General features: G+C 42.5%; 3 protein-coding genes and 1 long non-coding RNA gene across 11 annotated transcripts in view; 2 read left to right on the top strand and 2 right to left on the bottom strand.

Annotated features, from left to right (window-relative positions):
* LOC117405990 (protein EURL homolog) overlaps positions 1–23 on the top strand; it is an 18,935-nt gene extending 18,912 nt beyond the window's left edge. For both annotated transcript variants that reach the window (XM_059030610.1, XM_059030611.1), the window contains one exon: positions 1–23. This exon is cut by the window's left edge and continues 3,954 nt beyond it. The gene's annotated coding sequence lies outside the window, so the exon portion shown is untranslated.
* Positions 24–2,528: 2,505 nt separating this feature from the next.
* LOC117405991 (protein BTG3) lies at positions 2,529–18,536 on the top strand. Of its 2 annotated transcripts, none has more exons than XM_059030608.1 (5): positions 2,529–2,805; positions 14,741–14,934; positions 15,639–15,818; positions 16,215–16,428; positions 17,854–18,536. In XM_059030608.1, the coding sequence occupies exons 1-5, from the start codon at positions 2,794–2,796 to the stop codon at positions 18,058–18,060; spliced, it is 807 nt and encodes a 268-aa protein (XP_058886591.1). In that variant the 5' UTR covers positions 2,529–2,793; the 3' UTR covers positions 18,061–18,536. The 2 variants fall into 2 exon arrangements, with proteins under 2 accessions (XP_058886591.1, XP_058886592.1); XM_059030609.1 differs by having other exon boundaries at positions 2,547–2,805; positions 15,681–15,818.
* Positions 18,537–19,989: 1,453 nt separating this feature from the next.
* LOC117405419 (coxsackievirus and adenovirus receptor homolog) lies at positions 19,990–54,322 on the bottom strand. 2 transcript variants are annotated; one of them, XM_034008468.3, is made up of 8 exons: positions 54,087–54,322; positions 36,804–36,973; positions 35,575–35,779; positions 33,772–33,927; positions 33,018–33,140; positions 32,112–32,250; positions 31,038–31,233; positions 19,990–23,317 (listed from the first exon to the last, which is right to left on the bottom strand). In XM_034008468.3, the coding sequence occupies exons 1-8, from the start codon at positions 54,136–54,138 to the stop codon at positions 23,276–23,278; spliced, it is 1,083 nt and encodes a 360-aa protein (XP_033864359.3). In that variant the 5' UTR covers positions 54,139–54,322; the 3' UTR covers positions 19,990–23,275. The 2 variants fall into 2 exon arrangements, with proteins under 2 accessions (XP_033864359.3, XP_033864358.3); XM_034008467.3 differs by lacking the exon at positions 19,990–23,317 and having other exon boundaries at positions 28,471–31,233.
* A 19,634-nt stretch (positions 54,323–73,956) lies between these two features.
* On the bottom strand, positions 73,957–142,978 carry LOC117405669 (uncharacterized). Of its 5 annotated transcripts, XR_009329567.1 has the most exons (4): positions 142,311–142,978; positions 133,587–133,632; positions 106,490–106,559; positions 73,957–76,598 (listed from the first exon to the last, which is right to left on the bottom strand). It is a non-coding gene; the product is annotated as an uncharacterized LOC117405669 (long non-coding RNA). The 5 variants fall into 5 exon arrangements; XR_009329564.1 differs by lacking the exons at positions 133,587–133,632; positions 142,311–142,978 and adding an exon at positions 121,444–121,965; XR_009329566.1 differs by lacking the exons at positions 133,587–133,632; positions 142,311–142,978 and adding an exon at positions 121,188–121,436.
* Positions 142,979–144,179: the final 1,201 nt, after the last annotated feature.

Here is a 144,179-nt window from a genome sequence, read left to right as displayed (position 1 = left end):
TAAAAATAAATATTTTTACTCAATCGTCTCTTTTTTAGATTATATTATATACCGTGTGTCCTTTTTGCAACAGTAAAGAAAGTGAATGTAATTTCAGGAGGCGGGTGGAAGGACTTCTAGTGTCATTGGGGAAGCAATGAAACGAGTAAAGACGAGAAAAGGCACGCAGAGACAGGGATGCAGACAAGAGAAAAGGCACGCAGAGACAGGGATGCAGACAAGAGAAAAGGCACGCAGACAGGGATGCAGACAAGAGAAAAGGCACGCAGAGACAGGGATGCAGACAAGAGAAAAGGCACGCAGAGACAGGGATGCAGACAAGAGAAAAGGCACGCAGACAGGGATGCAGACAAGAGAAAAGGCACGCAGAGACAGGGATGCAGACAGAAGAGAAAAGGCACGCAGAGACAGGGATGCAGACAAGAGAAAAGGCACACAGAGACAGGGATGCAGACAGAAGAGAAAAGGCACGCAGAGACAGGGATGCAGACAAGAGAAAAGGCACACAGAGACAGGGATGCAGACAGAAGAGAAAAGGCACGCAGAGACAGGGATGCAGACAAGAGAAAAGGCACGCAGAGACAGGGATGCAGACAAGAGAAAAGGCACACAGAGACAGGGATGCAGACAAGAGAAAAGGCACGCAGAGACAGGGATGCAGACAAGAGAAAAGGCACGCAGACAGGGATGCAGACAAGAGAAAAGGCACGCAGAGACAGGGATGCAGACAAGAGAAAAGGCACGCAGAGACAGGGATGCAGACAAGAGAAAAGGCACGCAGACAGGGATGCAGACAAGAGAAAAGGCACGCAGAGACAGGGATGCAGACAGAAGAGAAAAGGCACGCAGAGACAGGGATGCAGACAAGAGAAAAGGCACACAGAGACAGGGATGCAGACAGAAGAGAAAAGGCACGCAGAGACAGGGATGCAGACAAGAGAAAAGGCACACAGAGACAGGGATGCAGACAGAAGAGAAAAGGCACGCAGAGACAGGGATGCAGACAAGAGAAAAGGCACGCAGAGACAGGGATGCAGACAAGAGAAAAGGCACGCAGTTTTGTGCTGTACTGGACAGTGCTAATACAGAAACATGTGCAAATATAACTTAATAAATATAAAAGAAAGAACAAAACGCATACCAATAGCAAATCAAAACTGTTTCTCTACAATGAGGAATGGAAACAAACAAACAAACCTTTACACAGTAAATGTTAGCTTGCTTAGTTTTGAACAGTACATTTCACTGCTTCCTTTAGAGATTTACTGCCAACAGCCAGCTAAGTCTGTAACTAAATAACCAAATCCTAAAGCTATATCCAAATTGGTTTACTCACGCCCTCTCACAATTCCGAGAATACTTTGCCCGCTACTCGTAGATCTCACAAAGGCAGGTTTACAATCGTACGCTCGCAAAACCAGATCAGTCGTGGGATTAAACACGAGTGCCGGCGACGTGACACATACACTCAAGACAGCCGCCGCTCTCGTTCTGTGAGCATAGCAACCCAGCTGTAACTCTTTCGGCCACTTCGAAATGTACTGTAACAATGATGTCAAGCTAAGTGTGCCATTTAAGGTTTTTAGGTTGGTATTTTGAATGTTAAAGATTAAGAGCCCTCTGCTGGTTGAAAATGGTAAAGCATCTTCCATGCTTGGCGAGACACCCTGTATTCAGAAGGAAAATGTTCAAATAATTCTGACCAGTAATTCTGAATGCACACGTGTGTGTGTGTGTGTGTGTGTGTATATATATATATATATATATATATATATATATATATATATATATATATATATAATATTCAAGCCTTTTCACAGAAATATTCCCTGGCATGGAAGCCTCCATGTGTGGATTTGGACAGCAATGCCCCTTTTCCTCGCTGTGAGGCGCTGGCCGCGGTGCTCATCTCTGTGCTTCCCTTTGGCTCACTCCCTTACGACTTCCTAAAGGCATTTGTGTTGAAGATTTTTCCACTTTGAAGTTGTAAAGCTTACTGGTGCGCCCTCTTGTGGTTATTGATTGCAAATCCAAAATAATTGAGCTGCGCACTGCGCAAGTCCAATCTATCCAACAGAACCACGCAGAATTGTGCTGTAGTGTAAACGGTCCAGGACTGGAATAAGGCTGCCGTTGCATTGAGGCCGTTCCAGTTATACTGTGCGCTTCATTTATAGATCTGTCTACCAGTAAAGCAAACCAGTGCAGATGAACCGCTCAACTGATGAATCTACTGAAGATAAACGAGACCATTTAGGGGAATGAAGAAGAAGAAGAATATTATTATTATTATTATTATTATTATTATTATTAGTAGTAGTAGTAGTAGTATTTATTTATTTATTTATTTATTTATTTATTTCATTGTTATTATTAGCAGATGACATCCTAATAATAGTGTATACCAGTACTGGGAAATCTAAAGTACTAATGCAGTACAGTCGCGCTGTAATGTCAGCTGTTTGTAGCCCGCACATTATTACATTTTAAATCTCAATGTTAAACGGCTGACCCAATAGGGAATGGGAGATGTGAGTGTGGGCTGCTGCTGCTGCTGCTGCTGTCCACACAGCATTCCTCGCAGGTGTCTCAATAGTTAAAGCAGTACCTGCACCCTCAGTTCATTACCGCGCCGCGGAAACACGTTTTTCAGAACACCTGTCGGGGTTTCCCTCAATCAAGCGCGTCGAGCCCCACCTGACAGTGACGTCATCCCAGAACCCCGCCCCGCGCTCGCTGACGCGCTGGATACAAACAGCGTAATGTATTGGGTCCGGAGAGCGGAGCGTTCACATGGTCCACACAGTGAGTAAAACACCTGGCAAAACAGAAATTCATAGGCGTATTTCTAGGTGTTTTAAAATCGACTGATTTTTAAAAAATGAAGCCGTGGGGATTTTTTTTTTGGGGGGGGGGGGGGGGGGAATGTTATTTATTTATTTTTTTTGTTTTGTTTTGGTACAAAAGTGATTTCCTTTTGAACAAGGAGCGCATCGGAGATGCTATACTAATGCCGCCCTGTTAGTGTAGCAGTAGGATAATATGTTCAAATAACGTACGAAATAAGGTACGATGTTATTATAGTTTATAATTTATGATGCTTTAGCGCTTTGACGTCAGTACCCGCAGTAAAGTCATAATGATAAATCAACTGGACTGTGCTCGGTTGTAAAGCCGTGTGTAGTCTGGTACACTCTGGCAACGCTGTTCCGATTCTACAGCTGACCCGGCTGTGCAATAACAGAGAATACAGTACAAACTCCTGTACATCATCAGAGAGCAAACAGCCGTGTCCAAGGACTGCAGCCTCGTCCTCTTGAGATGCACGCAGCTCCCAGGTGGCTTACTGTCGGATTTATGTGCACTAGCTTCTGTTTGATTTTGTATAATACCAGCACAAAAAGAAACAAATCTTTTCTTTACTAACAATCACAAACTACGTTTGGCATTTTTCTTTTGGCTAACATCAGATTCATACAATTTCACGCTGACTTTTGAGTTGTTAAAAATGCAGTTATGCCCAAAAATGCTCTGGCCGCTGTAACGTAGAGTTCCATCGTGAGGGATCGTTTCTACCGGTCGCAGTTCACTGATCTCTGCCAAGTATGATGTGAGGATGGCGAGATCGGAGATGGTTTCCTTACAGTGTTCGTATTTTGTTGCTGTGCTACAGAGTTCTGCCTTTCAGAGGACTTTTTTTTTTTTTTTTTTTTTTTAAATAAGACTTCTGTTTGAAAATTGGCTACTTGAACTTTCAAAGCACTTTGAAACTGTCTGGTATATTTTTTTGACGTTCATTACAGACGTCATAGCTGACTCACCCCTCTTCCTCTCCCCTCTTCCTCTCCCCCTGCCTCCCAATCCAGCTGCTTTACCTGGTGAGTCACACTGCTGTGCCTGGCTGCAGGATGAGGAGAATGGGCTACTGTCTCAGAAAACCCATTGTCTGTGTGATATTGTGTAATGTGATATTGTGTAATGTGACATTTTGCAGTGTGATGCTTTGTAAGTCGCCCTGGATAAGGGCATCTTGACGCCTCTAAAATATTAATTCCAGCTGCTTCGAAGGAATTGGAATTGGGAATGGATTTTAAAAAGGAACTGGAATTGAAAAACAGGAATTAACCCAACCCTGCTCTTTACAGTTAGATGAGAATACACTGGATCACACAGTCTAGGTGTTACATACAGAGATCATGCACAGGATCACACAGTCTACGTGTGATATACAGAGATCATACACTGGATCACACAGTCTAGGTGTTACAGAGATCATACACTGGATCACACAGTCTAGGTGTTACAGAGATCATACACTGGATCACACAGTCTAGGTGTTACATACATTACATAGATCATGCACTGGATCACACAGTCTAGGTGTTACAGAGATCATACACTGGATCACACAGTCTAGGTGTTACATACAGAGATCATGCACTGGATCACACAGTCTAGGTGTTACAGAGATCATGCACAGGATCACACAGTCTAGGTGTTGCATACAGAGATCTTACACTGGATCATACAGTCTAGGTGTTACATACAGAGAGCATACACTGGATCACACAGTCTAGGTGTTACATACAGTACATAGATCATGCACTGGATCACACAGTCTAGGTGTTGCATACAGAGATCATGCACTGGAGCACACAGTCTACGTGTGATATACAGAGATCATACACTGGATCACACAGTCTAGGTGTGATATACAGAGATCATACACTGGATCACACAGTCTAGGTGTTACATACAGTACATAGATCATGCACTGGATCACACAGTCTCGGTGTTACATACAGAGATCATACACTGGAGCACACAGTCTAGGTGTTACATACAGAGATCATACACTGGAGCACACAGTCTAGGTGTTACATACAGAGAGATCATGCACTGGATCACACTGACTAGGTGTGATATACAGATCATGAAGTAGATCATTGTACTGTAACACTAAGCAGCGTTGAATATTCACAGTAGTGTTTCCTCTTGTTAACTTTCCCTGCAGAAGCACACCAGGGATAGTCTGGGAAGGCTCACTTTCCTTTTTCACCTGCTCTGCTCGGATGCTGTGTACTTTTTACAATACAATGATCTTCTTAACAAGCGGTCCCTCCCTCCCCCAGTCTGCTCCTCATTCCCTGCCTTGGAAAGCGTCACTTGTGTGCACAGGACAGCCTGCTATGACACATGAATATTTGAAGCTGTGTGTGTGTTAATATTTCATATGGCTGTAGTAGCAGTGACATTTAATTAAAGGCATCATCTGTGCCATAGGGAGGGAAAGGGGGGCGTGACCAAGTCCTGTTTAACATCAAATCCAATTCCTTCCAAGTACCTGGAATTGGAATTGGTATTTTAGAGACATTAGCAATGGCTGTGCTTGCTCAGCTGCTTTCATTTGAAGCCAGTTCAACTGACTCGCAGTGGCTTCAGTTGAAGTAGTCTGCTGCCCTGTGAGAAGCTCGTTTTAACAGAGTGCTGCTGATGGCAATTCTGATCAGTGATGTGCTGGAATTGATTTAAAGGGAATTGGAATTGAAGAACAGGAATGCACTGTGAACACGTAGACTGGAGACAGACTAGCAGAGTGTTAGACTATGAACACGAGATATACTGGAGAGAGACTAGCAGAGTGTTAGACTGTGAACACGAGATATACTGGAGACAGACTAGCAGAGTGTTAGACTGTGAACACGTTCTGTATACTGGAGACAGACTAGCAGAGTGTTAGACTGTGAACACGAGATATACTGGAGACAGACTAGCAGAGTGTTAGACTGTGAACACGAGATATACTGGAGACAGACTAGCAGAGTGTTAGACTATGAACACGAGATATACTGGAGAGAGACTAGCAGAGTGTTAGACTGTGAACACGAGATATACTGGAGACAGACTAGCAGAGTGTTAGACTGTGAACACGTTCTGTATACTGGAGACAGACTAGCAGAGTGTTAGACTGTGAACACGAGATATACTGGAGACAGACTAGCAGAGTGTTAGACTGTGAACACGAGATATACTGGAGACAGACTAGCAGAGTGTTAGACTGTGAACACGTAGACTGGAGACAGACTAGCAGAGTGTTAGACTGTGAACACGAGATATACTGGAGACAGACTAGCAGAGTGTTAGACTGTGAACACGTTCTGTATACTGGAGACAGACTAGCAGAGTGTTAGACTGTGAACACGAGATATACTGGAGACAGACTAGCAGAGTGTTAGACTGTGAACACGAGATATACTGGAGACAGACTAGCAGAGTGTTAGACTGTGAACACGTTCTGTATACTGGAGACAGACTAGCAGAGTGTTAGACAGTGCTCTTCTGCGTGATGCGTAGGCTGTGTGTTTCTGAGGTCTCGTTGCTGTGTTATATTCCTGCAGTGCTCTTCTGCGTGATGTGTAGGCTGTGTGTTTCTGAGGTCTCGTTGCTGTGTTTTATTCCTGCAGTGCTCTGCTGCGTGATGTGTAGGCTGTGTGTTTCTGAGGTCTCGTTGCTGTGTTTTATTCCTGCAGTGCTCTGCTGCGTGATGCGTAGGCTGTGTGTTTCTGAGGTCTCGTTGCTGTGTTTTATTCCTGCAGTGCTGTGCTGTGTGATGTGTAGGCTGTGTGTTTCTGAGGTGTCGTTGCTGTGTTTTATTCCTGCAGTGCTGTGCTGTGTGATGTGTAGGCTGTGTGTTTCTGAGGTCTCGTTGCTGTGTTTTATTCCTGCAGTGCTCTGCTGTGTGATGTGTAGGCTGTGTGTTTCTGAGGTCTCGTTGCTGTGTTTTATTCCTGCAGTGCTCTTCTGCGTGATGCGTAGGTTGTGTGTTTCTGAGGTCTCGTTGCTGTGTTTTATTCCTGCAGTGCTCTGATGCGTAGGCTGTGTGTTTCTGAGGTCTCGTTGCTGTGTTTTATTCCTGCAGTGCTCTTCTGCGTGATGTGTAGGCTGTGTGTTTCTGAGGTCTCGTTGCTGTGTTTTATTCCTGCAGTGCTGTGCTGTGTGATGCGTAGGCTGTGTGTTTCTGAGGTCTCGTTGCTGTGTTTTATTCCTGCAGTGCTCTGCTGCGTGATGTGTAGGCTGTGTGTTTCTGAGGTCTCGTTGCTGTGTTTTATTCCTGCAGTGCTCTTCTGCGTGATGCGTAGGCTGTGTGTTTCTGAGGTCTCGTTGCTGTGTTTTATTCCTGCAGTGCTCTGCTGCGTGATGTGTAGGCTGTGTGTTTCTGAGGTCTTGTTGCTGTGTTATATTCCTGCAGTGCTCTGCTGCGTGATGCGTAGGCTGTGTGTTTCTGAGGTCTCGTTGCTGTGTTTTATTCCTGCAGTGCTCTGCTGCGTGATGCGTAGGCTGTGTGTTTCTGAGGTCTCGTTGCTGTGTTTTATTCCTGCAGTGCTCTGATGTGTAGGCTGTGTGTTTCTGAGGTCTCGTTGCTGTGTTTTATTCCTGCAGTGCTCTTCTGCGTGATGCGTAGGTTGTGTGTTTCTGAGGTCTCGTTGCTGTGTTTTATTCCTGCAGTGCTCTGATGTGTAGGCTGTGTGTTTCTGAGGTCTCGTTGCTGTGTTTTATTCCTGCAGTGCTCTTCTGCGTGATGCGTAGGTTGTGTGTTTCTGAGGTCTCGTTGCTGTGTTATATTCCTGCAGTGCTCTGATGTGTAGGCTGTGTGTTTCTGAGGTCTCGTTGCTGTGTTTTATTCCTGCAGTGCTCTTCTGCGTGATGTGTAGGCTGTGTGTTTCTGAGGTCTCGTTGCTGTGTTATATTCCTGCAGTGCTCTTCTGCGTGATGTGTAGGCTGTGTGTTTCTGAGGTCTCGTTGCTGTGTTTTATTCCTGCAGTGCTCTGCTGCGTGATGTGTATGCTGTGTGTTTCTGAGGTCTCGTTGCTGTGTTTTATTCCTGCAGTGCTCTGCTGCGTGATGCGTAGGCTGTGTGTTTCTGAGGTCTCGTTGCTGTGTTTTATTCCTGCAGTGCTCTGATGCGTAGGCTGTGTGTTTCTGAGGTCTCGTTGCTGTGTTATATTCCTGCAGTGCTCTTCTGCGTGATGCGTAGGCTGTGTGTTTCTGAGGTCTCGTTGCTGTGTTTTATTCCTGCAGTGCTCTGCTGCGTGATGTGTAGGCTGTGTGTTTCTGAGGTCTCGTTGCTGTGTTTTATTCCTGCAGTGCTCTTCTGCGTGATGCGTAGGTTGTGTGTTTCTGAGGTCTCGTTGCTGTGTTTTATTCCTGCAGTGCTCTGATGCGTAGGCTGTGTGTTTCTGAGGTCTCGTTGCTGTGTTTTATTCCTGCAGTGCTCTGATGCGTAGGCTGTGTGTTTCTGAGGTCTCGTTGCTGTGTTATATTCCTGCAGTGCTCTTCTGCGTGATGCGTAGGCTGTGTGTTTCTGAGGTCTCGTTGCTGTGTTTTATTCCTGCAGTGCTCTTCTGCGTGATGCGTAGGTTGTGTGTTTCTGAGGTCTCGTTGCTGTGTTTTATTCCTGCAGTGCTCTGCTGCGTGATGCGTAGGCTGTGTGTTTCTGAGGTCTCGTTGCTGTGTTTTATTCCTGCAGTGCTCTGATGCGTAGGCTGTGTGTTTCTGAGGTCTCGTTGCTGTGTTTTATTCCTGCAGTGCTCTGATGTGTAGGCTGTGTGTTTCTGAGGTCTCGTTGCTGTGTTATATTCCTGCAGTGCTCTTCTGCGTGATGCGTAGGCTGTGTGTTTCTGAGGTCTCGTTGCTGTGTTTTATTCCTGCAGTGCTCTGCTGCGTGATGTGTAGGCTGTGTGTTTCTGAGGTCTCGTTGCTGTGTTTTATTCCTGCAGTGCTCTGCTGCGTGATGTGTAGGCTGTGTGTTTCTGAGGTCTCGTTGCTGTGTTTTATTCCTGCAGTGCTCTTCTGCGTGATGCGTAGGTTGTGTGTTTCTGAGGTCTCGTTGCTGTGTTTTATTCCTGCAGTGCTCTGATGCGTAGGCTGTGTGTTTCTGAGGTCTCGTTGCTGTGTTTTATTCCTGCAGTGCTCTGATGCGTAGGCTGTGTGTTTCTGAGGTCTCGTTGCTGTGTTATATTCCTGCAGTGCTCTTCTGCGTGATGCGTAGGCTGTGTGTTTCTGAGGTCTCGTTGCTGTGTTTTATTCCTGCAGTGCTCTTCTGCGTGATGCGTAGGTTGTGTGTTTCTGAGGTCTCGTTGCTGTGTTTTATTCCTGCAGTGCTCTGCTGCGTGATGCGTAGGCTGTGTGTTTCTGAGGTCTCGTTGCTGTGTTTTATTCCTGCAGTGCTCTGATGCGTAGGCTGTGTGTTTCTGAGGTCTCGTTGCTGTGTTTTATTCCTGCAGTGCTCTGCTGCGTGATGTGTAGGCTGTGTGTTTCTGAGGTCTCGTTGCTGTGTTTTATTCCTGCAGTGCTCTTCTGCGTGATGCGTAGGTTGTGTGTTTCTGAGGTCTCGTTGCTGTGTTTTATTCCTGCAGTGCTCTGATGCGTAGGCTGTGTGTTTCTGAGGTCTCGTTGCTGTGTTTTATTCCTGCAGTGCTCTGCTGCGTGATGTGTAGGCTGTGTGTTTCTGAGGTCTCGTTGCTGTGTTTTATTCCTGCAGTGCTCTTCTGCGTGATGCATAGGTTGTGTGTTTCTGAGGTCTCGTTGCTGTGTTTTATTCCTGCAGTGCTCTGCTGCGTGATGTGTAGGCTGTGTGTTTCTGAGGTCTCGTTGCTGTGTTTTATTCCTGCAGTGCTCTTCTGCGTGATGCGTAGGTTGTGTGTTTCTGAGGTCTCGTTGCTGTGTTTTATTCCTGCAGTGCTCTGATGCGTAGGCTGTGTGTTTCTGAGGTCTCGTTGCTGTGTTTTATTCCTGCAGTGCTCTGATGCGTAGGCTGTGTGTTTCTGAGGTCTCGTTGCTGTGTTATATTCCTGCAGTGCTCTTCTGCGTGATGCGTAGGCTGTGTGTTTCTGAGGTCTCGTTGCTGTGTTTTATTCCTGCAGTGCTCTTCTGCGTGATGCGTAGGTTGTGTGTTTCTGAGGTCTCGTTGCTGTGTTTTATTCCTGCAGTGCTCTGATGCGTAGGCTGTGTGTTTCTGAGGTCTCGTTGCTGTGTTTTATTCCTGCAGTGCTCTTCTGCGTGATGCGTAGGCTGTGTGTTTCTGAGGTCTCGTTGCTGTGTTTTATTCCTGCAGTGCTCTGATGTGTAGGCTGTGTGTTTCTGAGGTCTCGTTGCTGTGTTTTATTCCTGCAGTGCTCTTCTGCGTGATGCGTAGGCTGTGTGTTTCTGAGGTCTCGTTGCTGTGTTTTATTCCTGCAGTGCTCTGCTGCGTGATGTGTAGGCTGTGTGTTTCTGAGGTCTCGTTGCTGTGTTTTATTCCTGCAGTGCTCTTCTGCGTGATGCGTAGGTTGTGTGTTTCTGAGGTCTCGTTGCTGTGTTTTATTCCTGCAGTGCTCTGATGCGTAGGCTGTGTGTTTCTGAGGTCTCGTTGCTGTGTTTTATTCCTGCAGTGCTCTGATGCGTAGGCTGTGTGTTTCTGAGGTCTCGTTGCTGTGTTATATTCCTGCAGTGCTCTTCTGCGTGATGCGTAGGCTGTGTGTTTCTGAGGTCTCGTTGCTGTGTTTTATTCCTGCAGTGCTCTTCTGCGTGATGTGTAGGCTGTGTGTTTCTGAGGTCTCGTTGCTGTGTTATATTCCTGCAGTGCTCTTCTGCGTGATGTGTAGGCTGTGTGTTTCTGAGGTCTCGTTGCTGTGTTTTATTCCTGCAGTGCTCTGCTGCGTGATGTGTAGGCTGTGTGTTTCTGAGGTCTCGTTGCTGTGTTTTATTCCTGCAGTGCTCTGCTGCGTGATGCGTAGGCTGTGTGTTTCTGAGGTCTCGTTGCTGTGTTTTATTCCTGCAGTGCTCTGATGCGTAGGCTGTGTGTTTCTGAGGTCTCGTTGCTGTGTTTTATTCCTGCAGTGCTCTGCTGCGTGATGTGTAGGCTGTGTGTTTCTGAGGTCTCGTTGCTGTGTTTTATTCCTGCAGTGCTCTTCTGCGTGATGCGTAGGTTGTGTGTTTCTGAGGTCTCGTTGCTGTGTTTTATTCCTGCAGTGCTCTGATGCGTAGGCTGTGTGTTTCTGAGGTCTCGTTGCTGTGTTTTATTCCTGCAGTGCTCTGATGCGTAGGCTGTGTGTTTCTGAGGTCTCGTTGCTGTGTTATATTCCTGCAGTGCTCTTCTGCGTGATGCGTAGGCTGTGTGTTTCTGAGGTCTCGTTGCTGTGTTTTATTCCTGCAGTGCTCTTCTGCGTGATGCGTAGGTTGTGTGTTTCTGAGGTCTCGTTGCTGTGTTTTATTCCTGCAGTGCTCTGATGTGTAGGCTGTGTGTTTCTGAGGTCTCGTTGCTGTGTTTTATTCCTGCAGTGCTCTTCTGCGTGATGCGTAGGCTGTGTGTTTCTGAGGTCTCGTTGCTGTGTTTTATTCCTGCAGTGCTCTGATGTGTAGGCTGTGTGTTTCTGAGGTCTCGTTGCTGTGTTTTATTCCTGCAGTGCTCTTCTGCGTGATGCGTAGGCTGTGTGTTTCTGAGGTCTCGTTGCTGTGTTTTATTCCTGCAGTGCTCTGCTGCGTGATGTGTAGGCTGTGTGTTTCTGAGGTCTCGTTGCTGTGTTTTATTCCTGCAGTGCTCTTCTGCGTGATGCGTAGGTTGTGTGTTTCTGAGGTCTCGTTGCTGTGTTTTATTCCTGCAGTGCTCTGATGCGTAGGCTGTGTGTTTCTGAGGTCTCGTTGCTGTGTTTTATTCCTGCAGTGCTCTTCTGCGTGATGCGTAGGCTGTGTGTTTCTGAGGTCTCGTTGCTGTGTTATATTCCTGCAGTGCTCTTCTGCGTGATGCGTAGGTTGTGTGTTTCTGAGGTCTCGTTGCTGTGTTTTATTCCTGCAGTGCTCTGATGCGTAGGCTGTGTGTTTCTGAGGTCTCGTTGCTGTGTTTTATTCCTGCAGTGCTCTGATGCGTAGGCTGTGTGTTTCTGAGGTCTCGTTGCTGTGTTTTATTCCTGCAGTGCTCTGATGTGTAGGCTGTGTGTTTCTGAGGTCTCGTTGCTGTGTTATATTCCTGCAGTGCTCTGCTGCGTGATGTGTAGGCTGTGTGTTTCTGAGGTCTCGTTGCTGTGTTTTATTCCTGCAGTGCTCTTCTGCGTGATGTGTAGGCTGTGTGTTTCTGAGGTCTCGTTGCTGTGTTATATTCCTGCAGTGCTCTGCTGCGTGATGTGTAGGCTGTGTGTTTCTGAGGTCTCGTTGCTGTGTTATATTCCTGCAGTGCTCTTCTGCGTGATGTGTAGGCTGTGTGTTTCTGAGGTCTCGTTGCTGTGTTTTATTCCTGCAGTGCTCTGCTGCGTGATGTGTAGGCTGTGTGTTTCTGAGGTCTCGTTGCTGTGTTTTATTCCTGCAGTGCTCTGCTGCGTGATGCGTAGGCTGTGTGTTTCTGAGGTCTCGTTGCTGTGTTTTATTCCTGCAGTGCTCTGATGCGTAGGCTGTGTGTTTCTGAGGTCTCGTTGCTGTGTTATATTCCTGCAGTGCTCTTCTGCGTGATGCGTAGGCTGTGTGTTTCTGAGGTCTCGTTGCTGTGTTTTATTCCTGCAGTGCTCTGCTGCGTGATGTGTAGGCTGTGTGTTTCCGAGGTCTCGTTGCTGTGTTTTATTCCTGCAGTGCTCTGCTGCGTGATGCGTAGGCTGTGTGTTTCTGAGGTCTCGTTGCTGTGTTTTATTCCTGCAGTGCTCTGATGCGTGATGTGTAGGCTGTGTGTTTCTGAGGTCTCGTTGCTGTGTTATATTCCTGCAGTGCTCTTCTGCGTGATGTGTAGGCTGTGTGTTTCTGAGGTCTCGTTGCTGTGTTTTATTCCTGCAGTGCTCTTCTGCGTGATGCGTAGGCTGTGTGTTTCTGAGGTCTCGTTGCTGTGTTTTATTCCTGCAGTGCTCTGCTGCGTGATGCGTAGGCTGTGTGTTTCTGAGGTCTCGTTGCTGTGTTTTATTCCTGCAGTGCTCTGATGCGTAGGCTGTGTGTTTCTGAGGTCTCGTTGCTGTGTTATATTCCTGCAGTGCTCTTCTGCGTGATGCGTAAGCTGTGTGTTTCTGAGGTCTCGTTGCTGTGTTTTATTCCTGCAGTGCTCTGCTGTGTGATGTGTAGGCTGTGTGTTTCTGAGGTCTCGTTGCTGTGTTTTATTCCTGCAGTGCTCTTCTGCGTGATGCGTAGGTTGTGTGTTTCTGAGGTCTCGTTACTGTGTTTTATTCCTGCAGTGCTCTGATGCGTAGGCTGTGTGTTTCTGAGGTCTCGTTGCTGTGTTTTATTCCTGCAGTGCTCTGATGTGTAGGCTGTGTGTTTCTGAGGTCTCGTTGCTGTGTTATATTCCTGCAGTGCTCTTCTGCGTGATGTGTAGGCTGTGTGTTTCTGAGGTCTCGTTGCTGTGTTTTATTCCTGCAGTGCTGTGCTGTGTGATGCGTAGGCTGTGTGTTTCTGAGGTCTCGTTGCTGTGTTTTATTCCTGCAGTGCTCTGCTGCGTGATGCGTAGGCTGTGTGTTTCTGAGGTCTCGTTGCTGTGTTTTATTCCTGCAGTGCTCTGATGCGTGATGTGTAGGCTGTGTGTTTCTGAGGTCTCGTTGCTGTGTTATATTCCTGCAGTGCTCTTCTGCGTGATGTGTATGCTGTGTGTTTCTGAGGTCTCGTTGCTGTGTTTTATTCCTGCAGTGCTCTTCTGCATGATGCGTAGGCTGTGTGTTTCTGAGGTCTCGTTGCTGTGTTTTATTCCTGCAGTGCTCTGCTGCGTGATGTGTAGGCTGTGTGTTTCTGAGGTCTCGTTGCTGTGTTTTATTCCTGCAGTGCTCTGCTGCGTGATGCGTAGGCTGTGTGTTTCTGAGGTCTCGTTGCTGTGTTTTATTCCTGCAGTGCTCTGATGCGTAGGCTGTGTGTTTCTGAGGTCTCGTTGCTGTGTTATATTCCTGCAGTGCTCTTCTGCGTGATGCGTAGGCTGTGTGTTTCTGAGGTCTCGTTGCTGTGTTTTATTCCTGCAGTGCTCTGCTGCGTGATGTGTAGGCTGTGTGTTTCTGAGGTCTCGTTGCTGTGTTTTATTCCTGCAGTGCTCTGATGCGTAGGCTGTGTGTTTCTGAGGTCTCGTTGCTGTGTTATATTCCTGCAGTGCTCTTCTGCGTGATGCGTAGGCTGTGTGTTTCTGAGGTCTCGTTGCTGTGTTTTATTCCTGCAGTGCTCTTCTGCGTGATGCGTAGGCTGTGTGTTTCTGAGGTCTCGTTGCTGTGTTTTATTCCTGCAGTGCTCTTCTGCGTGATGTGTAGGCTGTGTGTTTCTGAGGTCTCGTTGCTGTGTTATATTCCTGCAGTGCTCTTCTGCGTGATGCGTAGGCTGTGTGTTTCTGAGGTCTCGTTGCTGTGTTTTATTCCTGCAGTGCTCTTCTGCGTGATGCGTAGGCTGTGTGTTTCTGAGGTCTCATTGCTGTGTTTTATTCCTGCAGTGCTCTGCTGCGTGATGTGTAGGCTGTGTGTTTCTGAGGTCTCGTTGCTGTGTTTTATTCCTGCAGTGCTCTGCTGCGTGATGTGTAGGCTGTGTGTTTCTGAGGTCTCGTTGCTGTGTTTTATTCCTGCAGTGCTCTTCTGCGTGATGCGTAGGCTGTGTGTTTCTGAGGTCTCGTTGCTGTGTTTTATTCCTGCAGTGCTCTTCTGCGTGATGTGTAGGCTGTGTGTTTCTGAGGTCTCGTTGCTGTGTTTTATTCCTGCAGTGCTCTGCTGCGTGATGTGTAGGCTGTGTGTTTCTGAGGTCTCGTTGCTGTGTTTTATTCCTGCAGTGTTCCGACGCCTCATTGAAGATGAGAAAAGAAATCGCGGCGGTTGTGTTTTTCCTCATGAGGCTCGTCAGGAAGAATGACAAGCTGAAGAAGGAGGAAGTGGAGAAGCTTGCAGAGAAGCTGACCGCCATCCTGCACGACAAGTTCAGGGGTCACTGGTACCCTGACAACCCAGACAAGGGCCAGGCCTACAGGTAAACAAACAAACAAACAAACAACATATTGATGCTGTTTCTAACCCAGCGGTCCTTTAAGGTGTTTGAGCATGAGCACAGGCATCTCATAAGGGCAGGAAATGTTTCTTTCTTGAAGCTGAACTAACTACTTATTCCAAAATGTGACACACAGACCTTGCACTGTGGAATGGCTGGTAGCGGAGCTTGAGAACACACAGTGATGTATTGGAATGAATCGCTTGCTCTGCTGCTGCAATGCTGCAGTGTTACAGGGTATATCAGTCAGGGGTGCCGGGACAGCACTGCTCTCACAGACTTGTTCTACACAAACCTCAGAAGCTGTTAGAAATGAAATGAGTTAGCATTTTGAATACTGTAAATACTGATTATAATATGTGTTTGGTGGCTCCCTCTGGTCACGTTGAGAGCATACTTTCTCTTGCACTCTTTGAATGAAAAGGAAATGAGAATCCCTGACACACTTATTATATTGCACAGCCTTTCTGCAGCAGGAGGACAGCGTTTCTGTTTTATTTGTGTGTCAGGCAGGCAGTGCTGAAGAAAGCAGAGCTGGAGTTTATGTTTGTATATAAAAGCGGTCCTTGCTGTTACTATAACCACTGTGGGAGCAGGAAATGCTAGCGGATCAAGCAGTTTGTGAACCCCACTGTACTGGAACTAGCTCTGCAACTGAATAATCCGTCCCACGTGTCTCTCATCAGCAGGGATGCATTAGTGGATGAAGCCTCTGTTATTCTCTGCAGGTGTATCCGAGTGAGCAGGTTCCAGAGAGGAGACCCAGAGCTGCAGAGGGCCTGTGAGGAGAGCGGGGTGCAGTACCCTGACCTGGGCCTCCCCAAGGAGCTCACTGTGTGGGTGGACCCTGGAGAGGTGTGCTGCAGGTAGCTTTCAGACTGACGGACCGAGAGCCAGCGGCACGTGTCTGTTTCCGCTGTCTTTCTTTCAAGAAGCAGGACACTTGCGATCAGCCAAGCAATACAAGTAGAATTAAAAGCTTTGCAGTTTGCATTGGCTGACAGTATTTCTTGACTCTGGTTTAAATGTATTATTATTAATTATTATTAATTATGAATTATATTTAATGTAGAAACATTTTAAACTAAAACCAAGCAATATTTTTTTTGTTGCCCAAAATTCTAATCAGTTACTTCTAAAACGCTATCCTTTTGAACTTTGTTTTGTAGCACCGGTAATGATCGTGCAATTGCTATCTTGAGCAGTGCAGCCTGAAACGACTCCTGCAGTATTTCATTATAAATGCATCCTGTGTTGCCCAGGTATGGGGAGAAGAATCACACCTTCACCATAGTGAGCTTCTCCCGCGGCGAGGATGACGACAGAGAGGACATCACTAAGAGAGTGACGAGTGCTGTTGATAAAGTCACTTCAGATTACCACTCTGGATCCTCCTCGGAGGAAGAGAGCAGCCCCAAAGAACCCCACAAGCCTGCTGCTCCACCACCATACCTCTCCCTCCAAACCATGTGCCAGGTACCCCTCAACTCAGTGTGCACAACATAAACCATGTGCCAGGTACCCCTCAACTCAGTGTGCACAACATAAACTATGTGCCAGGTACCCCTCAACTCAGTGTGCGCAACATAAACCATGTGCCAGGTACCCCTCAACTCAGTGTGCACAACATAAACCATGTGCCAGGTACCCCTCAACTCAGTGTGCACAACATAAACCATGTGCCAGGTACCCCTCAACTCAGTGTGCACAACATAAACCATGTGCCAGGTACCCCTCAACTCAGTGTGCACAACATAAACCATGTGCCAGGTACCCCTCAACTCAGTGTGCGCAACATAAACCATGTGCCAGGCACCCCTCAACTCAGTGTGCGCAACATAAACCATGTGCCAGGTACCCCTCAACTCAGTGTGCACAACATAAACCATGTGCCAGGTACCCCTCAACTCAGTGTGCACAACATAAACCATGTGCCAGGCACCCCTCAACTCAGTGTGCACAACATAAACCATGTGCCAGGTACCCCTCAGCTCAGTGTGCACAACATAAACCATGTGCCAGGTACCCCTCAACTCAGTGTGCACAACATAAACCATGTGCCAGGTACCCCTCAACTCAGTGTGCACAACATAAACCATGTGCCAGGTACCCCTCAACTCAGTGTGCACAACATAAACCATGTGCCAGGTACCCCTCAACTCAGTGTGCACAACATAAACCATGTGCCAGGTACCCCTCAACTCAGTGTGCGCAACATAAACCATGTGCCAGGTACCCCTCAACTCAGTGTGCGCAACATAAACCATGTGCCAGGCACCCCTCAACTCAGTGTGCGCAACATAAACCATGTGCCAGGTACCCCTCAACTCAGTGTGCACAACATAAACCATGTGCCAGGTACCCCTCAACTCAGTGTGCACAACATAAACCATGTGCCAGGCACCCCTCAACTCAGTGTGCACAACATAAACCATGTGCCAGGTACCCCTCAGCTCAGTGTGCACAACATAAACCATGTGCCAGGTACCCCTCAACTCAGTGTGCACAACATAAACCATGTGCCAGGTACACCTCAACTCAGTGTGCACAACATAAACCATGTGCCAGGTACCCCTCAACTCAGTGTGCGCAACATAAACCATGTGCCAGGTACCCCTCAACTCAGTGTGCGCAACATAAACCATGTGCCAGGCACCCCTCAACTCAGTGTGCACAACATAAACCATGTGCCAGGTACCCCTCAGCTCAGTGTGCACAACATAAACCATGTGCCAGGTACCCCTCAACTCAGTGTGCGCAACATAAACCATGTGCCAGGTACCCCTCAACTCAGTGTGCACAACATAAACCATGTGCCAGGTACCCCTCAGCTCAGTGTGCACAACGTAGCTGCCTGTGGGGTGCACTAGCCCTGTTAATGATATCTGCTCTGTCTTGCAGGTGCCTGACTTGATTTACCAGCCAGTCCCACCAGTGTGGCAGCAGTACCACAGGAAGAAGCCCAGCTTGTACAAGGGGAGGGGTCTGCCTCACTTTCAGTATGGATACCAGCAGCAGGGGAGGCTGTGCAAAGCGTTCCAGCAGACACACTGGGTTCTGCCCCGCCCCCTGGGGGGAGGGGCCACTGCTAGGGGCGTGGTGAGCTGAAGTGCTTCTGCAGAGTAATGAAGAAAGGGTTCTGTGAACAGTCAGGAGAAGACCACGACCTTAGACCAAACTCTTGTGAAATTATTTTTGTAGTAAGTTGTTTAGGATGATTTTTGGTAATTAAAAAAAAAAAAAAAAACTGTTCTTGCACTTTAGATACATTGTAATAGTAATATTAACACACACATATATATATATATATATGAAACATGTTTTGTTTTTGTAAGAGATGCTAGTAAAGTGCCTGAGTATTTTTAATATTGGAAATTCTGTACTGTATTTATATAATTGTAGAAATCAGTATTACTCACAGAAGTTTGACATAACTGTCTATCACGTGTTTACATGACCCTGAGAAGTATGGAAAGAATCATTATTTACACTATATTCTGATGTTTTATTTCTTGTGTGGACAGTTTTAAACGATGGCAGCTTATATTTGTATAGAAAATAAATGAATTTGCTTAGATGCAAATGTGAATTCAACACTTTCTGCTGTTTGTTTTTTCAGAGAATTCAGATCCATACCGCACACATTCTGATGGGCAAAATATTCACCACCAACGTTAACACCATTTTTTTTTTCTAAAATGGAAAACACTGGTGCTGAAAAGCTTGTCCCAGATAACTTGGGGGGGGGGGGGGGGGGGGTTATGAGAAGAGGCTCTCGCCGGCTCTTCTTAGTTCTAGAACATTGATATTGAATGCAGCCCAGTGTATTTCAACAGTGCGTTCCAAGTGGAGCGAAAAATAGATTTTATACATATATATATATATATATATATATATATACACACACACACTTCATAGGACTGCATAGGAGTGACATGTGATTATCAAATCCATACGCATTGCAATACACTTCATACTGTAGGAGTGCCACCTGACTATGAAATTGTTTATGAAGTTTTGGTGTCATTGCATAATGACGAAGAAATAGATTCAGGAGGAACACCACTACAGGGATACTAGCAAACACACTGGAATTCTATAGTGGCCATTATTTTAAAATGTATCTGAAGTATGAAATACAAAAGAAATAAAAGATCTTCAACAAGAAAAGGAGCCGCTAAGAGAGAGTGCAGACTGCTGGAGACAGACCAGGGCAAGAATGGGAGAGAGGGAGGGAGGAAGGGAGAGTGCATCCTGCTGGAGACAGACCAGGGCAAGAATAGGAGAGAGGGAGGGAGGGAGAGTGCATCCTGCTGGAGACAGACCAGGGCAAGAATAGGAGAGAGGGAGGGAGGGAGGGAGGGAGAGTGCATCCTGCTGGAGACAGACCAGGGCAAGAATAGGAGAGAGGGAGGGAGGGAGAGTGCATCCTGCTGGAGACAGACCAGGGCAAGAATAGGAGAGAGGGAGGGAGGGAGGGAGGGAGAGTGCATCCTGCTGGAGACAGACCAGGGCAAGAATAGGAGAGAGGGAGGGAGGGAGAGTGCATCCTGCTGGAGACAGACCAGGGCAAGAATAGGAGAGAGGGAGGGAGGGAGAGTGCATCCTGCTGGAGACAGACCAGGGCAAGAATAGGAGAGAGGGAGGGAGAGTGCATCCTGCTGGAGACAGACCAGGGCAAGAATAGGAGAGAGGGAGGGAGGGAGAGTGCATCCTGCTGGAGACAGACCAGGGCAAGAATGGGAGAGAGGGAGAGAGAGAGAGAGAGAGAGCTAGAGTGAGAGAGAGAGAATCCTGCTGGAGACAGACCAGGGCAAGAATAGGAGAGAGGGAGGGAGGGAGGAAGAGAGAGAGCTAGAGTGAGAGAGAGAGAATCCTGCTGGAGACAGACCAGGGCCCTGCCACACGCAGACCTGCAGTATGATACAGTGAACTCAACACAGACGCCAGCTTAGCTTTCAGATATAGGGAACATTAGCACAGATAGCAGAGGGAGCGCAGCAGCAGCACTGAGGCTAATGAAAGAGGATACGGATATTCTTCCATAATTCACTTTATTAACAGCAATGATAAAAAAAAAAAACACCAGATACCAATACTAGTACCTGTACCAGAAACGAACGCCTTCTAGACAACGAGAAACAGAAAACACACATTTCCATAAAAACATGTTTCTTCATTTGTTTAGATTCAGATCACACAATCATCCTTTGCTTTTCAGATGTTTTAAATGCATTATTACATTCCCTGCATTAACATTTTTATTGAAATTCATTAATAGTTCCAGACTAGTTCAGTGGAACTGTTTAGAAGCGCATGAAAGCAGTTTCTTTGCTTGGTATTGAACCCTGAGGAGAACACAAGGAACACAGTAAAGCTTCAAGACGAACAGCTTGGCAAACTCCAATAAATCACCAGTGTACAAAATAAACCTACAAATACGTAGCCAGAACCTCTTCAGGGCTAGTATGCATGATACCTATACATGCATCTCAAATGTTTCCTTTAAAACGAGCAGCACAACACAAGAGCCGTCTGGCAACTGCGTTCTGGACAAGCTGAAGCCTTTGAGATTTAGTGGCAGCTAAACCAACAAAGAAGGAATTACAATAATCACGACAGAAGAGGTTCATAAAAACAATATTAGACAAGAAAGAAACCTGCAAACAATTCTCACTAGACTCACACACTTGCGTCACACGGCCTTCGTCTTGAATTCACTCTTGTCTGATGCAGCACGTGTAAGTACTTGTTAATGTGTTTATTTATTTATTTATTCAATGTTTGCTTCTTGTCGTCGTTGTAAATGAGAATTTGTTCTCAATCTTCTTATCTGGTAAAATGAAGGTTAAATGAAATGAACAGCGTTAGAGTTAAACAATCCACCACACCCAGCGAACGCAGTCCTGCGGTGCCTGCGTCACACAATTACAAGATAGTGAGGTTGTGCATTTGATGAGGCCAAGGCCAGTCCAGTAGACGCTGGATTCAGAAGCACAATGTTATCAGTTTACAGCCAGGCTGAGCTGGAGCCTGGAGCCTCCTCGTGACTGGCATTGCTGTGCCAGCCCACCGGGACCCAAGCATCTCTCCATCGAATAATCTGTAAATCTGATACTGTATGAAAGACCATCATAGCAGATTCATTGCGTAATTTACATTGGCTCTGGATGTGCTGAAAAGACTGCTCAGTAAAATGTGTATCAACAATAACTTCCCCTGGAATAGCATACCATGTTTTTAATAGTGAAGCAGACTCCCTGGTTTGCCCAGCGTTCTCTCTAGCTTCTAATAAAAGGGTGATCCTGCGCTGATAACAGAGGAGCTTTCCTGTCCTGTCTGTGCCCGGCTGCTCTTTGTTCTGGAAGCTGGGAAGGCTTGTTATTTTACCCTGCGGTGGAGATTATTCCTGGATTTTCAGGAATGCCAGGACCTCAACTCCCTCCGGAAGAGAGCGCAATACTGAGTCACATGGAAATGAATCTGGTCTACACCAAGCAAAAACCCAAACCAACCAGAAAGAAATAGTAAATCAGTACCAGAAAAGAAAGCTGTATAAAAACACAAGTGCTCGTGCTGTTTTAAAGCCCTGTGATATAGTGTAGTATGCACTGCAGCACACTGGATAGAGCTGCACAGGATGAGGATTCGGAGGAGCTCTGCACAGGGGAGGGCATTGGTGTGGATCAGGCTAACTTCCCATTCCAGTGGAATCAAGTGAACAAACAGCTGCTTGGGTTTGTGTGGATCGCTGTGCTCCACAGAGTAAGAAAATCAGCAGTCATCACAAATCCAAGCAGCTGTTTCTTCACTTGTTTCATTGTGAATAGTAAATTAACCGATCCACCCCCACAGCCCTCGACTGACCGTCAGCCCGATTTCAGTGGAGAGCTCAACCACCATAACTGAACAATGAGTTCATGCAGCACAGCACTGTAGTGTATTTTTATATGGGCAAGAACATTTATCATGCTTGTGTATTTTTTATATGGGTAATAACATTGTTAATCATGCTGGTGTATTTTTTCTATGGGTAATAACATTGTTAATCATGCTTGTGTATTTTTTCTATGGGTAATAACATTGTTAATCATGCTGTTGTATTTTTTCTATTGGTAATAACATTGTTACTCATGCTGGTGTATTTTTTCTATTGGTAATAACATTGTTACTCATGCTGGTGTATTTTTTCTATAGGTAATAACATTGTTAATCATGCTGGTGTATTTTTTCTATGGGTAATAACATTGTTAATCATGCTTGTGTATTTTTTCTATTGGTAATAACATTGTTACTCATGCTGGTGTATTTTTTCTATAGGTAATAACATTGTTAATCATGCTGGTGTATTTTTTCTATAGGTAATAACATTGTTAATCATGCTTGTGTATTTTTTCTATTGGTAATAACATTGTTAATCATGCTGGTGTATTTTTTTTTATTGGTAATAACATTGTTAATCATGCTGGTGTATTTTTTCTATTGGTAATAACATTGTTAATCATGCTGGTGTATTTTTTTTTATTGGTAATAACATTGTTAATCATGCTTGTGTATTTTTTCTATTGGTAATAACATTGTTAATCATGCTGGTGTATTTTTTTTTATTGGTAATAACATTGTTAATCATGCTGGTGTATTTTTTCTATTGGTAATAACATTGTTAATCATGCTGGTGTATTTTTTCTATTGGTAATAACATTGTTAATCATGCTGGTGTATTTTTTCTATTGGTAATAACATTGTTAATCATGCTGGTGTATTTTTTCTATTGGTAATAACATTGTTAATCATGCTGGTGTATTTTTTCTATGGGTAATAACATTGTTAATCATGCTTGGGTTTTGCCGGTATTGAGAGAGTAAATACACTTCGAGGCACTTTGTTTTCTGCTCGTCTGTCCAACAAATATAAAAAAAACCCCAAAAAAACAAACCACCCCAATCCCTATTATAACCCTCTGAATTGACAGTTTTTTCTAATGCTCTAAACTCTCTCTAGTTTTAACCAGTGTGGCACTTGCTATGAACTGAGAATGTACTTCATTAGAATTCTACAGGAGACAATGCTAAACTTCATAATGAAAAGCATATGAAGCCCCCCTCGCCCCTACACACACTGTAAACCTCTACACTGATTAAAAACATATAGAATATTAACCCATTTTAAAAGCATACATTCTTAAAGCAAACCAATTCTTCAGAAACCTTATTCTCATTCACATCAGTTCATATCACAGTACAAACAGCAGCAGTTAATGTGCAGAGCCTTCATTGAGGTTATTCTTCATGACCCAAGAAGGACCTTCTCAGTGCTCTCCTCGTCAGACAACTGACAAGCTGCCATTACCCGGAGCGGAGGCATACTGGAAAAAAAGCAAAGAAACAAGACTTGGTGGGTTGTCTTTGATTTTCAAACTCGGATGCACAGCTAGGAGCTTGCCATTGTCCTAATCCCTTCAGGATTATTCCAGGGAGTTCTCATCCTTATCTCTTAATTAAGAATGGGTGAATATATAATGGAACAGACCCTGAAGTGGTGCAGATTATTCTGGGGTACCTGGCTGAAGTAGTGTGGAAACTGGAATGGAAAGAAGACTCCTGTTGCAGAGCAGTTTGATCCATTCCTGGTTTGACTAGGAGTTTAAACACACCTGAGTTTGTTCCCTATGCACTGTGACTAATCCAGCTCCTACTAAAACCTTTCCTATGACCAGCAGAGGGCGACAAAACCATTACCTTTTGCTGTATTGGTGTGGCACAATGAAACTGTAAAGCGTTTTTTTTTAAAACGAGTATCCAGGGTGCCTGGTTGAAAAACAGACAGCACGAATATGTGGTTGGGCTTTGCAGTACCATCTTGTTTTGTCACGGCAGGGCTGGTTTACACAGAAACTTCCCGTTCCAGGGATCCGGTTTGTCTTGTTATCCGGCGAGGTGCGGTTCAGCATGACGCCGCATCAATTGTTTACACTCAGTGCCAGTGTGCAACCAAACCAGAAGAGCCGGACGGGTGGGGTGGAGGCACGAGTAAGGGTAGTCTCATTTCAAGTTGCTATGGTTACTTGCCATACCGTGTCTGAAACGCCAGTTTCTGTTTAACCGAGCACACGTTTCCTTTACAGCGGTGTCTCTCTGGTCCGTTTCGTTTGGGCGTTAGGCAGTGTGAATTATTTACCTGTTGTTACGGGAACTAGACGCTCGTCATTAGGTGTATATTTAAACACTGCGTTCAGAAACTGAAGCGGACAGAGAGGCGCGCCGTCTTGTTTCAAATTGTACTGTCGTATTCACTAATTTATGCTTGTGGTATTCAAATCATACAATACGTCATCTACCTGCTTTGTGGAATTTGAATAAGATGGTCTAAGAGCAATGGAAAAACCCAACACAGGACTGAATTACATGCGGTAATGAGAAAGAACCATACCATAGGGAATAGAGAGTAGACGTGCAGGTGGGATTACATTGTTACAGCATGAAGAGAAACGCCCATTTAAACGCATTGTTCCTCCGTAGCAATCAAGCCACCTTGGGAAGGCAGGTCAGTGCTCTCAACACAAGAGCGAGCTCCCGCTGTCTGCAGCGGCATTGCAGAGCGAGAGGGGTATCGCTGCAGAACGAAGGCTCCCACAGCGTAGCACACACAGGGTAGTGCTGCGTGCGCAGCTCGTAATAGACGTCATCATTATATGCTCCAGCGCGATCACATGTTAAGGGTGATTCATTTTATTTCATATCAATACCCTAACCCTAAACCTAAGGTTCATGGGGTATTGGCCGTGGATCACCAGTTAATTCTCACAGGGTAATCACTGTGTTCAGTGTTCTCCCCCTCCCACTCCCTGTTTATCGTCACGTGGTAGGAGTGTTGAAAGTGAATGAAACACAACGTAAATTAGAAGCTGCGCACGCAGCACTGCCCTGTGTGAGCTACCCTGCAAGAGCTACGCTGTGGGAGCCTTCGTTCTGCAGCCATATGGTGCAGAGCGGGCAGGGGGCCTCTGTCTGATTGAACTCACTGGACGTGTTGGTGGTACTATAGTACTGTGCACCACTTCACTTGCACTTAAATGCATTTTACTGTTACAATCTAGGAAGATCCTGCAAAATACAGAATATAGAAATTCATAAGATGTAATTTAAAGATTAAAATACATGTAATAATGGTCTAGGTTACGATTAGGAGCATGAAGTTGAGATTGCAGTAAATTATTGTTTGGATTTCAGAATCATATACAGCAGGGTTAGGCAAAAAAAAAAAAAAAAGTGCCTGAGCGAAGCAGCTACCTCTGCTTGAAAAGAAACAGGAAAACGAACACGGAAGAGACCTCCGACTGCCAAAAACTGAAGGGAAAATTACCAGAAGAAAAAAACAAACCACCTCCAACCACCACACCGCATTGTTGAAGAGGAATGCATCGTGTGGGAAGGAAAGAGTCACATTTTGGTTTTGTTTTTATAAGCAAAGCTACTTGGATGCAGAAATAATGTGGAAGTTATACAAACAGGAACAATGAAATACATGCAACACATGGCTTGAAAATACTCCCGCTGGTCTAAGATTATGTTAAAGAAAACCAAAACAAACTGCTTATTAAACTAATCAAAACATTTATAAGGCATGTACTAGAAAATGAACACCACAGAAAATCTGGGCTCCTTTCCATTACTGGAGCTACCCGACTACTATGAATGAATACCAGGCGACAGACAGCAGTGCCAGTAAACTGGAGAGAATGCTGAAAAGGCCTTCCAGAAAAGGCAAGGGTGCTACCCTTTTATTTCCTGTTTTGTAGTGCAAACTCTAAACACCCACAAGATTTGGATATGAAGTCAGAGTGGGGAGTCTGCTGTTCAGTATGTAGCCTGGAGTAAGAAACACAAAGACTGAGGCGCAGGTCTAGATCCCTCGTTAGCACTCGCTGTCAGAGCAGAGCATCAGGACACTTGCATGTCAAACGCAATTCTGTCTACATTTCAACACGTCTCACAAAGACAACTGCTCACAGCGTGCATTGTACAGATGCTCCACACAGTTTGTTCTCCAGGGGGTGACAATCGCGCAAAAAAGACAAGAAACGATCCCCAACAGCACTGGGGTTACTGCTCCCCATGGGGGGGAGGGGGGGCAGTCTGGAATACAAGAGCACATCATGTGCACCATTTCACACTGAAAGGAACGGAGAGGATAATTGATGCCTTGGCCATAGCCTGAGAGGCTGGAGCTCTCTACACACTGACGAGAGAGAGAGAGAGAGAGAGAGAGAGAGAGAGAGAGAGAGAGAGAGAGAGAGACTGAGACAGAGAGAGTGGGAGACAGACAGACACAGACAGACAGACAGAGTGGGAGGCAGACAGACAGACAGAGAGAGAGAATGACAGACAGAGATTGTTCTTGGAAATCCTGTTTCATCAGATGCATTGCAACACCGACTCGGAGGTTCACAGAAACGCAATCAATTCAACTTCCTCTCCCCCCCCACCCCCCCCGGAGTGCGAGTTACAAATTTAAGGAAATTTATCAGACGGTTATTGCTGGCAACGTGGACTGGGGTCCCTTTTCAATTGCTTTGCGAGTTTAACAAGAGATTCTCTAGTCATACATTTTGCTTTAGCGTGAATGTGCATGTGTTGAAATTTCATAAGTGCACCCATTGACGATTATATTACTTTAAAATATACTGCGAGACTGAAAAGCAACAATAGAGCATTTAACACGGAGCACTGCAACGACTGTTCACGCCTGTCTTACAGAGATCACGTGCTCAACTGCTTACACCAAGAGGAGGGACTTTGCAAGCCAGTTTTTAAAATAAATATACAGCATATGCCGAAATCACCAGTTTATGTGAAACGATTCCTAAATTAGATTCTCCGACAACTATACTATATGATTATATGACTTGATAGTATATCATTTACACTGGTACAATGAATTAGGGAAAAAAAAAACACCACACAACACACTGGATTGTTGTAATTATGCAGCTAAAAAGACCAGGGTAGATCAGCCAGCCGACTGCTGTATCAGCTCCAGTTCTTTCAAACCTGGAATCCCTGGTTAAACTGGCACAGGCACGGCCAGAGTCCAGGGAGCACAATCACTCCCAGCTGGAGGAGCCTGGATCAGGAGTGTGGGGCCACTTCTGATAGCGGAATACTAGATAAGGTTTCCAGGGAAACCCCAGCATGAAGCCAATCAAATCAGCAGCAACAACCTGATATACATAGCTCAGAATAATGAAGTGCTTAAACAGACAGCCAGAGAGGGCGGGTGGGAGTGAAGCAGACTCCGTCCCTTGTGGGAGGACAAGAACTGCCACGGTTTGAATTGGAGAGGCAGGGGAGTTCATTGGATCAGTATGCAAGGTTTGTTTACAGTGCTTTATCAGGTTTTATTTTTTAAACTGCTTCATTAATTAGGTAATCAAAATAAAAAATAAAAACTACCTCGTCCGGATCACAAAAATGTTTCAACACGTGAAACGTATCGAAATGGACACCAGATATGCAAACCTCTCGCGTGGCAGTTACTGCACAGAGTCAGAAGAGTCCCACAGATTATTAGAAGGTATAGAGTGGATTAAGTCAAGGCTGTTTGTGGGTGTGATTGTGACATACTGAGCTTGTTTGTACAGAGGTTAAAGAAGCAGAGGATAGAAGTAATAAAAAAAAAAATTTAAGGATGCAGGGGGGGGGGGGGGGAGAGAAAGAGAGCAACAGCGAGAGAGAGAGAGGGTTATTTAAAAAAATAAATAAATATATATAACCTATAAAAAAACAGAATACCTCATTTTTTTCTGGAAAGATTTATTATAAAATCAAAAACAAATTGCTCACAAAAAAAAAAGAGCTCAGTCTAGCACTACAGCGCTATATAAACTAGTAAAGAACTATACAAAGTGAATCTAAAATGTTACAATATTCATTTCTTTTTTTACATTTGTACTAATAATCATACCACACACAAAAAAAAAAAAAACGTTGTCCCCAGTTACAAAAAAGGGATCATGACAAAATATCCAGTGTGCTAATCCTAGAAAACAGCGTTTGCACAGGATACTCGTGTTGCGCCAGGGCTGGGAAGGGCCGCACTGTGTGATCTCTAGGCTTGTGTAGTGTTTCATCAAGGACTCAAGCATGCCTTGAGCATGAAATGCAGTGCTCTTGTAACAGTGCTCTGCAGCCCAAAAAAAAAAAGCAAATTCTTGAAAACGGTGTGTATTTAAAAGCCTCTGTGCAAAAGTAAGAACACTGTGCAGCACAGCACACTTTTGATTAAATGAAAATAAAAAGGGTTATTGCTATCACTGGTCATAAATTCATTTGTACGTGGAGCAACTTACAAACACACATCTTCTGAAAAACCATTTACAAAATGCATCTCACAATACAATTTTCCATTTACAAAAGGCATTTTCTCTTTACTAAATATTCCAAAAAAAAAAAAAAAAACACACACCACACAAGAGATTGTTAAACACCGCAAAAGGTCAGAGCTTGACACCTTGTTATTTTTGTTTGTTTGTTATATTGTTTGTTATAATTTTTGCATAAAGAAATCACATGAGATCAAACAAAGACAGCGATCTGGATTTAAACAGATTGAAATGCCATTTGGATAGGGGTGTGTGTGTGTGTGTATATATATACACACACACACACAGACGCTAGGGCAGCGTGGTCTAACATGGTCTCAAGCTCTTAAAACAGTTCAAGTCAAGCCAGTATAAATAAAAGCAGAAATCCCAGCAGCAGCAGTAAGAGCAAACAGAACAGCAGCACACATCTGCGTTGGTCAGTGTTCTAGACAGTGTTGCATGTTCAAGCCTCTCACATCAGTAAGGCTGTACTTTTCCCCCCACAGTTTCCGTATAGTGTACCCATTGCCGTGCCATATGTAGTTCCTTGTGCAAATTCCCCATTTGTGAAAGCAGTCTAAATATACAGCAAACGTCTGCCTTACTGACACACTACCTGTTGCACTGCATTTAGGAACCTGGCAGCCGGTTTAGTTAGTTTGCTTCCTTTCAGCAAATGATTTAACACAGACTGCGCAGAGCTGCACCACTACTTTAAAAATATCTTCAACGAAAAAGACGTCAGCTGCATCAAAGATGGCAAATATTTCTGCTAAAGATCGCTCTGTCCAGTACATTTTTCACTTATTTATACACAAACAAAAATAAATTCTACAAATTTAGCATGTACTGTATTTCAGGTAAGCACTTAACGTATAGGAACATTTGTTTTATAATAGCGCTAGAGAAAATGACAAAATTGATTTTTGCTTTAATAAATATTGTGTTTAAAAAAAAAATAATCGTGAAATATCTTGAAATACCTATTTTTAGACTCTTAGTAAACCAAGAAACGAACTAAAGGCACCAAGAATGTACTGTCAATTCATCTACCTAATGTTAGGACCTCCCTCAAACACTTTTTCCCCCTCAAAAGGCACAAAGTTATGTGTGTTTTTTTTTTAAAATCCTCGTTAGCGGTTTTTTTCCACCCCAACTCATGCTACAGAAGAACACTCGGAAACAGAGAGAGTAAGTCTGACATGCATCGATTGATAAAGATAGATAGAACACCTAGTGGAAAAACAACAAACGTAAAAAAAGCAGGATCCCGAGTGACAGTGGAAGCATTATATCCAAGCACTGCTTTTACTAGACCAGCATTAAACTCGGAAAGCAAGAAAACTCTATTCCTTTAGATTGAAATCACGTTGATGTTCGTGTTCTACAACCCCCTGCAGCGTTTACAGGAAACACACCACTTCATCTTTGCTGCGTCACGTCATCCCTGCAATTGTTTTTCCACCACAGTCCCGATACTTTTGATAATTTGCATTCACACATCGTAGGTAAATTAACTGGGGAATTACTTGGGAGCGTTTCTTCTGAACATCGCAGTGCATCCAGTTCATGCTCCCTCCTGCAACAATGCTGGAGCTCCAATTGAAAGGAGCTGCGTATCGTGGGGAACAGAAAGCCAGCACTGTTAGGAGGGAGCCGGATCTGGATTTACAACCCAGAGGTCAGCAACATGTTTAAAACATAACACTGCGGTACGGACAACACGGCACACAGAACAGGCAACGTAACGAGTCCCTTGTAAAGTTCGCAGGGTGTTCTGTAACACTATCATTTTCAGGGGAGGTTTGTTGCTGTTAGAGCCTCACGGAATGCATGTTAAAGCTCATACTGAAGTAAACCAGGTTACACTCAATCCAAGTAATTGTCAGTGCCGACTGGACTACTGTACAGTCTAACTATTGGTCAATTGCTACCGTTTCACAGCTACACAGCTAATATTCAGAGGTACCGTTTCACTCAGTACATTGTGTGCCTTTCTAAAAAACGAGTTTATTAACCGTATTTAAAAAAGGTTGAGGTTTTGCTCCTCTGTCAAGATGCAAAGTCTTAAGAAGAGTTAAGTAAAAAAAAAAAAAAAAAAAAGGTAGCCGAATAAAAAAAGGCAATCGATCGGAAAATTAGATCAGAGAAGATCAGCTGTTTTAATATTTCATGAAAATTCATGTGGTTTATGTTTTTTAAAAAAGGCCTGTGCTCTAATGGCAACGATGCCCCTCGATAGAGCATGGCGGTAAAGATAAGCCGATCACACTGCAGGCATCATCACGCAGGACACAAGCTTAAACAGCAGCCTGCTCCACTGCTCTTTGCCAAAAATTCATTGGTGACACTATATACAAAACGGTCTGGACTCGTTTCAAATGTGATGCTGTCGGTCAGCCTGTCAGCAGGTATTACATTATTTTATTTTATTTTTTCACAATCTACAATTTGATATGTGTTTAGGTATTTTAGTGTTTTATTATTCTTATTTTTACAAAGTGCAGCTCCATCCAAGAACTGCACAGCCTATAAACAAGTACATTTTGTTTGTTTGTTGTCATTGTTAAATACACTCCCATCGTTAGCATTGCCCAGCCCTCCCCGCCCCACGGTTGTTGGTCCAGTTAACAGGAGGGCGCTACACTATGGAGCCGCCTCTGCTCTGTGCAGGGATCATCACCGGGATGCCCCCCATTCTGCTCAGGTTGGGAGCGGCTACCTTGGAGGCAGGAGGGTGGGGCACGTGGCTGGGCGGGCGCTCGTACTCCTCGCTGGGCACTGGGTTGTATTGAGGCTTGGGGGCGTACTCGTGCATGTTGGAGGGGGACATGGAGCCCAGGGAGGACCGGTTGCTGCCCACGCCGATGAAGCTGCGGGCCGTCGACGCGCGGCTCTGCGGGGGAGGGACATCCTCTCTGTGAAGGAACAACCAAAACAAATCTGTTAGAGTCGAGGCACGAAATATTCAAGAGACAGAGTGGACATAAACTATTAAGCATTCAAGGAGTTCTCCATTCTGAACCACTAGACCTTTTATGAAGCATTAAATGAGTTCACCATTCTGAACCACTAGACCTTTTACTTGTAGAAGTCGAATGAGAAGTTGAAAACAGGAGGAGAGGAGAGGAGGGGCTTGAAAGCTCTTCCTCTTTACTCTGAAGTGAAGGGCCCAGCAGAGAACAGCAGAGATAGGGAGCTCTACAAAGACCTCCTCCAATTAGCAACGCACTCCAGAGCGGACGCAAACACAGCAGCAGGTTTTCATGCAGGATGGCACCTCCCCCTCTCCCCAAAAAATAACTTCAATTTTAAAAGAAAAAGGAAATGCTAGGATCCTCTTTTTGGAAGCAGGGCAGGTTACCCCCGACTCCCAACCCTGCTGCTTTACACTAACAAGGTATATCCAGCCATCCATTCATCCATCTAGCCATCCATCCATCCATCCAGCCAAGCCAGCAAGCCATCCAGCCAGCAAGCCATCTATACAAAATGGCTTGTGTGATGACACTCTCTCTCATTCTACCCAGGGGGAAGCGGAGGGGTGTTTCCCTGATTTCATGAGATCTCTCTCTCTCTCATTCTACCCAGGGGGAAGCGGAGGGGTGTTTCCCTGATTTCATGAGATCTCTCTCTCTCTCATTCTACCCAGGGGGAAGCGGAGGGGTGTTTCCCTGATTTCATGAGATCTCTCTCGCTCTCATTCTACCCAGGGGGAAGCGGAGGGGTGTTTCCCTGATTTCATGAGATCTCTCTCTCTCTCATTCTACCCAGGGGGAAGCGGAGGGGTGTTTACCTGATTTCATGAGCGGTCTCTTTCTCGTACTTCTTCTTGTTTCGGTTCTTGTAGCAGCAGTAGAGGATGATGGCGAGCAGCAGCAGTACCAGGAGGCTTCCGATAACAGCTCCAGCGATCGTTCCTGCAGTATTGGAAGCTGAAGCACACGACGAATAAACACATTCAACTGCAAGCAAAACACGTGCCCTAGGATTGCATTTTAACAACAAGGCAGGATTTTAAAAAGGCAAAAAAGTTCTCAGCACAAGACAGTGTCCCTTCAATACACATTTAATACATCTTCTTATATCGCTCCTTCTTCGCACTGAACTGGGAGCCCCTTGCCCAAGGTGAGAGAAGGCAAGTCAAGCTTAGCATCAAGCACGGGCTGCAAAACTAATTTGTAGGTGTCCATGCAAGTCTTTAGCTGATTTTCATTATAAGGGATAACATGAACACAGTTCAGAAGGTAACAAAAAGGACATGTCCGGGTTAGAACTATGCATACAGCTACAGACAAAACCGTAGGCAGACACTGTGCAACCCTGGACAGCTTCTCTGCCACATGCTACTGTTCCACACAGCCTTGCTCGTAGGAGCTTACCCTTTGCTCTGTACACAAGTTCTCTCATTTGCTGGGCATGTTTTCAGTGATGACACTTGTTTACAGGCTGCGCTGTCCTCAAGCACACCAGGGATTTGTGGAACATGACATACAACCAATCACATGAGCTGTTGCAAATGCATGACTATTATTTATTATTGCAAGTCTAAATCTTGACAATGCACATGTTTGAAAATCTCTGACTCTTCGGACATGACCAAATGCAGACTAACGACCACTTACTAACCTTTGGAGAGCAACCAACAATTCATAAAAGGTGCACGAGATGTATACATCTCAGGAGTTTTTGATTTACGTACGTGGAACCACGGACAGGGACAGGGTGCACTGCTCCTTGCCCACTCTGTTCTCAGACACACAGCGGTACGTTCCAGAGTTGTCAGACGTCGCGTTTTTTATCACGATGCTTCCTTGGACCCGATCTGTAAGCAGAAATTATAATTCCACTATAAAACAATACCTTGACTGGCTTCAGCAATAATAATAATAATAATAATAATAATAATAATAATAATAATAATAATAAAATCAACATGCATGCAAAACATACCAAAAAAAAAAAATGTTAGCAGCCCAGTCACCTGATAACTACTGTAAAACCATCAAACTCTAAAGCAGAACCAAAATCGAGTAAGTTATCTTTGATAGAGTCCATATAACCCAATACAGAATAAAAGTGAACTGTAAAAAAATGTAATGTATATGTGTACTGTACACTTGGTTAGCAAAAACTGTAGCATGCCAGACCTTTTGCCTGGATACTTCCTTGAAGAAGTTTTTGTGTGGCATTGGATTTCTCTTTACAAAGACATACTTGACTCAACTGCTGCAGTTTCTTAATGCTATTCAGCAGAAATGAAGGTGTTTCTGGACCACATCTTACAAACCAGAACGCTAGAAAAGCTTCTTTACACAGGAAGTGGTTAGAAATCAAAACGCATCGGAGAATCGGGAGCCTTGTTCTGCACCACTCTGAAATCACTGCCTGGTACAGAACTGCAGAATGTGTTCCTGGAAACGTTCCTCTCTCTGATTCAACGTTCAAGAACTTACCCAGGAGCGCTGTTGCAGGGAGAATGCGTGTGCCGGAGATTCTCTCCCAGGTGTACTGTATTGGGTTTGTGCCTTCAGCAGATTTGCACTTCATTAAGATGTCCTTCCCCTGTTCCGATGATCCTTCAACGTAGCACTTCGGCACGGACGGCTTTACTGAAAAAAAAAAGAAGAAAGGAGGACTTTACTACAGTGACCCGATGGAAAACATTCAAGGTTTAAAACTCTGCACCTAGTCCACTGTCAAAGCAAGGGTCCCCTATGGTTTATTCTTTATTAATTTCACATAATTTTTACAATGAAAACCACATCTTGTATCTTAATTTCTGTTTGATCAAATGAGGTAATTTAATAGTTTAACTGTTTGTGTGAAGAGCTTTGGGGTCCCTGTGATGAAAGGCACTATAGAAATGAGAATGCTGCTTAACACTTACAAAAGATGACATTACTGTAAACACATGCAGCTGGATACAATCCATCTGGCACGTTGCAGGGTTGTCACACTGCATAACTTGGTCTACTTGGCAAGCACAAAACCTTTTGATGAATCTGTGGCTTGCCATTAGTCTGGTAAATGACTCTGTTTAACTTGGGGATAGCCAAATTGTTGCAATCCATCAGTTAAATAAATAAATAAAATAAATAAATAAATAAATAATACAAAATATATACAGGATGCTAGACTTCCCCACACAGTGCAATGTCCAATTGATACATTACTACCATGAAGAAGATTTACAAATGCAGGCAGCCAGATAACACTGAACTGAATCAGGCAGCCTGATAATACTGCTCATCACATGGTCCACGTTTTAATCTCATGTGCAAACACCACAAATGTAGTGCTTAGATAGCTGTATGAAAAGGACATTTTGCAAACAAGCTTATTTGAGTTTCCAAGAGCCAAAACAAAAGCAAGGGGAGCGAACCATGACTGCAGCTGCTGACACAGATTACTCCAAAAACATTTCTAAAGCAACTCTACAAGAAGAATGTCCTTCCTGCATTTTGAAGCTCAGTGCATTCCCTTGATGTCCATAAACAAATACTGTAGTATTAACATGGAGACGCACACAAAGTTAGAGTTTCATATGCAAAATACTGCAGCAAAAGAAAACATTTTAATAGTGGAACTTGACTAAACAGTGTAGCATTTTATTTGGCCAATTGCACGGGAGGCACTTTAGTTCCCACAGTAGAAAAAGCAGTCCGAACCGACTCTGTTCATACCATGAATATATCATAAAGATCACACTGCGTACCAGCCATCAAGCTTCAGAGCAGCACTTCTCAAACTTCTACCTGGATTACACTGCGTACCAGCAATCAGGCTTCAGATCGCAGGTTCAAATCCAGGCTATGTCATTGCCGACTGTGACCGGGGGTTCCTAGGGGGCTGCGCACAATTGGCCAAAGGCCACCCGGGTAGGGAGGGATTAGGTCAGCTGGGTTCACCGCACCACCAGCGACCCCTGGTGGCTTCACAGTGCGAAAAATGACGGATTGGCAGGAACACGTTTCGGAGGACGCGTGTTTCAGCATCCATTTCCCCGAGTTGGCGGGGGGTTGCAGCGGTGAACCAGGATAAAAATAATAATTGGTCATTCCAAATTGGTGAGAAAACCGGGGTAAAAACCATTGACGACGACTAAATTTAAAAAACAAATACATAAAATTAAAAATAAATAAATAAAATGACACGTAGCGAGTCTGTCTGCGTGTGACGGGACTGCTTCCCGACCCCGACGCGGATCCTTTCAGTGCGTCCATGTGTTCGATAAATCCCCCCCTGCAATTCCTTACCCATCACTGTGAGAAGAGTTTTCCTGCTGTTGACTCCGGGAGCCTTCTTCACCTTGCACAGGTAAGTCCCGGTGTCTGAGACCAGCAGCTTGGTGATGTTTATCGAAGCGTCGCCCGCTTTGGGATCTGGAGAGTTGAAGTGGACACGCCCTTTCATGGTAGCGTAGTAATCCTCATAAACCCTGTCTCCAGAGTAGGTAATAATCTGTTGAGAGATTGGACAGTAGTTATAACACCACTTCATCTGAAGAGAATGCAACACCAAATGGTTAGAAACATATTTAACCTTAATTTAAAAAGCCTTACAAATGTTCCATACTATTTTAGAAAGCCCACTACTGCAAACCTCCATCTCAAGTTTGCAGTAAATAAACACATACATGACCTTAAGAGGCTGGTTCTAAAAGGCACCACATTAAATGCATGGTGCAGAAGTACATTCTAAAGACACTACATTCTACAACAGCACTGTTGTACTTTGGTTTACATGCATCAATTCATACCCAAGCACGTACGGCATACAACATAACAGGATACAGGACTCAAGCAACGTGAGCCTCTATTAAAAACCCTTTTAACGTTTGCCATACCGTCACAAACCACCTTTGACAAGGTCAATAAAAATATATGGATCAGAAACACTTTAGAAGCGGCATTGATTTACACTTTACATTCAGCAGCTGATTTTACAAAAAGGTCAGAACTGGTAGGCTGTATAAAAAAAAAAAAAAAAACGCATTTTAAAAGGTAGACACCGTGACCTACTGATACAGCACACAGCGTGTACGACAGGGAAAGTGCTGTAACTTCCCATGCTACAGCTGTGCACACAGTGACTGAGGGGTTATACTGTACAACACAGACACCTACACAACTCACGCTAAAAGAATATTTTTTATCAAGTTATTGCAATGGGATAGAAATGCCAGTATGAAATATGCACTGTAAACACACGCAGTCTGTCTATCCCCCTGATGCTGACACTCACAATCCTGTGCTACAGAAGTGACCGGAGCAGTGCTAAGCAGGGTTACAATCCTGTGCTACAGGAGTGACTGGAGCAGTGCTAAGCAGGGTTACAATCCTGTGCTACAGGAGTGACCGGAGCAGTGCTAAGCAGGGTTACAATCCTGTGCTACAGGAGTGACCGGAGCAGTGCTAAGCAGGGTTACAATCCTGTGCTACAGGAGTGACTGGAGCAGTGCTAAGAAGGGTTACAATCCACTCACCATTTGGTCCCGATTCTGATTGTCCGAGGCCAGTAAAGTCCATTCAATGTCAAGAGGCCCCGTGTCTTCTGGAGCAAGAGTGAAGCGACAGTCGAAGTTTATAGTCTCACCACCAGCTTTCTCAATGCTGCTTGGTCCAGTGGAGGTAATAGTTAATCCAAGAACAGAACCTACACAAAAAAAAAAGAACCAATAAATGGGAAATAGAACACAGCGGATTAATGTTTTTTTAGGTTGTACAGTAGAATGTGCAGACCACCACTCTGAAGGAATACTGCTTTTCATACACCCCCACCTGTACTGCATGTCGGCGCAAGAAGAAACAGAAACACACAGAACCATTCTTTAAAAGCATTTTTAAAAGAGGTCAAGTGAAAAGTACACAGTGATCATTTAAAAAGAGGACACACGCTGCGAGCAACAAGACATGGTGTTTAAACATCAAAACAAGAACAAACACAGCCACTCCTGAAAGGGCTCCTCTATTTGCAAGACACTGGTTTTAAAAAGGTAGAAAGATTCAAGCCATGATCCAGCTCAATATAACTGTATTGGATAAGGGTTGACACTGTAGCAGTTTGAGCCCAGTCTCAGGAGAATTACTCTAGAAAACACAGCAACAGAAGGATAAGCACGGTGTTCTGTGCAAAACACTGCAGAGCGCAACGTAATTACAGTATGAAGCCAAAAACACAACCATTTTACAACCAAAACAGCGCTAGACACACTGCAATGGGGTCAACTGCAACAGAGAGCGAAAGAACACCTTTGTACTTGAACAATGCAATTCAACAAGCAGCTACTGTATGCTATAAAGAGAACTGACCGAACGAGTGGTTCAGCACACAGCAAGTGGTATATCAACACATTCCAGGAGCACAGTGCAAACCACAACCTTACAAGAAATGTGCCCCCTCTGGCTTAATCCTCTAGCAGACAATGCTGCTGTGGCAGGTGTTTGTTAGTGGTACTACAGTACAAGGTAAGGATTGTATTATCTGGTCTAATTTCAGTGGTAAGCCAGAAGTGTGGGATTTTAATTTATATATTTTTTGCACTTAAAAAGAGAGATATAACGGAGTGGCGTGCAGGAAATTCATTCAAATGAATCTCCTGCACTCCACAGACACGTTCTTTCACAGTAAACTGCTCATGGCATTTTGCAACTAACCCTTATATCGAAAGTCCATCCCTCCATATCCTTTAATAAAGTGAACTGAATGATCCGAAAACGGACTCGGCAGTAATCATGAGCCTGTACAGATTATGCAAAGCAGGTTTGTGCTTGAAATGCACAGTGTAATTCATGCAAGCTGATGTTCTTATATTTCCCCTGGTACAGGAACAGGTTGCAAAGGGCTAAATAAAGCACACATGCATAAGCAACATAAGATTATTACTGTGCAGTTCACAGAAAGGATTTCTCTTTCAGGGAGAGGGCATGAGCAGCAGCTATTGTCCACTGAGAGCGGTGAGTTTAGTGAACATGATAAACGCATGCTTGGTGATTCAGACACAGTCAGATACTGACCAGGCAGAGTCACAAGTGCTTTTAAATGCCTGCTCAAGAACACACTCAAGTGCACCCAATCAAAAAATAACTTTCTGCACGTTTTTAAAAAACCATGTCGTTTCAGCCCAAGCGAGTACAGTGCAGACACGCTATTTCAGGAAGTCTGATAAGTTACTTACAGTACACAATACCATTAACCCTCAAATTACAGCGTGCGCAACGCCACTGACATTACAGCGTGCGCAACGCCAACGCCACTGACATTACAGCGTGCGCAACGCCAACGCCACTGACATTACAGCGTGCGCAACGCCACTGACATTACAGCGTGCGCAACGCCAACGCCACTGACATTACAGCGTGCGCAACACCAACGCCACTGACATTACAGCGTGCGCAACGCCACTGACATTACAGCGTGCGCAACGCCAACGCCACTGACATTACAGCGTGTGCAACGCCACTGACATTACAGCGTGCGCAACGCCAACGCCACTGACATTACAGCGTGCGCAACGCCAACGCCACTGACATTACAGCGTGCGCAACGCCAACGCCACTGACATTACAGCGTGCGCAACGCCACTGACATTACAGCGTGCGCAACGCCACTGACATTACAGCGTGCGCAACGCCAACGCCACTGACATTACAGCATGCGCAACACCAACGCCATTGACATGCCTACAGTACTGGGCCCTTTAATGCACAGAATGTACTGCTGTAAGTTTTTTTTTTTTTTTTTCTTCACAAATACTGTATTTTATTATAGCACTTATCTGTGATACTTTGAACTTTAAAAGGTCCACACACTGTACTGCAGCACAGAATGTACTGGGTGACAAATATACAGCAAGCCTACATACAGCTAGTAATTAACCAATTTAAATTATATATATATATATATATATATATATATATATATATATAAACCACTCAACGCATTTATATCCAAAACTCATCCCGGCTTTTAAATCCAAGCCTATTAAAAAAAAATGACTTGAAAGTTATCATAAAAATAATTGGCAAAGTGAATTACATGCGTTACAATTATGATTAAAAGGCCATACAAATGAATCTCTTGTTGGCAACATTCTTTTGAGACAGAAGCTACTGAACTGCACTGTTAGCCTCAGAAAGGCACAGCGATACGAGAGAATAATTAGGGCTTAAATCTGTAGCTGACTGACGGTCTGAAACACTAGTTATTCTAGGGACTGTCTGATGCTCCGCTCCAATTACAGGCTCCACACTTGAAGTTCAACAACTCAAAGTCCCGCCCTCCCTCACTGCCAGCCGAAGGGAGCCGTGGAGGTTAGGGGCCCAATGAGTCATGTCAGAACGACACCTTCAAATAAAATCAATCAATCACCAAAACAACTGCATGTACCACATGCGCAAACCATTAATCTGCTACTCAACTCACAAATAAACATGTCTGTGCTGTAGCTCTTCGATCGTCCGAACACCATCCTAGTTGATTTTTATCTATAAATTTGGCATTTTTCCATCGCCAATATAAAACCCAAGTCTGCCATTTGCACAGAAGTAGTCTGTTAAAACATGGAATAATGTTTGCTGCAAACACACCAGTCAGTCATGCTAAAGGATGGAAATAAGACTCCCACTGAATAGCAGTGTGATCCATTCCTGGTTTTACTAGCAGTTTAATAAGGCATGCTGAGAGTGCTACCTATACACCGTGGCTAATCAAGCTTGTAGTAAAACGTGGAATGGGTGAAACTGGTATGCAACAGGAGTCTTATTTACACCCGTGTTTTGGTGCGATTAACCACGGTCATAGGTCACCATTTTAAAGCGTACATTTCCTGCTATGCTAGTTAATTAGTAACTGGAGCATGTCTGTTGGGAACAATATTTGTTATGTCCTTACCAAGTGTACTTTAAACACGGTAGGAGGGTGTGCTCATGGTTCATTACTGTGAGCACTGCAAGCACACAAGGAAAACAATAATAAAACAGAAGTGGAGGACTCTACAATAATGCAGTAAAAAAACCTGACACCATTAGTACTTTACATGTCAAAAAAAACAAACAAACAAAACGAAGAAACCTGCAAAGAGATTTGTTTGGAATGTTACAGGTCACTAAAAGCAGAAGCAGACAAGCATGTGTTAACTTCCAGTTCAAAGGCATTATTCCCCTCCAGCATCCTTGTAATCCAGGGTGAGCTTCTTCTGCCTGATTCTCCCTAAAGAACGCAATTAGAAACCCTTTTGTGGGACGCAGAGGAGAGAATCCGTATCCTGGCAACAGACCCTATTGAGCGCGTTGTTCCAACACTTAGTGAGAAGGGGAGAGAGGAGGACAGTCTGCTGGAAAAACATGATTTACACAAAGCAAAGTGACACGTTTCCACAAAATAAATAAAACGATTTACAGCAAGTCTTCAGGAGTAGGCTTGCCATAAGCGGAGGTCAAGCAATGAAAATAAAAACCAGAACAAAGAAAGAAAGCACAGTGCGTGCCTTTGCTGTCCGAGCAAACACACACACACACACAAAAATCATCACTTAAATGGTGTAAACAAAGCGTGTCGGTTTTAAGTGAGATTTATAGTAGCTTGTTCCATAAAGAACAGATATGAAACGCATGTTTGTGTCTGACTTAAAAGGGGATATAGTGAAGAGTACAATACAAGAACACCACCTAATCTAAGTTTGTTTGATTAAATGGCTGTATTTAAAAAATTTCACAAGTTAAATATTTCCGACAAACTGTGGTCTGTTGTAAGCATGGTTCAGGGCTAACCGATTCATCTTATCTATGGGAAACAGCATCCAGGGCCACAGAGCACCAGTCCCCACAGTAGAACTGGACGAGAGCGCTGTCTCTGCAGGGTCTACACTCCAGCCCCCCAGAAAGAAGGTCAGCTACTGTACAGTAGCTAGAGAAGGGATGGAAAAAGAAGACAGGAGCTTGATTAGCCACAATGTACAGGTGTGTCCTACTAACCCTTTGTGATCCTATGTCAGACCTGGTCCAACATCAAAAAGACGTAAAAAACAGGTCTAGTTGTTTTTTCTCCAGAAAAAGCCAAAAAAAACCATTCAATGGCTGAGTGAGAGCTGAGAGAAGCTTGGGCCGTGGGAAAAAAAAGGGGTGTATCTCATGAATACAGATCGCCCTGGCACCAGAGATAACACAGACATAAACAAACAAGATAGCTGCTTCTGCATCCAGTGCTCAAAGAACATCACGGACATTTGCAGAGCTTTTTGAGATGTTACAGTAATAACATAATGACTTGGATCACATTATTGATGAGTTTGTTGATGTAAAGAGTGATCAGGAGATGATTTATCGGTATGCACGACTATGAAGAGGTATGTGAAAAATACAGCGAACAAGGGGTGGAGTGGGGCTGGAGATGCAGTACTGAGTGTCCTGTTGATTTGCAGTGCCTTTTAAACCTGTTTTACTGTGAAGAAAAACCCAACACACTAACAGCACATCTAAAATAAACTGCGCGTGTGAAAATAAATTGGACCTGACCTGAGATGCGCTGAATAAATGGACCGCAAAGGTTTAAAAGAATCAACTGGGAATGGATCAAACTGCAAGGCAATGTATCCCATCCCTGTATAGTATACTGTAATTAGGGGTTCCGATTTTGGGGATTTTTAAAAAAAATTTATTTCATGCATTTCTAATTTTTTTTTTTTTTTTTTTTTTTTTTTTTTTAAACTTAAAAGGACCCCCTGCAATTCAGACAGTGTTCCCATTGATTCATTAAGTGTATCGTCTGAAACCCAGGACTGGGTGCAGGGTTAGTCAGAGTTTCAAGCCCTGTAGATTATTAACTACAAATCGAAACACTGGCTAAAACCTTTGGCCCAAGCTGTAACATAACTTTAAAAAAAAATTCTCTTTGAAACACAAAGCAGAGTTCTATACTAAAGGCAAAACGAAAGCGTCATCCCACAGTGACTACTGAGATAACCTCTCCACAGGAGAAGGGCGCTGGTTTTGATCGGGCCGATTTCCATTCCAAGCGAAAGAAGTGAAGATCACGGGTCGGATGTGCCAGTGGAGAACCACCCGTGCCCGTACCGTACCGAACCGAACCCTCACGGGTCGGATGCGCCAGTGGAGAACCACCCGTGCCCGTACCGTACCGAACCGAACCCTCACGGGTCGGATGTGACAGAGGAAAAGGAGTATCGACTGTGGAGAACAGCAATCCAGACAAACCCAAGCAGCTGTTTCTTCACCTGATTCACCTGGAATGGGAAATTAGCCCGATCGACACCAATGACCCTCACCTGTGGAGAGCTTATCCGAATAATTGAAGAATCAGTTTGTGCAGCTCTAATAAGTAACTTACAGCATCAGACTTGAATTTCTTGTGAGGTAGGGAGTCCTGTACTGAAGGTATTCAGCTACTGCAAGTACAGTACAGGGTCTACCGATGCTTCCACATTTAAAACGTGCAGCTTGATTTTATCCTTTGAGATCACCGGCTGTCTCATTTAATGGGAACCTTACAAAAAGCAGTGCATCCAGCGTCCTGCTGCAGATATACAGTAAAGTCATAGGGTTGAAAATAGATCTATAAAACACAACTGCTGTAGGGCTCGCCCTGGGAAAATGAGACAAAGCACATAGAACAAGTGTAGGCTGAAGATAAAGAACAAAACACAATGGAGCCCTGGAGTAACCAGAATGACATCACCACAAAAACAAGCTCTCCCACCCTACAAAAACCCTTGGAGTGTCTGTGCACACAATCTCCAGGAGAGCTGCGCATCACAATCAATTACTCTCAGAACTATCATGTCCAGGGGGGGGGGGGGGGAGTGTACAGTACAGTAGAGTTATTCAAATAAGGAAGAGAGACAGAAAGCACTTGAAAGGAAATGAGGCATCCGTGAACAATCCTGACTGTTCCAGCGCTCAGCACATCATTGGTAAACAAACCCGTCTAGGAGTAAATGGGTAATTGTATGTAAAAATAATGTGTAAAAAATAATGTCATTGTATGTAAAAATAATGTGATATCTTGTAACAATTGTAAGTCGCCCTGGATAAGGACATCTGCTAGTTAATAAATAAATAAATAAATAAATAAATAAATAATAATAATAATGACTCCACACACCCGAACTCTTAATCTGTGGGCTTGTGTACGCGATACACTTAGAGGAAGCACTGGGGTTCCGAAAAATAGTGTACACTGTTTAAATAACGTACCTGTCATTTCTCTCTTCACTGTGAACATCCTGACAACTTTATACACTTAACTTTAAAGTTTGTTTCAAAGCTCTTTTGAAAATGGCCACTCTTAGTGCACTGGGGTTTGAGATCAGTCCTCTAAATAAAAAGGTTTCTGTAAACACCAGGGTGATGGGTGAGGAATAGCAGTCAGTCAGTCGGTCAGAGGAAGTGCCAAACTGTGGCATTTTCTGAAGCTGCTGTGTATTAACCTTTTGGGGAGAAAGCTAAAGGACAGATAGAAAAAGAAACATTTCCTGTATCACCTGCTACCGTATGCAGAAGAGTGCATCTCCACTGTGTTTATCAGGTCACTGCAGAAGACTGCGTCTCCGCTGTGTTTATCAGGTCACTGCAGAAGACTGCGTCTCCGCTGTGTTTATCAGGTCACTGCAGAAGACTGCGTCTCCGCTGTGTTTATCAGGTCACTGCAGAAGACTGCGTCTCCGCTGTGTTTATCAGATCATTTTCTAAATATATTATTGAATGAAAGAGATAACAGATGCTCCAAAATGAAAAGAATATTTGATATTGTGTTGGTTCCCATTCTGAAAGGATGCTCTGTCATGAAAACCCCTCTTGGTCTTGTTGAGACTCTGCTGCGCTCTGGCAGGGACAGGGTTAACTGCGTTCAGCAGCTAGATGAAATCCCCTCAGACGCAGCCCTGCAGCTCACCCCACCTCGACAGCAAAAGGGAGTGAATCTCCTGGCAAGAAGAGGCAAACCACATTCAACTCAACTCACACTTCCTGACAACCCAGCAGAGAATTACTTTAATATGGAGAGCAGGGCTGCAGGGCAGAGCTGTATAGAATAGAGATACTGCAGTCCTTTGAGTGGTAACTAATACATAATATATATATATACCCACCCAAACGTGACCTGTCTGCAAAGTTACACTAAGGGATAGAAACTTCAAGAACATAAGAAAGTTTACAAACAAGAGGAGGCCCCATTCAGCCCATCTTTCTTGTTTGGTTGTTAGTAGCTTATTGATCCCAGAATCTCATCAAGCAGCTTCTTGAAGGATCCCAGGGTGTCAGCTTCAACATTACTGGGGAGTTGGTTCCATACCCTCAATTCTCTGTGTAAAAAAGTGCCTCCTATTTTCTGTTCTGAATGCCCCTTTACCTAATCTCCATTTGTGACCCCTGGTTCTTGTTTCTTTTTTCAGGTCAAAAAAGTCCCCTGGGTCGACATTGTCTATACCTTTTAGGATTTTGAATGTTTGAATCAGATTGCCGCGTAGTCTTCTTTGTTCAAGACTGAATAGATTCAATTATTTTAGCCTGTCTGCATACGACATGCCTTTTAAACCCGGGATAATTCTGGTTGCTCTTCTTTGCACTCTTTCTAGAGCAGCAATATCCTTTTTGTAACGAGGTGACCAGAACTGAACACAATATTCTAGGTGAGGTCTCACTAATGCATTGTAAAGTTTTAACATTACTTCCCTTGATTTAAATTCAACACTTCTCACAATATATCCAAGCATCTTGTTGGCATTTTTTATAGCTTCCCCACAATTGTCTAGATGATTACATAAAACTCCTAGGTCTTTTTCATAGATCCCTTCACGGCCCAATTTCAGTATCTCCCATCTGATATTTATAATGCACATTTTTATTGCCTGCATGCAGTACTTTACACTTTTCTCTATTAAATGTCTGTGCTGCTTGAACCCCTTTTAACTTCTCAGACTTTTTTTTACCCACAAGGAAATTAACTAGTCAAGTTTACGGATGCCTTCCACGGTGTAATCATAAACTAATCTAACATGAAGTCTAATCTAACTTTCCTGATAGAATTAGCTTAACATCAAGAGATTTCTATATACGGTTTACACATCAGTACTGTACATTCCTCCAGAGAACCATAGGCCCGTACTGTAGCTGCTGCAGAGCAATGGCCGATTTACTGTGTGGCAATACCAGTTTCTACAGCAATCCTGCTTTCAAGGACAGATACCAGGAGAGAACACAGTGTATTTAGTGTTGTAAAACAGGTCATGTGCCACTGAAGAAAGGCTGATTCAGCTTTATTTGTTATAGAAAAGCTACACTGTTATTTGAAAATATCTTCCAATACGTCAGCAAGGGTACAGCTTGCAGGACATCCAAGTGGCTCTCGAGAAAGACGACGCTGCAGGCAAGCAGAGCAGGTCAACTGAAACAGGAGATGGGAATTCCTGGAATTCCTGAAACAATACCAGGCAGCCAGAGCGAGGGTCGTGACCCCACCCCCCCAGCACAGACGCGGCAAGCAACTGAGACCCCCCCCGTCACAAACACACAGGCCAGACAAACGCTTTTATAATGAGACAATGGCTTCGAGCAGCGCTGTAGCATTCCCGTTCAAGCGTTATCTCCACGTGACCCGCAATGACAATCTCTCTCTAAAAATCGCTACTACAACCCAATTGAGATTAAACAATAAATAAAAAAGGAACTTGAGTGATTGTGTTGATACTAATACAAGAGGTTTTAAAAATCGGGTTTCTGTTTAATTTTACTACAGCATGTTCAGCTCTACAGAAACAAATCGGCTTAGAGCAAATGAAAATTGATTGGATTGAAATACATTCAAACCCATTTTATTATATAAAAAAAAGCCCCCCTGCCCCCCATTTTTTGTCTAGTAGCGTTTGCAAACAAAATTAAATGCTGCTATCTAGTACAGTGCAGAATTATTGAGTAGCAACACAGATAGAGAAAGAAAGGGGATTAGAGCCGTGTCCCTGGTGAGAGAGCTGGGGCAGGAAACAAGCATGTGATTGTGAGTGTGTGCAAGGTGGAGCAGTCAGGGTCACAGGGCTCAGGTACAGAATGAAGAGGCACTGCAATGTGATTGTGAGTGTGTGCAAGGTGGAGCAGTCAGGGTTGCAGGGCTCAGGTACAGAATGAAGAAGCACTGCAATGTGATTGTGAGTGTGTGCAAGATGGAGCAGTCAGGGTCACAGGACTCAGGTACAGAATGAAGAAGCAATGCAATGTGATTACAGTTCAATTACCATATGCATTTGTCATTTGATCATGCTTCTTGTATTGCCAACCACTTTTGGTGACCCCATTTATTTGAAATAAAATAGGTTATATAGCAAGTTTGTGTGTACCTGCGATTAATGCTTGGTTATTTAGAATAGATCGAATACACATTTAAATAATACAAACAAAAAAATACTGATTTGTGTGGATCGTGCAACACCATAAAGAACCCAAACAGGTATTTCAGGCTCCAGAGGTACCAAATCAGCACCCAAGTCAAGCACATCTATACTGTACCATCTGACTGCGGCATTAATGCAATGTGCCTCAAGCTATTTTGTACTGCAATTAAAAATCCTCCTCCATAGGGTACCATCCAAGATACAATAGTTATATATGCGTAACAGTCTAGGAAACGGCAGTCTCTCAGCACAGGCGTCAAAATACGGGTAGAAAAAGACAGCGCCTATAACTGATCAAGAGCCAACTTTCAGTTTCTGTGAAACTTAACTAGAGTTAACAATGAAAGCTATCCAGCGAGCATGCAAATGATTTACTGGTGGCTGTACAAACACACTACTGGAGGTTAAAGTATTAACCACAGTTAATGGCGTACATCTGTCATCTGTCATTATTGCTGTGGTACTGTAGCTTGAATTGAATGGGACAGAAATCCAATAGGATTTGTTAACCCTTTAAAAAAGTACAAGGGACATGTGTCCCACAAATATAAAATTACCGACAATTCCTGGTGTACCTTAAGAGGTTAACTGGACTTACAGGTTACAATACAGCTTATATCAATCTGTGAGGCCACTACAGTGACTGCATTCTCACAATGCGATGTCCAAGCTCACCTGTTCAATTCCACAGCTCGCTACCTGAACATTTCATTCACTGTCATGTTAATCACTGTTACAGCACTGTAGGCAATTCATTTAATTGCTATTAAATCAAATCTGATCTACTTAGACACTAAACATGAATTTTAATCAAGTGCTCTCCTGTTAATGCTGTAAAAACAGTTTGCTTTAATTAATTTTTTTTTTTCTTCCTCATGAATTTACAATTCATGAAGTAAAACAAATGCTTTGTAAGAATTGTAACAATTTTTCTAAACTCACCAATTCTAGATCATCCTTTATCTAAATACTGGGTTACTATTGGCAGTATGATGTAGGTCAAGCTAGGCAACAATCATTTAAACTGAAACATGTGTAATTAATTTCCTCTCCTCCCCCCCACCCTCAGAACAGATACCTGTCTAAACAGATAAGCCACACAACACCATCACTCATGCCACTGCAATTAGAGGCCATGACGACACTGGGGGGGGGGGATTCTACATTCACAACCCTAACCCTCAGCCCAGATATCCGTCTAAACACACCTGCAGAGAGACTCACACCTGTCACAATGTACCTGCAGAGGGACACACACCTGTCACAATGTACCTGCAGAGGGACACACACCTGTCACAATGTACCTGCAGAGGGACACACACCTGTCACAATGTACCTGCAGAGGGACACACACCTGTCACAATGTACCTGCAGAGGGACGCACACACCTGTCACAATGTACCTGCAGAGAGACGCACACACCTGTCACAATGTACCTGCAGAGGGACACACACCTGTCACAATGTACCTGCAGAGGGACACACACCTGTCACAATGTACCTGCAGAGAGACGCACACACCTGTCACAATGTACCTGCAGAGAGACGCACACACCTGTCACAATGTACCTGCAGAGAGACGCACACCTGTCACATTAACCTCTCCTGTACAAGCTACATTCCTCCAGACACTGGCAGAGAAGCAGAGAAGAGGAGAAACCGGTTTGCTTCCTATGGTACAGCATGGAGCCTGTTAAGAGACTGCCTGCTCCGTAAACAAATACCTAGACTGAGCTGAGCGAACAACATTGGAGAACAGGTAGAAATATGAGACGGGAGAAGCTTTTCAGGATTGTGCAACAGTGAGCAATCGGGTGCATTAGCAGTGTGTGCCTGGAACCTGCCTCTTGTGGTGTAGTGCACTGTAGGGGATATTCATGGTTTTTAATTGCAGCAAAACAGGATGACGCCCACAACATCTTAAAGGCAAACTGGGTTTCTTTTGTGTTAAACTCACGTTGCAATATAAAAATTGACCAGTTTAAAACAAAGTCACAACACTGTAAATGTCTAAAGAAAATGACATGTAATTTTTAGGAGTAAGTTCAAAATTAGGAAGAAACTAAAAGAAAACACAATTCAAGGAGAAACATTGTCTCCTGTAGAAGTCTTTGACGTCCATGAAGACTTTGAGAAAGACGTTCGTCATTGAATTCATTCAAGTTTCTTTTGGTGTTTCTAAACTTCACACTAGTGAATGTTTAACAGTTACGGAGGATAACATCGAATTCATGGTTCTGAAGAACACAATTAACTAAATAATGTTCCGCACCTGGAAAGGGTCCTCCCTGCTCTACATGTACCTACTCTGAATACAGAGCGGCTCTGCTCGCTCGGCGCGGTTCTGCATGACGCTTCTGTGTAAATCTAACTGCGGGAGGGTGCAGAGGGAGCTGCACTACTTCAAAATCCACTGGCCTGGAGAGAGAAACCATGCAAGAACTACAACAAAGCACGCACTTCAGCTTGAAAGCAGGTCTTCACTCTGGCCAAAGCAAACGACAAAAGGCACTCGCCGAAATTAGGGGTGGGAAATGTCAAACCCTACAGACACACTACTAGTGTACCCGAGTTGTGCACCAGGGTTGGGGTTGTCTGCTGCTAGTCCAGCGACACAGGCAGAGTAAAGCATGTGGGGTGTTGATTGGCAGCTCTGCTGGCAGGAAGCCCCACCCCCCGCCCGCCCGCCCGCCCGCCCGCCCGCCCGCTACAATCACTGCAGCAGCGACTGACACGCGGAACTCTCGGGACTCACAATTTGCTTGGAATCAATTCAGGTTTCTTATAGAACTAAGTTTTATCGCGGAACCTCTGAATCTGAAGTTACAGAATGGATACTTCTCCGAAGAGAATCACATGTCTGCATGTTTAGTAGCTTCATAGCTGGGAAGAACAAAGGTCATTCAAACATAAATTCATGTCAATGGGGTTTTATGAGTTTATGGTGCAAATGGAGCTTTCTATTTTCACTGTTTTGAATAGAAACAAACAAAAAGCAGCTGGGAATATTAGAATGACTTCCTGTTTTGCTTCAGACTTCGTTAAAACTCCCCACTCTGTCAATCCTTAATTATATACTAGATTCTTGTTAGTCACGGACTGTGCGCCACCACATGCATTGCAAAGCCCTGTTTATAAAACGCAAGCACAACTTTACTGTAGAGACTCAGTGAAAATGTAGTGCCAATGAAAGAGATTACCTTCCCTGGCCAGCTGGATCAAACTACATTAAAAGCAGTTTCATCAAGTGACGTCATTACTGTACCAATCCCACATGTTATTATTTCATGTGTGCGTGAGAGAGAGAGAGAGAGAGAGAGAGACAGTCATCCTTAGTTGTTCTTTATAGAAGACATGAATATTTCTGTCTGTACAGTTTTGCATGTAGTACTCTTTCAATTTAGCTACAATAATAAAAGTGAGGAATTGCATTTGATGTGTTAACATGCATACAGGAAGTCTTGTGAATGAATTGCTGTAACTACTGTAGTAACATATTGGATGCAATGTTATTTATTGAAAATCAAGAACAGATATTAATGAAGTAATCTACAGTACATTACACTGATACATTACCACTTCGCACACAGTATAGAACTCTAGACATTGAATAGCGACTGACACCTCAATGGGTGACAAATAACTGATATAATAACACCAATCGCTGGAATTTTTGGATGCAGATCGACACACAGTATCAAATGCAAACAACAATGTTCCTCTCTGTTAGAAATAAAGAAACGAGCCATGGAAACATGCGAGGGAGAAGTCAGCTGTCCTGCTGAAGTGTTTATAATTCGTCCCTTCTTGCTCCAAGGCAATACTCTTAAAACATCTTCAGACCAATCAGTAAGCTACTGGTAGCTTTTAAATGTTCGTAGACTGGTTAACCATTTACAACGTTTGTTTAGCAACCCCCCCCCAGCAAACAGAGAGACCTGTAACCCAGAGACCCCTCTCAGGAGGGCAGTCAGCGTCCACGCAGCTCAGCTAACTCTTGTTTCAGTTGGCGGCTCTTCATTGGCTGACTCTGATGAAGAGCACAGCAGGTAGTGATCCAGTTACCGGATAAGCCTGACACTGTCCACATGTATCCACAGACCTGATATGGTTGCTAGGATACTTGTTTGAAAAGAGGGGGTTCTGGGAGCAGACCAACTGGGCTGGAGAAAGAACAAGGAAAAAAAAAAAAAAAAAAAACACGAAGTGGAGGAGCAAAGTGAATGAAACCTTTGTGATGTTGGCTGAAAGTATAGAGCTAAAAGGGGGAGGGGTGCCCAAGTGTAATACACATGTACATCATTATTTAATCTACTTCAATTAAAAAAGGACTGAAGTCCCATTTCTAACAATGTAACAAAACCCCAGGGCCAGCTTCACTAAGCTAGGCTAGCACTTACTGTAGCAGGCTGCCAGACAGCAGATTGTTTACCCATTTTAAATTTTATATATATATATGTTTAAGATAGAACAAAGTCCATGTGATTAAAAGGATAAACGTGTTCTGTTCTTTATTTATTTTAAATGGAAGGGAATTGGATTTAGCAGACTGATACGGTTCTGCTTTGTGAAACTAGACCCTGGTGTTCAGAGGTGAATTGTTCAAACAGAGGGTTTCTGTCTCTATGCACACACACAATCCCCCTATCTGCTGCATCCTTGCAGAGCTCAAAGTGCCTTACTGTGCACAGCCCCACAGTGCATTACAGTGTCTACCAAACCCTCGCTTGTCCTTTCATTCTCCGAGCCGCCCGGCTCTGTATGCTAATCAGGGATCTTCTGCTTTGCATACATGCTTCTCTATTAAGAGTCTCACCAGCATCATTTCTAGCAAGGAAACTGAATGCAGTAAAACAAATCGCTGGTTATTTGCACTCAACCGCAATCCCTGACACAAACACCTATCACCATGATGATGTCAGCCCGGTCTACTGAGTGAACACAATGTTCTAGAATTGCCATTGTTTAGAAAACAGTTCTAAGAGAATGCCCACATCATACCATCCCCCATTACATCTCCTACAGAACCATTCGCATCGCTTATATTACTGTATCAAATCAGGAGTTTGAAATCAAATAAACCCAACGCACTGTCCATTCCTATCCATGGGGCAACACACGCCAAACCCTTTCTCTCATGAGGTCGTCCTGTGCGAAATAAGAGCATCTAGTTCCTGCTTAGATTAAGCTAGTGGCTGGAAAGGTTTCAGTGTGCACTCAATGCTACAAGTCAATATATGCATGCCTCAGTAACTCTTCAACACCTACTAAACAAAACCAAGTTATTCTGCTGTGCCTTGATTACACAAACTCCATGCCTTACAAATCAGTTCACCCGACCAACCAGCTCTGAGTGTGTTTTAAAAACTGAACCATTTCTTCAATGCAAAACACACCCATTTCCAGCTGGGTGTACAGTCATAATAAGGCCAATGGAAATGCACAGGGTGCGGCTCGGCTGACACATGTATTTGTGTACAAGACTGCTTGCCTACAGCATTTAAACTGTACACGTATTACTTTGTAATCCAGGGATGGCAATAAGACTCCCATTGCATAGCAGTTTGATCCATTGCTGGTTTTGCTATGAGTTTGATAAGACACCCCTGAGCTTGTTACCTATACACGCTGTGGCTAATCAAGCTCCTAGTAAAACCTGGAATGGGTGAAACTGCTAAGGAGTCTTACTGCCATCTCTGTAAACAATTAGGCTATCACCTATATTTCACCAGAATACGTATCTTTGACAACAGCTACATGTTCAGACACTCTAAACGATTAGCAGTCATGTGACATCATGGATCTCAAGAACATGCATCTCCCTGCAGTGCATTCTTCATACACATGATATCTGCTTTACAGTAGAATGGAGCTTACAACCTAATCTGCACTGAAGACACATACCTCAGTGTACAACACATCCCTGTAATCAAAAGACAAAGAAATGAACTGGATGCCAGAACAGAAAGAGAGCTCCAGCATTAACCCTCAGTTACACAGTGCGCTCAGAGTAATGTCTCAAACTCTTAATCCTTTCTGTGAATTACTACAGCGCTTTACAGGAACGTCCAAGGTAGGAAGTAAGGTATGTGCTTCATGTGTCAGCCAGTTTTTGTCTCTCTCTCTCTCTCTCTATATATATATATATAAAATAAATAAACTAACTTTAATGCTTATGAAACATGATTAAAAACAAAGGAATGTTTTACAAAGCTGTTTCCTTACTTGTTAACCAAACAGGGTTGTGCCACAATGGAAAAATAATGTTAACTCGTCTGTACACAGTAGACAGCAACATAATGAATCGTCAAACCTCACACAATGGCTCTTACACAGCACCGCACCCACGTTTCACAAGCAGATTCATGAATGCTCAAGGCAATACACACATAGATAAATAAACACATAACACAGGGTAGCAGTGTGGAGTAGTGGTTAGGGCTCTGGACTCTTGACCGGAGGGTCGTGGGTTCAATCCCAGGTGGGGGGACGCTGCTGCTGTACCCTTGAGCAAGGTACTTTACCTAGACTGCTCCAGTAAAAACCCAACTGTATAAATGGGTAATTGTATGTAAAAATTATGTGGTAACTTGTAACAATTGTAAGTCGCCCTGGATAAGGGCGTCAGCTAAGAAATAAATAATAATAATAATAATAACTAAACTATCAAACAGCAGTGAAGCTCGGAATGAACTTAGACCTCTGTTAATTTACTGTACAAAGCAAAGCAAACCAGAGAACTGTCGAGCAGAGCCCGTCATCGCATTACAAGACGTGGGTCACGATACTTGTTGCTACAGGACAGCGAGGTGCACACAAACACAAAACATACATCCTGTGAAACAACAACATGTGCAGCAAGAGAGAGGCATGCTACTGGATCCGTGTTACATAGAATTCATTTACAAACACACACTTACTGTAAACCATAAGAATATTACAAATCAAATAATAATACAATAATTAATAAATAAATAAATAAATAAATAAATAAATAAAACACTTAGGTATCAGATGTGTATATTATATAGATTAAACTAAATAAACATACATACATACATACATACATGTACACACACGCGCGCGCGCTCAGCACAAAGCATTTTCGTGGTTCTCATTTTTTTGTTACACCAGCGAAGTTTGATGTGTTTTTATTATTCATTTAAAACTACAGACGCTTAAATTTTATTTCAGTCTTGTTCCTTATTCTTAACTACTCAGTAAAAGCGTGAGAATAAACACGCCTCGGTTTTCGTTTCACCGTCTCCTACACATCCCGGTCAATGAAAAACAAACTTTCTCTGTTTCTAACGCCATGGTACGAGCATTTACTGAACTAAATATTACAAAACCAAATAAAACAACTCACCTGCAAGCAAAACGCCGAGGCACAGCGCGCACCGGAGCATCACAAAGCCCATTTTTGTCTCTTAAATAATTCCACAGCTCAAGGGTAAACACCAGCCGGGCTTCTCCTCTCCGACGCTCCGCGATTCTTATTGCAGCGCTCCAGGAATCCGCGGATCAGCATCCCAGCCTCGGCAGGTGGATCGAGGGCGTGAGGGATTCACGCGTCACTTCCGGACAGAGGGACGAACCCCTTCGCAATGAAAACGGTGCTGAGGCGCCCTCTTCCGGTTAATCAAAACTTTCAAATCTATTTTCATACCCAGGTGTGAAATTCCCAGGCGGGTGTAAACGTTACATCAGTATAGACAATATATCCCATCCCCATACTTTCCAGACCCTGGGTACTCACCTACAACAGGACCAGGCTGGCCATGCTACAATCACAGCGTTGGATTAGAGAATATATCCCATTCCCATACTTTCCAGACCCTGTGTACTCACCTACAACAGGACCAGGCTGGCCATGCTGCAATCACAGCCTTGGATTAGAGAAGATATCCCATTCCCATACTTTCCAGACCCTGTGTACTCACCTACAACAGGACCAGGCTGGCCATGCTGCAATCACAGCCTTGGATTAGAGAAGATATCCCATCCCCATACTTTCCAGACCCTGGGTACTCACCTACAACAGGACCAGGCTGGCCATGCTGCAATCACAGCCTTGGATTAGAGAAGATATCCCATCCCCATACTTTCCAGACCCTGGGTACTCACCTACAACAGGACCAGGCTGGCCATGCTGCAATCACAGCCTTGGATTAGAGAAGATATCCCATCCCCATGCTTTCCAGACCCTGGGTACTCACCTACAACAGGACCAGGCTGGCCATGCTGCAATCACAGCCTTGGATTAGAGAAGATATCCCATCCCCATGCTTTCCAGACCCTGGGTACTCACCTGCAACAGGACCAGGCTGGCCATGCTGCAATCACAGCCTTGGATTAGAGAAGATATCCCATCCCCATGCTTTCCAGACCCTGGGTACTCACCTGCAACAGGACCAGGCTGGCCATGCTGCAATCACAGCCTTGGATTAGAGAAGATATCCCATCCCCATGCTTTCCAGACCCTGGGTACTCACCTGCAACAGGACCAGGCTGGCCATGCTGCAATCACAGCCTTGGATTAGAGAAGATATCCCATCCCCATACTTTCCAGACCCTGGGTACTCACCTGCAACAGGACCAGGCTGGCCATGCTGCAATCACAGCCTTGGATTAGAGAAGATATCCCATCCCCATGCTTTCCAGACCCTGGGTACTCACCTACAACAGGACCAGGCTGGCCATGCTGCAATCACAGCATTGGATTAGAGAAGATATCCCATCCCCATGCTTTCCAGACCCTGGGTACTCACCCTACGACAGGACCAGGCTGGCCATGCTGCAATCACAGCCTTGGATTAGAGAAGATATCCCATCCCCATACTTTCCAGACCCTGGGTACTCACCTGCAACAGGACCAGGCTGGCCATGCTGCAATCACAGCCTTGGATTAGAACAGATATCCCATCCCCATGCTTTCCAGACCCTGGGTACTCACCTACAACAGGACCAGGCTGGCCATGCTGCAATCACAGCCTTGAATTAGAGAAGATATCCCATCCCCATGCTTTCCAGACCCTGGGTACTCACCTACAACAGGACCAGGCTGGCCATGCTGCAATCACAGTCTTGGATTAGAGAAGATATCCCATCCCCATACTTTCCAGACCCTGGGTACTCACCTACAACAGGACTAGGCTGGCCATGCTGCAATCACAGCCTTGGATTAGAGAAGATATCCCATCCCCATACTTTCCAGACCCTGGGTACTCACCTACAACAGGACCAGGCTGGCCATGCTGCAATCACAGCCTTGGATTAGAGAAGATATCCCATCCCCATGCTTTCCAGACCCTGGGTACTCATCTACAACAGGACCATGCTGGCCATGCTGCAATCACAGCCTTGGATTAGAGAAGATATCCCATCCCCATACTTTCCAGACCCTGGGTACTCACCTGCAACAGGACCAGGCTGGCCATGCTGCAATCACAGCCTTGGATTAGAGAAGATATCCCATCCCCATGCTTTCCAGACCCTGGGTACTCACCTGCAACAGGACCAGGCTGGCCATGCTGCAATCACAGCTTGGATTAGAGAAGATATCCCATCCCCATGCTTTCCAGACCCTGGGTACTCACCTGCAACAGGACCAGGCTGGCCATGCTGCAATCACAGCCTTGGATTAGAGAAGATATCCCATCCCCATACTTTCCAGACCCTGGGTACTCACCTGCAACAGGACCAGGCTGGCCATGCTGCAATCACAGCCTTGGATTAGAGAAGATATCCCATCCCCATGCTTTCCAGACCCTGGGTACTCACCTACAACAGGACCAGGCTGGCCATGCTGCAATCACAGCCTTGGATTAGAGAAGATATCCCATCCCCATGCTTTCCAGACCCTGGGTACTCACCCTACGACAGGACCAGGCTGGCCATGCTGCAATCACAGCCTTGGATTAGAGAAGATATCCCATCCCCATACTTTCCAGACCCTGGGTACTCACCTACAACAGGACCAGGCTGGCCATGCTGCAATCACAGCTGTATTTTTTGTACTTATTACTTATCCTACAGTCGTGTATTCTGTCTGCTTCTCTGTTGTGTTTATGTGTGGATTAATGACCACGATCTATTCCAGAACTAGAGGAGTGCATTTCAGGCAGAACAGTGTAGAAGTAGTATCAGGGTTTTATTATTATTATTATTATTTTTATGTCTGGCATTGTGGTTAATACACAAGAAGCAAAGTGGCAAAAGACACATGTTCAGAAAGAAATATCATTACTCTGGTTTAGTTATTCCTTTATTTTAGAGAAGACTATGTCATTTAAATAAACTCTTTTAAAGATCATTTTGGGTTTTGTTTATTAGTTAGGGTTGCCAGCTGGCCCCATAATTCTGGGACACTGTAAGACTGGTCCGGCTTTTTAACATACGCTTCTTGAGCAGTCCACTAGAGGGTGACAAAGGATTTCTGTGATGTTTTTTTGATGCTGCTAGGTCAAATAAGGTAAACTTCTCGTAAACGTTCATTATTTATTGTAGCAAGTTCCCGGATGATTCTGAGGTCAGATCACAGTTAAAGCCTTGTAGAATAGCGCTGTTTCTGCACAGAAGGAACAAAATTAAAAAAAATAGAAACAATATGAAAATTCAACAATAATCTGTTAACCTTTCGATATTGGCTGGTAAACACAAACTGTTTTATTGTAGCTCTTGTTCAGTCCTGCTTCTTCAGGCCCGAAGACGTCACATAGAAAGCAGTTTAAAGTTACATTGTCATGCTGGGTCTCTATCCTCTTACGTCGTCTCAGTCAATCTGAGTGGGAACACTAACGTTTTATTAAATGATATAAAGTGTTTCATTTATTTTTTGATGGACTCTTTATGAAGTCGAATTCAGGAGCAACTCTCCCGCTCTAGCTGCCAGATTGTCTTTCACCATAGACATATGAAACACAGGCTAGATCAGCAGTGACTGTATAACTGTAGCACCATCTAGTGAGCAGGTCTTGTGCACAGGTACTGCGTATTGACAGCAGTACAAAAGGATTCCACTAGATGGCGCTGGCTCAACCTAAGCAGACCCCTTGTTGATCCAGCCTGTGTTACACATGACTGTGGTGAAGGAGAATCGGCTACTGCAGCTAAAGACCTGCCCCTGAACTCAGGTCAAAGCACTTTAACACACAGCATATCCACACATTGAATTCAATGACTAAACTAACTAACTAACTAAACTAAACTATCTAAACTAAACTAAACTAAACTAAACTAAACTAAACTATCTAAACTAAACTAAACTAAACCTTTTGCCCAAAGGATCAGGATTCAGGGTGAAAATGAATTTTGAAACAGAGCAAGCCTAGTCCTAACCAACTGATTATGAACTAAAAGCCTCTCAGTGCTTTAATAGCCTGCAAAGGGAGCCACTGCCACTGTCTGCTTCCATGCTGAATACAAGCTGCTGTAACAGAAGTGATGGATTGTAATGTGAGTGTTTTAAACTGGGATGGTGATGACAGGTAGGATTTTAATCATACACAAATCACAACAGCACAATCACTCTCTGTTAGTACTGTTTACATTGTGTAATGAACATTGTAATTAATGACAGTGTGGCTCTATCATAACAGATCTCTCTTTCCATTGTAATTAATGACAGTGTGACTCTATTATAACAGATCTCTCTTTCCATTGCAATTAATGACAGTGTGGCTCTATTATAACAGATCTCTCTTTCCATTGTAATTAATGACAGTGTGGCTCTATCATAACAGATCTCTCTTTCCATTGTAATTAATGACAGTGTGGCTCTATCATAACAGATCTCTCTTTCCATTGTAATTAATGACAGTGTGGCTCTATCATAACAGATCTCTCTTTCCATTGTAATTAATGACAGTGTGGCTCTATCATAACAGATCTCTCTTTCCATTGTAATTAATGACAGTGTGGCTCTATCATAACAGATCTCTCTTTCCATTGTAATTAATGACAGTGTGGCTCTATCATAACAGATCTCTCTTTCCATTGTAATTAATGACAGTGTGGCTCTATCATAACAGATCTCTCTTTCCATTGTAATTAATGACAGTGTGGCTCTATTATAACAGATCTCTCCTTCCATTGTAATTAATGACAGTGTGGCTCTATTATAACAGATCTCTCTTTCCATCGGATCCCTTCTCGCTCCACTCTGCATATCGGTGTAACAGCACTGTTTGAAAGCTGCACCCTCAGCCTGCTTGCCTTGCTATTCATCACTGTGCTGGATCCCTTCTCGCTCCACTGCAGCTGCTCCTCCCTGGGGATGGGAGTGTCTTCTCTGCTTTGCCTGCCTGCTGAGGACAGCGCTGGACCAGCTCAATTAAACAGACAAACCGCTGTAGGAGCAGCGAGATTCTCGTAAATCCAGAGACCACAAACCAAGACAGAGCCATACAAATCACTCTGGGTTCATAGGAAAAACAAATCAGGAATTCCCTTGTAAAAGTGTCCCACAGTAAAAGCACAGCAAAGTGGAATACAACTCAGTGAAAGCATGATAAAGCATAGGGAAGCATTGCAAAGCACAGAGAGATATGGTACACATATTAATAAACATGGCAAACCAGGCTAAACCATACCCCGCTCAGCTGGGGAGCGGTACAATGCATCTCTCTGTATTTCTATACCCTGCTTGGCTGGGGAGCGGTACAATGCCTCTCTCTGTATTTCTATACCCCGCTCAGCTGGGGAGCGGTACAATGCCTCTCTCTGTATTTCTATACCCCGCTCAGCTGGGGAGCGGTACAATGCCTCTCTCTGTATTTCTATACCCTGATCAGCTGGGGAGCGGTACAATGCCTCTCTCTGTATTTCTATACCCTGATCAGCTGGGGAGCGGTACAATGCCTCTCTCTGTATTTCTATACCCTGCTCAGCTGGGGAGCGGTACAATGCCTCTCTCTGTATTTCTATACCCCGCTGGGCTGGGGAGCGGCACAATGCCTCTCTCTGTATTTCTATACCCTGCTCAGCTGGGGAGCGGTACAATGCCTCTCTCTGTATTTCTATACCCTGCTCAGCTGGGGAGCGGTACAATGCCTCTCTCTGTATTTCTATACCCTGATCAGCTGGGGAGCGGTACAATGCCTCTCTCTGTATTTCTATACCCTGATCAGCTGGGGAGCGGTACAATGCCTCTCTCTGTATTTCTATACCCTGCTCAGCTGGGGAGCGGTACAATGCCTCTCTCTGTATTTCTATACCCCGCTGGGCTGGGGAGCGGCACAATGCCTCTCTCTGTATTTCTATACCCTGCTCAGCTGGGGAGCGGTACAATGCCTCTCTCTGTATTTCTATACCCCGCTCGGCTGGGGAGCGGTACAATGCCTCTCTCTGTATTTCTATACCCTGCTCAGCTGGGGAGCGGTACAATGCCTCTCTCTGTATTTCTATACCCCGCTCAGCTGGGGAGCGGTACAATGCATCTCTCTGTATTTCTATACCCTGCTCGGCTGGGGAGCGGTACAATGCCTCTCTCTGTATTTCTATACCCTGCTCGGCTGGGGAGCGGTACAATGCCTCTCTCTGTATTTCTATACCCTGCTCAGCTGGGGAGCGGTACAATGCCTCTCTCTGTATTTCTATACCCTGCTCGGCTGGGGAGCGGTACAATGCCTCTCTCTGTATTTCTATACCCCGCTGGGCTGGGGAGCGGCACAATGCCTCTCTCTGTATTTCTATACCCTGCTCAGCTGGGGAGTGGTACAATGCCTCTCTCTGTATTTCTATACCCTGCTCGGTTGGGGAGCGGCACAATGCCTCTCTCTGTATTTCTATACCCTGCTCGGTTGGGGAGCGGCACAATGCCTCTCTCTGTATTTCTATACCCTGATCAGCTGGGGAGCGGTACAATGCCTCTCTCTGTATTTCTATACCCTGATCAGCTGGGGAGCGGTACAATGCCTCTCTCTGTATTTCTATACCCCGCTCAGCTGGGGAGCGGTACAATGCCTCTCTCTGTATTTCTATACCCTGCTCGACTGGGGAGCGGTACAATGCCTCTCTCTGTATTTCTATACCCTGCTCGGCTGGGGAGCGGTACAATGCCTCTCTCTGTATTTCTATACCCTGCTCGGCTGGGGAGCGGTACAATGCCTCTCTCTGTATTTCTATACCCTGCTCAGCTGGGGAGCGGTACAATGCCTCTCTCTGTATTTCTATACCCTGCTCAGCTGGGGAGCGGTACAATGCCTCTCTCTGTATTTCTATACCCTGCTCGGCTGGGGAGCGGTACAATGCCTCTCTCTGTATTTCTATACCCCGCTCGGCTGGGGAGCGGTACAATGCCTCTCTCTGTATTTCTATACCCTGCTCGGCTGGGGAGCGGTACAATGCCTCTCTCTGTATTTCTATACCCCGCTCAGCTGGGGAGCGGTACAATGCCTCTCTGTTTCCAGGTGAGTTCAGGGGCAGGGCAGCTCACCTGCAGTTCAGCTCAGGTAACATGAGCCACGACTGTGGCTTTGCTTTCTAAAGCGAGGGCTGAGCGGCAGATTATCACAGATTCAACTCCAGAACCCTACAGACAAGGAGAGCTTCTTTTATCAAACATTTTCTCTTTTAATGCAGGGCTCTGTGACGAGGGCTCCAACCAGACTTCCCCTGTCAAGCATTTTTAAACAGCCCCCAGCAGCACAGGGACGGGACCCCGATTCTCTTCCAGTTTGTATTCTTGTATTTGAGCGACATTGAGTGTAATGCTTTGCACCTCTCTCTGTGCTTTACCGTGCTCTCACTGTGCTTTATTACACTCTGCTGTGCTGCTCTGTGGAACCTTGTATAAGGGCACTACTGCTGATACTGCCCATACGACTTTATTTGGTATCTAATGATCCAAACACTGCAAGCAGTAATTAATTGGTACTTTTTGGTAAGTGTATATACTTAGTAAGTGTGTATAGATAGATAGATAGATAGATAGACAGACAGACAGACAGACAGACAGACAGACAGACAGACAGACAGACAGACAGACAGACAGACAGACAGATAGATAGATAGATAGATAGATAGATAGAGTTTACTTTTGTATTTCAATGAAGATCTGCCTCTATAATAGACCGCATGGCAGCTCCTGCCTGGGAAACCTTTAAAAGACAATAAAGCATTGAGCAGCTAACCATGAACCTGACCCTACCCTCTGCAGTATGAGCTATTGTTGAGAGCTGTGTGATTGCAGATATTCTTCTGGGGCCCTGTACAGCGTGGCTGATGTAAACTTTGATTAAAGCTGGTGATAAATACCACATGAAGTGGAAATGTGGCCGGAGCCAAGATCCTTCCAAATGAGCTTTTTATTTGAAGGCAGCTAAGACATGAACCTCATTTTAAAACACGCCATTGAAGTGATGACTGATCCTCAGCAGACTGCGCACATTGATTAATGTTCTGAATTCTAATAAACCACAAGACGCCAGTTTAGTGTGACCCAAACACTGCAGTGAGACTGAGCCTGAGCGCCACGCACACTGCTGCTAGCGTTACCCCTGGATATACAGCCTGAGTGCCACCCACACTGCTGCTAGTGTTACCCCTGGATATACAGCCTGAGAGCCACACACACTGCTGCTAGTGTTACCCCTGGATATACAGCCTGAGTGCCACCCACACTGCTGCTAGTGTTACCCCTGGATATACAGCCTGAGAGCCACACACACTGCTGCTAGCGTTACCCCTGGATATACAGCCTGAGAGCCACCCACACTGCTGCTAGTGTTACCCCTGGATATACAGCCTGAGAGCCACCCACACTGCTGCTAGTGTTACCCCTGGATATACAGCCTGAGAGCCACCCACACTGCTGCTAGCGTTACCCCTGGATATACAGCCTGAGTGCCACCCACACTGCTGCTAGCGTTACCCCTGGATATACAGCCTGAGAGCCACACACACTGCTGCTAGTGTTACCCCTGGATATACAGCCTGAGAGCCACACACACTGCTGCTAGTGTTACCCCTGGATATACAGCCTGAGAGCCACACACACTGCTGCTAGTGTTACCCCTGGATATACAGCCTGAGTGCCACCCACACTGCTGCTAGTGTTACCCCTGGATATACAGCCTGAGTGCCACCCACACTGCTGCTAGCGTTACCCCTGGATATACAGCCTGAGAGCCACACACACTGCTGCTAGTGTTACCCCTGGATATACAGCCTGAGTGCCACCCACACTGCTGGTCGCGTTACCCTTGGATATACTGTATGCAGCAACAGGACATTGCATTGGTTCACTGCCAGGCCAGGCAAAACCTTCCGTGGGATGAGCTGACACGTTAAGTACACTGTGAACCAACACTGAGAAAACATACCAATCAGAATGATAAGAGGCTGAGATTACTCTTGCTAAAGTTTCAGCTGGCATAATATTGATGACCAGGGAGCGGCACAATTTGATTGGAATCCCTGAGCATTCTGAGGCATTGTATTGCTTGTGGACCTGGCTGGTTACAGGATAGAAATGTTTCATTATTTTCAACCTTTCACAGTTCAGTTTCATCACAGCTCTGCTCACTCCCTCTTCAATTGCCATGGCAACCCCAGAAAAGACAAGACAGAGCTGGAATCTGAGTCACTTCCTGGAGCAGCTTAACCCTTACCAAGCTGATCTCCATTAAACAGAGTCACCCTTTACCAAGCTGATCTCCATTAAACAGTCACCCTTTACCAAGCTGATCCACATTAAACAGAGTCACCCTTTACCAAGCTGATCCACATTAAACAGAGTCACCCTTTACCAAGCTGATCCACATTAAACAGAGTCACCCTTTACCAAGCTGATCTCCATTAAACAGAGTCACCCTTTACCAAGCTGATCTCCATTAAACAGAGTCACCCTTTACCAAGCTGATCTCCATTAAACAGTCACCCTTTACCAAGCTGATCTCCATTAAACAGAGTCACCCTTTACCAAGCTGATCCACATTAAACAGAGTCACCCTTTACCAAGCTGATCTCCATTAAACAGTCACCCTTTACCAAGCTGATCTCCATTAAACAGAGTCACCCTTTACCAAGCTGATCCACATTAAACAGAGTCACCCTTTACCAAGCTGATCTCCATTAAACAGAGTCACCCTTTACCAAGCTGATCTCCATTAAACAGAGTCACCCTTTACCAAGCTGATCTCCATTAAACAGAGTCACCCTTTACCAAGCTGATCCACATTAAACAGAGTTACCCTTTACCAAACACCTCCTTTTTTTTCGCTTTTATTTTTTTCTTTGAAAATTAAGTATGACACCGCTTAACCCGAAACTGAAAAATGAATAATAAAGCACTGGTCGATAAACCGTTCCTGTTTTCAATCACAGGGAATTCAAAATGTTATCACAGGTGACACTAATCAATAATGTTCCTTTAGGTAAGGCAGTGCAAGACGGGTCTTACTCTGGATCTGTAAAACCACACCTTTCATTTTGTATTGCTTCACATTTCCATGATTAAAACCCATTCAGCTAGATTGTTGCTTCTGGCATGACACAACAAAGATTGAAACTGTTAGAAAATTGCAGCATTAATAATATATCATTTTATTATTGTTGTATTATGTTTTTCACAGAGAGAATGTTATTAAAGTACTTTGGCTGGAGGCAAACAGGTTATTGAAGTAGATTTGCCACCTCTGATATGAGCCGGGTGTACAGTAATAATCGCGTACACTGCCCTCTGGTGGTGGTATACCAGATCATCTTCAGCACCCCAGTGTATTTTTCTCACCTCTCTTCTATGTGAAACTCCCCATCGCTTCAATACAAACTAAGCAGCATCCTGAAATCCTGAAAGGTCTGTATTTTCACGCTCTCGGCTCAACAAGGGGATTTTTCAGTTTGTAAAGGTTAAGAAAAGAGAGATTCAGAAACAACCATGCAAGATCATCAAGCTGGTCCTTGACTTCTATGTGAGAGGCTGGCAATGAGGAGTGGAAGAAGATCAATACATCGTCTCAATGGCCTTGGGATAGAAGCCCTTTATTGGTGGAGGACACTTCAAATCAATAGCTCTTTCACCGCTGCTTTCTCTGGAGGTTTGCTGCAGTCAGGAAACTCATGCGATAGATTATTTATTTAGACTTGACAACATTACACATATTTTCACGCTACATTCTTTCGAGGTACCCATGCCCATAAAGGAGCTTGGAGATAATTGGAGAGGCTGACCGTAGGGACGGCGTGGGCAGGGGGGCAGGATAGCTGCCCTCCCTGTTAGACCAAACCAAAACAAAATGAGGTGGAGGCTGGGGAGGAGGAGGCGAGCTCTGGTGCACAGCGGAGATGTAATGGATTGGAGTAAATCCATTCTCTTTAGCTGCTGTAGCTTTAGCATCATTACTGGTCTTTTATAACCTCCCTTGTTTAGTTGTCTTGACTTGAATTCATTCATGACATGCAAATAATTCAAATGACATGCTACAGAGTAGACACACTGCTCCATCCTGGTACCGGTGCTGCAGGTCACATGGTCACATTGGAGTGTATTTGCATGGCACAACATAGCAAGTGATTAGGAACCAGGAAGTAGCTGCGGCTTTTCATCTATAGTGCAATACAAGCAAAGACCCAATAGGCCCCCTATAGAAGGAACGCAGGCAGAGTGACAGCGGTGCTTGTGCAATGAGAAGAGAATGAGACCCTTGGTTAACATGCAGAGTGACAGCGGTGCTTGTGCAATGAGAAGGGAATGACACCCTTGGATAGCATGCAGAGTGACAGCGGCGCTCGTGCAATGAGAAGAGAATGACACCCTTGGTTAACGTGCAGAGTGACAGCGGTGCTCGTGCAATGAGAAGGGAATGACACCCTTGGATAGCATGCAGAGTGACAGCGGTGCTCGTGCAATGAGAAGAGAATGACACCCTTGGATAGCATGCAGAGTGACAGCGGCGCTCGTGCAATGAGAAGAGAATGACACCCTTGGATAGCATGCAGAGTGACAGCGGTGCTCGTGCAATGAGAAGAGAATGACACCCTTGGATAGCATGCAGAGTGACAGCGGCGCTCGTGCAATGAGAAGAGAATGACACCCTTGGATAGCATGCAGAGTGACAGCGGCGCTCGTGCAATGAGAAGAGAATGACACCCTTGGATAGCATGCAGAGTGACAGCGGCGCTCGTGCAAAGAAGGGAATGACACCCTTGGATAGCATGCCTAGGAGTTTCATTTAAGGGTATACAATAAATGGACACAATGAGCTCATTTGAAAGGGAGTAACGTTTGCAGTTCAGATTTTATTAGCAGCAATCAGCTCAATGTTGCTGGCTGCCAGCCATTGAAATGTTTGTGTTTTTTAAATTATTTTTTTATGTTAAACCCTACAGGCAAGAATATGTCAACCTTATGAAAGCCGTCAGCAGATTTGATAATGTAGAAAAACGTGTGTGTTTTTTACCTTCAGTAATCAAAGCTCTCTTTGTGTGGAACCTGTTTGGATTTGGCGATCCTCTCTGGGTGTGAGTGAGGCACTTCACTTCACTTCTCTTTGTGCCTCGAGGGGCTCTTTATTCTAGCATTTACTCAACAGGAGACTTCTTACTAGATTTTTGATGTGGTTTTTAATACATTATTATTTTGAATCAGATCCTAATTTTTTATAGCTGTGTTTATAATTCCTGTTGGTTTTATTATTCATGTTGTCACATATCTCCTTCAGTCACTGTGTATAATTGTACATGTTTCCTATCTATGTATCTATTTTATAATGCATAAAGTTATGGCAGGGCAACTTCTCAAACTCCATCGATATCACACCAATTCTTTTAAAATGTATAACGCAGTGTATCTCCAGGATCCTGTTCAAATAGAAGTTGTGTGGCTGGCGTATTCCACTCCTGTCTCCTGGTTTCATGTTTCCTGTTGCTCTGCTGCCTGCTGTAATATCTAGGGCTGAGCAGTGCTGGCAGGCTCAGTAATAAGAAGGGGCCGGTGAGGGGAGGCTGTCAGACGCTTGTTTCTCTGAGCCTCTCTAGCAATCCCTGGTGGCTTTCATGAATTGAATGCGTTAACCTGGAAGCAGCTGTTTAATGAACCGATGAAACAGTAGATTAGAGGGCTCGGCTCGCGCACATTAACTCCTTTAAGGTTGTGTTACCGTGCTGGAGATTTCCATGGAGAAATGTTTCTAAAGTACTTTTTCAAGTTTTCATGAGTTTTTAAAAAGACAGCTGCAATGTTGCGAAGCTACATATCTGTTAAAAGCACCATGTCTTTAATTGCTGTGCCTTTAACTGTAACATACTGTGGTCATGTAAGTGCAGCCCCCTCCCTGTGCAGTGCTTGATTAGGAAAGCAGGTCACTTAAGCTCCAGAACAGTCTAGCCTCTGTAACTCATAAATAACACATAATACTACGTGTATGATATCAGCGTTTAACTTGTGGTGATGCCGAGTCACTGAAGACAAGCCTTTCCTTTCCTTGGTGGTGCTGTCTTACCCTGGGAAGAGATGCCTCTTTTACATGTCATTGAATTGATGGGCAGGATACCACGATGGCACTTCAGTCTATGAAAGGAACTGATGCACAATACAAAGATAATGACATTTTGTAGCCCTTGCAATATGTGCAAAATAAACAGCATGGTTAGTTCAAATTAGGTGCAGCTGCTCTAGTATATCCCTAAGCCTTTTCTGATACAATCGTGTGCTTACAAATATCATACAAAAAGACTTCCAGGTTCAGTACATTGTAACCATGCATAATAACATTGTAACAATGTGTAGGTACACATGTATTTGCTCTGTAACTGCTATGGAAATACACAGTCATTAGAGACACTCAATGTAAAGTGTTACCAAATGCACTATAGAAATATAGAAAGCATTGCAACAGTGCGAGTTTATTGAGGTTCAATTGGGATGTCCTTCCTGTTTCCAGGAACGTCCTAAGAAGAGGATGAGACACTGTAATGAATTGGCACCTTAACTCATTGAATTGAATGAAAAGGCAAGGGCTGGACGTGAACCGCCAACCATACGGGTCAAACGCCTCCCCATTCAGCCGGGGAGCAAGCTCTAAGTACGGGGCTCATGCTGGTGTCAGTGCTGCTAACTGATCAGCAGCTCGGAGGAGACAATTCCCATTCAATCCATGTTAACTCAAGTCTTCAACCACATGAAATCCTAAACGTTTCTTAACCTGATACAGCTGTTCTCATTTACCTCAAATGATCCCACAGCACAGATGGAAAGCGTTCTGTGGATAACCCCACAGGACCCATCTTGGGGCCCGAATCTTGCAACGGCAGCTCCAAATCCCAGGGAGCCCGGGGAGCAAAAGCACACGCAGAGGACGCCAAGACAGCGACCTGTGACTTTCCTCATCTCATTTCAATTGACTGGAACGTTAAAAACTGTTTGTGGTTAGCCCTGCCCCCTCTACCTCCAAGCACCAATTAACAAGCCCCTACCGCAACCAATCAGCTGTCAGCCCCTACTGCAACCAATCAGCTGTCATCAGTGTTACCAAACAAATATCATCCAACGCACAACAGAAAAGCAGAAACGACAGATAAGCCATGACGTCCGTTCAGGTATTTAAAATGATTATCCAATCTCGGATTTGACAACCAGCACCTTGTATCCTAATGTTGTGCTAACCAACTCTCCTCCTCTGCGGTTTACTGCACTATAAACCCCACTACACTCTACATCAAGCGTCTCTAATTACTGTGCATTGACAGAGTAGTTACTTAGTAAACTCATGTGTCTTTTTTCACGATACAGCCCTTATCCAAATCCTAACCCTTAATCCCTAATCCCAACGCTAGCTACTCACAAGCACTATGAATGGGTTGTTGATTGTTTTCTTTTTTATATTAGTTTGTATAAATAATGTAAGTGTGAAATGCGTTTTCACTGAGACTCAATAATGCATTCTACTGAAGCTTAAAGTGCCTGCAGATTGTAACACCAATAATAAAAAGATAGTACACTTTTCACATATCTTTTGCTAAAAGTTTATTCAGGCTAATACAAAGCTCGAGTGTATTGTGAATGGGGGGGGGGGAGCATTATATCTTCTTGTTGCTTTGTGTTTTTGTGCCTTTGTCTGTTCACAAGCTATTTTTTTTTCTAGGAATCAATCTGGCTTTTAAGACAATGTAGTCCAAGCTCCCCCTTGTTGTGCCTCTGACTAAAGGAAGAAAGCACATGAAAAGGCTCTCTTTGTATTATTCTTTTTTTAACATATTTTCTCATCAACCACAGTCTCCGCGCTACCAGTCAGAATGTTGTTTTTCCTCCCAGTAGATCTGTCTCATTTACAGAGAAATCAAACAATCGCTTCAGTCGTCACTCAGTTATCAGAATCGGTGCACAAGTCAAGGACTTGTCAGGGGGTTTATATGAAACATCTCACCCAGGGGAGCCTTGGACATTCATAATGATCAGTTATCAGAATCAGTGCACAAGACAAGGACTTGTCAGGGGGTTTATATGAAACATCTCACCCAGCGGAGCCTTGGGCATTCATAATGATCAGTTATCAGAATCAGTGCACAAGACAAGGACTTGTCAGGGGGTTTATATGAAACATCTCACCCAGGGGAGCCTTGGACATTCATAATGATCTTTTTGTTTTTCTCAAGAAAGAAGAAATGCATTCAAGTATTATTATTATTATTATTATTATTATTATTATTATTATTATTATTATTATTATTACAGTGTGATTCTAGTAACTTGTGGGATTCACATTCAAGACAGAGACTAGGCTGACAGTGCCACCGAGTTCCCATCAAGCATACTGTGTATATATATATATATATATATATATATATATATATATATATATATATATATATATATATACATGTACATATATTAAAGAATGTCTCCTCAAAGTCATGACCGTTCTCAGTAATGGTGAACTAACCGTCCCTGCATACCTCGCTGAATTGTTCATATTTGAGGAGACTGATCGCACACTCGAATCGAATACTCTTCTGTATTCTTTAAGACACGACCACTGGTGCTGTGCAGCAACATCTTCTTACATTTTATTTGCTTAAAAGCATTTTGATTCAAACAGAACAAAGAAAAAACACAATGTGTTTGAACACATAGCATGTCTTCATCGGGTGTAGCTTTAGAGTATAAGTATTGGCTGTGAACTAATAAAGGCAGTTAAAGAAAGAAATCAGTGACATACATCTTCTCAGAATACACACTCTGAACTGCAAGGGAAGCACAGAGCTGCAATCACACCTGCCACACTCTGAACTGCAAGGGAAGCACAGAGCTGCAGTCACACCTGCCACACTCTGAACTGCAAGGGAAGCACAGAGCTGCAATCACACCTGCCACGCTCTGAACTGGTCCAGGCCCTGGTACTCTCCCGCCTAGACTACTGCAACTCCCTCCTGGCTGGCCTCCCTGCGTCCGCCACCCGTCCGCTCCAGCTCATCCAGAACTCTGCTGCCCGCCTGGTGTTCTCTCTGCCTTGCTTCGCCCACACTACTCCACTACTCCGCTCGCTCCACTGGCTCCCAATCACCGCTCGCATCCAGTTCAAGACTCTTGTACTAGCCTACAGATGCCTTGACCAGACTGCACCCAGCTACCTCCAGACCCTCATCTCTCCCTACACCCCCACTCAACCTCTCCGCTCCGCCTGCACTAGAAGACTGGCTCTACCTCCGCTACGCTCCCCTGCCTCCCGAGCCCGCTCCTTCTCCACCCTTACTCCGCAGTGGTGGAATGACCTTCCTACAGATGTCAGGCCTGCCCAGTCCCTGACCACATTCCGGCGTCTCCTTAAGACTCACCTCTTCAAACAGCACCTGTAGAACTCCTCTGTTTGTATCCTGGGACACTATCACCCTTCATTTAAATGTGCTTTATTTTGCTCTTATCGGCCCCCTATTTTACTGCATTTAATCCTGTACTTCAGAATATTGTAATCTGCCAAGTGTTTAACCTGTAGTATTTTGTACTTAATCATATCCTGATGTAACTATCACTATTTAATCATATCCTGATGTAACTATCACTATTATCTGCTGTATTATTGAATTGTGGTTTGTCACACTTGAACAAAAATTATTGTATTTCTTGCTCTTATTGTATTACTTGTATTGTAACACTTGAAATGTATTTGTATTTGCTTGCGATTGTAAGTCGCCCTGGATAAGGGCGTCTGCTAAGAAATAAATAATAATAATAAAGGGAAGCACAGAGGGACAGAGTCTCAGGGGATTCTCAAGGTTGACTGCTAAACTGTATATTTATGTCTCTTTGTCTTTTATTTCTTAATTTGACCTAGAGATTTACCCACTGAGACCGAGGCCTCGTTTACAAGGGGGTCCTGGAAAATAATAAAACAACACAATAAAAACGTAATCAGTAGAATAGAGAGATCAAAGGATAGAATAAATCAGACAGGTATCTATGTGTTAATGTGGACTGAAGAAGGATAAGCATTGGCAGGAGATTCTAAGAAATTCCGAAATACTGTCTTTAAAACCATCTTGCATACAATCACCTTCTCTCTTTTGTGAGCAAGACATGTCTTGTGTTTGAGAAATCAGAACAGTTGAAAAGGCTGCAGAAGATAATTGTTAGGAAGATCCTTTCCTGGATGCTATGTATTGCAGGGTTAGATGTGATCAGATTTAGGGTGAGATTCTCAAAGCTCTTCCGTACACTCCAATTCGTCATGGCTCAGTATATGCTCTGTATCCCCTCGCTCGATTTCACCTGGGCATGCTCCGTGTGGCTTGGGGTTGGAACATATTTCAACGGCACATCCATTTAGTTTAATGAAGGCTGCAGAAAGCAATGGCAAGCTCTCATATTCAGTTGTACGTACTGTATTTGAAAGAGGCGGTCAGGACCCTGCCCTGCTGACAGTTAGCGCACCAAAGGGACGTTATTACCTTGCCAACAGAAGGTACTGTTTGTGTTTCTTATATGAAGAACTTCCTTACTTTAGGGAGGGTTCTGCACTTGTCCAATCTTATTGTGAATATACAATGCAGTAAAGAGGCCTGTTATTCTGGGGCCACTTTTACAAAGCACGGCTGACACTGAGCTAGCATGTTTGTACTGTTTAAAATATATATATATATATATATATATATATATATATATATATATATATTAAGATGGAACGATAAAGTTTAGTAGAAATCCACTCTGCAAGTTTATATGACTAAAGGAGAAATGTATTACTTTCTTTATTTTTTAAATGGAAGTGAATTGGGTTTAGCAGGGTGCTATCTAATACTGCTTTGTGAAACTAGCCCCAGGTCTCTCAAACACGGCTCAATGTTTTTTTTGTTTTTTTTCAATAACTCAACCCTTTGTTTTTAGTACCTTGAACTCAGACTCCTTTATTTTCTCTGGGCTCACAGTGACAGTATTTCAGGGCTTATCTGTTATCCTTGGTTTCCAGTTCAGGTCCCCCGTCTCTAAACTGTGCCAGACAGATCGATTCTCCAGTCCTGAAAATAAAACTCTCTGTTCAGCTCGACTACACCACTGCTGTCTATAGAATATTGTACCGGAGCAGCGTTCCTGAACGCTCAGCTCTGCTTCTATAGAATATTGTACTGGAGCAGTGTTCCTGAACGTTCAGCTCTGCCGTCTATAGAATATTGTGCCGGAGCAGTGTTCCTGAACGTTCAGCTCTGCTTCTATAGAATATTGTACCGGAGCAGCGTTCCTGAACGCTCAGCTCTGCTTCTATAGAATATTGTACCAGAGCAGCGTTCCTGAGCTCTGCTTCTATAGAATATTGCAGCGTTCCTGAACGCTCAGCTCTGCTTCTATAGAATATTGCAGCGTTCCTGAACGTTCAGCTCTGCTTCTATAGAATATTGTGCCGGAGCAGTGTTCCTGAACGTTCAGCTCTGCTTCTATAGAATATTGTACCGGAGCAGCGTTCCTGAACGTTCAGCTCTGCTTCTATAGAATATTGTACCGGAGCAGCGTTCCTGAACGTTCAGCTCTGCTTCTATAGAATATTGTCTCGGAGCAGCGTTCCTGAACGTTCAGCTCTGCTTCTATAGAATATTGTCTCGGAGCAGCATTCCTGAACGTTCAGCTCTGCTTCTATAGAATATTGTACCGGAGCAGCGTTACTGAACGTTCAGCTCTGCTTCTATAGAATATTGTCTCGGAGCAGCGTTCCTGAACGTTCAGCTCTGCTTCTATAGAATATTGTCTCGGAGCAGCGTTCCTGAACGTTCAGCTCTGCTTCTATAGAATATTGTACCGGAGCAGCGTTACTGAACGTTCAGCTCTGCTTCTATAGAATATTGAACCGGAGCAGCGTTCCTGAACGTTCCTGCTCGACTACAATGCTGATTACGTCACATGCTCCTAATCTTTCTACTATTGTGGGAAATGATTCTGAGAGGGAAGGTAAGGGCACAGCAATCCTTTTTTGCATTGATGTCATACTCTGAGAATTTAGTTCCTCCCCTTAAAGGACGGGATCCCTTTGTCATTGTCAACAATTACTTATAGAAACAAAGGCGGCTAAGTGAAAGTGAAAAGAAAGGCTGTGCTGACAGAACAAAGAAAGAAAAAAGAAAAAGGATCCAACGCTTGTAAATGTGGAACACACCACTCCCTGTAGTGATAGGGGAGGCTTGTAAATGTGGAACACACCACTCCCTGTAGTGATAGGGGAGGCTTGTAAATGTGGAACACACCACTCCCTGTTGTGACAGGGGAGGCTTGTAAATGCGGAACACACCACTCCCTGTAGTGATAGGGGAGGCTTGTAAATGTGGAACACACCACTCCCCGAAGTGACAGGGGAAGCTTATAAATGTGGAACACACCACTCCTCGAAGTGACAGGGTAGGCTTGTGATCCAAGCGCATTTCAAATAGATATTAAAAACTATAAATGTCAACTTATACATTTTCCGGAGTGCCTGCCATTACTGTACGTTGTAACTTTAGCGGGACACAGCAGGGAAGTGTGTTCAGTCTTCAGAAATGGGCATACAGTTGTTTTAGAGTTTTTAATATTCCCCATGTGGGAAACCAGCATGTGGTGCACATGTTCAATATTAATCAATGTCATATATTTTACCTCATATGAACTCATGCTAAAGCCCACCCACCCCCTTACAGCATATGGGTCTATATACAGGCTTCAATAAGCAGGGGAATATTAAAAACACACACACACACACACCAGAGTCAAATGAAACTGCTTTTCACGGCTCGGTAAACAGGGTAGGAGCTGTAGAGTTTATTATTATTAGAATATCATGAACAGGTTATGAGCTGTACAGTTTATTATTATTAGAATATCATGAACAGGTTATGAGCTGTACAGTCTGTGTTATTGTTATTGGAATATCATAATCCCAGACTGCACTGCAATGTGCTTTGTTTACTCTGACACACGGGGGGGGGGGGGGTTAGGGTTAGGGTTTGGGGATCGTCCCCTTGTCCTGTCCATACAGACCCCAGACTGCACTGCAATGTGTTATATACTGAAATGAAGGGAGCTTTGTTTACTCTGACACATGAGGGGAGTGGCATTGATGTTTCATTTCAAATGGTCTGCAATCCTAAATCATCTTCTCCTCCACATCTGTGTTTTGATTTCCAAGTCTACAAAAAGCAGCTTGTTTCTGGTAATGTTTTTTTGTTAGCGTTCAGGAGGAAGCCAGCGGGAGCGTATTAGTATTCTGGTACAATCTGCAGCAATCAGACTGTGTCTGGTGGTCTCCCAATAACGCTGTGCGTGTGACAGGGAGATGGATTATATCTGCAGCAGCTGAATTCCTCTCCCACTGGAAGAGAGGCTCGCTCTCCCCTGACAACAGAAAACAGGGGAACAAACAACACTGTACATGCGTCTCCAACTAGAGAAACTGACAGCTTTTCTTTCTTACCTTGGACATGCTCTCTTCATCTGGTCTTCATTTGATCCTCCTGTGCATTTTAAGAATAGTCCACAGTAAGCAATTATCTGTGGGTTTGCTGTATACATTTTATGTAAGCGTTGCAGATTATATACACAGTGTGTGTGTGTGTGTGTGTGTATATATATACGTGTAATCATGCAGCAATGGAAAATAGGTTTCGACTTCTTTAACACCAACACTGCTTTCTTCCCTATCAGTTCTAGTCACGTGACACACATTTCACACGTGTACAAACATGAAACTGGAATAACAATACACATACAGGGCAGCAGTATACATGGACAGCAATGAAACCCATCCAGACAGCTGAAACAGTCCCAGCAAGGCTGAAAGCCAATCACAGAGATTGGAATGCTGCAGAGCAGAGAACGCTGCACTGGGCTCCATGTGTGTCTCCTCCACTCAGGAGAGGGTCGCTGTGGGAGTTCTGTCTTTTGTGTGCTGTATGCTTGCAGTTTTCCCATGCTTTTCCCCATTCTTATACTCTGCAGTTACCATAGACTACCCTGGTTTGCCATGTCTCTTAATGTGCTTTACCATACCTCGCTATTCTTTACTATACTTACCCTACGCGTTACCATGCTTGCACAATGCTTTATTACACTTTGCTGTGTTTTTACTGTGGTAAACATTTATAAAAAAAATACAAACAGGGCTGGGTCCTCTCTGCAGGTGGGAATGGCTGGAGTAGATTCCATGGACGCCAGTTTGAAAGCCGCGGCACAGCCTTGTGTTTTATGGTTCTTAATGTTTTCTTTTAGCCAATGTCACTTCCTGTGGGTGGGTCCCTGCATGTCAGCTGGCTGTTTCAGTGTCTTGCGAGGTAGGAAAGCTGTAAAACTGGACAATACATTTACTAAACACTGTATTACTAAACACTGTATTACTAAACACTGTATTACCAAACACTGTATTACTCACAAATGAAGCAAAGCCAAGTCATTAGATTTACATCTCACAAGAGGAAAAAACCCGGCCCCATATCTCTTAACTGGTACGTATCCGTTTTACAAATCATGAAGTGTGTTGCATTGCATTGGAGTTAATATAGTTCAGTCTATTTAAAAAAAGATTTCCTTTTGTTTTTAAAAAGAAAAAGAAAAGGGTTTGGTTTAGGGTTAGGGTTTGGATTTGCAAAAAAGAAATGTAGGGGCTTTGGAAGTGGAGGGCCAGAGAATAATACACAAGAAAGAAAACGATGCAGTTTAAGAAACACAGACAGGAGCTGTTCTACTGTACATTGTAAAAGACAGACAGGAGCTATTCTACTGTACATTGTAAAAGACAGACAGGAGCTGTTCTACTGTACATTGTAAAAGACAGACAGGAGCTGTTGTTCTACTAAAAGCCCAGCCATAAGGGCTAGATTCTCAAAGCAATTTCATCCAAATCTTCATTAGCACGCTTTTTTTTATTTTTCAGAAAGCAAAAACACACCCAACAAAGTGACCAAATCAGAAACAAACAAGTCGGGGCTCAAGAAAGAAAGAGAAAGAAACGTGTCTCCTGCATCGCAGCGTGTCTTTATTGTAAGGAAGAAGGCAAAAGAATATTTAACAACGGTACATGGGGGCTAAAAATAATAAAGCTGTACAAAAGATACAGCACAGAGTACAGCACATGCATAGAGATTATAGTGAGAAGCTTTCCATCCAGGGCTAACATTACTGCTGGCTTGTATACAGACACAGACCTTGTTAAAGTAAGATGCATTGAGCACACGTACTAGGCAGCTGATTTGAAAACATCTGGATGCAGTATGCAGGGTGATTGCAAAGTGCTGGATCATAATGTAAAATCCTGAACAATACGTTATGAAGTTAAGTGTGTGTCCATAACTTGTATGTATGGGTAGAAACTATACTGCCTCATGAGGGAGGCGTTCCAAATGAAGTCTTATACAAATAATGCTAACTTTGAATATCACTCTTTACCTTTTTCACTTTGAAAATGTACGGTCCCAGAAAACTCTGCTGCACCTGCAAGACATGAAATGAAAAAGAGTTCATTGAATCTCTCTGTGAACCCATTAAAAGTAAAAAAAAGACTGGCTTTAAACAATACAGTTTAAAATATCTCAGATGAAACTCTGCATATACAAAATGCAGTGTTTTAATGTCTCTACAAACATGTTTGCATGACCCATTTGTATCGGGGTGTATGGTTAGGATATTGTAGGAGGCTGTGTGGTCCAGCGGTTAAAGAAAAGGGCTTGTAATCAGGAGGTCCCCGGTTCAAATCCCAGCACAGCCACTTTGTGGTCCAGTGGGTACAGAAAAGGGCTTGTAACCTGGAGGTCCCTGGTTCAAATCCTGTCTCAGCCACTGACTCGTTGTGTGACCCTGAACAAGTCACTTAACCTCCTTGTGCTCTGTCTTTCGGGTGAGATGTTGTTGTAAGTGACTCTGCAGCTGATGCATAGTTCACACACCTCAGTCTCTAAATAAATAATAATAACATTGAAGAGAGGAGTGTGAGAATGATTGCATGACAGATACATACAGCCAGCTTATTATTCCCTAAAACATCATATAGACGGTAATTGATCTCAATCCTGCTATGTTACACAATCCTATGGCAGCGTTTCATTTGCATTGCAATCTGTCCTTTCTGCAACACAGCGCAAACACATGCAGACCCGGTCAGCAAGCTGACAAAATGCTTCACAGTGCAAAACCATCTGAGAAACACAAAGACAAAGGGCACTGCAGTGGCTGCAGGCTCAGTTCATTAAGTGGGTGTTTGGGAGATAGAGCTTTTTTTTTCAACTATGCTTATAGAGGAGTGCAAGAAGTTTTAAACCTCAGTGCTATTCACAATCATTCTCAGTGCTTCTCATTGCAATCACTCAAGCACTGTCATTGAATTCAATGTGTTGAATATATACTGTGTGTTAAAGTGCTTTGACCTGAGTTCAGCAGCAGTGGATCAACAAGGGGTCCGTTTAGGTTGAGCCAGCGCCATCCAGTGGAATCCTTTTGTACTGCTTTCAATACGCAGTACCTGTGCACAAGACCTGCTCACTAGATGGTGCTACAGTTATACAGTCACTGCTGATCTAGCCTGTGTTTCATATGTCTATGGTGAAAGACAATCTGGCAGCTAGAGCGGGAGAGTTGCTCCTGAATTCGACTTCATAAAGAGTCCATCAGAAAAACAAATGAAACACTTTAGATTCTTTCATCTGAGTTCAGGGGTTGCTTTTCAGTTCCGGTTGCTTTCCATAGACATATTTAAAGCTGGATCAGATCGAGTGATCTGCCACTTTCACTCATGTTTCCTTTTGTTAAATAGTAATACACTAACTGTACACTAGATGGTGCTGGTGCTAACTAATCATATAAAGACATTTTGGTTGACCCAGCCTGTGCTATACATGTCTGCGGCAAGCAACCAGAACTGAAGAGCAGCTTCTGAACTCACAGTCAAAGCACTCCACAGACGTACACCATATTAGAGTAATTACAGTAAGAGCTGCTCAGAATGATGGCAAATATCACCAGCTACCCCCCCTTTAACGATTCCAGAAAACAGCCAGATGATCTTATATGAATGAATGCTGGACAGGTCAAGCGAACAGCAAAGCCTGGACGCACACAGCATGATATTTAGATTCTCCACATCTCAGCGCAGGGGCTCCTTGCTGCACCCCAATACCTTACTGTATCTGCCTAACGCAGTACAAAGTACTTCTCATATTACATGAAGCCACCCCGCCCCCTGTTCATACCTGCTCTACAGATACTGCACAGCAGCATGTAATTCTACATGTGCAATTAGAAACACCACAGCACAACGCACAGTACATTGCACTGGAGTTTTCAACTTGGACAGTTTATGAACACAAACTCATCTCTTTAACTTTGGTAAAACTGCACAGTAACTTATGCAGTGTCCCTGTGGTTTTTTCCATGCATTTACCATCCATCTATTACAGTCTTACACACTTTACCATGCTCACACTACACTTTCCTATAGTTCGCTAGGCTGTTGCAAAGGCATCACCTTTATATACTTTATAACCCTTTATATACTGTAGGAATGATCTAGTTTTCTGCCTTAATACATACGTGACATCACACACAGCTTTGAACTTGGAAAAGTATGGATGAACAATAAGGGCTAATGGCAATCAGATCCCTGGCCTTTCATAATAAGCAACAGACCGCCTCACCCCTCCCCAGCAACGCACCAGCAATAATAAACTTGCAGCTACCGCTGGAGTGGCAGTGAAACTGAGGCCAGCTGTAGGTCGGATTCAAGCTGCAGTCACTGGAAAATGAACCTGCAAGACAGAACCCAATTATCTGCTGAAGCAAAAGCCAGTCGCTGTTCAATAACTTGACAGAGCTGGCAGCCTGATATAGCGTTGCCATAGCAACACTTAAAAACCCACAGTGCAGAGCAGGAGGGAGAGAGGAAAAAAAAAACAAGAGGAAAGCTGTAACCCTGGAAGTCCTGCTCCTGTCTGCATTGTAATACTTCTGAGAGGAAAGCTGTAACCCTGGAAGTCCTGCTCCTGTCTGCATTGTAATACTTCTGAGAGGAAAGCTGTAACCCTGGAAGTCCTGCTCCTGTCTGCATTGTAATACTTCTGAGAGGAAAGCTGTAACCCTGGAAGTCCTGCTCCTGTCTGCATTGTAATACTTCTGAGAGGAAAGCTGTAACCCTGGAAGTCCTGCTCCTGTCTGCATTGTAATACTTCTGAGAGGAAAGCTGTAACCCTGGAAGTACATCTAATGTGTACCAATGTGTGTGTGTGTATATACAGTATATATACATTCATGTGCAAATTTATTAGAGCAACCCACGGCTTCTGTAGCTTTGATTTGTTGTGTACATGAAATCAAACCACTGGAGCTGAAACTCTAATTTAATTGATCATTTTAATAGGAGAAAAGGAACACAGAGCCACAAATGGTCAGATGCATTAGACATTTTTAGAAGTTGTTTAAGATGCCCAATTAAAGCACATTATTATTATTATTATTTTTAAATATATGCATTTAAAAAATATATAAAAAGTATGAAACAATGGCAATACTTGGTGTCACTTCCATAGATTATACCTTTCAGTTTGTGGATTTATTTATCGTCATATGTGTTTCTAAAAGGAAAAGCTTTCAGCTTTTTTAATGAAATGTTTTTTTTACGTTTAGACTTTTCCATGCGTCTTTTTAGGGGCAAACGTTTAATTACTTCTTATCTCGGATTAATAAGATTTTGTTCAGCAGTCGAGTGAGAGGGATTTGTTAAATAAAATGGATTTCCATTAAAATCAGGTCCCTTGACTCTTCTTGCAAATGTCAAGGTGTCAGCCTTGGTCATTACTGCCAGGTGATTTACAAAGCCACCAAAGTGCTAATGGTCAGGTGACTGTCTGGAGCCTTACCACAGTGTCTGGAAAAGCCAGACTGAAGCTTTTCTTTCACTCGCTCTGTTCTCTAATCAGACATCGCCGCTGCTCTCTTATCAGCCCTGATAAGGAAATGAAACCCCTCCGCCTTCAAGGGTTCTGGAGAACTGACTGGGACCACAGCCTCGGCCGCGGCTCTTTAATGCAGAATCTTCTTTAACGCAGATGCAGACATTCCCTTCAGTCCCAAATTCATTGATTGGTTTTAGAAAACTTCATTAGAAAACCCTTTTTTAGCTTTATTTATTTATTTATTTATTTATGTGTTTTAAACAATACAGTGCCGCACTAGTTAAAATGAGAATGCACTGTAGATTTTAAAGTGAGAATGCACTGTAGATTTTAAAGTGAGAATGCACTGTAGATTTTAAAGTGAGAATGCACTGTAGATTTTAAAGTGAGAATGCACTGTAGATTTTAAAGTGAGAATGCACTGTAGATTTTAAAGTGAGAATGCACTGTAGATTTTAAAGTGAGAATGCAATGTAGATTTTAATGTGAGAATGCACTGTAGATTTTAAAGTGAGAATGCACTGTAGATTTTAAAGTGAGAATGCACTGTAGATTTTAAAATGAGAATGCACTGGAGATTTTAAAATGAGAATGCACTGTACATTTTAAAATGAGAATGCACTGTAGATTTTGGCAATTTTGCAATTTGCATTTTTTTTAATTTAATGTCATTTTAATTAAAGCGATACCTGAGAAATAACACTCGTCTACTCAAGGGTGATTTTGAGGTGTGGAAGCATATTTCGCGTAGTTCTGTATCTGGAAGTGAGCAGGCACACTGATACATTATTTCTTGATGTTTCAGAAACAGGCTTTTTTCAATTCATTTTTTACATGAAATGTGCCAGATTATATATGTATGTATTTATGTGTGTATGTATGTATGTGTATATATGTATGTGTGTGTATATATGTATGTATGTATTTATGTGTGTATGTATGTGTATATATGTATATATATGTATGTGTGTGTATATATGTATGTATGTATTTATGTGTGTGTGTATGTATGTGTATATATGTATGTGTGTTATGTGTGTATGTTCTTTTTGATTATTTTAAGTATATAATTCATTTCATTTTATGTTATGTTTTGTTTTGCTTTCTTTGTAACTGTACGGATTCTCTCAAGATCTTTTGTATAAACTGTTTTGATGAAAAATAAAAACAATTGATCACAAAAAAAGAAGGAATAATAATTAAATTGGCGTTAGAAAATCTGAATCAATAATAACATACCTTGTGACAACAGGGTGGATTTACCGCTGTAAATGTATCCTTTTAGGATTATAGTGGTGAAAACTAAGCACTAAGCACTAGGGCACTAGGGCAGCAGTGTGGAGTAGTGGTTAGGGCTCTGGACTCTTGACCGGAGGGTTGTGGGTTCAATCCCCAGTGGGGGACACTGCTGTTGTACCCTTGAGCAAGGTACTTTACCTAGATTGTTCCAGTAAAAACCCAACTGTATAAATGGGGAATTGTATGTAAAATAATGTGATATCTGTATAATGTGAAATAATGTATAATGTGATATCTTGTAACAATTGTAAGTCGCCCTGGATAAGGGCGTCTGCTAAGAAATAAATAATAATAATAATAATACAATCAAACAAGTTGTGTGTGCTGCAAATAGCAGATTACTTCTACTATATAGAAATATCCTGCCATGAAAAATATATGCTTCCTATACTGTGTACTGTATGTGTGTGTGTGTGTGTGTGTGTGCGTGCGTGTGTGTGTGTGTGTGTGTGTGTTCAAAAGGGAAAAAATAACGAGGCTGGAGAAAGGGAGATAAATAAGCAGGCAGACTGATTAAAGAAACCACGAGAGCAATTTAGAAAAAGCCAGTGCTGCTTCACAGAACAATAAAAAACAAAACTGCTGCGCTGCAAACTGAAATAGTGAAGAAACACAGACGCCCCACAGGCTACATCATTTCACATTGTGAAAAACTTGTAATGTTTGAAAAATAAGACAGTTAATGTATGCATGCATGTAAAGTATCTTCTTTTCAAATGAACTGAAATCACCTGGTCCACAATAATATGCTCACAGGAAATAAGCAAAAACATGTCCCATTGAAATCCATATTCATGAAGACTGCTTGGAAATCATACCATACACCCCTGCTAATCTCCCCTGCTTTGTATACACAGAGCGTTGCAGCTCTACTGTTGTTGCTAGAGGCTTTGCGGTCGAACCGTGATCTGATTAGCTGGAATCATGCATTGTTCTGTGTTCAAAATAAATAAATAAAAAGAGCAACAATATAAGTGTAATTAAAATAAAGAAATTGATACAATTAAAAAAACACCGAGATTGCATTCCTACGTAGGTATTACTGGAAGCCGAAGCATTCTAGCACAAATCTGGGTTTAGTTAGTAAACAAAATTGCTCTGGGGAGCAGTGAAGGGAGCGTGTCAGTATTGTGCAACAGAGTGGATTTTAACCGCTGTAGATTCAAATGTTTTAAGACGTGTTAGCTCTTTTCGGAGGGTTAATTCACCATGATGTCTTTAAGGGGCTGAGCCTCCTTTGTCCTGCCTACGTTAAATTCTCTTAATATTGTATGGAATGAATTGTAAAGGTGTGAAATCTTTTGGATTTTATTTGACAGAATTAATATGCAATTCCATGTGACCCAATGTTTCAATCCTTTTATTTCAGGAGCACTTCAGGATAACCGGCTGGTCATAAAATCCTCTCTTTCCAATCAATTTCATATCTATTATTTTTCTGAGCGCTGCACTATTAGCTAATTAACCCCTTTCTGCTGCACAGCTTAAAGACTACAGTGCATTCAGCTCCCTGATACAATGCAATAGTAGCAGAGGCTAAAACAATATAGTTACCTGGAATACTCTGTACTTATGAATCTAATTAATAATCTGAGATTTCTTAATCAATAAATATTTATTTTATGTAGCACCTTTCATAGTGGACCACCATTACTAAGCGCTTTACAAGATAGTGAGGAACAATGCACAGTACATTAAATACAGTGAAATACAGGGCATAGTACATTAAATAATCATTAAAAAAAAAATGCAAATACATTAAATACAGGCATCATACATTAAATACAAGGCTAGGATGTGAATTCTAAACATTGTGGATGCGTGTGTCATACAGAATCATTTGAATAAGATGGAGCGAAAAACCTGAAATAGCAGTTTAGACAACAGCTAATAACAGATATCAGGCTTAAAGAGCACTGAAAGCAAGAGAGAGCAAGTGGGTCTTGAGAGTTGATTTGAAGCGAGCGACTGTGGGAGCTGCACGCACTGAAGCTGGGAGAGAGTTCCAGAGAGTCGGGGCCATGAAGCTAAAAGAGCTCTCTCCGAGTGTGGGGCACTTCTGCTTGGGGATAACAAGCAGGCCTGAGTCAGAGGACCTCAGCTTGTGTGAAGGGACATAGCGGGTCAGCAGGTTGGAGAGATACTCTGGACCTGTGTGATGAAGGGCCTTGGAGGCAAGCAGGAGAATTTTGAAAGTAATCCTGAATTTAACAGGTAGCCAGTGTGCAATGCAGTCTAATAAACTGTTCAGATTACAGCATCAAGGATTCAAACTTTCAAAACCTTTTTTTTTTTCCTTTAAAGATTACTTTAAAAAGTTGAATAAGTTTCTGAGAAACTGATTAGGAGCAGCATATTGAAAATCAGTTGAGGATTTGGAGGAATTTGGTCAACCCTCAGAGCCATAGAAAAAGTGACCAGCAGGCTTGCTTTGAATCAGCATTTCTGTGGCTCTGATAAAGTGTTCAGACTCCTCAATAGATGTGTCTCTCTTTGGGATGCTGTGGCTCTTTATAATTTGAGGGAGGAGGACTGGACAGAAATGTGGTATTATGATATCAGAGAAATAGATAGCAAGAGCGTGTTTCATTTCCATTATCATGAGATGACCAAGCACAGAGTTTAATGAAAAGTACATTATTGAATGGGAGGGTACCTAGCCAACAACTTTACCGAGTGCTGTGCATCTTCCAGAAGAAAACAAAAATACCCTTTTTTAAATCTCAATTTCAAACCATGTCTTTCTTCCAGTGAAAGGGGTGCGGTTAGTGATAGTTATGGTAGTTTTTAAAAAGGCCTGTATTTAAATTGTTATTTCGAAAGCATCGTTTTTCAGTTATATGGTGAAATACGGTCAAATAAAGGGTGGCGTACAAGTGTGTGTGTGTTTTTTTCACAGTAGGGATATCAAAATGCTTAATACAATGAAACATGAATTAACCTGGCCATTAACCTCGAAGTGACTGAACATGTGGCTCCTATTCACGTGTATTGATTAAAAAAAAAATGGTTCCAGTGACTTCTTAGTGTAGGTGTCTATTACAGGTTACTGCCAGTGTCTTTATTACACGTTAGTGCAGGTGTCTATTACAGGTTAATGCAGGTGTCTTTATTACAGGTTAGTGCAGGTGTCTTTATTACAGGTTAGTGCAGGTGTCTTTATTACAGGTTAGTGCAGGTGTCTTTATTACAGGTTAGTGCAGGTGTCTATTACAGGTTAATACAGGTGTCTTTATTACACGTTAGTGCAGGTGTCTTTATTACAGGTTACTGCCAGTGTCTTTATTACAGGTTAGTGCAGGTGTCTATTACAGGTTAATACAGGTGTCTTTATTACACGTTAGTGCAGGTGTCTTTATTACAGGTTAGTGCAGGTGTCTTTATTACACGTTAGTGCAGGTGTCTATTACAGGTTAGTGCAGGTGTCTTTATTACAGGTTAGTGCAGGTGTCTTTATTACAGGTTCCGCTGCAGTGTGCAGCTCACGTTTAGTTTTCAGAAGAATGCTGCACCTTTATGATCGGCGCTCTGGTTCACGCAGCTACATCACTGTAAGTTCATTAAACATTACTGGAACGTGAAGCTCTGAAAGTTTCCCTTTCACATGCAGAAATGAAAAATAAATTGATTATGTATACAAAAGTACTTCATATGCTTATTTTCAGCTATTTTCAATAATTCATGAATGAAAGTATTACAAAAAAAAAATTCTATGAACTTAAAAGTATACTGAATAAATTACTCTGTCAAAAAGAGCAGCCTTGTGGGTTCAAATAAAATGTGTTTCACCTCAAGAGAAAAATTGGTTCTAGAATAGCAATAATAATCTTGGTTCTGTCAAGTGAAACAGTGTAACTGTGCACGGTGTGTTTAATGTGATAGAGGAGGGCTGTGACACAACACCAACTAAAGCTGAAAACAGCAATTGTTCACACAAGGTCTGAAGGGATCACGAGGGACCAGCCAAAGTAATTCTCATTAACAGTGCTTGTTTTGATAAGATTCTGATGAATATCCATGCGTCTGGCAAGGTATTGCATCATTACTGACCTCATCGTACCAGAAACACATTGTCATAAAGGCATTATGCCAGATTTAAAGACACAGATCCCTCATGACTATATTTGTGAATACGGCAGCGATATGGTATTCAATGGGTTTTGAATTCCACTTTTGTTCAGAACGTCATTAGATTCACTTTGGGAAACAACATTATTATTATTATTATTATTTATTGTAAGTCGATGAGAACGCTGCCAAGCCTCATTGATAATTTGTCAGTATGAGATGTTACTGCAATACCGATGGGGTTAATTCATTATTATATATTTTCTTTCATTTACGAGGCTCCCAACTGGAGCTGACAAACAATCAAACATGAGATCGAATGGACACAGACCAAAAAAAAAAACACAACAGAAAAACAAATAAAGTGTTTTGTTCGTCACAGTCATCAAACATGAGAGAATCAGGGCAATTGAAGTTTACAGTTCACTTTAAAGGCTGAAGAACAAATTTACCATGCAAACAAAACAACTTTGTAGACAGCTTTCAACAACACAGGAACGTCCAAAACATATTAAATGTGATGCTGGTAAAACATTTCTGTTGCCATTTTAAATGTTTTCCTTTTTTATGCACTTAACACAGACTTTATAACTGTACTGATAATGCTAAAACCTGTCATTCTTTCTTATTATTTTTTTCCCAGGGGTGCAGCTGTCCTGTCCAAACTCCACCCTTATAAATGGCTGTTGTCCCGAGCAGCTTTTGCCCTCCGCCCAGGTCCCAAGAGCCTAACCCGTGATTTTAATCGAATGAGCTCACAAGTTAGGGTCTCAGGGACTAGGAGAAGTACAGCAATGTCCACTAGAGGAGTCCCGAGAGGAACCATCAGAACCCTCCCTCTCTCCGACCGTCCTCCTGCTGCTCTGCTCTGCTGCAGGAACAAACCCAGTCCTGCTGGCTTACAGAACCAGCCACGGTCCTCTGTGTATGTGTGCTTCCTTTCTCGACACTGCGGTGTGGGCCAGGCACTGTCTGCTTCCACTCTATCACGGTCTTGCTCTCCCTGAGTGACACATTTCTTCTTCTCCACATTCCTCTAATGCGGATAGATTTCCCCTGCACACAAAGCCTTGGTCCTAGCAAGCAGCATTTGCATGCCGTATTAGGAAATAAACAAAAACGTCTGGACTAAATTGCCGACTGACAGCTTTACAGGGTTCAGGGAGGTTCACTCCGAATGATTCCAACCTGTGCACATGTATTACACACAAACTATCCTCGTCTGCAAACACAATGGTTTGCTGCCCTTACAGGTTTTATCTATATAAATCTGCCTATCTATCTATCTATCGATCAGGATATATATATATATATATATATATATATATATATATATATATATATATATATATATATATATATATATATATATATATATATATAATAGTACATTTACTCCAATGCAATTTCTAGCTTTTTTAAAATCATTTTTAGCAGCAGAAGAAGCAAAAAAAAAACCCAAAAACGTGAAGAACCCTGATTGCTGCTTCAGGCTGAACCTTTTGTTTCTTCCCCTTTTTCAGAGAAGGCAAGGTTTGTCCAAAACTGTAAACTGCCCTTTGTGTTCAAAGTGTTTCAGATCCACGGTCTTTGCCCCTTTGTCCTTACTGCTAATTCAAATCGATGTCCCAAATCTCCGGGGTCCAAATAACCCCCCTGCCCATGAGGACAAGGCACGAGCCCCCTCGCCTCTCGTCTTACCCACACGGAGAGCTGCCTGACAGGAGATCTGAAATCCGTTCTTTACTGCGCTTCAGCCTTATGAAAATAAAAATGCAGAACGTCCGTTTTCTGACTCAGGATTTCAATAATAAACTGTGGTGCTAAACATGTAACAGCTGACCAAGAGAAAACAAACAACACAAAACAAGAACGAAAGAAAGAAAGAAAGAATTAAAGGAGTGCATCTTCAAATGTGCTTCCACCTCGAAGTATCTTCCAGTCCCTTTCCTCCCCCTAACCGATAACGACATGCAAAGCAACAGAACAATGACTAAGAGTTATCATCCTGTTTTCAGGAGCTTGTGCAGCCTTGCCTTTTAAAAGCAAGTGGAGACAGTCGAGCGCTCTGCTCACACATTCATTACACAAAGGGTTATTTCATGCAAGTCGAGTTCCGTGCCTTTTTGCTAAAAAAAAAAAAAAAAAAATGTAACTAAATAGAACAAATGGAAAAAATATAGTTTTGCTTTTTGTTCTTGCCAAAAATTGTACATTGGCAAACCCTGTCTACCCCCCCCCTCCGACACCCAAGAAGGTCTCCCAGACACACTCCGATTCCTCCTCCTCCTCCTCCGGGAATCAATAGCTGAATAGCTGATGCTCTGACGAATGCAAATCAGTCACAACCATTTTAGGCTGCAGACATACCTCTGGCGTTTGAATGACTGAAGTGTCACTGTCCATATTTAAAAAAAAAAAAAACAGGGCAAGAAGCTGCGAATGCTGACTCAGAGGCTGTGTGCTTGGGGGAGGAACCGGCTGGCATTTCCACTGCTCTCATCATTAACTGGCTCACCGACATCCATCACCCGCGCGCCACCGCCGGGACTGCAGCACTGCATGACACTGCCATTGCAGAGACTGCAACACTGAAGAGAAGAAGACGAGGAAGAGGAAGAACAAGAAGGCGTCTTGCTGCTGTCCTCCATTTTCCTTCGAGTCTCCCTCCTCCCTCCCTCCCTCCCTCCCCCCTTTGTTGACACAGAGAAGGAAATCATTGTGCTGCAATAAGCTGGTATCCAGCACTGGTCCTCCCCTCTGACCCCCCCCCCCCCCCCCCCCATGGGTTAATCAATACGACAAATCTTTAAATGCAGCCATGAAACCTGACAGGGAGACACACACACACACTGACACACATACACACACACACCCACCCACCCACCCACCCCCACAAACACACACACACACCCACCCACAGACCCCCCCCCCCCCACAGACCCACACTCACACACACACCTACAGACACACACAGACAGACAGACACACACAGACAGACACACACACACAGACAGACACACACACACACACACACACACACATTTCCAAAATACCATCTTTGATACCCTTTTCTTTATAACAAAATAGCAGTACTTTGCATCCAATTGCAATTAAACCAATGTGCTATTTTTATATTTATTGGGTGAGGATTGTCCCCTGTAGGCGAGTTTTGTAAACTGTTAAATGCATATTTGGTGTCATTTCTCAGCCTGAAAGCATGCAGACATCTGCACTGGTACAGGAAAAAAAAAATCTTGAAAACAAAGCGATAAATTATGAAGCGACACACATTGTAATTAATCTTATTCTCCCCCAAGAAATACAAGAACTGTAAATGATATTTTGTGCATTTGAAAGCGTGTGCAAATCCTTCACTGCAGTTCAAGGCAAATGGATACGAGTCAAATTCACAGACAATCGCTATCTAGTGCTGTGCATTCGAACATGAGAACAGATTCACTGAACTCACTTCTGCCCTGTTGCTTGCTGGTTTTATTTGAACACATAGGACTGGCTTGACAGCTGTACCTTGCACATTCCTAATGGAAGAACGGTACGTTTAACCTTCGCAAAGGTGTCAAGCAGCAGAAGTCACTTATCTCCACAGATAAGACAGAGGGAAATAAGCTCTCCGTGTCAAGCAAAAAAGCAAGAGCTCCTTTGTTCTATAAAAAAAAAAAAATTCTCAGCTTACCCACCATCCCAGGGTGCAGTGCAGAACTGCAATACCAAGTAAGGTAGCTGTTTGGGAACGATATCCAGAAATAATTCAGTTCATGCAGGTAATTTGCAATGAAATCACTGTGCAACCACAGCCGGTATCACACAGAACAGCTATGCAGCAATACACGACACCTTAAAGTTTTACTTACGGTCTAGACAAAAAAAATAAATAAAAAAAAAATAAAAAGAAGCTGAAGAAACACAGAAGCAGATACGTGAGCTGGAACAGCAGCAAGCAGCCCAGTTTAGATATCTAATGCAGCATCGGCAGACACGAGCAAGCACACCATCGAGAAGAAAAAGAAGAGGAAAACACACACACTACGGCAAATATCTATTACCATACCATCAGTGTAAGTTACACACACTGCATGCACAGCACCCACTGTACCACTTCTCTTCTACATAGAATACATATTGCCACCTATAGCTTGAGCTCCCTGCAGCCGCACACACTAGCCCTGGTCAGCGGTTCTTTATCAGTCTGAGTTCAGCCGCATCGTTTCACTCCTCCAGCACCGCTGCCCTTCCTGCTCCTTTATCTTTACAGTTACCCACAATGCCCTGGATATATTAGTGTCACGACCTCGCCGTGGCTATCAGACGAAAAAAAAAAAAAAAAGTCTCTTATTTGAATCATTGATTGTACGCTTCTAGCAAACTGCCTACTGATGTGTCTGCTCCACAGCCTGCCTCCAATAGCAGACCCTGCCCAGCTCTGCCAATCACAAGCAACCCATGCAAATGCGACTCCGTGTCTGCTCTGGGAGTTTTCTTCTCCTAAACTCTGTGCGGCGTGTACCGGGGGTGTAGATCTCAGTCACAGAGACACTTGGGTTATTACAAACAAACCAGGACCCTCACATAGAATTCCATTCCTAAATATCCCACATCAGTGACCAGGGTCAAGTGCATAGTCCCCCGGACTGGGGATCTGGAGGCCCTAGGGGATCTCACACTAACTTAAATCAATAGTAGCTCTAGACTAGTGAGCATAATCAATCACGTATATCCCTGCTGTCATACAGAAGCTCTGCCTGACTCAGTCTCTCCAGTGCTTAACTCTTTACAGGGCAGAGGCTAGCCAAGGCTCCTGGCTGCTTCTCTCTGGAGCACGCACTGACACCAGCCAGCCACAGCCGCACAGCGCCGCCACTTACTAATTGATGCTTCCTTCCAGCACTTTCTTCTCCTGCTGTACTCTGCCTGCCTCTGCTTTTACTTTGCCTCCGCCAGGCTCTGCTGCACTTTAATCGGGCTTGTTTCAAGGCAACTTGCAGAACTACAGCCTACACTGACAAATGCTTGCAGCAGTTACTGATGCAATAACGGCACAGCCTTGAAAATAGGATCCAACCATACACAATGCTATATGCTCCTTATACAATGCAGTCTTGTAAAATGCAATCATTCTTAATATAAGAAGCACATTGAACAGGCTTTTCACAGTCAGTTCAGAGCTCAATACGCTCATTAATCTCTCATTACGATGGCTGAGATGACACTCATTGACAGTCACTGGTGTTGTAAACATTGTGGGCTGGATTCTAGATTCTGTAAGCTATTTACTCCAAAATGGCATTAGCACAATAAAACTAACAAACCAGAAGAAGACTACTTACTAAATGATGTTTTAGAATTGTAAATGGCACTTTTTCTTTACAGAAACCAATGGCTGTTCTCCGTTCCAGCTGGCTAGCCAATCATGAACCTTGGGCTCTTACTTTTAACAAGCGATTCTGAGATCAAAACCCAACTGCATTATTGGGGAAATTCTCACCCCAACCTGTCTGACAGCATGAGAGTAGCAACGCATTTCCGTATATTAACAAACCCACTGCAACATTAGGTTCATTTCCTTTATCACTTACCATCCGGTACTTCTGGAAATGATTTGGTCTCTATTCATTTTTTTGCTGTCCAGTGAAACAACAGCAATGTCAGGCCTCAACAGCAATGCATCAGAAGGACACCTGCTTCTGCAAACTGTTCCGAGTTTCTGCAAGGACTCTCCAGTGAGAGAGTGTTTGTTCAGTGCAAGGCACAGCAGTGAGGCTCTAAAGAGAAGTCAGGGAGATGGTTCTCTCAGACAGCCGATACTTCAGCTTGAAGACGGGCGTGCCCTGGCACAGTCCTACTAGTCTGCAGTGTAAACAGAACTGGCACCGTGTTTACAATGGCTCGCCACATCCTCCTTGAACTCCTGACACGGATCACAAATCCCATGCTTGGCGAAGCGCACACGTGTTCTTCACTGAGTTCTATTAAAGAGACACGACTTCGAAATGCACTAGCAGGACACCACCCTTCTATTACATGCTGATAAAAGACCATCGATAGACTTACAGAACCAGGAGGCTAACCAAGGCTTCAACATCCTTAGAGTGAACACCTTGTCATGAAAATGTGTCAATTTGGTGCTTTTTTCACTTGAATTCAGATTTTTCAAGTATGATGCAACAGAGAAAAACAAAAATCATTTCCTGTGCTAAAGGTCACATGGTCTGACTGCACAGGAAGTGAATAAGCAGCTGGAAGTGGCAGACATTTATAATTATATAGTGTTGTATTTGAAATACTGGGTTGCAAGTTCTAAGTACAGGTAAGAAAATAGATGCTAACTGAGGCTTTGGTTCATAAACGCACAGCACAGTTATTCTAAAAGATTTACACATTAAGTACAGTGTAACGATGCATAACATTGTAATTACACATGCATTTACTCAATAACTGCTATGTAAATACACAGTAATTATAGACACTTAATGTAAAGTGTTACCCACTGAATATATTTAAGCAATGCAAAACACCCACCTTCACTTCGATAAAGGTGCAGGGAACAGGATAGGGAGATGGTTAAGAGGTGTGTGAGGTCTTACCAAAGACAACAAGATCATCTTTTAAATAATTCAACATATTTAATGTTTCTTTTTGTAAACTTTTTTTTTCTCCAACAGAGAAAACAAACCTAGCTGCTCCTTCCCTTTAAGTGTCTAAATGCAGTGGTGCTATTTAACTATCAGTGACATTGTCTATTCCAGTCGCACTTCAGATGACCTGGCATGCATAGCCATGTAATTACACTGCAATCACCGGGTAATTACCAATGGATCCTGCTTTTACACGCTTACTGCTTTGTAATTACATGGACATGGCCTTGTGAAGCACATTGTGTTACCTAATGTAAATAAACCACGGCACATATTATTACAGTAGTGGCCATGTAAGACCAGCAAACACGGGTAGTTACACATCGTTATTATCATGTTATTACATTGTTATCTATACACCCCATAATCAAAAGGATTATGGACACACTTCAGGCTACCAGGAGCCTTGCAAGTACAGGGTTAACAACAGCATCACAATATGAATATCTGTAACACAGTGACAAGCTCGATGAGAACCTGGGCTGCCAGATTCACGCTCCTCTTCTCGCCCTTTCAATCCATCCCATTGATCTCTCTGAAGGGTCAAAGGGTGCAGCTTGATCGATCTCCGAATCTCCCTGCCGCAGCGAGCCGCGTGCCAATTCCACAGCAATCAATGACACCTCTGCCTGCGCTCTGTATATCAGGGTTATTTATTGGGCACAAAACGGATCACTTTATTGCATAATTACCCACAGCAAAGTCTGAATACAATTTCCATTAAAGCCAGGACAAGACTGATGCCCCAGAGGCTTTGCGCTAATGTAATACTTTTCATTTACTTTCCCCCCTCCCTATTGCTTGTCATTATAAACTAGCCCTTCTCGTTTTCTCCTGGTCCTGAATCCTAGCTGTTGGAAACGATGGAGATAAAGCCCCCTAGCCTGTCCTGCACATATTTGATTCTAATAACAATTCCAAATGAAAGCATCTAGTCATCTGATAATCGGTGCCTATCTCGGATAAAGACCTGCTCTTATTGTAAATATGGTAAATATGTCACAATGGGTTTTTTAAAGAAATTACAAATATGATTGTAGTAAAACACATTAGCAGGTTTCAATGAGGGAAGTACTTTTCTATTTTTCTATTCAGGGATACCAGGATATTTAGTGAGCAAGTAGTCTGAGTGAAGTTATCTGGCAACAAACTCCCCGTCCCCAGGTGTGCTGCTTTCCTAGAAAAAGGAGAACATTTCTGGGCACCATTCTACTTGTCTGGCTCATTACAATATTTAGCATATTGTTTTAAAGAGGAGACGATTCTCTATTCAGAGACACCAGGGTATTTAGTAAGTAAGGTGCCTGAGTAAGGAAACATGGGCAATGCAATCCCCAGCCCTAGTCTTGCTGTAAATCATTTGCTGTTTCCATCATTTATACCAGTACTGTACATATGAAAGCAATCAGTCATCTGTTAATCATGGTCTATCTACTATAAAGACCTGCTCTTATTGTAAATATAGTGACATTATTTTCCTATGTAACAATGGATTTTTTAAGACATTATAAATCCGATCTTTCTTTTTTAATTCTCAAGTTTCAATGAGGTTCAGCATTTTTACTGTATATTTGCAGAATCAGATACATATCACTCTCCTCCTTGGTACCATAATTAATTAACTGGAAAAAAGGGTTTCGAAACTCTGAGCAAGTCCAGGACTGCAACATTTAAAAACTGTAAGAGAATTCTGTACAAGAGGAATAAAAGCAGCCAAGCATGTGTTATTCTGTGACTTGAATGGCTCTCTTTTTTTTCTTCCCTGACTTGCATTACAAAGGCTGTGTAGAAAACAGCAACATAAACACTTTGAGTCCCACTCACTCACAGGGCTGCTGCACTGCTAAACAAAGAGTCTTCTTACCCCCCATCTAATCTGCTCATTTATTTTTTCAACCATCACATAAATCGAAACACAGCTGTTCCCAATGACTTGCAGCCCCAGTTCCTTGCCAGCTGGATTGAGTTTTGCTGAAGCAGCAAGATTTTTAACATTGTTCATTTCAGTACATCTGGAGAAGCCATTCGGGTTCAGAGGTGAAAGAAAAGCTCTTTGAATAAACTCCAACAACGGTGCAGTATGGCTGCCTCTTCCCAGAGATCTCTGTACCGTTAATGTTGCTAAAACTGAGTCCAATAAATTGGGCTCTACATTCTGAGTGAATCTGTAACAGCCCTCAACGATGTCCACCTCCTCACAGAGTGAGCTGAATTGATGTGATGGGCGGAACCAGCATCAATAATCACAGCTTCCTTAACGACAGATGATCCATTCGCCCTTCACGTATTCTTAAACAGTTTTTCAGTGTGAAAGCACCAGGTTAAAAACATTCTGCAATGCCCTTTAGCGTTTTGTTCAGACAGTTCCCCCTTGCATGTAAAATCTAGCAGTAGAAAATTATCAAGTGTCTAGTTTTTCATCATCGCTAATGGTTTGTTGAACCCAAAACACGCTTGGTCAATTGATTGATTACACTATGATGTGCCGGTCGTCCATTGCTGACCAGGAGGCCAGACAGTACCAGCACCAGGCAGCATGGGTCTGGAGTAGCTGGGCCAGGTTGATAACAGTGGCACAGCCATCCATTAATGGACCATAAAACAAGATTTCTGGACCTGGCACGGCAGCAGCAGAGCCGTTAGCACAGACCCTCTGGAAACAATTCCCCACCTCCCAGCAGAACAGTGTGCTTTAATTACCATTAGGAGGAACAGACAGTCACGCTCATGCTGGGAGACACCGCTCGCGGCTCCCACTGACGGTCAGGATTAAATAGATCCTTTTATTCAAGCCGTCACTGCGGCCCAAACCTAAGAAAAAGTCCCGATGACTCAAAGCCAATGCAGTTCAATTACTCGTGCCTCCTGGTTCCTGAGAATTTGAGCCCGTGCTCTTGGCTAAAATTCGCTCAGTTAAAAACGGGACCTAGCGTACTGCACAGGACTAGTGGCAGCTACCCAAGACCACATTCAACCTTCACCCCCTCCCAGCGGCCCTCGGAAAGCTGCATTTCTTTATCGCTTCCATTCTGTCATGTGACCACACAGACAAAGCTCTTCACTTTAAATGAACTGCAAGTGTGCCCTATTAAAGTCATCAATTTAATTACACCATCACTAATTAAAAAAGTTAAAAAAGCGCCTGCGCTACAGCTCAAGGCTACTGCACGGTCACAGCCTTACAGGCTGGCGCTGAGAGAAGACTGCTGTGTTTTGTTTCATGTAGTACTGAAGACTCGTATCAACCCGGGAGCTGAAGCTACGGGGCCAGCACTAACCCCGGGAGGATCTACCCCAGCACACGACCAGAACCCAGGACAGCGTCCGCTCCGAGGGATTAACTACACTAAACCCTTCCACTGCAAGACAGTGCTCGTGAAGGCATTGCCCAGCAAAGACTGTGTGAAGAGGCAGGAGCCAGCACTAACCCCAGGAGGATCTACCCCAGCACACGCTCACAACCCAGGAGAGCGTCCACTCCGAGGGATTAACTACACAAAACCCTTCCACTGCAAGACGGTGCTCGTGAAGGCATTGCCCAGCAAAGACTGTGTGAAGAGGCAGGAGCCAGCACTAACCCCAGGAGCATCTACCCCAGCACACGACCACAACCCAGGACAGCGTCCGCTCCGAGGGATTAACTACACGAAACCCTTCCACTGCAAGATGGTACTGGTGAAGGCATTGCCCAGCCAAGGCTGTGTGAGAGGCAGGAGTCGTCGTGAGGCTGGGAGCCCAGAAGTAGTTTAGATTCCAAACAGTGCATAGAGATAGTTTACATAGAGTAGCAGGTTCTTGGAGAGGGACGTTTCTTTTAGTGGGACTAGCGCCCGCCTTGTGTGGCAAGCTTTTATTTTTATTTTCTTTATTAAATGTGACACTAGGGCTACCATTGCTGGTATCCTAGTGTCAGCACTTGTGTTGATTAAATCTGTGCGGTGTGTCAACACCTAATGCTCTGTGTGTGCCTCAGTACTATCCAGTGACGACCCATGTGTGCAACAAACCCCCTGGTTACAAACCCCAAAACCGCACCTCCGGGCTGCCTGATTTGACACCCATGTGTGACTCATAGAGCAGTCATGGTAGACATGATGAGCGAGATACTGTCCTGGTTTTATATACCATCCTGATGAAACAGAGCCCCATGTTTGAGGCTGCTTTGTACTCTGTTTCTGTGTTTATTGGGCAGGCCCTTGGCTCACTCGTGCTACTTCAACACATTACCAGAACGCCAGGCTTGCCTGAGGCATTTCCAGCGCTCTGAGGGGGGTTCCGTTTTATTAATACATTATTAAAGAACACTTCTTTTTCTAGATAATAAAGCATTTGATAATTATTTCATCAACACAATTAGCAAAAACAGTGCCAGGAAATCAAGTTTGTTTTGTTAATTATCCATCACCCCAAAAAGCAGTTTTTTTTTTTGTTTGTTTTTTTAAGTCTATCGTTGGAAGCTCATAGTCACACTCACTGCACTGAATTCCATCAAATATGCTTGATCAGTTTTACTGTTTCAGGGCTGACACAGTGCTGTGTTGCTACTTTGAATGTAACAAAAAAACAATTAGAACTCATTGAAACTGTAAACGGCCTGACCTGTCTAGTCAAAAAACTTTATTCTGACAGCCAGCACAATCACTCCTGGACTAAAGACATCTGTGCCAGACTATAATGTGCTTTCATATCATTGCGCTTAGCTGTCTGATGGTGGAGTCATAAACTTGCCTTTTCAAACATATGATCATATACAAGAAAACAAACCAAAACATATACCATGATTATTATTATTATTATTATTCACATAGCATACTATATTTTCTTAATGAAACAAAGCCAACCAAAAGCAATAGTTATAGCAATACTCAGCAGAGCTTGTATGAGATACAGACATACACGTATATATATATATATAGATATAGACAGAGATAGATAGACTGAAAAACATAGATAGATAGATAGATATTTCAAATGAGCATTATTGTATTACATTGTTTGCAATGTATAGCAACAATACAACCATAGATCTGCTCTTTTCTCCACCCCCAGGTCACTGGATTCTGAGCAAAGCTGCGAGGGGTCTAGGAGAAGAAAGCAACACAAAGTAAAAGAATATGATAGAGATTAGAATGCACAGCATTGATTATGATAGAGATTAGAATGCACAGCATTATGATAGAGATTACAATGCACAGCATTGATTATGATAGAGATTAGAATGCACAGCATTGATTATGATAGAGATTAGAATGCACAGCACTGATTATGATAGAGATTAGAATGCACAGCATTGATTATGATAGAGATTAGAATGCACAGCATTGATTATGATAGAGATTACAATGCACAGCATTGATTATGATAGAGATTAGAATGCACAGCATTGATTATGATAGAGATTAGAATGCACAGCATTGATTATGATAGAGATTAGAATGCACAGCATTGATTATGATAGAGATTAGAATGCACAGCATTGATTATGATAGAGATTAGAATGCACAGCATTGATTATGATAGAGATTACAATGCACAGCATTGATTATGATAGAGATTAGAATGCACAGCATTGATTATGATAGAGATTAGAATGCACAGCATTGATTATGATAGAGATTAGAATGCACAGCATTGATTATGATAGAGATTAGAATGCACAGCATTGATTATGATAGAGATTAGAATGCACAGCATTATGATAGAGATTAGAATGCACAGCATTGATTATGATAGAGATTAGAATGCACAGCATTGATTATGATAGAGATTAGAATGCACAGCATTGATTATGATAGAGATTAGAATGCACAGCATTGATTATGATAGAGATTAGAATGCACAGCATTGATTATGATAGAGATTAGAATGCACAGCATTGATTATGATAGAGATTAGAATGCACAGCATTGATTATGATAGAGATTAGAATGCACAACATTGATGGTGGAGGAGTGAAGGTGTTTGCCACAGGAAAGTGGGCTTTGAGACTTCTGTGCTTCTGAACAGCCAGAGTTGTGCAGTGCGTAGGAAGCGTGTTATTTCCAGACATCCAGAGAGCGAGAGAGATGCGATCCTTCCTCGATGGCTTGAGTGTACTCCAAGGAAAGCTAGAAGGTTGTACAGTTAACTCCCACGGTGTAATTCTAAACCATACAACCTACTACCTCAACCTGGATGCACACAGATCCCGGTGTGGACACATCTCTTCATATCTTCAACTTAGCACAGCCAGGGCAGTGATTCCACCCCATTGCAACTCTGAACATCGGAGCTGTGAACAATATTCACATGTACAAAGACAATACATAGATTATATATATATATATATACACACACACACGCACACACTGCTTCAAATGCAGCAACAAAACAGCATGCAAATCGCCCCAATGCACACATGAAATGTGTAATCTAGAAGGATCATGCTTGATTTTCAGTGGCTTCAATAGGTATTGTATTGACAGTTGATGAACACCTTATTGATGAGCTTTTACATGTTAATAAACAGTCACTGGATATAAGGGGAATGTGAGTGCACTCAACCAACAACTACTCCATCATTATAAGGCAAAACTACAGGAGAAGCAGCAGACAAGCGGTCCGGCACGCTGTAACCTAAGCATATGAGAATGAAGAGTTTTCAGCAGGACTCCAGGACTGAAGGATCAGTGCTTTGCCACTGTCACGTACTTGTTGGTACCTGCTTCATTTTACTCCTGAGTTTGTTTTTTTAATGTGAGAACTTTTACTTTTTTTTTTGCTGGTAATTCAAAACAAAAAATATCCGAATATTTCCTTAGAATGTACAGACATTCAAACATGAAAATAAAAAACAAAACCATGTTCATCCAAGCAGTATTTTATACATAGAACGGCCTCATTAAGGACTTGCAACATCAAGTGATGCTAACTGATGTGTCAGTCAGATTATATAAGGAACGCCTATAAAGACGCGGTGTCTGTCTAACTATACCAACCCTTTATAAACTTCGGACATGCTTTGTTGTCGCAGGGATCACTCTGCATACTTTGCAGGCGCTGGTACTTCAGTGTCTCTCCAGAATCTAGATGAAGGTATAATGAACTTTTCCTTTATTTGGTATGCAGTATCTTCTGGCACGCCTGAAGAATGATAGAACAACGAGCGCTTTGTTAAAATCTACTTCACTTCCCCCCTCCCTCCCTTATATCACGAGTCTTTATTCAATGGAAATTACCACAAACACACTTGATGAATATGATACATTTTGCTTCATTTCAGCTGAGCGTTTCAAAGTTAAATTAAACAAAATTGACGAGAAATAATTGCACAACATGAATATCCATGTTTTGTACAGTTAAAGAATTATAGCTTAAAAAACGTTTTGTTTTTTTTTCCCAGAGAAAAGGGCAATGCAGTAATTCACTTGTTAAGTTTCCAAAAATGTTATTAAGATTTAAAATGTATAATATTTGACTTGTTTTCTGACAGCTCTCTCTCTCTCTCTTTTCTTTTGGGAGCACAGTGCATTAAGCAGACAAGAAAGTAAGACGTGCAAGTAAGATTTTAGTGTTAAAAATGTAGGAAACAAGTGAATCAAAAATACCATCATGGATATATTAGTCTATGATAAAAATACCATCATGGATATATTAGTCTATGGTAAAAATACCATCATGGATATATTAGTCTATGGAACCACACAGACTAATATAAAACATCTTAAAAAAAAGTACAAAAAGAAGGTTGTCCTTCTCCAGGACTGAGTGTTTGCTTTTATTTTCTATATATTCTAAATATAACTCCCTTCAACAACAAAGTACAGAGGGAGACTATGTTGTGTTTATTTATTGAAGTCTAATTTAAAACATGATTTTGTTTTCAAACGGCTAGTGCCAATAAAAAAAAGAAAAAAAAAAGAAAAAAAACATCTTCTTCCACTGCTGCCAAACAAGGGCTAATGAAATGTCTAGCATGTTGCAAAGTGCATGAAGGCAACCAAAACATGCATTTAAATGATGCTATCAGATGCCAGGACAGGCACTGTGCACACGGCTGCTGCCATGAAGAGTCTTTATCATCGCCGTGTAGTTTCAAGATGGCTGCCAGGTCAGTGCAGCATGTTGACTCACTGTCCTCAAAGCCCTTTTGAGAGGCTCCTTGGAGCGAATGGGTTAAAGGAGAACAGTTGTACGATTTCCCCTGAACAAACGCACATTGCACATCCAGCTGTAGCAGACACGATTGGGACAGCTGCAGGGAACCCGTAATCTTAACAAGGACAAGGGAAGCACAAGTGTGTCTGCATTGTAAAGCAGCCTCCATACCTCACACCAGTGAGTCGGAATGCAGCCTTGTGGAATCATGTTTGAATCTTTAGATGCATTTCCTTGCCTTTTCTTTTTTTATAGACATAGTTCTTTCTAGTTCACCTTCATGCTGTAACCAATATTCTTGTAAATATTGTATTTTATTTTAGGCAGGAATAGCTTAACACGTGCAGAGGAGTCCCAGATACAGTGAGTCACATGTATGAGTTCCAGATACAGTGAGTAACGTGTATCCTCCCAACACAGATACAAGGCAGAAAGGGTCTGGCCCTTTGAGTTAGGAAGCATTGAAGATCAACAGGCTCCCAGGAATTTTAAAACTGAAATGTAGGAATGGAATTTATAGCGTTTGTTGGGCCATTATATTTGATTGGGTAAAAAGTGACATTAAATAAAGAATACAAAAAAGTATGTGTTACAAAGAAAAGAGAACATTGCAAGAACAATCCATATATAACAACTATATATATATATATATATATATAAATAAAGTAAACTTCTTAATATAAATATGCCCCCCCCACCCCCAACAAAACAAAACAAACAGACTCAACATTATACAATCATTTCCAAAAACACAAATACATACATTAAGGATTCACAGAAACCATGTTTCAAACAGAAATGACACAATAAAAAGTAACGAGGTTATTAACAATGAAATGCTTTGGCTTGATTACCACGTTGACACAGACCCATTGAAGCGAGCTTGTGAGGTCCAGATCACCACAAGATCGGATCTACGGGTTTATGGCAAGTGGCATGCAATGAAAGAAGAGTCAGGAGCTCACACAGACCGAAGGATAATGTCATGACAGTAACAGGGACTGCTAAATTTTCAGAAATGTTATTAAGATTCAGAATGTATAACGTTTCACTTGCTTTCTGTCAGTTCCCTCTCTTTTCTTTCGGGAGCACAGTGCATTAAGTAGACAAATAAGTAGCCAAGTTACTCTAAGTAAGACTCTTGTGTAAATAAAAAAGCAGCAAATAAGTAAACAGTACCACAAACTACCCGTGTGGATTACAGTACAGCAAACTACCCGTGTGGATTACAGTACAGCAAACTACCCGTGTGGATTACAGTACAGCAAACTACCTGTGTGGATTACAGTACCAAAAACTACCCGTGTGGATTACAGTACCACAAACTACCCGTGTGGATTACAGTACAGCAAACTACCCGTGTGGATTACAGTACCACAAACTACCCGTGTGGATTACAGTACAGCAAACTACCCGTGTGGATTACAGTACCAAAAAATACCCGTGTGGATTACAGTACAGCAAACTACCCGTGTGGATTACAGTACCACAAACTACCCGTGTGGATTACAGTACAGCAAACTACCCGTGTGGATTACAGTACCAAAAACTACCTGTGTGGATTACAGTACAGCAAACTACCCGTGTGGATTACAGTACAGCAAACTACCCGTGTGGATTACAGTACCAAAAACTACCCGTGTGGATTACAGTACCACAAACTACCCGTGTGGATTACAGTACCACAAACTACCCGTGTGGATTACAGTACAGCAAACTACCCGTGTGGATTACAGTACCACAAACTACCCGTGTGGATTACAGTACAGCAAACTACCCGTGTGGATTACAGTACCAAAAACTACCCGTGTGGATTACAGTACAGCAAACTACCCGTGTGGATTACAGTACCACAAACTACCCGTGTGGATTACAGTACAGCAAACTACCCGTGTGGATTACAGTACCAAAAACTACCTGTGTGGATTACAGTACAGCAAACTACCCGTGTGGATTACAGTACAGCAAACTACCCGTGTGGATTACAGTACCAAAAACTACCCGTGTGGATTACAGTACCACAAACTACCCGTGTGGATTACAGTACCACAAACTACCCGTGTGGATTACAGTACCAAAAACTACCCGTGTGGATTACAGTACCACAAACTACCCGTGTGGATTACAGTACCACAAACTACCCGTGTGGATTACAGTACAACAAACTACCCGTGTGGATTACAGTACAGCAAACTACCCGTGTGGATTACAGTACAGCAAACTACCCGTGTGGATTACAGTACCACAAACTACCCGTGTGGATTACAGTACCAAAAACTACCCGTGTGGATTACAGTACCATAAACGACCTGTGTGGATTACAGTACCACAAACTACCCGTGTGGATTACAGTACCAAAAACTACCCGTGTGGATTACAGTACCAAAAACTACCTGTGTGGATTACAGTACCACAAACTACCTGTGTGGATTACAGTACAACAAACTACCCGTGTGGATTACAGTACCAAAAACTACCGTGTGGATTATAGTACAACAAACTACCCGTGTGGATTACAGTACCACAAACTACCTGTGTGGATTACAGTACCACAAACTACCCGTGTGGATTAAAGTACCACAAACTACCCGTGTGGATTACAGTACCATAAACTACCTGTGTGGATTACAGTACAGCAAACTACCCGTGTGGATTACAGTACAGCAAACTACCCGTGTGGATTACAGTACCACAAACTACCTGTGTGGATTACAGTACAGCAAACTACCTGTGTGGATTACAGTACAGCAAACTACCCGTGTGGATTACAGTACAGCAAACTACCCGTGTGGATTACAGTACCACAAACTACCCGTGTGGATTACAGTACCACACAGACTAATATCAAACCCCATGAAAGAAAAGAACAGCAGCACAGAAGCACAGAAGAAGTTTTAAATGAGGCATGTCATCATGTAACACGGCACAGCTTATTCATTTTACAAACATATGAAAATCTGAAGTGAAAAACCTGGGGGTTATTTCTGATTCTGCATTTTCCTTTGAACCACATATAAAATACATTACTAGGAGTGTGCTTCTATCATTTAAGAAACATTGCGAAAGTTAGATTATTCTTGTCCTTGGATGATGCAAATAAATTAGTACATGCTTTTATTTTTTCTAGGTTATACTGTAACGCTTTATTCTCTGGACTTACAAGTCATGCTATATCACACCTACAGCAAGTGCAAAATGCTGCTGCTAGAATGCTAACTAGAACAAAAAAAGGGCTCACATTACGCCTGTGTTGGCATCATTGCATTGGCTTCCTGTGCATTACAGAATTTATTTTAAAATTCTATTACTAGTTTTTAAAGCACTAAATGGACTATCTCCACAATATCTAAATTACATGCTAATTCCACATCTGCAAATGCTGGCCTTTTATGTATTCCGAGGGTGAATGGTAAAAGGATGGGAGAGGCTGCTTTCTGTTTTAAAGCCAGCTTCTGATAGACTTTTGAGTTATTATTTTGTCGTTTCACGATTACATGATGTTAAATTATGTTCATATTTTTTTATTTGTATGTCATCTACACATCCTGTCTATAGTAAAAGAGCAATTCCTAAAGGACTGGGTATAAGGATAAAAATAATCTGCTCTGATGAAAATGACAACCAAAAACAGAGAAAGAAATTCAAAATAAAACTTAAGAAAAGAGGACGTAAAAAACAAATTATTGAAAGAGAATTGAGAAAAGTTGACAAACTCAATAGGAATGAACTACTTGATTATGAGAAAAGAGAAGAGAGGGTTAAGAGAGTACCATTAATAATGACATACTCTAAATTATTAACCAGCATTTCAAAAATAGTGTGGAAGCATTTACGTATACTTCATAATTCAGAAAAAATGAAAAACGGATGCAAATTAGGCTGACATTTTAGTCCACAGTAAACACAAGGGGATCACAGATTCATTGAGAGACAGTGAAACCTGTAAAAGCACATGTAAAGTGTGCAAGCATAAGATAAAAGAAAAAAAAAAAAAACAATCAGTCTTAAAAAATCCGTCGTGCAAGGATAGCAACCTTGTATACGGTATATTTTGCATAAAATGTAATAAAATAAAACATGTACACCATTATATATGAGAATACAGAACCCACCAATCAAATATAAGAAATAAAAAAAGTAAACGAAGCAATAGTGTAGCACTTCACAAGGAACAGACACACCACGGAGGAGGACCTCAAGTGTGTGGGTTCAGAAAACATGAAAATAAGGGTTAAATAGAAAGGAACAGTAGATCGTTACATCGTTAGCTATATAGTGAATGACATCACAAAGACATTGAATTCAAAGAGAAATACATTTGGCATCAAAAGCCTACAAATACCTCGACTGTTTGTTTTCAAACACACTTTCCCTTGACAAAGGCATGTTAAACACACTGAAACACTGGCAAGTTGGCTCTTTGAGCTCAAACTATATATATATTAGGGGTGGCATCGATATGAAAATTGTATATCGATATCGTGCACGTATTTTGATATCGATAATATCGAAGTCTTCCAAAACACAGAAAAATATAAGAACACTTTGCAATAAGAAACATATAGACGTTAACAGATATTTACATAAGAAAAGCAATAACTTACTTGAACTTAGCTTTTATTCTCAATATCCATGGAGAAAAACAAGGTCTTGTTACATTGTTTTAATATTCCATGCCATCATCAGCCACCTCAAAACCGAAATATATACCTCACTGCGCAGGCTAGCCAATCCAGAGGTGATTGAATCTTCCCTGCGTGTAAATGTACGACACATCTAAAAGTATTAAGTACGGTGTCATGCTGAATGGTGCATTATTTTGAGATGTGTTTTGATGTTTTAAAAGTACATCTCATTTATAATGCTGAAAGTTCACATTTTAAAAATACATTAATAACAGTGTAACTAATCGCATGGAAAAAATGCACCACACTGACGCATGTGCATCTCTCACAATAATCCCAACAGTGCTTAACGCAGCATGCAATAGAGTTTGGTACCTTGCAAGCACGTTCTGAATGGAAGAAAAAATGATATATTCATATATCAAATTATTTAGGCCGATGTTCCTGTTTATTAAGTTTTTTGTGTTAAGTTTATTTTTAGGTGTGTATCCCTTTAAAAAAGACGGTCCTGTTTCTTAATTAGTTGATGCACGCACTTTTTGAAAACAGGATACAGTTTGGCTGGTGAGAGGAAACAGGTAAAGAAACGGGAGTAGAGCATAGGAGAGAGGGTACACAGGTTGTGGATTTGTTGTTTTTCTTGATCTGTAGCTAATGAATGTTTGAAATAAATTTATTAAATCGGGTTCTTAGAAAAAGAAGAACGCTAATCAATGGAATAAAATGGTTACATAATAATTCATGTGTGATGTTTGCCTACCAGACTAACAATGATTGGTATGGGGTTTGTTGTATCTTAATATAAAATAAACTTGATTATACTGCGTTTGTATTTTAGCAGTATTAGCAATAAAAAGTATGTCTCTGCGAGCGTATGTGATTTTTTTTTTTAAATCCCACGATATCGCGATATGGAAATTATAATCGATATCGATATGGTATCAAAATATCGATATTAGTGCCCACCCCTAATATGTATGTATATCTTATAATATATATCTAATAATGATGCCACAATGCTGAAATGGGTACTAAGAAGAAACTAAATCAATCCTGTGTTATGAAATAAGGGGACTGTAGATAGTGATACTTTGACTTCATTTTCACCGTTATTTTCTTAAGACCTCTCTGGCAAAACCTTTCCTTTGCCACCGTCACTCTGATTTCCCCGTTCCAGCCTCTACTGTTTCTTTTTTATACATGTGCTTTTCACCCAGTGTTCTGTTATTCTTACCCTATACCACTGATACACAGTCATCTTGTGCACAATTACAGAAGCAACAGATACAGCAATTTAAATACATGTGCTGAAAAAGTGCTGTAAAACAATAACAGAATAAAACACCTTCTGAATTGAAATCTTAATGTAGATAGAAAACACACTTGTGCAGAAATATTCAAGCCTTTTTCTTTACATATGTGAACACATATATATTTCTCTATATTGCTATACATTATCCTTCACAAAGTGACAATATCATGATGGTTAAAGTGAATGACAGGATTCAGGGCAGGCAATATGATCCACTGATTTGCTGGTTCTGATTCTGAGTGAATGAATGAAGACTTTATTAGACGATCAGATGTTATTTATTTTGTATATATCTATTACACAGTCTAGATAACCCAGGTTATACAGTAAGAACGTTCAGATTTACCTCATCGGGGATGTGAGGGATCAGGGGTATTCTCTCACTTTCTCCAGCACTCTCCTCCTGATTTTCTTCACTGAAACAATACAAGAAATGCACAACTATTGGTTTATTTTTGTAAAGAGAAATGCATCCCATTTGTAAACTGCGGCTCATTTGATTGTGGAAGCCGAAAAAAAGATACAAAAGTACGTTATTCATCAGCGCCTTTCTTTATATCCACGTCATTAGTTAGTTTTTTTTAAAGAAAAAACAATTTATCTATATCTAAATCAATATCTATATCTATATCTATCTATCTATCTATCTATATATAGATATGAAATAAGGAGATATAGGAACGAGGAGTACGATTTGCTGCTAATGTATTGCAGTGATGAAATGTTTCGATATGAGAATTGTTTTAATACATGTAATGAATAGAAGGCATTGTGGTAAATTGCAAATTAAAAATGTCAAATCTTAGGATGCAAGGTTTCCAATTGTAGCTTGATAACTGTTGCTGCTTTCTCTTAACGTCTCCATTGAAGTGCATGTTTACAAGCGGGCAAATTCCACCCCAAAAAGACTGCGCTATCCTTTAAGAAGTTCCCCCAAGATAATCAGTTCCTATTAAAAAAAAAAAAGAGTTTACTGAATCATTTAGAACACCAAGGTCAGGAACACATCTCAAATGAATTCTGCACAGGAAAACGTACAAAACAAAAGCAATTCTTCCATGCTTCTTAAGCACATGAATCCGTACTGTGGCCTGTCGTTCTCAAAGCAGTTTTAAAGCTGCACCTACGTGCTTTAGTACCCAGATCACCCTGTACTTGCCTTAGCCAGCTCCTCTGAACACTTCAGATGGTAAAAGAAAAGCAATCCTGGTGCTCAGCGTTGTTAAACACATGGCACTGCAACGGAAACGTATTGTTTTAGCCTCTGCGGTTTAAAGAAGGGCAAACTAACTTTCTGCAATGAAAAAGTATTCACCGGGTTTTTAACACACAGTGCTGTATTGTCTTTAGATGCAGATATGTGTGTGTGAGTCCAATAATACAGCCTTAGTGTGTAACACTCCAATCCGATATTAAGAAAAAAATCCAAAAACCACAAATAAAACAAGAACAAATAAAAACATTTCGCTTTACGCTACAAAGATTTTTTTGACCACAAAAATGTGGGCAACATTTATACAAAAAGCACGCAAGTAAAAGGTCAGCCTGAAAGATGCTCAGTGTATCACAATAAAGAGATGAGTATAATGATGTATTCATTAATACAATAACAATATTCAAGCATAAGAAAAATAAAATATGGTATACCTGATTTCAAACTTTCTATTTTTTTCGGCCGCTATGAACGCCACAGACAAGCGGATGCCAACAAAAAACATGAAATGAAAAAAAAATAAATAAAAAAAAATTAAAAATAGAGAGTGAAGTTCTGCTTGGTGTGAAAAAAAAAAGAAAAGCCCGCTCTTTGAGGAAGATCAAGCAAGTCTCGTTTTCTGTTCTGTTTCAGAAGCCACAAGTTTGGTTTGTTGTGTATTTTTGGCCCAGCAGTTGTTTTATTATTATTATTATTATTATTATTATTATTATTATTATTATTATTATTGCAGGCTTTAGGACACTGTTTCATACCAGGCAACAGCCTGTTTTGCTTTCATGTCGGCTCCAGTGAATCCCAGAACGCAACCAGTATGCGTGCCACTTTTTTGTCTTGGCAAAAAAAAAAAAAAAAAAATGACCTAGTCAGAATTCTGAGCACAAATCACTGCGCAAAAGCTGCACCAATCCTCACCGCAAGTGCCTGCACAGGAGTGCCGGTGAGAGAAACGGCCGCCGCTAACCAAAGCAGCGCTGATTCTTGTAAAACATGGCGTGCACAAATGTGCTGAAGCGAGGGTGTGAGCAAGGCGGGTGCCAGTTGGCTTCAATGTGCTGCGAGGAGCTCATGTTCAGTCCAGTTACCCCAGTTGCCCAACGCCATGAGACACTTGCAAACTTTTTGTTCTTCTGCCTCACAAAAGACAGTTTTGGAACCGAGCTATCGATAAACAGGAGCCCGGATATTCAGTTTTTTTTTTCTTGTAGTCTAAATATCCTTTATAACCTTTCTTTTTTTTTTTTTTGTATTTGCAGATAAGCAGCAGGGTTTATCTGGTGTGAAAAGGGCCAGAATCCTGGTGGCTTGCCAAAAAAAAAAAAAAAAAAGCCAGAATAAAGGCGTAGTCGAGTTTGAGCTCTACTGCTTGCTGAGTCGGGGCAAAGTCACTGCTGTATGATCCGCCATTTTCTGAGCAATGCGAGGAAAAAAAAAAGAATTAAGAAGTCTTTCACAGGCATTGCTTTCCAAGTTCCTCTCTCTCTCTCTCTCTCTCTCTCTCTCTCTCTCGCTCTCTCTCTCTCCCCCTCTCTCTCGCTCTCCTGGCACCAGAGCAAAATCTCAGCCGTAAGGTCATGTGACTCCCTGGCAGCAGCAGAGTGCATTCCCATAAACCATTCTGCTGACATTGCGAAGGAGTCTATTGTCTGATTCAGAACCTAAGCTCAGCCCAGCTCGAAAAAAAAAAGAAAAAGAAAATGCATCACCTTCAGGGGGCTGGGTGCCATGGCAACATCTACCTGGCAGGCTGCCCACTTCCCCTGCCCATCAAGAAGAGACGGAATTGCATTGCCTAACGTAATGATGAATAGGAATGTGTGGAGTAGCCCAAAGTAAATCTGATGCTCGTATTGCATGCTTCGTTTTCACTGCAAACACTGGCTTCTTTTCATTATGAAGAAGAAAAAAAAACTCTCCTTTTCCTTCCAGCTACAGCAGTAAAATGTTTTTAAACGGCCTCATCTGAATCTTTATCTTACAACACGCCCATCGACTCCAAATGACAGCCAGGAATCTGTGCGCAAGGCAGGGCATTTCTCCCACAGCTCAGTCCCTCTGAACCCAACCACTTCAGGCTGCATAGTTTTCATATTTTAAACACTCATCCAAAGTGTCCCCATGTGTTGAAATGACAAGCGAGATGTCAGACACAGTCGCAATGTCCATTGCAACACATGCAGGCAGTCTGACATTGCTTGTTAGCAGACCAGCGGAATCACAGCCCAGTTCAGGGAGCACTGGCACGCTGAACAATAACATCATGTCTTTCTGCTTGTGGAGCGCTTCGGGGATCGTTCTGCCACTTCCGGGACCTTTTCACAGTCTTCTTGTGTAAAAGAAACACTCTGGACCACAGATACGTTGAAAACAGGGCAGTGCCTGTATATTTATTTTCAAAACACAAAATAAAACAAACTAACCCTAACCCTAACCTAACTAACTAACTAAACTTTTACCTATTTTTAACTACTGTATAAACCGGACGGCTACGCTGTTTACCGGTGACTAAATATCATAAAAGTATTACCGTACCTTTTAGGTCTGAAAACCCCCAGGCTTCACCCAGGCCTTAGCCTTCACGCAGACAGCAATCAAGCTGTCCTGACCAGCCATATATACACCTGCATGCTTAATCACAGACAGGTGCATCTCATTATAGGCTCACTGTCCAATCAGCACCCCCAAGGTATTCTGGGGGTTGTAGTCCTGTAGCAAATTCCTAGACTACATCTTTCCTTGTTGTCACTGAGCTGATTTGCACAGTGCAATTATACCGTGCAATAACTTCTTATAACAATGGTCCCAACAAAGCTGAACCCAATCTGAGCCAACAGAACCAATGCGGCTGAAGAGAATCCCAACCCAAAACCAATGCAGCTGAACACAGGTGCGAGTCAGCATGGCAGAGCCTAGGATTCCAGTACATCACAGGAGTGCCAACACCTTGAAGCTAATTATTGATGTGTCTTATCATCCACTATTGTATTAGCCCTTCCCAAAACAAGCGTCAATATCATGAGCCTGTATCGATGTGCTATGGTAGGAATGGCTGACTGGCAGCATTGTAATTAAAGTGATCAGTGCACACACTTGACATGTTTAGCGTCTTTGAAACAGAGACGTTTCCCAAGGAGTTGACTGGACTGGGCACCACAACTACCTTGACTAATAGAGCTCTACTGGTATATGGACCATGTAATCCGCTTGCTGACAGGTCTTTGGTAAATTGAGGTGATATGTTATTGCACTGACAGATTCCATTTTAAAAGCATGGAAAACAAGCACATGTTATGTGCAAACAAAATGAACATGACTTGAAGACACTCAAACAAAAAATCCTGGTATTTTTTGCATTTCTAATCTTGTGGATGATGTTTTACATTCCTTCGTTTCCAGCTACAGATTTTGGGAGTCGATACTTAAATCCAGCAAATATCCAGCATGTGAGTCAGATTCCTCCTGAAATCTGAGTTTTATTAAATCAGATGCATGCAGGGAGTTCAGAAGCATGGGAAATATTGATTCCTTAGACATGGAAACGCAGCAACAGCGTACTGGGTCATACCATTCTTACAAGTGGTGTGATGATAAAACAGAGTTACCATTGCATCTTGGACTGAAGCCGAGGGAACACGAAGGCACGCTTTCAGGAGTAGGGAGACCTAGTTTGGTGTGCCATGCAGTGGCCTGAAGCCTGGTCTCCTGAAACCACATTCAAAGCCACAAAGTGTCTTTGTGTTCCCTGAACAAAACACTACGGCTTTGTTTGCAACACATGATAACGCTTACGTTCCAATCAAGTAGCGAGTGATTTTAACAAGCGTAAGTCTGTCATGATTCTTTCACACTTACACAGACACGGTGAAAAAGCAAACCCCCATATTGACACAATTACATTTTACTCTACATTGTTGCCAGGGGCCTCAAGCAGTCTCAGTTGGCAACCTATTCTTTCCACATGTTTAAATCAATAAGCAGCCATGGCAGAATAGCTTCTTTATTCTCTTTCTATTTACAGTACGATGGTTCAGCTCAATCGGTAATTATTCCCACAACTGCAACAGAACAACAACTGGAACAGAAACAAGAAACACAATGTGCCCTCCCTTATAAAAGCACAGCAAAGTGTAATAAAGCACAGTGAAAGCATGGTAAAGCATGGGTTAGCATTGTAAAGAACAGAGAGGCATGGCAAACCTTAATAAAAAAACCTGGTAAACTATGGTAAGTGCATTGTATAACCATGACAAAAGCATTAGGGGAAACCGCTAAATGACCGTGCATTACTGTGGTAAACTCTTATAAGGGTATTCCCACATTTGTTTAGTTGAGTTATTCCACTGGTCCAGTATTAACAGAACGGGGTGACATTGTAGAAAGCTGAGGTATGTTTGCAGTGTAACACATCTCCCACCCTTCTTAATGTCACACAGCGGCTGTGGAGCGAGGGCGGCCTCTTACCCACGAGGATTGTGTGAGTGGCGCAGGCCACCCTGTCCACCGGCTTCTAGACAATTCCAGTGACAAGCACTTCCTCACAGCTTTCAAGCACTGCCACAGCGGCATTTCACTTTTTGGGAGCTTGTTTTTACTTTCATTTTACTTTCTTCTCATGTATTTCCTGAGTGAAAGATGCAGTTCAGACAAAGCTAATGAAAACACAGCGCTGCTTGAAAAGAGCGAGGATATGAAGGAATAAATTACAGGACACACACTCACGCTCACACACTGACAGCTGAAGAGCCCACTCTCAAACCGTGTGCTCCATCCAGTCTGTATTTATTGAAAAGAGGAAAACTTGATCTTAATGTTACAAAATTAAAAACAGGCTACCTTTGAGCACTTAAAGAATAAGTAGGGTGTTCCGAGAAAAATATAGCGTCCCACGTCCCGCTACAACTGTTTAAATATAGCGTCCCGCATCCCCACATGCTGCTACAACTGTTTAAATATAGCGTACCACGTCCCCACGTGTTGCTACACTGTTTCAATAACGCGCCGGTCATTACTCTGTTCATTGTTAACACCCTGACATTTACAATTTTAAACTCTGTTTCAAAGATCTTTTCAAAATGTCCACTCTAGTGCACTGGTAGTGTAAGGATTACTGCCCACACTGTCAAACAGGTAACAGCAATAATGATCCATGATGTGGTACGGAACAGAAAAGCCAGAGCACTTGTTATGCTTTTTTTTTATTTTTTAATCGCTCTTCCTGCAGTGATTTAGAGGACAGATCTCAAACCCCAGTGCACTAGAGCTGACATTTTGGAGAGACCTCATTTTTCCCTGGGGCTGCTGGCAGCAACAGACACCAAAACCAACAAAACTGGACACAATGGGTAAGCCCAGGCTGCGCTGCCTTTACCTGAGGGATTACCATTACAGTTACAAGAGGTTAGGCAATGCAGTTTTCTACATTTCTATTTGCTCAGTTTTTTGTATATATAAAAGCGTTTGGGTTTGATCTCAGATGAGACTGTGCAAACCATGCAAAGGGTTTCCAGCAATGGAAAGCGGCAGCCAGCATACCTCATGCAGTGGGAAACACAGACAGTTTCACTCTATGTGTAATTATTGTTCACATGGTTATAGAACATAGACTGTACAGCACATCTTTCCTTCATCATGTAGTAACAGTGCGGGCCGTGCTGTTCTTGGGTGGGTGGATTACTGTGCATTAATGACGCTTGGTGTAAAAATGCGTTGTGTGAGTACTTGCATTGCAACACACAATACAGCACAGACAGGTCCCCTGATTAGTAGTCATAACTACTTGCATTGCAACACACAATACAGCACAGACAGGTCCCCTGATTAGTAGTCATAACTACTTGCCACCTCTTGCCCTTCCATTAAAGTGAGCACAGACACAGCCATATATAAAAAAACATTCTCCCAATAGTTTGCATTGCTTCCTGCCCACTCCACAAAGCTGTTAACGTCTTGGACTCCAAAGAGCCTCTTCCAAGCGCTCTCTCGTTTTATTTGCTGTTTGCACTGTCAGCAGTCCCGCGCCTACTGAGATTGCAATCCAGATGCAACAGGAATCATAGCTCTGCAAACCTGCACTGATCCAGAAAACAGGGCTGGAAATAAGACTCCTACTGTATAGCAGTTTCATCCATTCCAGGTTTTAATACGTCCCTGATTAGGCACAGTGTATAGGTAACAAGCTCAGGTGTGTCTGATTAACCTCCTTGTAGAACCAGGAATGGATCAGACTGCTATGCAATGGGAGTCTTATTCCCATCCCTGAGAAGGGGTCCCTATGCAATAAGGATCCCAGCAATGCAAACGCTGTTTTATTAATATTATACATCTTTGTATGTGCCTGCAGGGCTACCTCTTGTGCATTCTTTAAGGGTAAGCCCTTTCTGAAAGGACACTCAAGACAGCACTCTTAAAACAAAAAGAGGAGACACTTACTGATTTTAATATTAACAACATTAGGTTTACATCTAGGACACGTGCTCCCACAAAATCAGTACAAGTACTCATTTAGCAAAAATAGTCAAAATGTTGTCCCGTATCAGTTTTCAGTTAATACAATATTTAAAAGGTTTGAAATGTAAACTATCATTTTGTAACATTCCTCAACAGAAGTCAAAATATTTTAAATTCCTACTTTTTGTCAGGTGCTTTTTTTTTATACATCACAGATCAAATCTGACAGTCTCCAATTTCCATAAGATTTGAAGTTGTTTTGCTATGAAATAAATATGCCATGCAAACGGCAATTCCATGCATACATTGTTTCCTTATCATGCTGAAACTCAAACGTATGCAGTTTGCACTTCTTCCCCTTCTTTGAAGAAATGCTTGTGTGACAGTAGAAATCCTGCAATGTTTAAGGTGCCTCTAGCAAGACATATAAAAAGCTTCTTTCAAACATGTTCACACGGTATGGTGGAAGAATCACTTGTATTTAGGTCAACCCATTAAAGAATATTTGCATTTTCAGAGTTGGACAGTTCGGTTGTCCGGGTGCCCGGGACTCTGGGTCTGCACGACCCAACTGTAATGATGCAAATACCGCGGGACTACCCAACTGTAATGATGCAAACCCCGCGGGACTACCCAACTGTAATGATGCAAATACCACGGGACTACCCAACTGTAATGATGCAAATACCGCGGGACTACCCAACTGTAATGATGCAAATACCGCGGGACTACCCAGCTGTAATGATGCAAATACCACGGGACTACCCAACTGTAATGATGCAAAGCCCGCGGGACTACCCAACTGTAATGATGCAAATACCGCGGGACTACCCAACTGTAATGATGCAAATACCACGGGACTACCCAACTGTAATGATGCAAATACCGCGGGACTACCCAACTGTAATGATGCAAATACCGCGGGACTACCCAACTGTAATGATGCAAAGCCCGCGGGACTACCCAACTGTAATGATGCAAATACCGCGGGACTACCCAACTGTAATGATGCAAATACCACGGGACTACCCAACTGTAATGATGCAAATACCGCGGGACTACCCAACTGTAATGATGCAAATACCGCGGGACTACCCAACTGTAATGATGCAAATACCGCGGGACTAGTCAACTGTAATGATGCAAATACCGCGGGACTACCCAACTGTAATGATGCAAATACCGCGGAACTACCCAACTGTAATGATGCAAATACCACGGGACTACCCAACTGTAATGATGCAAATACAGCGGGACTACCCAACTGTAATGATGCAAAGCCCGCAGGACTACCCAACTGTAATGTTTTGGGAGTAATGGGAGTTTTCGTGTTGTCGAAAGCCATTGCTCTCAATTATTGAAAATAACAAGGGGGACATATTATTATTATTTTTTTTTTTACTGTAATACATTTTTGGACATGCAACACCACCCTTTGTTTGGAAAGCGACCCACCTTACCAAACAGAAACAAGTCTGCATAAGAAATATGTGCAGTTAAAGTGTGATGGATTGGTACAAACAAAGCATGACTCAAAAACATCACTCCTTCAGTTAGTGGAACTGCAGCTTCAGATCTGTGTTGTAACATTCTGTTGCACTAGAGAGCATGCATGTGCACGACAAAGCACACGGATAAAAAAACACACACACAAAGGGAAACTGCAGTAAATGCAGATTCCAGGTATATTCCTGCAAAATGACCATGCAACTCTACCACGGAAAACATCTGCTGCATCACGTCCATGGCATTCAGAAGACCGAAAGTAGAGACAAGAGCAATGAGAATCCTCTGCAAGAGCAAGTGTCAGTAACCTGTGTGCTAAACTAAAATCTTACTTCCTCCAGTAAACTAAGAGCAGTCAGGTATGCGGGTAACCCAGCGTGACCTTGTAACCATCGTTCCACACACAGGGAATGATGTCCATGCAATGCAATGCTGCTTCGAAGGCAGTCCGGCTCTGGGGCATGTACAGAATATTGAAAGCAGAGCTTGAACAATACAATACGACACGCGTGTCAGCATTGCAGCTGGGGCTGGAGCTCAGTGACGGCTTCGCAATTACTAGTGGTTACAGTTTGCCTGTGCATCATTAGATACCATCTTACAGGAGGAAAATCTGAATGCAACCAATGCTGATTAATAATGAAAGTATTTTCAACATTTAAGACCAAAAAAAGAAATGTACTATACTGTTTACAATATAACACACATCCTGTGTATAACACACACCCTGTTTGTACTATGCATGACTCAGCAAGCAGCTCTTCTATAACACAAAACACCGCATTATACACTATAGTGGAGGCAGGACACTCCAGTCTTGGAGTGCAACTCCACCCCAGGTCTAACAGTTACACTGAAATGCGAAGTGCTTTAGGACCTGGTCAGGGGGTTAAGTGGTTAGAACAAAGACCTGGACTGGACCACTGCCGATGTCATTCTAAGCTTGTGGTACAGAATAACACTGCACAAACTGCTTCTTCTTACTCACTGATATCTGGCTCCCTGTACTGTGCAGATTAATTGATCTTGTATCATTCATTCACTGCCAGTGAAACACTTTTTCTTTAAGCTTCAAAAGGAAATCTTATTATTATTTGATAGTTTTAATCTGACAGCGACTAGCCAAACAGCTGTGGATTAACACGCTGCATGCCGTTAGAAATGCCAAGACAGGCAAAAGGGAAACAAATTATTAAATAAATGTGATCTTGCCCAGGATTAGGCAAGTAGTTATTTGTTTCACACAACTGCAAAGAAACACATGTGACACAAGTGAAGAACATCTCCTGGAAGAAAAACAGAACCTTATAAAGTGAGCAATATATATTGTACCATACCATACCAAACCATAGAGCTTAGATTTACATACACTGACAGCAATCAGTTCTATATATATATATATATATATATATATATATATATATATATATATATATATATATATATATATATATATATATACAGTATATCACAGCATACCATAGAGCTAAGATTATTATTTTTTTTATTTTATTATTTATTTATTATTTTATTTAGTAGTCGGCAATTGATTTTACCCCATTTTTCTCCGAATTTGAAATGTCCAATTGTATTTTTAAACTCAGCTCGCCGCTACCACCCCTGCACTGACTCTGGAGCGGCGAAGACGAACACACGCTGTCCTCCGAAGTGTGTGCCGTCAGCCGACGTTTTTTTTTTCACCCTGCGTTTCAAATCTGCATTTTCCAGTATCTCTCATTCCTTTGCTATTGTTTCAGAAAGCGGGCTCCACTAAACTGCATCAAGGGGGTTCTGAGGACTTTGCAGAGATCACAAGCACTTGCTGGAATGGATCACGCCTGCTTAGTGTTGCTGCTGTGTTGATTACAAGAGCATTTGCTCTGGAGAGCGAGAGTAACAACCTAAGCCAACCATGACAACAGTGTGTGAAACCAAGCACACTGTACGAGCAACCAAGGGTGACAAACCAGCTCACCACAAATACAATCGATACAGTTTGTATTACTGTTAACATTGCTATTGTGCAAGAATCAAACAGGGCCATGACTTGAACAAGCAAACATACTGTTGGTGCAACAATATGAAACTGTATATTAAATACCTGAAGAGCGAAGCCTAGTGGTTTGATTGCATTAAACATCCTGAAATTGCAAGGCAATTCGTTCACTACCATTAACAGCTTCATTAGATCAGAGCATTGGTTCTGAATGGGTTGTTTCAGGTCACACTTTACATTGTGTCTCTAATGACTGTGTAGTTACATAGTAGTTACTTTGTAAACACAGGTGTACTTACTCATCATTACAATGTTATTATGCATGGTTACAATGTGTAACTCTTTTTGCACGATTTAACCCTAACCCCAACCCTTTTCTGATACAACTGTGTACTTCCAATTTATCATGCAAAAATATTTTACACATTAAGTACATTGTACTATTTCACAGTACAACACATCTTATATATCCTGAAGAGAGAAACAATGTAGAAAGGTATGCTTGATAGTGCTGCCCCTTGTATATATATATATATATATATATATATATATATATATATATATATATATATATATATATTGTTATATGTATATGTGTGTATATATATATATATATATATATATATATATATATATATATATATATATATATATATATATATATATTTAGCTCAAAGAGCCAGCTGCCCAACATTTCGATATGTTGTACATATCTTTCTCAAGGGAGATATATATATGTATGTATGTTAGCATGGGTTTTTATGAAAGTGGTCACTAGCTCAGCTTTGCTAAATGGTACTTGTTTCGTACAGCAGAGCTAATGTGAGTACTTTCTGTATGATTTTGCATCATAAATATGTAACCATTTCTAGTTCCAGATTTGAAAACGTTGCCTAGGAACCAGCTAAATGAGGTCTGGTAAGCAAATATACTGAAGTATGCCTGGGTCCCTGCTATCACATTATACAGGGAGGTTTGGATTTCAATATTACACAATGCCTGCACTGTAAAAGCAGACACGAATAGGGAAATCAGTACAGGGGATACAAGCAGGGCCATTTAACACACGCAGCACCATACAAGCACGTTCAGTAATACCTGCATTGTTAACTAATTACCATTGCAGTGAATTAGGTATTCACTCAGGTAAAGCATGGCCCACATGTCACTGATATGATTGGGTATTAGAAGGTTGTTTTATAACAGGTACAGTACTTTGTAAAGCTAGTGGGCGGTTCTGGAAAGCAGTAGAACCTGTAAGAGATTCCATTTTTTGGTCACATTGTTCTAGAATCTTTAGTTAATTCTATTACAGCTGCTGCCGGATCCAGGGAAGGGAGCCAGGCTGTTGAAGCAGAGCTCTACTGTACACCCATTGCAAAAGCGGCAGGGTCTCTCATATTTAAACATGAAAACGCCAGTTTATGGTACTAATTTAAATTGGTTATTGTTTTATGACTGTTTACTGGAAATCACCTGCAGTCCTAAAACCATGAATCTGAACCTTAACATTATTATTATTATTATTATTATTATTATTATTATTACAGACTTGGTGTTTGTCAGCAATGTACTTGTGACTATAAAAGTTCCTGACCAGTATGTCCACAGTTTCTTTTAGCAATACTGCAGCATGTATCTAATGATTTCATTTTTAAAGTTACGGATATCTAACCCAGCAATAAACAAATAAATCACTGTTATCATAGAAAACACAGCAGGCTTTCAAAAGGAACATGAGCTATATATATTCAATCTTCAATTTCTCATTCACTTCCAAAAATGTTGACTTTTTTTTTTTTTTTTGCAAAAGAGATGCTATATGGAAAAAAAATAAATAAATCTTAGTCTATTTCCATCGTGACCGGAGCGGAGCGGAAGGAATCTGTGACCTTAGCACTCCCTCCCTTGCCCAGGACCCTGCTGTGTCCTCATGTCCTTACAGACACACAAGGAGAATACCTTGAAACTCTATCTGTGTGCATCTCTCCCCCAGCCCTTCAGTTGAGATTCCCGAGCATTTAGTGGTGCATGACCTAGAGGTAAGCTCGCTGCCAGCAGGGTCGCTACAATTGCACAATTACAAGCATATGACCATATAGCTCATGACTTCCACACAGCTTCACACTTCAGAGACAGAGTTCAAATGTGAACCGAACACAACAGCCACCTATTTTACAAACTTTAAAAGCTAGAGGGACTCTACATTAATAATCTGAACAGTGCTGGTATTAAAGTCTAAATCGAATGCATGTTTGTGTGCAACAGGTAATGCTAATATGTAATCAAAGCTGTATTTAGACTGGCAGCTGTTTAGAGCATCATTTTTTTTTTCAATATATGGCAGGAATCCTAATGTAATTTCTTAGGGGCTTCAAGTTGAATTTCTATTTCAATATACTGTATAATGAGTTCATGATGAATTCAACCCTTCTCTCCAGTATTCATATGAAACTGATACTTATTGTCAGATATTGATATTAATATGTGGGATCAGTCCGCGCTATGAAACCAATACACCTCGGATACTAAGGGACCAGGAGTTTATCTCAAACTAGGAACTTTGGAACCTCTTGGAATGAACATTCTATTCTGACATATCATGTGTTTACTTTTCTTTCTACACAGCCGAAGGGCTTTTGTCCAAAACGTCCTGAAATAAAAGATTTCTTAACCATTTAAACCTTTTGTGTACATCCAAAGAAACCTTGCTGTTGAAGTACAGAATGTTTTCGAGAACTTTTCATTTTTCCTTTTTGCAAAGCAAGAAGAATGGCAGTGGCCCTCTTTGTTAACGTTTAATTAGCTTAAATGCAGTTAAACTCAGATAAGATTAGACTTGAGGCCCAGGGCAGAATAACTATGATCTTATCCCTGGTGCTGTAATATTTATCAGCCTCTGCATCAGAAACAATTATAAGGGCATTTTCAAATGAATGATCTTATCACGTAGAAGAGAAAATGAACTCAGTTAAATGATGAACTTTGTACACACAGTGTAAGTCAATTTGACAAGCACACCCAACTGATGATGGCAGCTTGTTGCATGATTTTCAATCACAGATCCAATGCTGCAGTTCCTTTTTAGAAGGCTCGCTGTGGGGAAGTTGACTTTGGCCCGGTTCCAGCTTTCTGTGCAAGGGGCCTCGCTGCTAATTCAAGGCTGCTTAAAGCACTAACAAAAATGTGGAGCAACAGGCAGAAAACCCATGAAGCAGCCCCAGATAAACTTACACCCTGAATACTCCTTTTCAAAGCAACCCCTTGATTTAGCAAGCCAGCATTTCAACACAACACATTCACATTCACAATGTGTCCGGAACTATTACAGATTCAAATGAATAAAGAAACACACACACACACACACACACACACACACACAGACAGACACACACACACAGACAGACACACACACACAGACACACACACACACACACACACACAGACACACACACACGCACACACACACACACACACACACAGACACACAAACACAAACACACACACACACACAGACACACACACACTCGCACATGCACATGCACACACAGACACACACACACACAGACAGACACACACACACACACACACACACACACACACAGACACACACACACACACAGTAACACTGGATGTTTTGCAGATAGTTTGCACTTGTTTCCTATTTAACTTCTGAATATCAATATTTGTAAATTGGCAGAAGAGTCATGCTTTCTGTATTTTGCTCACCGCCTAATCTACTATATTTAATTTCATTTCATTTAATAATAAATGAAATGCACTCCACACTTAAGCACACATTGCAACACATCCTCCGAGTAACAATTAAACGCACCTTGCAATTTTGACTCAAAAGCTGATTTGCCTCCTAAATTTACTTACCTGTGTGCTGTCTGTCTTTCACATGGATCGGAAAGAATCCTGCTCACTAAAGGGCTCAGGGTGCACTTTGCAAACCAAAAGAAAGAAAGAAAGAAAGAAAGAAAGAAAGAAAGAAAGAAAGAAAGAAAGGCCTCCCTTCTTCATCAATCCAACACTGAACTCTTTTCACAGACGGGTTTCTGCAGCACACTGAGACAGTGCTGGAGGCGTCAACTATCAGGACACAAAAGCACGGCGAATATAGAATTTTGCAAACCTGGAGCTGGAGTTAGAGCTTTCTTCCTGGGGAGCTTGCATGGTGAAATGGCGGGTGCAGTCAGATGTTAAGTTACCCCTGAGAAAAGGGGCCTAGGCTGCACATACCTCAGTACTAGTAGGAGCTCGCTGGGAACGGAGCCAAAGAAATGACTTTGTTTGACCCAGCTGCCAGTCTATCCCAGAGCAGTTCGCCAGACTAAACACTGACACTATTTGAAGTGAAATCAGGCCGCAGCAGCTGCTTGCTTTCCGGCTCTGAGCTGAGCTTCAGTACTGAGATGACTCTGCAGAGTGCAGAAGCACAGCGACAGACAGCAGCCAGGAAACATCTCCCCGGTGCCTGACCCTTCAGGTGTGTTAACCGAAGCTTTCAACTGCATGTACAGCACCGAGCTGTAACAACATCTACCACTGTTATATTACTGCCTCCACCCGCTTCTCACTGTGAACTGTACGTTGATTCAGGACAGGCAGCTCTTTCAAATACAATGCCATTGCTCTAGGTAGTGAAACAGAGTACATTCAATGGCAAGCGTTTCAGCGGAAGGTCTTTATGGTTTGTGATTCTTGTTGCCACTTCACGGTTTTCAGTGTGCGGATTCTTCCATGCATCAACTATCTGCGAACATCGAAGTTCAACGCACCTGTTTATACTATCTGTTGGACTTTGTTTTTGAAGTAAGTTGGGATTATAAAGACTATGCAGTTATGGATGAAATGCTGTGCTGTACATACTGCTGCAGCCTTGTGTAAGAGGGCGGAGTCTGGGTATGAACACTGCACACACCAGTGAGTGTCTTACCCACTATGCACATGGCTTTTAGAGCTTTTAACCTCCTCTCACCTCACCCACAGGGGCCAGAATCTGTAACGGCAGAGCATCACACAACACTGCCCCTTACACATGTACCTTTAGACCTTGAGACCACTGCAGTGAACTGTAACACATGAGGTGATTAGTAACCAGGAAGCACCAGCCACGTTTCATCCATAGAGCTGTCTGTGATACATCAGCAGATTCCAAATTCAAGTATAAAACACAGGCAAAGGACCAAAAAAGATCTTCAAAAGAAGGGCAGTGATAACAGTGCTAGTGCTAACAAAGCAACCTTAGCTTAATGGAGCGCAGTGCACAGCCCCTACAGTGTGTGGTAATTGCAGTAATAACCACTTCAAAACAGAATGCCTCAAGCCTGGTTCATCTTAGAAAGCCCCTTTAAAGCGAGCATGTGAATGCCATTCATCCTCCTGTCACGGCTGTACATTCACAATTAGACCGATCAGTATTTATTTTATATCGAACTTGGATGTAGTTTTACAATCCATTATAAAACCTCAAAATAATACTGCTCACGTACATTATTAATATGTTTAATCACTTAACCATAAATGCATACTGGTAATCAAATCAAAGTATTTCACATGACAAACTTTTCCAAAACGTTTTCCATGATGTACGCAGCATGGCTGTCTTTCCTTTCATCGCAGTAGTCCTTATTTTCGGTGAATTATTGAACACATGCAAACAATTTATTTCAAATTGTGAAAATCTGCCAACCATCAGCAAGTCTTACAGCTCAGCCTTTCGTCTTCATCTAACTATCTCACAGTCTGTATCTCAATCTTCACTTAGGGGTACACCATGCGCGGAAGGGTCAAAGTGCGTTTTCATGAGTTACACTCAGTGTGGTTTTCAGAAATAAGTGGATCCACTGACTGCAAATCAAACAAAGAAAGACCGACGAACAAACAACTTCATTAAAAACAACTCCAGCGCTTACACTGAAAACACGATCGAATCTGCAATTTCATTAAAAACAACTCCAGCGCTTACACTGAAAACACGATAGAATCTGCAACTTCATTAAAAACAACTCCAGCGCTTACACTGAAAACATGATAGAATCTGCAACTTCATTAAAAACAACTCCAGCGCTTACACTGAAAACACGATAGAATCTGCAACTTCATTAAAAACAACTCCAGCGCTTACACAGAATACACGATAGAATCTGCAACTTCATTAAAAACAACTCCAGCGCTTACACTGAAAACACGATAGAATCTGCAACGTCATTAAAAACAACTCCAGCGCTTACACTGAAAACACGATAGAATCTGCAACTTCATTAAAAACAACTCCAGCGCTTACACTGAAAACACGATAGAATCTGCAACTTCATTAAAAACAACTCCAGCGCGTACACTGAAAACACGATAGAATCTGCAACGTCATTAAAAACAACTCCAGCGCTTACACTGAAAACACGATAGAATCTGCAACTTCATTAAAAACAACTCCAGCGCTTACATGAAAACACGATAGAATCTGCAACTTCATTAAAAACAACTCCAGCGCTTACACTGAAAACACGATAGAATCTGCAACTTCATTAAAAACAACTCCAACGCTTACACTGAAAACACGATAGAATCTGCAACTTCATTAAAAACAACTCCAGCGCTTACACTGAAAACACGACAGAATCTGCAACTTCATTAAAAACAACTCCAGCGCTTACACTGAAAACACGATAGAATCTGCAACGTCATTAAAAACAACTCCAGCGCTTACATGAAAACACGATAGAATCTGCAACTTCATTAAAAACAACTCCAGCGCTTACACTGAAAACACGATAGAATCTGCAACTTCATTAAAAACAACTCCAGCGCTTACACTGAAAACACGATAGAATCTGCAACGTCATTAAAAACAACTCCAGCGCTTACACTGAAAACACGATAGAATCTGCAACGTCATTAAAAACAACTCCAGCGCTTACATGAAAACACGATAGAATCTGCAACTTCATTAAAAACAACTCCAGCGCTTACACTGAAAACACGATAGAATCTGCAACGTCATTAAAAACAACTCCAGCGCTTACACTGAAAACACGATAGAATCTGCAACGTCATTAAAAACAACTCCAGCGCTTACACTGAAAACACGATAGAATCTGCAACGTCATTAAAAACAACTCCAGCGCTTACACAGAATACACAATAGAATCTGCAACTTCATTAAAAACAACTCCAGCGAATACACTGAAAACACAACAGAATCTGCAACTTCATTAAAAACAACTCCAACGCGTACATAAAAAACACGATAGAATCTGCAAGCATGAGATCATCTTCCTCGAGAACATTTTGGCCAGTGATTAATCTGACTTCAATTACTAAAATGACAGTTTGAATCAATAAAAGAAAAAGAAAACAACAACACTGGTTCATTTACTTGAATTAAGAGCCCATCAATGAATGGAGTGTGTTTCCAATCATATGCTGATAATGACAGCCTTCTCTTATTTACATCACCCAAACACTGATCTCACACGTGCGTTTGATTTTGCGGGTTGTACAATGACTATCGCGGGTCTGCAGGTTTTAATGTAAATGTGCAGTTCTGACACACACACACTTCTATGTTTTACTGATGCAGAATCTGTCTTTTGTTCAATTGAAAAATGTTTTGTTCATTGTGGAAAATGTGTAGGCTTTGCTATTGTATTCTATGTTTATCTGCGAATGTCTCCACTTATTACTGCAGAAAATAAAACCTGCAACTCCTGCAACCCAACCCTGAACAAGTAAATGAATACTAATATTGGTAATTCCAGTGAGGTTTCTGCTTTTAGGAATAGTCCATGCCCTCTGAATGTGCATCCACTTCGTATCTGTTTAGTGGTACATGTTCTCACAGCACTCTTGAATATTTGCCATGTTTAATGAAGTAGCTTTACCTTCAATTCAGTCTCTGAGCAAGGTGGACATTTCTTAATGAAGCCAGTATAAAAAGGAGTGTGCTCCTATAATCTCTTCCCCATTGAAACAGGGAGTTTTTCAAGTTCAATTCTTTAACAAACTCATTCAGGCTATTCCTTAGTGCTGCATCTAAACATATTTGAACTCCCGGAGCCCTGCAAGCACAACAGATTCAGTTCAGACTCAATGGGCTCATCCAAAGGCTGGACTTGGGATGCAGTTTATTTAAGCATAATGCAGAGGTGAAGCCCGTCACTAATCCAGGGGATTGAGTCTCTGCACCAATCTTTAAATAACAAGTATTGATTACATTGCGAAACAGCATTCAGGAACATCACTGTCACGCACTGCGTTCCGAACGGAACAGAAGCGATCGATACGTTCTGAATTTGAATTTCAAATGGTTACGCTTTTAAAAACAAAGATGCATGAATGCATGGAGCTTCCTCTCTAAATCAATAATTATGGCATTACTTGAAGCTCAGTATGGCATCCTTTTAATTGACTTGAGAATTTGAAATGAATTCAATGGCATTTGCGTGTAATTACTTCATTTTACCAGTGTCTGGAGAGAAGCAGAGCAAAAAATAAATAAATGGATCGGCAATCTTTACAGAAAGTGTTGTTTAACATTTAAAATCAGATAACCTTTACAATTAAACACAAACTAAGATGAAGCACCGCAACCCTTAGGGCTTACTAAGATACAAGTACAGCAGAATATGGAATAAGGGCTTTTACCAAGAGCCTGGGCAATGTTTAAAAACTTCAGTTTACCAGGTGTTGGTGTCCTGAGAAAAGAACAATAGAACCATAGATTACAGCTCTGAGATCCAAAAATCAGTCACTTTCACGGTACAGTAGATACTATAGTCTAAACCCCCTAGATAGACAGACAGGACAGCTAACATGGTACAATTGTGCTCACAGTGACTGAGGGGATACAGGAGGATACATCAGGAGGCTTCACGGAGTGCTGTGGTGATTCCACCAAGGAGATGATTAACCAACAAGACCCCCCGGGGGGAAGTGTGCTGCTCACCGCCATCCTCATGAGCACTCTGTGTATATAACAAGTACAACGTCTGGAAAATAACATTTTAAAAACAATAAATGAAACAGCGCGATTCTGAGAATGACTTTTTAGATCAAGAGCAGCTTCTGCTTGGCAATGAGGCGTGATTGTGAACAGTGCAATCCAACGTACAGGCGATCTATCAACTCTTTCTGTATAAAAGGTATTCAACGTACAGGCGATCTATCAACTCATTCTGTATAAAAGGTATTCAACATACAGGCGATCTATCAACTCATTCTGTATAAAAGTTATTCAACGTACAGACGATCTGTCAACTCATTCTGTATAAAAGTTATTCAACGTACAGACGATCTGTCAACTCATTCTGTATAAAAGTTATTCAATGTACAGGCGATCTATCAACTCTTTCTGTATAAAAGGTATTCAACGTACAGGCGATCTATCAACTCTTTCTGTATAAAAGTTATTCAACGTACAGGCGATCTATCAACTCTTTCTGTATAAAAGTTATTCAACGTACAAGCGATCTACTCCAACAACAACTATAACGTCCTCCTTTAACATTTAAGACACATCTCTCTTATTCTGTGCTTCTTAACTTTGGATCATAATTCATGTCTTTCAGCAACCACACCTTTTTGTGCAGCTGCCAAGATACCATAATATATGAGTTGAACTTTACTGATCGAGTTCCAGCTACATATTCCACTCATCAAGATGATTTCATGGGCAAGATCAAACTGCAGTGCCGCTACAGACTAAGCAATATATTTTAATGAAGGTTAACAGCATGCATACATCACTGAAAAGCAGTTTAACCGCTGAAGTGTGTAACATCACTAGAGACGCTTGTAGAAACAGTACATGCATCTACTGCAGGGGAATGAGAAGGAGAAGTTGGGTATTGTGAGTTGAAATTCAGCTCCCTTATCATTGATGATGGGTTGATTATTTCAGTAGTAGCCTCGGAGTCGATCACATACATTGAGGTGAAGTTGTGATCCACTCACAAGGAAACATCAATTAATCAATTAAAGGATTTTGTTTTCTCATTTGCTTTTCTTTTGTATTTTCAAGTTTTACATTACAACACACAGCACAGACCTGCACCTCACATCAGCACACAGCACAGACCTGCACCTCACATCAGCACACAGCACAGACCTGCACCTCACATCAACACACAGCACAGACCTGCACCTCACATCAGCACACAGCACAGACCTGCACCTCACATCAGCACACAGCACAGACCTGCACCTCACATCAGCACACAGCACAGACCTGCACCTCACATCAGCACACAGCACAGACCTGCACCTCACATCAGCACACAGCACAGACCTGCACCTCACATCAGCACACAGCACAGACCTGCACCTCACATCAGCACACAGCACAGACCTGCACCTCACATCAGCACACAGCACAGACATGCACCAGATATAAAAAAAACACAATATTTTGAAAGGATAAACCCATGTCCGTTCTAGCACCAACAGATACAGTGGTAAAATAATACAAAATGTGACATTCCACAGCAGGGTGAACTTTCAGCAACTCTTTTCCAAGATCATCGTGGGTGAGATCGGATCACTTTCAGCGATTAGGAAGGTCCATCTGCAGCGCTATTGCAAAGTGCAATCCCATGTTCCAGTACAGTGTGCACATGTCAGCTGGGAGCGCTTTCATTTCACAAGAACACACTCATTTCACAGGTCACTGCCATTGCCTGTTAACAAGAAAAGACAGCTGGTGCCTTTTAGGGGAACAAACCAGACTAGCGGAAAAGTGTCCCACTTAAAAATCTGAAAGTATGTGTTAAAACACAGTTAGGAAGCAGACAAACAATTACTGTCTCTCCAGTGGAGACTGAGGATAGATTTGAAGAATACCAAATAAGAAGCCGTTTATATCTGATTGCTTTCATTCTGAGATGAAACAACTGGTATCCCCACAAATAGTGATCATAACTTTACTGAGAAAGTCTTTGTTTAACAGCACATTGAATAGGCATGTTTGCATGTATTTAAAAAAAAAAAAAAAATACAACATTATCATCCAAATTCATGACATGACATCACTCACTTTTCCTCAAATTCATAATGAATCCCAGCTGAATACTACAGGAACAGCACCTGAACATCGTATGCACTTCCTCTGAGTTCTGAAGTAATTCATTTTGAAATCAGCCCTGTTAATTCATGTCGATTTCATACCCTCTTACTCGCCCACCAGGGGATTTTGAGACGTGTTAATTCATATATGGATGCATGCTTTATACATGTGATCAACATCATGTGTTACAAAGAAACATGGAATGAATACGGGTAATTCAATCCACATGAATGAACAGAACTCAGAGGAAGTGCAGAAGATATTCAGGTGTTATTCCTGTGGGATTCCTGCGGCCGTTATTTAAAAGTGTTACCCATTTTATAAAGGCTGCCACTTTTCACATTTTTGTAAATGTGTCCCGTAACTGCAGTCTCTTGCACTTAAAAAAGAAAGCAATAACTAAACAAATAAAACCTTACACGGGACACCCTTATTCCATGCCATGGGGTAAGAACAGCAGCGGGACGGGTTCACACGCACGCACGCACGCACGCACGCACGCACGCGCACACACACACACTATGCACAAGGTGCCTGTAAGAACAGCAGCGGGACGGGTTCACACACACACACACACACACACACACACGCACACACACACATACGTACATGCACACACACACACCCTGACACACACACACATGCACACACACACAAGCGCACACACACACACACACACAGGGTGCCTGTAAGAACAGCTGGAGGACGGGTTCACACACACACACACAGGGTTTATAATGTTTTGTGGTTTGTGTGACCAGACTTTTTTTTTTAAGTTTGATTTTGTTTTCTTTTACTACATTTGTCCCAGTAGATGGCAGTAAAAACCACTTTCAGGTAAATTCAGAAGTTAGAACATTGCATTCTGTACCCTGGAGGGCTGTTCTACATAAAGGGAGGCCAGCTGGGATAGTCATAGGTCTGCATTAGCTCTGGAGAACAAATCAAATACATTTACTGCAGTTTGATTGAATTCCACTTTCCATATACAACATGGGGATTGACTGAGTTGACTTCCTCATGTCTCACATTGCATTCATACTTAAAAAGGAGGCACAATCATCAGTTAATATATTTTATAAATATTTAATATCTGCAATTTGTTTGTACGAGAGATGCAGGTGCATTCCACAAAGTCCCTATCAAATCATTCAATGTGCTGTTAATGCACCCAGACTGACTCAGACTGCGAGGGGTTAATACACATTCCACAAAGTCCCTATCAAATCATTCAATGTGCTGTTAATGCACCCAGACTGACTCAGACTGCGAGGGGTTAATACACATTCCACAAAGTCCCTATCAAATCATTCAATGTGCTGTTAATGCACCCAGACTGACTCAGACTGCGAGGGGTTAATACACATTCCACAAAGTCCCTATCAAATCATTCAATGTGCTGTTAATGCACCCAGACTGACTCAGACTGCGAGGGGTTAATACACATTCCACAAAGTTCCTATCAAATCATTCAATGTGCTGTTAATGCACCCAGACTGACTCAGACTGCGAGGGGTTAATACACATTCCACAAAGTCCCTATCAAATCATTCAATGTGCTGTTAATGCACCCAGACTGACTCAGACTGCGAGGGGTTAACACACATTCCACAAAGTCCCTATCAAATCATTCAATGTGCTGTTAATGCACCCAGACTGACTCTGACTGCGAGGGGTTAACACACATTCCACAAAGTTCCTATCAAATCATTCAATGTGCTGTTAATGCACCCAGACTGACTCTGACTGCGAGGGGTTAATACACATTCCACAGAGTTCCTATCAAATCATTCAATGTGCTGTTAATGCACCCAGACTGACTCAGACTGCGAGGGGTTAACACACATTCCACAAAGTTCCTATCAAATCATTCAATGTGCTGTTAATGCACCCAGACTGACTCTGACTGCGAGGGGTTAATACACATTCCACAGAGTTCCTATCAAATCATTCAATGTGCTGTTAATGCACCCAGACTGACTCAGACTGCGAGGGGTTAATACACATTCCACAAAGTCCCTATCAAATCATTCAATGTGCTGTTAATGCACCCAGACTGACTCAGACTGCGAGGGGTTAATACACATTCCACAAAGTCCCTATCAAATCATTCAATGTGCTGTTAATGCACCCAGACTGACTCAGACTGCGAGGGGTTAATACACATTCCACAAAGTCCCTATCAAATCATTCAATGTGCTGTTAATGCACCCAGACTGACTCAGACTGCGAGGGGTTAATACACATTCCACAAAGTCCCTATCAAATCATTCAATGTGCTGTTAATGCACCCAGACTGACTCAGACTGCGAGGGGTTAATACACATTCCACAAAGTTCCTATCAAATCATTCAATGTGCTGTTAATGCACCCAGACTGACTCAGACTGCGAGGGGTTAATACACATTCCACAAAGTCCCTATCAAATCATTCAATGTGCTGTTAATGCACCCAGACTGACTCAGACTGCGAGGGGTTAACACACATTCCACAAAGTCCCTATCAAATCATTCAATGTGCTGTTAATGCACCCAGACTGACTCTGACTGCGAGGGGTTAACACACATTCCACAAAGTCCCTATCAAATCATTCAATGTGCTGTTAATGCACCCAGACTGACTCAGACTGCGAGGGGTTAACACACATTCCACAAAGTCCCTATCAAATCATTCAATGTGCTGTTAATGCACCCAGACTGACTCAGACTGCGAGGGGTTAATACACATTCCACAAAGTCCCTATCAAATCATTCAATGTGCTGTTAATGCACCCAGACTGACTCAGACTGCGAGGGGTTAACACACATTCCACAAAGTCCCTATCAAATCATTCAATGTGCTGTTAATGCACCCAGACTGACTCAGACTGCGAGGGGTTAATACACATTCCACAAAGTTCCATATCAAATCATTCAATGTGCTGTTAATGCACCCAGACTGACTCTGACTGCGAGGGGTTAACACACATTCCACAAAGTCCCTATCAAATCATTCAATGTGCTGTTAATGCACCCAGACTGACTCAGACTGCGAGGGGTTAATACACATTCCACAAAGTCCCTATCAAATCATTCAATGTGCTGTTAATGCACCCAGACTGACTCAGACTGCGAGGGGTTAATACACATTCCACAAAGTTCCTATCAAATCATTCAATGTGCTGTTAATGCACCCAGACTGACTCAGACTGCGAGGGGTTAATACACATTCCACAAAGTCCCTATCAAATCATTCAATGTGCTGTTAATGCACCCAGACTGACTCTGACTGCGAGGGGTTAACACACATTCCACAAAGTCCCTATCAAATCATTCAATGTGCTGTTAATGCACCCAGACTGACTCAGACTGCGAGGGGTTAATACACATTCCACAAAGTCCCTATCAAATCATTCAATGTGCTGTTAATGCACCCAGACTGACTCTGACTGCGAGGGGTTAATACACATTCCAGCGGCTCTGGGATTCGGATCCTTTCCAAACTCTGCAAACACGTTTCTTCATATTACAAACCCACGTCTAAAGGTGAGCTGTTCATACTTTGTTAATTACCGGTAATTACTTAAACATAACCGTATGTGCAAACAGGTTCCTGCAACCAAAACCTATAGCTATAGCTAGAGACAGAAAACAAAAACACATGCAACAGATTTGCAGTAAATACCCTTTAAGAATCTAGCCCAATATAAACATTCCTGTTTCCTGCAGGAATCCGGCCTGCTTGCACATTATTATTCATGACAATGAAAGACAGGAATCATACAGGACATTTCTGAAAGATATATAACTAATTAACCCATGAGAGTGTAAGGACCAAATTCATTTTTCTTTGAAAATAAATCACAACACAAGCTGCATTTTTGTGATTTGATATATTCAATTTAGACTTCACTTTTGCGGTTAGCAAAATTAGAGTAAGCTATCGTAACAAATAATATAATTAAAGAGGACATTAAAATAACAGGTAGATGGCAGGTAAAAATGCTCCAAGAAATTACAAAGTAGCCTGTCCGCAAACAAGGACAATGGCCCTTACTGGGTTAATACAGCATTTGCTTGGACACTAAGCTTATTTGAAAATTAACGCTGTTGCGTTCTGACCACCTCTTTTATAGGAGGGGTGCTGTAGACAGTGAACTGCATACACGAAGCCCAACTATAGGAGAGGAGCTGCACTTCTGAAGAGATTTCAAACTGCAGCCCACATCACACAACACAACAAGCAGATCAGAACAGCATGTGTTTTGATGAGCAAAAACTAAACTGTTTTCTCAGCCCTTTAAGAGACTGAACTGTTTCCTCACCCCCTAAGAGGATGGCTGCTTGCCAAGCATACAGAACATTACAAAGCCGCAGTTTAGCAGTTTCTAACGGCAGTAAAACCTGGATACCTGGGTAGCTGACCTTGTCAGTACAATAAAACCCTGATATCTGGGTAGCTGACCTTGTCAGTACAATAAAACCCTGATACCTGGGTAGCTGACCTTGTCAGTAAGGTTAGAGCCCTTGCCTTCCCAACCCCATCAACTACCAGACAGCAAAGCCCTCTAATCAGGAACACACTGATGCTGGTCAATCTACACAGTGTATAAGAATTGATATGCAACAATCCAAGTATGATAATATGGGGATGACTACTAAAAAAAAAAAACCCAGGGGGCTCCTGAGTGGCGCATCCAGTAAAAGCACTCGCGTATAGTGCAGGATGCGCCCTATTGCCTGGAAGTCACCGGTTCGAGTCCAGGCTATTCCTTTGCCGTCCGAGGAGCTCCCAGGGGGCTGAGCGCTGCCCTGGGGGAGGGAGGGTTAGGTCGGCCAGGGTGTCCTCGGCTCACCGCGCACCAGAGACCCCTGTGGTCTGGCCGGGCGCCTGCGGTCTTGCCTGTAAGCTGCCCAGGGCTGCGTTGTCCTCTGGCGCTGTAGCTCTGGGTGGCTGCATGGTGAGTCTGCAGTGTGTAAAAAAGCGGGCGGCTGACACCACACGCTTCAGAGGACAGCGTGTGTTCATCTTCGTCGCTCCCGAGTCAGCGCAGGGGTGGTAGCGGTGAGCTGAGCTAAACAAAATAATTGGACACTACTAAATTGGGGAGAAAACAACAAAAAACTAATTGGCGACTACTACATTTAAAATAAATAAATAAATAAATAAATAAATAAAACACTAGAATTAAAAGGTAAGGGTTGTGGTGGCTTTAGCCAGAAGTTTACACTTACCATACAAGGGTCAGGTGAATCCAGTCAATTTCTCAGTGTTGTCCTTCTGAAAGAAAGAAGCAGATCTGTCATTACATAAACCCAAAGAAATGACTGAAACACGACTGGCTATTTGAAAGAAGCAGATCTGTCATTACATAAACCTAAAGAAATGACTGAAACACGACTGGCTATTTGAACGACTGAAACATGACTGGCTATTTGTTTTCCTTTATTATTGTCTAGTTATTTTCTTTTGGTAAGTCTAAGGCTGGGTCTCACTGATTGGTCTCAACACTAAAACAAACTAAAAAAAATACAAAGCAATCGTATAGCGAAAGCATAGCGGAGTGTAATAAAACATAGTGAAAGCAAGGGTCAGCATTGTAATGCACAGAGAGGTACAGTGAAGCATGTTAAAAACATGGCAAACCTGGCTAGTAAGGGAAATGCATACTACAACATGGGAAAAGCATGGGGGGAAACTGCAAAATCACAGTGCAAATTTACCGTGGTTAACGTTTATAAGCGACAATACAATGCAACAATTGGAGGTGCCCAATATGTTACATTGGTAGAAAGGCACAGCAAGTCTCTCTACAACACCCTGAGGATCTCTGCACACGACACATCACCACGGCCTCTCCTTGAAAACTACTGGAGCAAAAAATAAAAAGGCTAAATCTGAACAAATACCAGCTACAACACAGTATGTGCAGCTGCAACACTCTGTGTCTTTGCATGCTGTTTACAGCTGTCATGAATGAGGATTATGGGTTGATTCAATGACTTCAATGTTAAAAGATGATGTTAGAAGTGAAATTACGGGTAGCGGTGTTTATTTTGTTGCTTGTTTTGTTCACTTGCTTTAGCGCTGTGGCACACACTCTCAATCAATCAGTCTCTAAATGCAAACAGTCTTTTCAGCAGCACACCGGGGGTTGCTTAGTACACTGCAGCGGATTGCTAATAATCAGCTCAAGCCTTCAGTCAGCCCCGCACTGAAAGATCTCAAAGCAGCGACTCGCTCAGACACTTTGAACAAGGAGAGCACAGTGATCCCGGTATGGCATGGACAAAAATGATGGGACTGCTAACCTAATATTTTGTTGCACAACCTTTAGAGGCAATCACTGCAATCAAACGTTTTCTGTAGCTCTCAATGAGACTTCTGCCCCTGTTAACAGGTAGTTTGGCCCACTCTTCCTGAGCAAACTGCTCCAGCTGTCTCAGGTTTGATGGGTGCCTTCTCCAGACTGCAAGTTTCAGCTCTTTCCATAGATGTTCGATAGGATTCAGATCAGGACTCATAGAAGGCCACTTCAGAATAGTCCAATGTTTTGTTCTTATCCATTCTTGGGTGCTTTTAGCTGTGTGTTTTGGGTCATTAGCCTGTTGAGGACCCATGACCTGCAACTGATACAGAGCTTTCTGACACTGGGCAGTACGTTTCGCTCCAGAATGCCTTGATAATTCTTGAGATTTCATTTTGCCCTGCACAGATTCAAGGCACCCTGTGCCAGGCGCAGCAAAGCAGCCCCAAAACATAACCGAGCCTCCTCCATGTTTCACTGTAGGTATGGTGTTCTTTTCTTTGAAAGCTTCATTTTTTCATCTGTGAACATAGAGCTGATGTGACTTGCCAAAAAGCTCCAGTTTTGACTCATCTGTCCAATGGACATTCTCCCAGAAGGATTGTGGCTTGTCAGTATGCATTTTAGCAAATTCCAGTCTGGCTTTTTTATGTTTTTCTTTCAAAAGTGGAGTCCTCCTGGGTCTTCTTCCATGGAGCCCACTTTTGCTCAAAAAGCGACGGATGGTGCGATCAGAAACTGACGTACCTTCACCTTGGAGTTCAGCTTGTATCTCTTTGGCAGTTATCCTTGGTTCTTTTTCTACCATTCGCACTATCCTTCTGTTCACTCTGGGGTCGATTTTCCTCTTGCAGCCGCACCCAGGGAGGTTGGCTACAGTTCCATGGACCTTAAACTTCTTAATAATATTTGCAACTGTTGTCACAGGAACATCAAGCTGCTTGGAGATGGTCTTGTAGCCTTTACCTTTACCATGCTTGTCTATTATTTTCTTTCTGATCTCCTCAGACGACTCTCTCCTTTGCTTTCTCTGGTCCATGTTCAGTGTGGTGCACACAATGATACCAAACAGCACAGTGACTACTTTTCTCCATTTAAATAGGCTGAATGACTGATTACAAGATTGGAGACATGTGTGATACTAATTAAAGAAACTAATTAGTTTGAAATATCACTATAATCCAATTATTTATTACCTTTTCTAAGGGGTACCAACAAATGTGTCCGGGCCATTTTAGAATATCTTTGTAGAATAAGCAATAATTCATCTCTTTTCACAGCTTCTTTGCTTTATTCTATGACATACCAAATGCATGCAAGTATACATGATAAAATAGCTTTTAATTTCATCACTTTTCAGGAGGAATGAAGCATTATTTCAATGAGCTGTAAGGGTACCAACAAATGTGAGCACGTCTGTATATATAAAACAATACTGAGAACCATCTGAACTGGTGGCAGACTAATTGCCTATCTGGCTTCTTTGTTAGTTTACCACTATCACTGATCACTCCTCTACATATGCTTTCACAATTGTTTTAAAACTGTGTCGCCTTTATTCTTAACACCCATTGTCCTATTCATGCCAGCAGGACAATCACTTTAGCTGAAGCTTGTGTGACTATCCTTTTGTACAGGCAAGTGTGTCCTAATGGGTTAAACTGCCCCCCACCAAGCCTGTGATGCTAGGGGCTGATAGCTGGGTCTGTTCCCCTTGTTGGGTAAGTGCTGTGTTTGAATAAATCACAAGGGTTCTTTACCAGCTGCAAAACAAAAGCAGAAGTTAATTGAAGGTCTTTGCCCTGACATGCAAAAGCTGGCCACTGTTTCTGCCTTCGAGTGATACTATCCTGCCCGCTCTGCAAGAGTTTCAATTTCACAGCAGCATTTCATTTTTTGGAATTGTCACTACATAGCCGCACGCTCTACATCTATCATTGTTTTGCTGGTTTTCGTCACACAGTCTTGTCCATTTATTAACTGGGCCACTGCTCCCAAACTTTCCCCAGTAAAGCAATGTTCTCAGTGTCACATATATTGAAGTATCCATGCAGAGGGTCCTCATAACCGCATAATAATCACACAGTACCTGAAACGCTAAAAGATATGTAGAAAATCAAGAGATTATCGGATTCTAGTGAAAAGCATGCCGAAAAGTCTGTAGGAGGCTAGGAGTGTGTGAGTAAAGGCTTGGTGAAGATCAGTGCAAAACCAAGCCAGTTATCCTGTTAACCATGTCCAGTGTGACAGGCAGGCAGGCAGACAGACAGGCAGACGGGCGAACGGGGAAACGGGGGGTCCCCATTTTTGGATCGAGGACCCTAAAAACAATGCTGGTGTTGTCGTTTAAACACCCCTGACAGGTGGAAAACACAGAAACAAAAAGAACATCAAAACCAGTGCCATTCTCTTTTGAAATAAATCACGACTGGACACAGAGCACAGGAGGGGGCAAGAAGTGAGAATGTTGATAAAAAATATAAGACAGCGCGTTCTCTATGATGCTTTAATCTGCAACTGCCACCTATTAATCTGACTGTCCTTTGTCCAGCTGCTGTGCAGAATCAATGTCGTACCTGTGATGGAGTAGGAGGGTGTGAAAGCAGCAGTAGCTGCAGCATTCTCTTCATGAGGTTGATAACCCCGGTCAGGGTTATTACATATCTGTGGGAAGGGTGCTGTGGAGACACTGGCTATCCTTGGGTCTCCAGTCACATTAACCAGCTCTGAAACACGTACTCACTTCAAACACCAGCGATGGGCAACAAGCAACAAACAGCGGAGCAGTCACTGTCCTGTGACTGTGCAGGAACGGTGTGGTCAATCTGTTCCACTGCAGTGCTGTACAGGTGAATGAAGTGGTTTATAAAGAGCTCTGTGACTGTGCAGGAACGGTGTGGTCAATCTGTTCCACTGCAGTGCTGTACAGGTGAATGAAGTGGTTTATAAAGAGCTCTGTGACTGTGCAGGAACGGTGTGGTCAATCTGTTCCACTGCAGTGCTGTACAGGTGAATGAAGTGATAACATCTTCACGGCTCACTTCAGATAAAACATTTCCGTTCTGGGGGGGAGGGGGAGTGTGAAAAGGGAACACTGCTGACAGCTGCCCTTGTGTCAAATATCAGGACAAATGAACAGGACACGTTTTTTTTAAAAGGGTAGCTGCTACTGTATATATACTGTGTGTGCAAGTACAGTGGAAACCAACTGGAAATGTCAAGATGAAAATTCATAAAGGTTGTGCGACACACAGCATGAGAATGCAGCCCCCACCCTACTGTGCAGTGTTGCTGTGAAATCCTAACTCCCACCCCACTGTGCAGTGTGGCTGTGAAATCCTAACTCCCACCCCACTGTGCAGTGTGGCTGTGAAATGCTAACCCCCACCCCACTGTGCAGTGTGGCTGTGAAATGCTAACACTGCAATACACTGCAATATTAGATCATAGGTTTTGGGGGGCTTGTCATGTGTTAACAGCGCACTTGAGGTCTGTTTTAATTCACTTTTAAGCTTGGAAAAAAAAAAACATTTGGGGAAAGAATATAAATTTGACAAAAGCTGTTCAAATCAGAAGCAGGAAGGTATTTATTACAATTGAAATTCCAGCAGTTGCCAGCATTGTTTTTCCTGGTGAGAGCTGCTAGTTGTGTATTCCTGTATATACCAGTGGTGTCTCCAGTAAGAGACTGCAGAATTGTGAACTGAACGAGACCTCTTGGGTGATAAGAGTGTCCAAGGTCAGGGGCATGGCGAGGACGGACAGCTAGCTCTGATAACAAGACTACAGTACTTTACAGCAATCCCCTCCATTCTCGGCTCGGAGGTTGCTTTATATATGTGCAGGCAGACCATGTGACCTACAGAACAGTCACTAGGTACCAACAGCCTACCTTTCTTAAATGCTTTAGCACAGGGCTTAGAAAAGCAGATCACAAAGTAAAAACAATAACAAGCAGTGAAAAAAAAAGATCTTTAAGGTCTGTTTTAATTCACATTTAAGTTCCCTTAGCCCTTTAAAACAGGGCTAAGGGGACTAGCGGGTAAATTAAAACATGTGAATATGAATTGAAAGGCTTGGTTATGACTACTGTAAGGAAGACAGAGGCTCGTGAGAGAGGAGTGGAGTGGAGTGCCCCAGGGCTGCACAGCAGGTCACCGGCAATTAAAAACAGGACCTCCCTGATCCGAGTCCTGGGATATACACCCTGGCCACTGAGAATGCTTACGTTCTCTTTAGGGAGAGCAGACAGTGGAGAAGGACAAAACAAAACTGACACAGGCTGAAGAACCCCTTAACACCCGGCAAGACGACTTCTTATAACACCCCGACTGCCACAGATCCAAAGCTGAGCAAAACGGAGGCCACGACCAAAGACAGGGCAACCAACCATCACTTACCCCGAGACAGGGCAACCAACCATCACTTACCCTCTGAGACAGGGCAACCAACCATCACTTACCCCGAGACAGGGCAACCAACCATCACTTACCCCCTGAGACAGGGCAACCAACCATCACTTACACACTGAGACAGGGCAACCAACCATCACTTACACACTGAGACAGGGCAACCAACCATCACTTACCCCGAGACAGGGCAACCAACCATCACTTACCCTCTGAGATAGGGCAACCAACCATCACTTACACACTGAAACAGGGCAACCAACCATCACTTACCCCTTGAGACAGGGCAACCAACCATCACTTACCCCCTGAGACAGGGCAACCAACCATCACTTACCCTCTGAGATAGGGCAACCAACCATCACTTACACACTGAGACAGGGCAACCAACCATCACTTACCCCTTGAGACAGGGCAACCAACCATCACTTACACACTGAGACAGGGCAACCAACCATCACTTACCCCCAATCCATGAAAAATAACCAGCCGCTCACTTGAGACGGCTGCAGCGCTACCATTAAAAAGGAAATCTGCAAATAAAACCAGCTCATTAAGTTAAAAAACTATTAGCTATTCAAAAAAAAAAATCATTCCTATCTTTAATGTCATTATATGCATAGTGTTCAAAGATTTACTTCCAGGTTTTTAATGCAATTAAACACGTGTGTGTTCTGAAATAATAAAAATCCAGCAAATATGTGACAGACAGACAGAGAGACGGACACGTTAACAACATGTCACACTGTTTGTACATTCAAGGCCTCTGATGGCATGAGCCAATATGCTTCATATCTAACTGACCGAACACCAAATAACACAAATAACAAGCTTTCTTTTTCTAGTGAACATCCGGATAAAGTATTCTCACAAGACCATCAGGAAACCTGCTGTCTCTTTAACAAAGTGACACCCCGAAGATTGGCATTTGCAATTACAGAGCGAATTCCGTCTTAGTCCGTGGTTTTCTGGTTTAATTTGTAACAAACTCTGTACAGCAGACGCATAGTTTAACAAACACAAATCTGACTTTAATTTGAAGAGAACGTCAAATGCAACCCCCGCTGCTTCAAACAATATGAAATCAGAGGAAGAGCCCTTCTTCACACCCAGATGCTTTATCTGTGTGTCTTTTTAAAGACACGTCATTCTTCTCCTCATATCTATATATGACATGTCCAGAAACGTCTCGAGCTACGATCAATTTCTAATCACATTACAGGAATCATCCAGGAGGTTCTGATCACGGGTTCTGATTTCAAATTCTCAGATTCTGAAGATGCCGTGGAAAGGTGTTCAGAGGCGCTCCTTTAGCACTTTCACTTGCAGTAATTACAAACATAAAAATACAAATTCACTCCTTCACTGGAGTGATAAATACATCTGGATTTACGCCCCCACCCCTGATTATTTATGAACAGATACTCATGGTATCATGCTTGAGGTCTTTTAGTTGTTGTTTCTATTTTATCAAACCAAAGCTATTAGCGAAGGCAGCTTATATGACCCCAGTTCTTTTCAATGATAAAGCATTCTTATTACCCGCTCCCCTCACTACACACTGCTTCCTTTGTATTCGAATCTTTGCTTTGTCTTTATGAAGCCCGTCTCAGGCCCCCGGCTCTCTGAATACCCAGAGCAGAAGGCAGGACAGTGCAGCCAAAGGTTTTCCCACGACTCCTAAGGAAAGCCACTCTTTTAGTGCAGAACTATCCTGCTGCCATCTGCTAGCTTGAGATTCTCTCTGCGGTGCAGGGGAGAGGCATCAGCTGCGGCAACGAATGAAAAATTCCAGCACAATCAAAAAAAAAAAAAAAAAAAAAAAAAACTTCTCAAAACCGTTTTCTAATGAATCGGTGCTCAGCGCAAATTGTTTAATCGTCAAGACGAACCCCCCTTTTTTATTTTTTATAGAAATATCAAGGTTAGCGCTGCAAGCGAGTCGAATCCGTACCCGGCACACACTCTCACTCCCTGCTCACAGGACTGCAGCCCATTGAAATGTCAATGCGCATTTACTGGGGAAAGCATTTGATATAATGGTCATTGCAAATTCTTTTGTTCACGAGATTGAAATATGACATACACCCCGCTTGTTTCCCATCTGTGACAGCCATACCGAAAAAATAAATAAATACAAAAACCTTTAAAGTGGCCCTTAACTGCACCAACGGAATGGGTGCAAATGTGCAAACCACAGTGAATACAACATCAATTATTATTATTATTATTATTATTATTATTATTATTATTATTATTATTATTATTATTATTATTTTATTTCTTAGCAGACGCCCTTATCTAGGGCGACTTACAGTCATAAACAAAAATACATTTCAAGAATTACTACAATTATAGTACTTTACTCATCTTTCACTGGCAGTCTAAATGCAACACGATTCAGTATGCTATTTGCTAGAGCTGTTAAAAAAAAAAAATTTAAAATCACTGCAACAAATATTTTTTTCCTCACACAATTAGATTTAAAACATTTGGTCATGCTACAAAATGATAATGTTGAATTGCGATGTGGTGGTTGGATCGGACCACGTTCCGGTCATTCTGATACAAGAAGGAACTCTTGCTGTCGTAAAGATAGAAGTGACTTTCCTTGTATTTCCACAGCTTTACAGAATAATACAAAATGAACAGGATACAGATTTTAAAAGGGTAGTTAACACAGCGCGTACCTAAAAAAACAAAACAAGAAAGAAGCGAGGAGAAAGAGGTTAGGCAGCTAGAAATGAAGCTCTTTCACGCTCTGTCAAACTAATAATACGGCCTGGAAGTTGAAAGCAAGTCTAAATCCCAATTAAAAAGGCATTCCCACCGAAGTGACTTTTAACAAAAGGGTTTTCTGGCCCTGCAACAGAAAACTTGACCCCTGACCTTTCTCTATCCGACAAACAATAGTTGCGGGTTTCGTAGAGCAAACAAATCAAAAATATTCAGCGCCGCTCTCAATTTGAATAATTTTTTTTTTAATAAAAATGCCCCCGCACTTAATATGACAGAAGTTGTTCTGAAATAACTAGCAGTGTGTTTCGGAGCAGTCATGTGACTCTCTCTCTCTCTCACTCTGAAAGAAGCGGTCTGCCGTGGGTAGTGTCCCAAGCTGCCTGTGCTCAGGATGCATGACATTGCTGTGAGGGAGCATGAGAACAGAACCTCTTCAATAGCCCGCTCCTCATACTCGGATGTAACCATGGAAGCAGATGCTTGTTCTGCTCGCCCCTGCTTACCTCCTCATTGTAAAGAGGGCGCGCCTCGGCTTGTCTTCATCGTCAGCGAACTTGCCTCCTCTTCAAAGGCAGCGCTGCAGCAGGTCACTGGTCTAGACTGCTTGCACAGTCCAGAGAGCAGCCCTGAAGTAACCCCCTTTGCTGTGTCCGAGCCACACCACCAGCCGCGCGACTGCAGACTGTGGGGGACACTGGAGATCTGGATTTGAAAGGAAGTCCGTCCGATTCTGCCATTGTGCCTTTTCAGTCATCGATTGAATGAATATCGAACCTTCTGTCGTTGCATGTGTGAAACAGATCGCTTACCAAGCACTTTTCCACCTAAACCTGTGTTGAGGGCCAAAATGTCTCTCTTTTTACATTTTTTTTTTATTTGTAAGCAATTTTCATTACAGTTTATTCATTTCTTTCTTTTTTTTTTGTTAATCACCTCACTGGATTAAAGACAAACAAACAAACAAACAAAAAAAAATCTTCTTTTAAACTGACAGCCTGATGGTAAAATATGATTTCACTGCTGCTGCTTGCTAAAGGATTATTGCCATCTTTTAAAAGATTTTTTGGGTGACTTTTTGTGTGAAATTTATCACATCCTAATTATGTTTTATAAACCAAGTGTCAAGGTAAATACTTTTATGAAGCATTTCTCACTACTCGTAAAGCAACAAGTCTTAAAACTTAACACAATAAATAGTGCTTAAGACCTAAGGATGCCGAGAATGAAACATGGATTGCAGTGACTGTCAGAGATGAATTATTATAAATCAGAGATTCATTATCACAGCATGTTTATGTAAAGTACGGTATTTTATAAATATGACAGAAGTATGTTGAAAAAATATTGTTCTTAAAAAAAAAAAAAAGCTTAGAATTTTACATTCCTGCTTAAAAAAAAATTATACAGTTTTTTTTAAAGCAAGCCTGTAAAAAGAACCCAATATATTTACCAGTTATAGACAATGATAGACAATGCAAATGTCAAAACATGGGACTTGTATAATACCAGACGACACAAAATACAAAAACACAACCACTGCAAAAAACAAAACAAGACCAAAGCAAATCCCGTTTCTGCATGTTTAGTGGGCAGTGAGGTCAGGTAGCAGGAAAGGGATTTTGGGACGAAAGCCCAAGTTCACCCGGAACAGTTAATAAACCCCAATGCCTGCTATAATATAATGATCTGTGTCATCTTTATGAAAAGTGTACCGCGTCCCAAAAACATTGGAAAGAACCCTCAAAGCCAAAAACACGTCTAGAAAACCTGGCAGTGCAACAACGCGAAAAACACCATTTCAAAATAACTGGAACTGATACAACAAAACAGAACAATGAGCTTCTGTCTGTTCATCTGCACTTCTCAATGCAAGACATATCTGGACCATCAGGACACTGATAGCTGAGACACGATGTACCATATATATGTGTGTGTGTGTGTGTGTGTGTGTGTGTGTGCTGATCAGTGGAGGCTGTACACGTATCTGTCCACGGCAGCGGGTTCCACTAAACCCTAATCTCAGACTTCAAGGCATTGCTGTTTTATTTAATTGCAATGGGCAGAAGGGGAGGCTCAGAAGAGAACAGAGAGGGCTCTTTTCATCCTGAAAGTGGAGCAGGAGGAGGATTGCTACGGGCAGCAGTCTGAATGACCTGATCTTTATTAAAATAAGGGAGGATACAGACTTCAGCATGCTGCTCTGCAGACCCACTGGACTTCCTCTCCCTCGCTCTCCACACACACACACACACACACATATACATATATAAATAGGAAGAACTTGGGATCTGCACATTTAATGCATGAAGATATAAAAGCTTAGGCTGTGCTTGGTTTTCTACAAATATTTTAACTCTGTGTTGCACAAATTA

This window comes from Acipenser ruthenus, chromosome 9, assembly GCF_902713425.1.
Source record: "Acipenser ruthenus chromosome 9, fAciRut3.2 maternal haplotype, whole genome shotgun sequence".
Taxonomy (NCBI): Eukaryota; Metazoa; Chordata; class Actinopteri; order Acipenseriformes; family Acipenseridae; genus Acipenser; species Acipenser ruthenus.
This window is presented reverse-complemented; position numbering and strand designations above follow the sequence as displayed.

Bases quoted from the DNA above. Each gene is read 5' to 3' on its own strand.
- LOC117405991 (XM_059030608.1), top strand. The intron at 15,819-16,214 runs GTAGCTTTCAGA...TGTGTTGCCCAG, and splicing joins CCTGGAGAGGTGTGCTGCAG to GTATGGGGAGAAGAATCACA. The intron at 16,429-17,853 runs GTACCCCTCAAC...TCTGTCTTGCAG, and splicing joins CCCTCCAAACCATGTGCCAG to GTGCCTGACTTGATTTACCA.
- LOC117405419 (XM_034008467.3), bottom strand. From the start codon at position 54,138: ATGGGCTTTGTGATGCTCCGGTGCGCGCTGTGCCTCGGCGTTTTGCTT. The intron at 36,974-54,086 runs GTGAGTTGTTTT...TTTTTTGTGTAG, and splicing joins CCTCGGCGTTTTGCTTGCAG to GTTCTGTTCTTGGATTAACT. The intron at 32,251-33,017 runs GTACGTAAATCA...CGTGTGCTTCAG, and splicing joins GTCCCTGTCCGTGGTTCCAC to CTTCCAATACTGCAGGAACG.